This window comes from Oncorhynchus masou, chromosome 18, assembly GCF_036934945.1.
Source record: "Oncorhynchus masou masou isolate Uvic2021 chromosome 18, UVic_Omas_1.1, whole genome shotgun sequence".
Taxonomy (NCBI): Eukaryota; Metazoa; Chordata; class Actinopteri; order Salmoniformes; family Salmonidae; genus Oncorhynchus; species Oncorhynchus masou.
Window position 1 is genome coordinate 33,338,944 of NC_088229.1, and position 144,179 is coordinate 33,483,122.

The 144,179-nt window shown below is 42.7% G+C and overlaps 1 protein-coding gene across 1 annotated transcript; it reads left to right on the forward strand.

The window, feature by feature from the left end:
* Window positions 1–15,791: 15,791 nt before the first annotated feature.
* On the forward strand, window positions 15,792–93,584 carry LOC135504444 (multiple epidermal growth factor-like domains protein 6). Its single transcript, XM_064923053.1, has 34 exons — window positions 15,792–16,143; window positions 39,228–39,350; window positions 42,126–42,251; window positions 45,058–45,180; window positions 45,307–45,429; window positions 45,940–46,077; window positions 46,223–46,345; window positions 46,840–46,962; window positions 47,213–47,386; window positions 50,516–50,647; window positions 51,091–51,219; window positions 51,412–51,540; window positions 53,088–53,222; window positions 53,507–53,641; window positions 62,002–62,127; window positions 63,552–63,683; window positions 63,862–63,990; window positions 64,509–64,640; window positions 64,822–64,950; window positions 65,220–65,348; window positions 67,057–67,185; window positions 68,530–68,658; window positions 74,978–75,106; window positions 83,859–83,987; window positions 84,242–84,370; window positions 86,394–86,525; window positions 86,787–86,915; window positions 87,162–87,290; window positions 87,623–87,751; window positions 88,098–88,226; window positions 88,331–88,459; window positions 88,652–88,780; window positions 89,014–89,142; window positions 92,784–93,584. Exons 1-34 carry the CDS (start codon window positions 15,975–15,977, stop codon window positions 92,858–92,860), a joined length of 4,416 nt encoding a protein of 1,471 aa, XP_064779125.1. The 5' UTR covers window positions 15,792–15,974; the 3' UTR covers window positions 92,861–93,584.
* Window positions 93,585–144,179: the final 50,595 nt, after the last annotated feature.

Here is a 144,179-nt window from a genome sequence, read left to right on the forward strand (position 1 = left end):
CAGGATAATAACATAATATACAAGTCAAAATATACAGTACAGTCAAAGGTTTGGACAACACAACTGATTGGCTCAAGCACATTAAAAAGAAAAGAAATTCCACAAATTAACTTTTACCAGGGCACACATGTTAGTTGAAATGCATTCCAGGTGACTACCTCATGAAGCTGGTTGAGAGAATGCCAAGAGTATGCAAAGCGGTCATCAAGGCAAAGGGTGGCTACTTTGAAGAATCTAAAATCTAATATCTATTTGGATTTGTTTAACACTTTTTTGGTTACTATATTATTTCATGTGTTATTTCAAACGTTTGATATCTTCACTATTATTATACAATGTAGAAAATAGCAAAAATAAAGAAAAAACCTTGAATGAGTAGGTGTCTTCAAACTTTTGACTGGGACTGTAAATCGGCTTAAAAATCTATAGGAAGACTTGACAATGGCTGTCTAGGAATAATCAACAACCACCTTGACAGAGGGTGAAGAATGTTTAAAACATTATGCAAATATTTTACAATCCAGGTGTTTAAAGCTCTTACAGACATACCCAGAAAGACCCATAGCTGTAATCACAGCCAAAGTTGCTTCTACAAAGTAATGACTCAGGTGTATGTATACTTATGTCAATGAGATATTTCTCTATTTCATTTACAATGAATTTGCCCAAATTTCTAAAAACATTATTTTATATTTACTGTATATTTTGACTTGTGTATTATGTTATTATCCTGCTGATGACAAGCATACCCATAACATGATGCAGACACCACCATAGATGGGTGAGAAAAAAAATATTGAATGCATTTTGAATTCAGACTGTAACAACAAAATGAGGAATAAGTCAAGGGGTGTGAATACTTTCTGAAGGCAAGTCATACACTGTAGGTGACACAATATTTTGCAGTACACTGCTGAAAAAAAGCTCTCTTTAGTGATCATGTTGAAACTTTGTAATCTCACCAATTGATCGTAAAGTAGGTTATGAGACAATATGGCTGACAGTTTACAGTAATTTGGAAAACAGACAACCACAGAACTAAATATGATTGTTGCATTTGTCAAGTTCCTCTCATGCCCTTGTTACTGGCTGTAATTTTGGCTGCCCAGCATTTGTGGGTAGTTTGTTTTGGGCAGCATGTGATTTATTATATTTATACTTGAAATGAGTGTTCTGCAAATGTACCCATACCTTCCATTGGTTTTATATTCCAGAGTTACAACAGTTTCCAAATTAACTACATTAGTTGGCAAAAAAGGGGATTTGGTTATTACTATAACTCATTAATAGGAAAAGCACCCTTTGAGGTTTAGTTTAAACTTGACTCATGTTACTCCACTTCACTCACTCTACTGTGACAGAGCCATAGGGACCAGTTCAATTGTTAAAGCCGCTTTTGTCATGGAAATTCGAATTCATTAATGAGGCGAGACAAGGGGCAGTCAGCAATTCAATTATTTCTTCATTCAAAACGTATTAAGGGAGCAGGTCACACCACACACACAAGTGAATAGACTGAGAGCTCAGTGATTCAGAGTCTGGGCTTGCCTTGTATAGCCCAACCCTGTTACATTTCCTTAATCCACCACAACCGTCTCAATGTGTCGAACCAACCGATATCTACTGGATCAGCTGGCCATATTCTGAGTCCTCTGTGTTCTCCTGTGAGTACTAAAAACGGTTTGTTCTTAGAATAGACATAAGTAGACTTCATTCGGAACAGAGATACCTCGCTCCGAACATGCAAGTTTCAGAATACAGAGGGCGGGGTAAAACACGAGATGTGCACAGCCGTGGTGGATTAGGTCCAGAGTTAGGTGAAAACAGCAACTTACACAAACAGAATAACAGGATTGTACATACCAATCATTTAAAGTAGTGCTAATACAAATTTTTCCCCCACAATTTGCAGAAAGATTCAATTGTTCCTGCACCGCATGACAAGGCAGCCTTTCAGTACATTCCAAATGAATGTAGGTTCAAACAGTTAAAGATTTTAAATATACTGAACAGAACAGAGAATATGTTCTTATAGGTCGCATGCTCATCGAGAAAGTATACATTCTAAATTGACTCATGTAATGGCCGTTGAAATTCAAACCAACTGTCCTCTCTCTCTCAGCAATCCAATCCTTTTGACACTATGAATGACTCTGAGCTAGAGCAACTCCTCTAGGCCAGACTCTGACTGACAAATAAAAAAAGGCAGATCCCATTTGGTTCTATTATAGGGCTTCCACTGACTAAGCCCACTGGCAGTGCCCACAGTCCCATTAATGGGACATTTATTCCAACAGGAAGTGTGCATCAGGGTTGATTTTAGGCACAGGGAGAGAGGAAAGACTGGTTGTGGCTTGGCCTGTGACAGGACAATGTGGAGATGGCTCAGTCCAGTTTTCAAATGAACTTCATTAACAAATGCCATACCATATACAAACAACAAAAGGACTAGTCACATACTTCTCAGTCACAAATACAAACTTCTTAAAATACTTGTTGGAAACTATTCCAGTTGCAAGAACAGTATTGTGATACAGTATTAATGAACTGAAAGTCACAATCCGTATGATCAAGCTCACATCAGTGCTGTGCAAATTCCAGACTAATCAGCCTTGGGTAGATTCTGGCACAAACTTATAAAGTTTTGTTCATTAATGTTAAGGTTTTAGTAGAACACTCTAAATGACCCTAATCTTCAGTAGTTTGACCTTATTTCCCCAGTGGACTTATGTTGATTTCTTCCACTTTTTTTAGTGGTGGCTAATGAGTGAAATCATGCCCTCCCCTTGACAAGTTTGATGGTTTTGTAATAAGTCCGTGGCCACATTGGTATTTTGTGTGCGAGAATTACAGATGGAGTAAGTGTGTGTTACGTATGCAACTCGTCCGAAAAGTAGAAGGATGAGTTGTTATTTTGTGTTAATGTATGTCTGGCCATGCCCTAAAGATGTTACGCAACCCCCTTCCTTCAGGAGGCCTGTCCTTTTTCTGTTAATTTCTTTCAAGAACCTTCATGCATCTGAATTATTTAATGATGTTTGGTCTATCAAGAAAATATAACAATTAACTGTAACAATGAAATACCTTACTGTAATAGCTTTCCATTTAAAATGGTCAAAAAGCTAAAATAAATTGCTTTCAGCAAAAGACAATTTTTCAAACAAGAATTCAGCTAGGACTGTCTAGGAGTGGGCTGAGTGAGGGACCTTTTTGGACAGGCCTAATGGGAGGGATATGTAACCTGACAACTAGCTGTTATTGGCAGAGAGGATTGGAACTATTTTTTGTTATTGGTCTGTTCACTTTTACCGCCTGGTGATGTCACCAGGCAAGCAAAACCTCGGCCCATGCAAAACCTGCTGATTAGAAGGTCTGGTGTAAGTTGTATTTTCAACCAGAAACTATCAGGAAATAACTATGATTGCTTTTTCAAATTTTTACAGTGTTAGTTTCATCAGCCGTTGTACAATAAGATACAAAATTCAGGAAAACTGAATTTTGACTCCACTGGGCCTTTAAATGTAAGATGGTACAGAACATTGATCACCACATCCCATGGAACTGAATGAAACACTCTTATAAACTGGCTTCTATACTATAACCCCATAAGACGATTCAGTGTGGAAGTGTTTTACCATGTAAAACGTTTTATGATTTATATGGGCCTCACACTTAATTTGGGCCCTTCACACAAATCCTTTATTGAGCAGAGGATAACATCAAACCTGTGCACTGGAATTGACTTCTACATATCCATACACATCCATAACTCACCCTACACACTCTCCTCCTAGCGTAGCTTATGAAAGCGATATCACATGTACATAGCCCAGGAGGTCTATGTAGCTCATGCATGTTTCCCCCGATAAATCAAAGAAACTAGTGGATTTGTTGAGCTTTTGGGTGCCAGGAAAGCAATGAAGCTATATTATGTTTCCTAGACAAAGCCCTACTGTATTTTTATGACGCCAGGCCCGAACCAGTGCCAGGACATCTTTGCTATGATGAATGCAGACCTGCTCGCACTGTGTTTACTTAAAATGTGAATTGATTGCTTTCTGTTCCCCGCAGTGCTAACTGAATGTTGTAGAAAATGTTATGCCGAGGTGGAAGTTATTTCAAAGAGTAAAGAGTCATGGCACAAAGTAAGAGTTATTGCATAGAGAGACCAAAATAAACGGTTGCATTGATAAAGAGTGCATATTTTCCTCCCTCTGTCTAGGTGTCATTGACTTTAGTGCTGTATATCAGTGGAGGCTGCTGATGGGTGGCCGGCTCAGAATAATAGCTGGAACGAAGCTAATAGAATGGCATCTAACACCTGGAAACCATGTGTTTGATGTATTTGATACCATTCCACGTATTCTGCTCCAGTCATTACCTCGAGCCCGTCCTCCCCAATTAAGGTGCCACCAACCTCCTGTGATGTACATGTATTCTTTTTATGTTATATTCTTTGTTAAACCGGGTAGTATCAACTTTTGTTGTAATATCAGCCACTGTGAGAACCCCTTTAAAATGATTTTATAGCGATACATTAATCTTGATAAATGTGACCGACTGGGTTTGAAGCTGGGTTCACTTGTCTGCGCACGGCAAGACTGTTAACCTGCTGTGTGTGTGTCTCTCTGTGTGTGTGTGTGTGTATGCATTTCAGTGAGAAATAGATCATTTTGGTGTGTGCTTTGGCATGTCTCTGCGTTACCTTGTACTGACCTGATAGTGTGACCTGTTTGGGAGATGAAGAACATACTGCTTTCCCCACTGGACTGGAGGAATATATTTTGGGCCGGCACGTGAGGTACATTCTGTTCCATTTGATTTCTGTGTTTGTGGCCGTGTCCCAAATATGGCATGTCTACTGTTTACATCACTTAAAATGTATACTGTGTACTAATCGTACTACATGCTATTTAGAAGGGACAGTTTAGTACACCAAATATCAACAGGCTACTCATCCACACTGAGAAGGCGTCATCAAGTCAAATTGTATTGGTCACATAGAAGGCGTCATCGAATGAGCAATTGCGCTTGTTCCCCGCCATTCATTCATTTTTGTAGAGTGCTATTCTGATTAGCAGTTGTTGTCGAACACACTTGAGTGTGAAAAGACAATTCTCTGTGCATCGAATTCTACTAGATGAAATGCCTAAATGAGTATGACATCCAGGAACTCCGCTCCCGACATTACCACAAGCCCGTCCTCCCCAATGAATGTGCCACCAACCTCCTATGGCGTGTACTTGTGTGTGCATGCCAGGAACACAGACCTGTCTTATTACATGTGTCCACCAGTATAGGTTTTGGTCCTGGAGAACTGGCTGTAAGATTCCCTTGTTCCCTTCTACTATGGCATTGTGGAATCTTTTATGGCTGGGACGTTCTTGAACAACAGCAATTTAATTTTGACCATTCAAGTTCTTTGGCCTGAGTCGTCAGTGAACAATTTACGCTTTAATCAAGTGAATGTTGATGGATCTGGTTGCTTACAGAATCTATCATTAGTGATACCAGAGGGACCTTAGCTAGGAGCAGTAGCAGAGATACACATGCTTCAACCCTTAAGCTTAGAAAGCTTCCATTCATTAACAACGTACAGTTCCTGTGTACACTTGTCCTCGTTAGCTAACACGCTGAACAGTGATATGTCACAAATGTTAGCTTAGACAAGTGGCAGAATGCACAGATTGAAGCAAACAGTTGTGCTCATTTCTTCTACAGTCATGCACATATTAAACAGTCAGCTATGTTTTTTCCTAATGGTTCGATAAAACGAGCTGGAAAATATTTGCTCCTAATGTTGGAAAATTGAATGTGCACCGTGCAGCCATTTCTCTGTCATCTACTTTGAAAAGGTCAGGAATTGGAGCCAGCTAACTGGAGGTTGTGGTTTTTCAGATCGCTGTCTGTGGTTTCCATCGCCAGTGGTGCAATTCTTGAAATAGAATGAAACGGTTTAAGTCATTTGCCAGGATTCAAAGTTGTTTATGGAAGCTATTTGCCATTGAGTTTTGTCTATTATTATCTGGCATTGGATAGTCCTCGTTACTGTACAAGATGTTTCTGTTTGAACTAATCCATTTTCAAAATGACCTCCAAGGATGTACTATAGAAAATTTCCCTGTGAAATCTACAGTAGGAAAAGCAGTATTGTAATAATCTGTGTGATCAAGGCTGAGGACCGAGGAGTTGTATTTGATGCACCGTGACCACGACTCAGCATAAAATAAATAACGTTTAGTCAGAAGTCTTATGACCTATATTGAAGGCCCAGAGTTTTTCCTGGTGAGGTCACATAGTCAGCAAAGCTCTGGGCCCTACTCACAAACTCCCAAAACCGGGGATTCCAAAACCTTTATGGTCCGCGAGACAGTGTAGTTTGAAGTGACTAAAATGCATCAGAAAAGTATTGGTGGTTATGGTACCGGTACCCCCTGTATACAGTGCATTCGGAAAGTATTCAGATCCCTTGACTTTTTACACATTTTGTTACGTTACAGCCTTATTCGAAAATGTATCAAATAGTTTTTTCCCCTCATCAATCTACATACAATACACTATTGATACAAAGCAAAAACAGGTTTTTAGAAATGTTTGCAAATGTACAATAAATATTTTTTTATATTCACATTTACTCATTTTTACTCAGTATTTTGTTGAAACACCTATGGCAGTGATTACAGCCTCAAGTTTTCTTGAGTATGACCCTACAAGCTTGGCACATCTGTATTTGGGGGATTTCTTCCATTCTTCTCTGCAGATCCTCTCAAGCTCTGTCAGGTTGGATGCGGAGCGTTGCTGGACACCTATTTCCAGGTCTCTCCAGAGATTTTCAATTGGGCTCAAGTCCTGGCTCTGGTTGGGCCACTTAAGGATATTCAGAGACTTGTCCCAAAGCCACTCCTGTGTTGTCTTGGTAGTGTGCTTAGGTTTGTTGTCCTGTTGGAAGGTGAACCTTTGCCCCAGTCTGAGGTCCTGAGTGCTCTGGAGCAGGTTTTCATCAAGGATCTCTCTATACTTTGCCCCGTCAATCTTTCCCTTGATCCTGACTAGTCTCTGGCACTGAAAAACATCCCCACTGTCACACCCTGATCTGTTTCACCTGTTATTGTGATTGTCTTCCCCCCCCCCCCCCCAGGTGTCACCCATCTTCCCCAATATCCCCTGTGTATTTATATACGTATTCTCTGTTTGTCCGTTGCCAGTTCGTCTTGTTTGTCAAGTCAACCAGCGTTTTTGTACTCAGCTCCTGCTTTTCCCAGCCTCTCTTTTTCTCGCCCTCCTGGTTTTGACCCTTGCCTGTCCAGACTCTGAGCCCACCGGCCTGACCACTCTGCCTACCCTGACCATGAGCCTGCCGTCCGGTACCATTTCACCACCTCTGGTTTACTGACTCCTGCCTGCCTTGACCTGTATATTGCCTGCCCCTGTTGGAATATTAAACCATTGTCAATTTGACGTGTCGGCATCTGGGTCTTACCTTGATTCCTGATAGTACGAACTGGCCATGACTGACCCAACAGACTCGGGCCAGCAGCACAACGCCATCTCCACCCAGGGAACCTGTGGCTTCCCTAAGGTGTCTCCAGCCTTTAGATATAGTTTCAGCCCTTTATTTTGAAGAATGAGTGTAAACGACTACATTGCGTCAGTGGCCAGCTGAGGGCTCTCTGAGTGATTCTTGCGTAAAAGACAGAGGTAGTCATTTTTTCTCTCGCTACTACTGAAAAGCCAATTGTCCTGGTTGATATATTATCGAGTAGATATTTGAAAAACACCTTGAGGATTGATTATAAAAACCGTTTGCCATGTTTCTGTCGATATTATGGACATAATTTTGAATTATTTCGGTGTTGTCGTGACCGCTATTTCCGGTGGATTTCTCAACACAACGTGACCAACAAAAGGAGGTATTTTGGGTATAAAAATAATCTTTATGGAACAAAAGGAACATTTGCTGTCTAACTGGGAGTCTCGTCAGTGAAAACATCCGAAGATTGGGAACCATACCAGGCCAACATAGAAATAAATTAACTACATCACCCACCCTAGTCACACCCCGACCTAACCAAAATTGAGAATTAAAAGGCTCTCTATGGTCAGGGCGTGACAATGATTCCGTATGTGTTATTTCATAGTTTTGTCTTCACTATTATTCCACAATGTAGAAAATAGTAAAAAGAAAGAAAAATCCTTGAATGAGTGGGTTTGTCCAAACTTTTGACTGGTAAAGTACATGCCTCCTTTAAGACCCTATGATCTGTGAACCGTACATGATACAGACAACACCTTGGTGTCATTATAATCCCAATAATGTGCTCTAACATATGGAGTATTGTCACGCCCTGACCTTAGTTATCTTTGTTTTCTTTATTATTTGGTTAGGTCAGGGTGTGACAAGGGTGGTTTGTTTAGTTTTGTATTGTCTAGGGGGTTTTGTATGTCTTGGGGGTTTTCTAGTCTAGGTGTTTATATGTCTATGGTTGCCTATATTGGTTCTAAATCAGAGGCAGATGTTTATCATTGTCTCTGATTGGGAACCATATTTAGGTATCCATATTCCTTGGTTATTTTGTGGGTTGTTATGTCTATGTGTAGTTGCCTGTTTCAGCACTCGTTGTTTATAGCGTCACGTTCGTGTTGTTGTTTTTGGTTAGTTTGTTTAAGTGTTCTCCGTTAATAAAAGAATAATGTATTCTAATCACTCTGCACCTTGGTCTCCTCTATACGATGAACACGACAAGTATTTATAGATTCCGTAATACAATTTTATATACAAATTTATTAAACACTAAACTATTAATGTTAATGTCTAAAAAGTACTAATTTTTGATTTTGTTAATTTTGTGACATATTATTTTAAGCAATATACTCTACAAGTACATCCACTTTCCAGAGTGGGCTCTCTGCTGCTTTTAAAGTTATGATACATTTTATAAGCACAACCAATACTGTGAATGTGAAAATGGATTCAAATGGAACTCCCTCTGCTGGTGTTTTGCTGAATATGCAATCCTACAATAGGGATGTGATCGGTTAATTACCTATAATGTAATTTTCCTGATATCAAATGGATAATTTCCTTAAAAGTACTAGAGAGCCCACTCTTGAAATGTTATGTCTTTTAAATTAAGAGTAAATTGTTCCAAACAATGTCTAAAAGTAAGCTAAATCAAGATGTGTTTCATGCTTAATAAATGAATGTAGACATACTCCATATTTTAGAGTGTAAGTGGTATAATGAAAACAAGATGTTCTATGTACCATGTACGGCTCATGGATTATAGGGTCTTACAGGAGTTATGTACATGAAGACAATAAACATATAGACCAGCGGTTCCCAACCAAGGGTACTAGGACCCCATGGGGGTACTTGAAAAGACTCATGAGTCCATGGGGTTACTGGTAAAATGCACATGAGGGGGTACTGCAGGCAAACTCCAGGCAGAGCAAAATTCATTTGGTGGTACAGTAACCAAAAAAGGTTGGGAACCACTGCTATAGTCCATATAGGTTTAAAAAGGGCCTAAAATAGCCACTTTCATCAAGATCTTCTCAAAAATGGTGGGAATTGTCAGAACAATCTGTGACACCAAAAATATTGCTCTATTACAGTAGGAAAAATAGGAATCCCAACACCCATCTAAAAAACGCAAAGGTTTGAAAAGCTGTAAGCCATTAAAATTAAGAATGTCCTGTCTGGTTTACATTAACTCTTGGCTTTTTGGGGTTGAAAGAACTGCAAAGTTTTCTTTCCTTGGCCTCATTAATCAAAAGAAGCCTTCAGGAGCTGTGTCCATGTGCCATACTCTATTACAGGAAGCAGGAGTGTTTGTGTGTGGGTTTGGGTTTGTATGTAGGTGTGTGTGAGAGAGTAATGCACACATGTACTCATGTATACACACACACACATGCGCAAGCAAGCACACACGTGGCAAGGAATTAATCATTTGTGGGGTATCACTGTGGGGAACAATCTATACTGAGCCTATAGCCATAGTAGAGATGTACTGGTGCTACAATGATTGTGTGTGTGTGTGTGTGTGTGTGTGTGTGTGTGTGTTTGCACGTGTGTGTGTTTGTGTGTGTCCTATTTAACCCCTGTGTTGTCTTAAGGGTCAAAAATGACCCACCACTATGTTTAACAGCAGAGAAAAACTACTAAGTGATATTTTTTCAACTTGAAATTGGATGACTTTTCAAAGAGTGACCCCAACATTAGAAAAGGTGAAACATCACATTTGTTAATATTTCCATGAAAACTGTACATCAGCAGGGTACAAAGATTATCTTAGGGTCATTTTTGACCCGGCAGTTATAAAATAATTTAAACCACAAAGACACACACACACACACACACACACACACACACACACACACACACACACACACACACACACACACACACACACACACACACACACACACACACACACACACACACACACACACACACACACACACACAATGAGAAATTGAGATTGTGTGCTACTGATTGAACTCAGACAAAACTGAAACTTTCTTGTGCATGTGCAGCATCTCCCCTCCACAACCACACACATGACTCAAGTTCACAGACAGAATAAATAACATTTCAGACAAGATAAACAACATTTCCTACAAAATAAAAACGTCTTGAAAGCATTGTTACCTAATGGAGAATGCAATCAGAGTCAACAAAGGTGATGCAGATGACAGTCCCCTGAGTTCTCTCTTTGCTGAAGCCATGAGTGCACGTTTCAGTGCCCAACAGGTCGTAGATCAGATTTTTTCAGATGTCCAGGAGGAACAAGAGAACAATGATTCAGGGGAGGAGGAGGTATCTGAAGAAGGAGACAGGGAAGAATACAACCCAGAGCACGATGCATCATCTTCAGTTGAAGAAGAAATCCCCAAAGCTGAACAAGAGACATTTTTGTCAAAGAACAGCAGAATAACATGGTCCTTGTCACTATATGACGACCAGGGCAGGATGGCAGCACAACATGTCATAAGGATGACCCCAGGGCCCACAAGACATGCAGTTGCCCAGGACATCGCCTCAACATTCATACATGTTCATCACACAAGCCAATTAGATTTGATTGATTTATCTTCTTCACGTTTTTGTTTTGGATCTATTATCTTATTTCATTCGTATTTATTGATGTTGTTTATACACCTTGTGGGTGGGGGCAATGGTTCAAAAATGGGACTAGTATTTTGTAGTTGAATTCCTCATTGTACGGTATATAAGTGTATATCTCTATGTTGCCAAAAAAGTTCAAGACTGTTATTGTTTCCCTTCAATACAATGCATTCAAAACTACTTTCTGCACATTTCTGCTACTTTCTTAGGCTATACAAGTGTTCTCTTGCTAAAATAAAAATTATGCTGTTATTATACCTATGCAGTACCTTTAGCAATAATAATAATAAAAATAAACCTCTACTTTACTAAAGAAAACAATTATGACAGGTGTGTTGTAATTAAAACAAGTGGTGTCCACTGATTAAATGCAGCCTTTCTGCATTGTGAAGAGGGAAAACCCAGATATTCACAAAATGTGTGAATGACAGGTTGTATCTTCATGCAAAATAGATTTGGAGTTTAAAATTCAGTGAAGATGCTTTATTTTAAGGGTTTAGTGATGGTGGGTCATTTTTTACCCTTAGGACAAGGGGAGTACACAGAATGTTAAGACTACACACGGGTTAAGTCTGGACCTGTTGGCTTGAGGACAGCACCTATAAAAGATAGGACAATACCATGGAAATGACAGAGGATCCTTGAGTCAAAGCCATTATCAAAATCTCAATGCTCTCTCTTCAAATCAGGCCTTTAGCCTAATCAATGGCGGTGCATTAAGGAAGGTATGAACCAGTATGATGTGAACAGCCCAAATCTCTTAATAATCAGGTCCGACTGGCTGCTGATCTCTGTCTAAAATGTCGCAGAGTACCTGGTTTGTATCATAGACTTATGGTACACCAGCCAAGCATTTGCATTACGGTATCCATATAAGAACAGCCTCAGGATGTGTGACACCATTGTGGGGAATACTGCCTGCCTGCTATATCCGCATCATCATCTGCACAGCAACGCTTGAGGCTTGAGGCTTGAGGCTTGTGTTCGAGTGTATGTCCTATTAAAAGACGTGCGTCAAAGGAAGGGCATGCATTCAGGGAAGTGGCTCATGGACTGTTGATTTTCTTCTTCGGGATCGGTGGGTCAGCTAATGTAGGCTAATGTGATGAGGTTGTAAGTAAGAAGAACATTTCCCAGGACATATACATATCTGATATTGGCAGAAAGCTTAAATTGTTGTTAATCTAACTGCGCTGTCCAATTTTCAGTAGCTATTACAGTGAAAGAATGCCATGTTATTGTTTGAGGAGAGTGCACAGTTATGAACTTGAAAAGTTATTAATATACCAATTAGGCATATTCGGGCAGTCTTGACACAACATTTTGAACAGAAATGCAATAGTTCATTGGATCAGTCTAAAACTTTGCACATCCACTGCTTCCATCTAGTGGTCCAAATCTAAATTGCAACGGGCTGCATAATAGATTATGGCCTTTCTCTTGCATTTCAAAGACGATGGTACAAAAAAATACAAAAAAATGTTTGTTTTTTTCTTTGTATTTTCTTTTACCAGATCGAATGTGTTATATTCTCCTCCATTCATTTCACATTTCCACAAACTTAAAAGTGTTTCCTTTCAAATGGTATCGACAATTTGCACATCTTTGCTTCAATGCCTGAGCTACAGGCAGTTAGATTTGGGTATGTCATTTTAGGTGAAAATTTAAAGTAAAGGGCGGATCCTTATGAGGTTGAAGATGTCAACTTCCTTCATCCAGGACACACTGCTTTTCAAATCAAACACACTCCTGAAAACTGCCATCTTCAACAAATGTATGAACTTTTCAATCCCACTTGGCTGCACTCGGACCACAATTAACTTTCTGTTAATTGCCTTAATTGCCCAGATTTGTCTGCTATCTGGGACATAGTCCACATCCTAAAAGTTAGTGATTTCCAGGTAATGAACAGCTTGTAAAATTGCCTTTTAGTTCCAGTGTTCTTCTATAAGTCTCCTACTGTACATGCAGCCGTGTACTTAAGTATTTGTTATTCTATAGATGAGCTCACATATGGCTTGCCTGGCACATCACTTGAGCACGCTATTACCTATAATTTCCCTCACTCAGCTGAAGTTGGCCCTTCTCTCGCTGCTCCCATCCAAGCACAGCAGTCGATGATTGATTACGTAAAAAAATAGCCCTCGCAATTCCCACAATTCCTTTCATGTCCAAAATGGCATTGACGTCTTGATTTATGTCAGGAAGTGTCCGTGTGGAGTTAGTGTAGTGTAGGTAGTGTAGTGTCTTGTCCTCGACAAACGTAATGTCCTTCAGGGGAAGCTACTATAGTTTTTTGGTCAGATGAGTGTCTTGTAATGTTAGTAATGTAGTGTTCTTTGTGTGGGTTCTTATGAGAATGTTCCAGTGGTTAGTGCTTTGGAAGCTCCCTTCTGTGGCTCTTGGTTCCCCCTGTTGCTACTTTTTCTACATGGGAGACTGAAACTAAGCGACCGACAGTCGCAATATGGGCTCTTCAGATGGCCCATTAATGAACAGAGTCGGTGCTCTCTCACAGAGTGCAATGTAAGGTTTACTCTGAAGACTTTAATACACTGGGAAGGCATTACAGGTCCATTAGCAGTAAGTAATCATGCCTATTCTAGCCTGGAGCCCTTGTATCAGTACCATTGATGCACAGTCCATCAGTACGCTAGTAGCATGGATGGACGCTAGACTATATCCAACAGGTCACCTTTCTCTCCTTGTATTCCTGACAGTCCTGGTGACAGAGTTGATTCCCTTAGCTCTGTCTCTTCGCATATTACTCCCTCCAGATCCTCTGTTCTGCTCTCTTTCTCTCGTTCTCCTTTCAAGGCCTGCAACAACGGTAAATGTAATAACACCGGAAAATGTACATATTTTTCTATTTGTAATAACATTTCAACGTTTTTATGTAATAACACCGGAAAATGTACACATTTTTCTATTTGTAATAACATTTCAATGTTTTTATGTAACAAACCTGGTAAATGTAATAACTTGCCAGTAAATGTTGAACTGTAAGCTTAATAATCAATGTTTTTATGTACTACTTCCCTCAATTTGATGCACATACCACCACCAACTGCCAATTATGACACAAACAAACTCATGCACATCATACAGGAATACTCATACATAGAGACACTCACCAGCACACATTGAAATGTACACATGCACAGTCACACACACACACACACACACACACACACACACACACACACACACACACACACACACACACACACACACACACACACACACACACACACACACACACACACACACACACACACACACACACACACACACATAAAAAAGACCTTAATGAGTCTGTAGGGCATCATTTTAAACATTTAATCTGCAATCGTTACCTGCAAACAATAATGAGTAGTTCGGACATCCTGGGACGTCACGAAATGGTCGCCTGGAGGTTTTGTCAAGTTCCCAGTTTGATTGAATCTCCCCTTTCCACAGTGGGGTGATATTAGCTTTAACCCAAACGGTTCAGACGCTACAGACAGAAGTTGGCACGTCGACGGCACCGACTTCAGATGGTCGTAGAGCTAAACAGAGAACACCATGGTGTCCGTGAGAGTCTCCCCTTTCCATAACACTGGCAGATGTGGCGGATTGAGATAAATCCAATGCAAACCTGATATCTCTAGCTTAAACTGGAGATATTTATGGGGATTTTTTTGTTGTGTCACTTCAAATCACTCGAGGGGGGTTGACCTCTGTCTGGTGAGCTCTGTGTAATACTTTGGATACAGTTGTGACATATAAGGCCAAGGATAGGGAGAGAGACTTTTATTGTGGTTTAATTCAACATCTGGGAACTCTTTTGGACTGTGTCGTTCATCACCCTGGGAAGATTATTACCTTATTGTGTTATTTGTGTGGGGATGGTTGTGAACGGGGATAAACAGAGCCCCATGCCCAATGTTTGAGAATCTAAAAGTAACAGCGTGATAATGGTTTTCTGTCTCATCCCCATTGGGTAGTGAGATGAGGTGGGCATGCTGTTACTGTTGACTTCCTTTCTGCGTTCTCTCCAGTAATCACTTCCATTCACATGTCCTCATTTCTGCTTGCTGGACAAGCTGTAAAACCAAAATAGCAGTCTCTTTCTATCTCCCTCCTACTCCCCCCCCCTCTATCCTTTATTGGCAGGTTAATACCTCCATGGTGATCCCTTTTCATGAAGATAATATGTTGACCTCTGCTGTATTACTTCCATATTTTCCTTTTATTGCATTTTCATCTTACCTGTGACTAGCCAACTAGCTGTCAAAATCCCAGTTACATGTACAGGCCTACTCAAGCTCTCCCATTGCCATGACATCAGTGTGATTTACAATACATTTCTCTATGGCATTAGGAGTTACAGGATAGAGGGAAAGGTGTGACAGTGCTTGGCTTCTCTGGTGTGATATCACCTCAGTGAATGTTCCTGTGCAGTCCAGTTGTTAGAGTTCCTCTGTACAACTGTGTCTCTGTCACTGTACCTGAGGGGGCAGGGAGGTGGGAAGAAGGAGGGGGAACAAAGGAGCAAGGAGAGTGGACCTGTCTTCGGGGAGAGGGAGAGAGGGAGAGGGGGAGAGAGGGAGAGAGGGAGGAGCTCCCAAGCAAAAGAGAATCACATACAACATGTTTGTCAAAGCTGAGAGAGTTAGAGGGAGAGAGAAAGAGAAAAGGGGGAATGCTGCCTGAAATACCAAAGCAAATGACTCAACTGGTGAGGTGATCATACCTCCTTCGGAAACGATGCTATCGACAGCATGGTCCAAGCTCTATCTCTCTACATGTCGTAGTTATCTTACTTTGTAGACACTTATCTCTTACTTTCAGTGCTGTTTAGACCATGGCTTCCACAGGATGGTTTATGGTGGTTCTAGTGGGCTTTTGGAGTCAGTTAAGCCCTAGTTGGGGAGCTAATAACAGGCTTGGCAGATACCGCTACCAGCGCAGGAACTGCTTCACCTGTTTTTATGGATACAGTGGCTACAACACGGGACACACGCATGGTGCAGGTGAGTGAGAAGTATGTGCGGTGTGCACAGTGCTCTACCATAGTAGCGACTTTGACGGGGGTGGGGGCCATAAACAATTTGAAGTCATCATGAGGGGCAGCAGTGGCTTGAGGGTCTGCGTACCCACATACATACCCACAGATGCAGTCAGAGCCGGCCCTAGCCTTTTGGGAACCCTAAGCGAATACATTCTACTCATTTTGCCATGGGGAGGGGGAAAATTGCTATTTGAACTCTCAACTGTAAGACTGGAAGAAATATATAGAATAATTGTGGCTTAAGCCTACAAAGTTGCCCTTCCCTGAAATAGTATATCAGTCCTGGCAGTACTGTATGATGATAGACAATGTCACTTGCATCTTCTGGAATACAAGAGAACCCCTAGTCTGAGAGATTATAATTCTGAATCATGGCGTCTGTGTGTGTTGACATCTGACATGTCACTAACTTATCAGTGTGGGCTTTAGCTTCCGTCCCTCTCCTCGCCCCAACCTGGGCTTGAACCAGGGACCCTCTGCACACATCAACAACAGAAACCCTCGAAGCATCGTTACCTTGCAGAGCAAGGGGAACAGCTACTTCAAGGTCTCAGAGTGAGTGACGTCACCAATTGAAACGCTGTTAGCGCGCACACCTCTAACTAGCTAGCCATTTAACATCGGTTACACTCACCCCCCTTTTGACCTCCTCCTTTTCTGCAGCCAACAGTGATCCGGGTCAACAGCATCAATGTAACAGTATAGCTTCCGTCCCTCTCTTCGCCCCGAACCAGGGACCCTCTGCACACATCGACAACAGCCACCCTTGAAGCATCGTTAACCATCAACCCCACAAAAGCCACAGCCCTTGCAGAGCAAGGGGAACAACTACTTTAAGGTCTCCAAGCGAATGACGTTACCGATTGAAACACTGTTAGAGCGCACCCCGCTAACTAGCTAGCCATTTCACATCGGTTACACTTGTCTGTGTGAGAGATGTAGAAATACAATGCAACTTTATTGTCCCACATGAGGCAATGAACCTACATTAGTGGCTTAACCAACATTACCTTTAATGGTAAAATTGTAATGGTGTGAGTGAACTTGTGTAAAATTCATTGAAAGCAGGTGAGGATCAGGAGACAATGCTGCTCCTGCAGTTAAGGGGTATACCCTGGAAGATGTTTAATAGCCTCTCACTTGTCAGAGATACAGGGAGGATCTAAATGTGGAGAGAGAGAGAGAGCATTTGAACACGTCATAAGCAATGACAATGTGTAGGAAATTGGCTTTAAAACATCACATTTGTCTCTCAGCCACATGACAAACTGTGTAAAATAGCATCATAAAACTGCAAAATAATTCTCTCTGCCCCATGGCAAAATGTACACAATTGCAGGAAATTAGCTTTAAAACTGCTAAATTCTTGCAGCCTCAAACCAAAATGAGTAGAATAACATCATACAACTGAAGGAAACAAATATCTCTGCCCTATGGCAAAAGGTGTTAAAATGCAGGAAGTTAGTTGTTTTCCTAAAATAATCTGCTTCCCTTTTTTGGGGGGGTTGGGGCTCCCCCTGGAGCTAGGTGCCTGTGGCCCCAAATGCAGTAGTCCGACCCTGGAGAGAGAGAGATAGAGATTGATTAATAACTTAAAACATATGTCAGCGGTAGGTGATTTTTGTCGGGGTGGATGGTCGGGAGCTGGGACATACAGTAGATATAATCATTTACACTGTCACACCCTGACCTTAGAGAGCCATTTTATTTCTCTATTTGGTGAGGTCAGGGTGTGATGTGGGGTGGGCATTCTATGTTTTGTATTTCTTTGGTTTTGGCGTGGTTCCCAATCAGAGGTTGCTGTCTATCGTTGTCTCTGATTGGGAATCATTCTTAGGTAGCCTGTTTTCCCACCTATGTTGTGGGATCTTGTTTTTTGTTAGCTCTGTGAAGCCGGCAGAACGTGACGTTCGTTATTCCTTTGGGTGTTTTTGTTTGGTGTTCTGAGCATTAAAGATCATGAACACTTCTACGCTGCACATTGGTCTACTTCTTAAGACGAATGTTAATGTACACTGCAAATTGACCATAACTGAGCCCAAAAAAGAAATTGTATTTGAAAATAACAATAGTTTTCATACCTTGATAACATTGAGACATGATCACATATGTCTCTTTATTTTATTTTGGGGGAATAGTTGGTGAACAGATTTCCTAAATTAAATGCATGTTTTGGTGAATTCCTGGTGATCTGTCTTTTTTTTTTAAACTCTTTTTTTTTTTTACAAACATTTTCCAAATTCCAGTGTGTTGGTGCCCTAACCCAACTGTAGATGGTGTATCCTGTGTCAGCATCAGGAGAGGGTGAGATACAAAACATTAGGAACACCTGCGCTTTCAATGACGTAGACTGACCAAGGGAATCCAGGTGGAAGCTATGATTCCATATTGATCTAATATGTTAAATCCACATTATTCAGTTTAGATGAAGGAGAGGAGACAGGTTAAAGAAGGAAGCCTTGAGACATGGATTGTGTGTGTGTCATTCAGAGGGTGAATGGGCAAGACAAAAGTTTGAAGTGCCTTTGAACGGGGAATGGTAGCAGGCACACCGGTTTGAGTGTGTCAAGAACTGCAATGCTGCTGGGTTTTCCACACTCAACAGTTTTCCTTGTGTATCAAGAATGGTCCCCCACCCAAATGACATCCAGCCAACTTGACACAACTGTGGGAAGCATTGGAGTCAACATGGGCCAGCATCCCTGTGGAACGCTTTTGACACCTTGTAGTCCATGCCACAAATTCAGGCTGTTCTGAGGGCAAAAGGGGGTGCAATGTTTTGTACACTCTGTATGTCTTAGGGTGTTTTCACATATAGTCCTCTTTAAAAGAACCCATCTCAGTCCTCTTTAAAAGAACCCATCTCAGTCCTCTTTAAAAGAACCCATATCAGTCCTCTTTAAAAGAACCCATCTCAGTCCTCTTTAAAAGAACCCATCTCAGTCCTCTTTAAAAGAACCCATCTCAGTCCTCTTTAAAAGAACCCATCTCAGTCCTCTTTAAAAGAACCCATCTCAGTCCTCTTTAAAGTGAACTCTGGGATAAAAAAGGCAAACAAACTCAGTTCTCTTCGTATTCACTCTACCCTTGCATTTTCATTTGAACTCTTTTGCCAGTTCACTTCAACTATTTTGTGGTCTGAATCCTCTTCGTATTCACATTGCTATGCTTATAAAGAGACCAATATATTTTTTCAACATTCACTCAATGCATTCTGGGTTTAAACTCTCCTCTTTTTAAGTGGGAGAACTTGCACAATTGGTGGCTGAATAAATACTTTTTTGCCCCACTGTATATCGACATAACCTGAAAGGCCACTCAGCAAGGAAGACGCCACTGCTCCAAAATCACCATAAAAAAGCCAAAGTACGGTTTGCAACTGCACATGGGGACAAAGATCGTACTTTTTGGAGAAATGTCCTCTGGACTGATGAAACAAAAATAGAACTGTTTGGCCATAATGACCATCGTTATGTTTGGAGGAAAAAGGGGGAGGCTTGCAAGCCGAAGAACACCATCCCAACCGTGAAGCACGGTTGGCAGCATCATGTTGTGGGGTGCTTTGCTGCAGGAGGGACTGGTGCACTTCACAAAATAGATGGCTTCATGAGGAAGGAAAATTATGTGGATATATTGAAGCAAAATCTCAAGACATCAGTTAAAGCTTGGTCGCAAATGGGTCTTCCAAATGGACATGGACCCCAAGCATACTTCCAAAGTTGCGGCAAAATGGCTTTAAAAAATTACTTATTCAAATCAAATCAAGTCAAATTTTATTTGTCACATACACATGGTTAGCAGATGTTAATGCGAGTGTAGCAAAATGCTTGTGCTTGTAGTTCTGACCATGCAGTAATATCTAACAAGTAATCTAATAATTTCACAACAACTACCTTATACACACACAAGTGCAAAGGAATGAATAAGAACATGTACATAAACATATATATGGATGAGCGATGGCCGAACGGCATAGGAAAGATGCAGTAGATGGTATAGAGTACAGTATATACATATGAGATGAATAATGTCAGGTATGTAAACATTATATAAAAGTGCCATTGTTTAAAGTGACTAGTGATACATTTATTACATCTAATTTTTTATTATTAAAGTGGCTAGAGATTGAGTCAGTATTTTGGTAGCAGCCACTCAATGTTAGTGATGGCTGTTTAACAGTCTGATGGCCTTGAGATAGAAGCTGTTTTTCAGTCTCTCGGTCCCAGCTTTGATGCACCTGTACTGACCTCGCCTTCTGGATGATAGCGGGGTGAACAGGCAGTGGCTCGGGTGGTTGTTGTCCTTGATGATCTTTTTTCTCACAGCTTATGAAGCTCTCTTAGCCTATAGATCACATTATCGCAAACAAGTAATCTTGAACTAAAAAAATATGCATCCTTGATGCACATCATCTTCTCTCTTTTGTGGCACCAATGTGAGCGTTTATGGCAGGGTGTTGCAGTAGTCAGGTGTGTTGTGTATAAATAATGTCAAGTGAACCTGGGGAGCTTTGTTTTCACATTGCCCTAAAAAAGGGAACTTGACCTCCTCTCGAAATGATCTCAGTTCAGTTCGGTTCTCTTTGGGGGCTCTTTGAGGGGTCTAAGTTCCTTTGGAGTGTTCACACTGCCCCCAAAATTAAGCAAACCAAATTGGCTGAAAGGGAATAAGTGTGAAAACACCCTTCGACTAGATATTAGAGTTATAGACTACCTGGCATATTCAATCTGCAGATGCAGCAGTTTCTTTGTTGTTTCTTTGACTTGGTAAATTCCTGTGATCCTCCTGATTTATAACAGTTGGAGTCTAGTTGCTTTTTGAATGCGTCTTATCATTGTCCAGTAAGAGTATGGCAAGCACAAGGAGATCCTGGCACCACACACACCCATGCATGGACACACACAAGAAGTCACTCACACATGCACACACATTCATGTGTGCACACACACGCCAGCAATCACGCACACGCCAATGCTACTTTCCAAAACCAAGTTTCGGCTGCACTCCATACCTCTAATCCTGAAAAATGTTGTGATATTGGACCGCAGCGGACCACAGTCTTGTAACCCCCACAGGTTGCCAAACTGTGTACTTGATCTGAGCCATGTGTGTTCCATCTCTGGTCGTGGTTCCAGTTCCAAACATGTTGATGCTGGCTGTGAGTGTGGGAGAGACCCCAGGGCAGCTGTTTAGGACATTACAACTGAGTTGTGTTGTGCTAGTCAGTGTGAATTTCATGGCTGTTGGTGAGAGGTCAGTGACTTGAGGCCAGATATACACTGAATGACTGTGAGGTCAAGGAGGGATGTTGGCCACAGCAGCAGAGGCCAGTGGCTCCAATCCATATCAATAATCCTCTCATGTCGAGAAATTAACACACTTGAATAATGCAACACAGTATGTAGAAATGTTGAAACTGTTAATTGCTGTTCTCAAAACAATGTCCAGTACAGGCTAGAACACTACAAGGCAAGAAGATACCGCTGGCTTCCATCTTTGTAGGCTAACTTTCCTTGCTAGTTTACAGCTGAAGCCAACATCAATTCACTTCCCCAGTACTATGTTTGTGATAATATGTAAACCATAATGCTAAATATCCTGATTTGTCAGCAAAAAATTCATCTCTCCCAGTTGAGATCATCTTTGCTGGGGCCTCGAAATGGCTTTGTGTGTGAATGACCTAATGGGCCTTAAAGAGACAGCGCACACTTTTTTTTAAATAAGAGATTTCTTATTCTATGCAAATGTTGATAAGTCCCAAATGGAAGGTTAACTGATTGTTTTTCATTTGTAGCCACATGAAATCAGCGAAAACAAGCTCAATAACGCATGCACACGCTCTTATTGAATATGTATTCACCTGTATTGTGAATAGGCCTTGGCTTCACCTTGATTTACCCAGTTTATCAATAGAGATTTACCATTGAAATTAATGATTACCATTATGCAGTTATCTTGTATAAAAAAAGTTTATTTAATGCATACAATCAAAAATACAAAATGTCCAATATAATGATATTGAACTCAAAGGATATGTCTGGATCAAGTGCCATTCTGTTACTTTGGCTAAAACGTCTTCTTTTGTTGATGTGGTATCATTTTGGAATCAAGTATCGTGATGGTATTGAGTATTGTGATACTAAACCTGGTATCGGTATCAAAGTCCTGGTATCGTGGCCTCTCTCTCTCTACCTGTCTCTCTACCTACCTCTCTCTCTACCTACCTCTCTCTATACCTCTCTCTCTACCTACCTCTCTCTATACCTCTCTCTCTACTAGAGGTCGAAAGATTATGATTTTTCAACACTGATACAGATACCGATTATTGGAGGACCAAAAAAGCAGATACTGATTAATTGGACGATTTTTAAAAATGTATTTGAAATAATGACAATTACAACAATACTGAATGAACACTTATTTTAACTTAATATAATACATCAATAAAATCAATTTACCCTCAAATAAATAATGAAAAATGTTCAATTTGGTTTAAATATTGCAAAAACAAAGTGTTGGAGAAGAAACTAAAAGTGCAATATGTGCAATGTAAGAAAGCTAACGTTTAAGTTCCTTGCTCAGAACATGAGAACATATGAAAGCTGGTGGTTCCTTTCAACATGAGTCTTCAATATTCCCAGGTAAGAAGTTTTAGGTTATAGGAATTATAGGACTATTTCCCTCTATACCATTTGTATTTCATTAACCTTTGACTATTGTATGTTCTTATAGGTACTTTAGTATTGCCAGTGTAACAGTATAGCTTCCATCCCTCTCCTCGCTCTTCCCTGGGCTTGAACCAGGAACACAACGACAACAGCCATCCTCGAAGCAGCGTTACCCATGCAGAGCAAGGGGAACAACCACTCCAAGTCTCAGAGCGAGTGGCGTTTGAAACGCTATCAGCTTGCACCCCGCTAACTAGCTAGCCATTTCACATCGGTTACACCAGCCTCATCTCGGGAGTTGATAGGCTTGAAGTCATAAACAGCGCAATGCTTGACGCACAACGAAGTGCTGCTGGCAAAATGCACAACAGTGCTGTTTGAATGAATGCTAATGAGCCTGCTGCTGCCTACCACCGCTCAGTCAGATACTTGTATGCTTGTATGCTCAGTCAGATTATATGCAACGCAGGACACGCTAGATAAACTAGTAATATCATCAACCATGTGTAGTTAACTAGTGATTATGATTGATTGATTGTTTTTTATAAGATAAGTTTAATGCTAGCTAGCAACTTACCTTGGCTTACTGCATTCGCGTAACAGGCAGTCTCCTTGTGGAGTGCAACGAGAGGCAGGTGGTTATAGTGTTGAACTAGTTAACTGTAAGGTTGCAAGATTGGATCCCCCGAGCTGACAAGGTGAAAATCTGTCGTTCTGCCCCTGAACAAGGCAGTTAACCCACCGTTCCTAGGCCGTCATTGAAAATAAGAATGTGTTCTTAACTGACTTGCCTGGTTAACTAAAGATTAAATAAAGGCGTAAAAAAACCAACAGATTTCCGATTGTTATGAAAACTTGAAATCAGCCCTAATTAAATGGCCATTCCGATTAATCGGTCGACCTCTACTCTCTACCTCTCTCTCTACCTCTGTATGCACAACTGATCCCCAGGTATGTGCACCAGATACATTTCCTAGCTCGGCTATATCCAGAATGCTGCAGCACCAGAGCAAATGCTTTAACCCCTACTCCATGCTAAGCTGTTGCATACATTTGGCTTTACCAATAACAATTGGTTGCTGACTGGGAATGTGCTGTATTGTCATACCAGATCATGTCCCACTTTTACTCACAGTGGTGTAATCATGCTCTAATGATTCTGTATGAAACAGTGCTGCTGTTTATGTCCTCGCTGACCGTGTGTGTGAGTGACACAAATGCACGCACGCACACACACACACACACACACACACACACACACACACACACACACACACACACACACACACACACACACACACACACACACACACACACACACACACACACACACACACACAAAGGGGCATTAATTTAGCCTCCCGTCAGCGCTCCGGGCCACAGCTATTAAAATTCTTTGCCGATCACTCGGGGAGGTGGTCTTCGTTAGCCTGTAGAGTTTGCATGTGCTCGATTGGTACACTGTTTGGGAGGCATACTTTTGTATACACTGTAAATATTTAGGGGAGATGGAGATTGGTTGTCACACATTTTGCTCTCGTGTGTATTTCACAGCACCAGTTTACCTGACTTTTCAATATTAGAATAAAGAACAAGGTCTTGGGTTGAATTGGGGATGATTTTTATCCTCGTATCTTATTCCAACGTGAAGTTATAAGCCATCAAACACACTCTGTCCACTTGTGTCCACTGTGCCCTCGCGTTGTCACACAGTATGGGGTTGGCTGTCAAAATGTTTGCTAGTAGCTTATAGCATACAGAGTCTTAGAAATAGCCACTCCTTTCTTTGGTCTGTTGATATTCCGAACAAAATTCTAAATTTTATGCTGTGAGAATATCATTTGTAGGGTGTATACATGTGTTTGCATACTTGTGGGTGTGTGTGACAGAAATTAAGGGGGCTCTTTATAGCACACACACAAAATGTATAATACCAAATATATACTACCAGTCAAAAGTTTTAGAACCCCCTACTCATGCAAGGGTTTTTCTTTATTTGGACTATTTTCTACATTCTAAACTTTTGACCGGAAGGGTAGCTCTTTATTCCCTCTTTTCAAGAAACATAATTGATCATAGATACTCCCATAATTCAAACATTTACAAAGAAAATACCAATAATGCATTTATTTTCTTTCTATGATAGACACATAAATTCCCCTCACCTTAGTGTTTAGTCATGCTAACACAAATTGACCAGGTGGATGTTTTTTCAAAGAATTCAAACATTTGAACCTTCAAAATATTACACGATTTAGATTGGGAGGATTTACCGCTGTGACAACCAACCCCAGTCTCCCCTAGACTACAGTGCAATCGGAAAGTATTCAGACCCCTTGACTTTTTCCATATTTTGTTACGTTACAGCCTTATTCTAAAATGGATTTAAAAAAATGTTCCTCATCAATCTACACACAACACCCCATAATGAAAAAGCAAAAACAGGTTTAAAAATGTTTGCAAATTTATTAAAAATAAAAAACAGAAATAACTTATTTACATAAGTATTCAGACCCTTTGCCATGAGACTCGAAATTGAGCTCAGTGTCACGACTTCTACCGAAGTCGTTGCCTCTCCTTGTTCGGGCGGTGCTCAGCGTTCGACGTCACCGGTCTTCTAGCCATTCTAGCCATTTTTCATTTTCCATTGGTTTTGTCTTGTATTCCCACACACCTGTTTTCAATCCCATTCATTACCCGTTGTGTATTTAACCCTCTGTTTCCCCACATGTCTTTGTCAGAGATTGTTTATTGTCAGTGTAGTGTTTGTTGTATAGGTGCGCGACGGGTCTTCGTACCCATATTTGTTTATATTCCTTTTTCTATTTAGTGTTATGGAGCATGTTACTTGGACATTATTAAAAGACTCAATTTTACACTCCGCTTGACTCTCCTGCGCCTGACTTCCCTGCCACCTATACACATATCTCTGACACTCAGGTGCATCCTATTTCCATTGATCATCCTTGAGATGTTTTTACAACTTGAATAGAGTCCACCAGTGGTAAATTCAATTGATTGGACATTATTTGGAAAGGCACACACCTGTCTATAGAAGGTCACACAGTTGACAGTGCATGTCAGTGCAAAAACAAAGCCATGAGGTCAAAGGAATTGTCCGTAGAGCTCAGAGACAGGATTGTGTCGAGGCACAGATCTGGGGAAGGGTACCCAAACATTTATGCAGCATTGAAGGTCACCAAGGACACAGTGGCCTCCTTCATTCTTAAATGCAAGAAGTTTGGAACTACCAAGACGCTTCCGAGAGCTGGCTGCCCGGCTCTCGGAGCAATCGAGTGAGAAGGGCCTTGGTCAGGGAGGTGACCAAGAACCCGATGGTCACTCTGACAGAGCTCCAGAGTTCCTCTTTGGAGATGGGAGAACCTTCCAGAAGAACAACCATCTCTGCAGCACTTCACCAATCTGACCTTTATATTACAGTGGCCAGATGGAAGACACTCCTCAGTAAAATGCACATGACAGTACACTTGGAGTTTGCCAAAAGACACCTAAAGACTCTCAGACAATGAGAAACAAAATTATCTGATCTGATGAAACCATGACTGAACTCTTTGGCCTGAATGCCAAGTGTCACATCTGGAGAAAACCTGGCGCCATCCCTACAGTGAAGCATGGTGGTGGCAGCATCATGCTATGGGGATGTTTTTCAGCAACAGGGACTGGGAGACTAGTCAGGACTGAGGGACAGATTAACGGAGTAAAGTACAGAGATGAAAACCTGCTCCAGAGCGCTCAGGACCTCAGACTTGGGCAAAGGTTCACCTTCCAACAGGACAACAACCCTAAGCAGACAGCCAAGACAATGCAGAAGTGGCTTCGGGGCAAGTCTCTGAATGTCCTTGAGTGGCCCAGCCAGAGCCCGGATTTGAACCCAATCGAACATCTCTGGAGAGACCTGAAAATAGCTGTGCAGCGACTCTCCCCATCCAACCAACAGAGCTTGAGAGGATCTGCAGAGAAGAATGGGAGAAACTCCCCAAATACAGGGGTGCCAAGCTTGTGGCATCATACCCAAGAAGACTTGAGGCTGTAATCGCTGCCATAGGTATTTCAACAAATTACTGAGTAAAGGGTCTGAATACTTTTGTAAATGTGATATTTTTGTTTCTAAAATAAAATGTCTAAAAATACATTTATTTCTCTGTCAATATGGGGTATTGTGTGTAGATTGAGAAGGGGAAAAAACTATTTAATCGACTTTAGAATAAGGCTGTAATGTAACAAAATGTGGAAAAGGTCAAGGGGTCTAAATACATTCAGAATGCACAGTTTGTACTGTATGCAGTGTAGTATGTCCTTTAATTCACTGAAATAGGAGGCTAGTATACACTGAATGTAGACAACTTCAGGAATACCTTCCTAATATTGATTCACACACCCTTTTGCCCTCAGAACAGCCTCAATTCGTCGGAGCATGGACTCCACAAGGTGTCGAATGCTTCCCACAGTGTGTCAAGTTGGCTGGATGTCCTTTGGGTGGTGTACCATTCTTGATACACACGGGATACTGTTGAGCCTGAAAAGCCCAGCAATGTTGCAGTTCTTGACACACTCAAAACTCTGAATGGCACACATACACAATGCATGTCTCAAGTGTCTCAAGGCTTAAAAATCCTTCTTTATTAACATGTCTCCTCACCTTTATCAACACTGACTGAAGTGGATTTAACAGATGACATCAATAAGGGATCATAGCTTTCACCTGGATTCACCTCAACAGTGTTTGTCATGGAAAGAGCAGGTGTTCCTAATGTTTATGTACTCAGTGTATGTTCTGCACAGGCACAGATAAACATCATTTTATGGAAATGGCCTGTTGGCTGTTGTTCCTTGTTTTCCTGCTTTAAATCAAATCAAATCCAATTTGATTTGTCTCATACACATGGTTAGCAGATGTTAATGTGAGTGTAGTGAAATGCTTGTGCTTCTAGTTCCGATAATGCAGTAATAACCAACGAGTAATCTAACCTAACAATTCCACAACTACTACCTTATACACACAAGTGTAAAGGGATAAATAATATGTACATAAAGATATATGAATGAGTGATGGTACAGAACGGCATAGGCAAGATGCAGTAGATGGTATAGAGTACAGTATATACATATGAGATGAGTAATGTAGGGTATATAAACATGAAGTGGCATAGTTTAAAGTGGCTAGTGATACATGAGATGGCAAGATGCAGTAGATGATATAGAGTACAGTATATACATATACATATGAGATGAGTAATGTAGGGTATGTAAAAATTATATTAAGTGGCATTGTTTAAAGTGGCTAGTGATACATTTTTTTACATCAATTTCCATGATTAAAGTGGCTGGAGTTGAGTCAGTATGTTGGCAGCAGCCACTCAATGTTAGTGATGGCTGTTTAACAGTCTGATGGCCTTGAGATAGAAGTTGTTTTTCAGTCTCTCGGTCCCTGCTTTGATGTACCTGTACTGACCTAGCCTTCTGGATGATAGAGGGGTGAGCAGGCAGTGGCTCGGGTGGTTGTTGTCCTTGATGATCTTTATGCCCTTCCTGTGTGTCCTGGAGGGCAGGTAGGTTGCCCCCGGTGATGCGTTGTGCAGACCTCACCACCCTCTGGAGAGCCTTACGGTTGTGGGCGGAGCAGTTGCTGTACCAGGTGGTGATACAGCCCGACAGGATGCTCTCGATTGTGCATCTGTAGTTTGTGTGCTTTTGGTAACAAGCCGAATTTCTTCAGCCTCCTGAGGTTGAAGACGCGCTGCTGCGCCATCTTCACAATGCTGTCTGTGTGGGTGGACCAGTTTGTCCGTGACGTGATGCGCCGAGGAACTTGATACTACCCTCTCCACTACTGTCCCGTCGATGTGGATAGGGGGGTGCTCCCTCTGCTGTTTCCTGAAGTCCACAATCATCTCCTTTGTTTTGTTGACGTTGAGTGTGAGGTTATTTTCCTGACACCACACTCCGAGGGCCCTCACCTCCTCCCTGTAGGCCGTCTCATCGTTGTTGGTAATCAAGCCTACCACTGTAGTGTGCTGTTAAATCCACAAACTTGATGATTGAGTTGGTGGCGTGCATGGACAGTGGGTCTAGGGTGTCAGGTAGGGTGGAAGTGATATGGTCCTTGACGTGCACTTCATGGTGAACAGGGAGTACAGGAGAGGGCGCAGACTGGGATAAGGATTGGTTGAATATGTCCGTAAACACATCAGCCTGCTGGTCTTCGCATGCTCTGAGGACGAAGCGTGAATGCCGTCTGGGCCTGCAGCCTTGTGAGCATTAACACGTTTAAATGTTTTACTCACGTTGGCTGCAGTGAAGTCAAGCCCGCAGGTTTCGGTAGCGGGCCGTGTCAGTGGCACTGTATTGTCCTCAAAGCGAGCAAAAAAGTTACTTAGTCTGTCTGGGAGCAGGACATCCTGGTCCCATAGAGAGCTGGTTTTCTTTTTGTAATCCGTGATTGACTGTAGACCCTGCCACATACCTCTTGTGTCTGAGCCGTTGAATTGCGACTCTACTTTGTCTCTATACTGACACTTAGCTTGTTTGATTGCCTTGCGGAGGGAATAGCTACACTGTTTGTATTCAGTCATGTTTCCGGTCACCATGCCCTGGTTAAAAGCAGTTTCAGTTTCGTGCGAATGCTGCCATCAATCCACGGTTTCTGATTTGGGAATGTTTTAATCGTTGCTGTGGGTATAACATCGCCGATGCACTTTCTAATGAACTCGCTCACCGAATCAGCGTATTCATCAATGTTGTTGTTGGACGCAATGCGGAACATATCCCAATCCACGTGATCAAAGCAGTCTTGAAGCGTGGAATCAGATTGGTCGGACCAGCGTTGAACAGACCTGAGCGCAGGAGCTTCTTGTTTTAGTCTCTGTCTGTAGGCTGGAAGCAACAGAATGGAGTCGTGGTCAGCTTTTCCGAAAGGAGGGCGGGGGAGGGCCTTATATGCGTCGCGGAAGTTAGAATAACAATGATCCAGGGCTTTACCGGCCCAGGTAGCACAATCGATATGCTGATAGAATTTAGGGAGTCTTGTTTTCAGATTAGCCTTGTTAAAATCCCCAGCTACAATGAATGCAGCCTCAGGACATGTGGTTTCCAGTTTACATAGAGTCAATGAAAGTTCGTTCAGGGCTATCGCTGTGTCTGCTTGTTGGGGAATATATATGGCTGTGATTATAATCGAAGAGAATTCCCTTGGTAGACAATGCGGTCGACATTTGACTGTGAGGAATTCTAAGTCAGGTGAACAGAAGGACTTGAGTTCCTGTATGTTGTTATGATCACACCACGTCTCGTTAATCATAAGGCATACCCCCCCCCGCCCCTCTTCTTACCAGAAAAATGCTTGTTTCTGTCAGCGCGATGGGTGAAGAAACCAGCTGGCTGCACCGACTCCGTTAGCGTCTCTCGAGTGAGCCATGTTTCCGTGAAGCAAAGAACATTACAGTCTCTGATGTCTCTCTGGAATGCTACCCTTGCTCGGATTTCATCAACCTTGTTGTCAAGAGACTGGACATTGGCGAGTAGTATGCTAGGGAGTGGTGCGCGATGTGCCCGTCTCCGGAGCCTGATCAGAAGACCGCTTCGTTTGCCCCTTTTTCAGCGTCGTTGTTTTGGGTCGCTGGCTGTGATCCGATCCATTGTCCTGGGTGGAAGGCAAAACACAGGAACCGCTTCGGGACAGTCATATTCCTGGTCGTATTGATGGTGAGTTGACGTTGCTCTTATATTCAGTAGTTCCTCCCGACTGTATGTAATGAAACCTAAGATTAGCTGGGGTACCAATGTAAGAAATAACAATAAAAAAAACAAAATACTGCATAGTTTCCTAGCAACGCGAAGCGAGGCGGCCATCTCTGTCGGCGCCGGAAGTTAAAAGGGATTTATTATTAAAAATTGTGATATCTGAGCGTGTGTGCCTGCGAGTGAACTTGTGTTGAGCCCGCGTGTGTGCGCACGCCAGTGTGTAAAGTCTGCGTGGCATGTTTCATGAATCCCCATTTTCCATCAGTGTTGATGTGGCTTTGGGTTTGATCTTCCTGTTGGCTGCGTCTTATAAAAACCTGTCACGTCTCGCAGCTTAATAAAATGACTCTAAGCCATATGATTGATAACATGTGGAAACAGCTATCATCTCTCAAATTGAAATGTGTACTGACCACTTTGTTGTGGAGGCTTAACATTCATGACCCGTGAACAGCCATTTTGTCTGCCAACGTTTCTTTTGTGATTCATCTTCATGTTTCACCCTGTAATTATCTAGAGGATATAAGGTTATGGAACTGACACTTAGAGCAGATTTAGTTCAGTTGTAATGTGAAGAAAAGTTCATGCTGTTACCCTCCCCTCCCTTATTTTTTAGTCTCTCAATTGTTTTGTTTGGTAAAAAGGAACTCATGCCTTTGTCGATTTGGGGGAGAAAAACATATAGCATGTCAAAGTGCCTACCTCCTTAAGACAATGATTAACAACCCAGATATCTTGCCGGCAGAATGTAAATGGGGTTGCCAGCGCAACGTGAGATAAATTAGTAGTGCCTACTGTATATCAGCTCAGACGCCCCATCAGCACAAGGCTGCTCGCCATCAGAGTACGGTGGACCTCAGGGGTCAGACATAGTTATTTATCTCCTGGAGTAGAATAGGCAGGACTTTAATCATCATCACAATAGTCCTAAATGCAAGTAAGGCTTCTGATGAGCTCTTTTATCATCATGGGCTGCCTCAGAGTGTGCCAGACTGTCTGTTGAGCTGTCTGGACACGCTTGTCTTTGTCCGTCAGAGGGAGACTGACATTTAATCAAAGCTGCAGTCTAGTGCCCCTATTGACTGTACTCTTATACCCTACATTACCCTCACAGGTCACTCGTTCCATCACTGTCAAATGGCAATATTCCACAATTTTTCAACCTTATATCCATTATCTCCAGCACCATACCAGTGTCTACATATACTGTGTGAAAATGGCCATATGGTAGAGCATGGAAGAATCATGACGTTGTGTTTTTTCTTATTATCCATAATTGGATTCTATATGTATAACAGTTGGTGATATGTGTCAGTCAACTTGAAATATGAGTGTTTCACTTTGAGTAACTCCTTGTTTGGCTCCTGAAGGTTAAAGCAATGAAACTAAGGTGCCTGACCATTCATTTCTCACCCTCTTTGTGTTATTTTTCTGCTTTCATCTCTTGCCGTTCCACTAATTAATCCAGACATATCTTTGTTTTTATTTGGATTCTCTCTCTATCCAATTGGTCTCAAGGCCCTTCAGCAGTAAATTGTCCATTATCTGCGAAAAGTAGCAAGATGTTCAAATCCTTATACATTAACATGCTGTAAACGGGTCTCTGAGCTCCACACGCAGAACTATTACACGCTCCTGGCCATGTGAAACAGATAACGTCTGGCACTAAGAGTCTCTTGGCTGCAAGGCTTTCTTGGAAGAAAGTGATTAAATGCCATAGCAATGACCCCCCCCCCAGCTGGTGTTCTGTATGGGGAAACAAATGGCTGTAAATACAATCTGAGGATGAAAGGGACAGCTTCGTGAATAAATACATTTATTTTAGAAAGTTTCCTTTGTCTGTTAATGGACTTTCAAGTAATTTCAACTGACAGCCTTGACTTCACCCAGACACATCACGTGGATTACTTGGCCAAATTCTACATGTAATGCAAATATTCTCTCATATGTACATTTGTTTGCATTGGTTGGCAGCAAGGTTTTTGTTGGATTTGATATTTGTCCAAATGTTCAAATATATACTGAGCAAAAATATAAACGCAACATGTAAAGTGTTGGTACCATGTTTCTGAAATAAATGATCACAGAAATGTTCCACACGCACAAAAAGAGAATTTCTCTCAAATTAGTTTACTTCCATGTTAGCATTTCTCCTTTGCCAAGATAATCCATCCACCTGACAGGTGTGGCATATCAAGAAGCTGATAAAACAGCATGAACCTTACACAAGTGCACCATGTGATGGTGACAATAAAATGCCACCTCTAAAATGTGCAGTTTCGTCACACAACACAATGCATCAGATGTCTCAAGTTTTAAGAAAGCGTGCAATTGGCATGCTGACTGCAAACAATTGAATGTTAATTTCTCTACCATAAGCCACCCCCAACTCCAGATAATTTATCAGTACTTCCAACCGTCCTCACATCCGCAGACCACGTGTAACCACACCAGCCCAGGACCTTCACATCCGGATTCTTCACCTGTGGGATCGTTTTAGGCCAACCACATGGACAGTTGATGAAACTGAGGAATATTTATTTCTGTAATAAAGCCCTTTTCTTTGGAAAAACTTATTCTGATTGGCTGGGCCTGGCTCCCCAGTGGGTGGACCTGGCTCCCAAGTGGGTAGACTTACGCCCTAACAGGCCCACCCATGGCTGCCCAGTTATCTGAAATCCAGAGATTAGTGCTTAATGAATGTATTTCAATTGATTGATTTCCCTATATGAACTGTAACTAAGGAAAAATCATTGAAATTGTTCCATGTTGCATTTATATTTTTGTTCCGTATAGATTGATACATAGATTGAACTTTGCTGTAACTCCAAATCCCTTATGGTACCAAGATAAATCCAGTAAACATAATTTGGCTGATCACTTCAGGCATTTACTGCTTATCACACTGCCCAGTTTTAATGGCAACTGGGCCACTCTCCACTCCTGGGCCTCTTGAGGCCCGAAGCCAGACCTTTCCTTCCGGCTTTAGTAACGTCCTCTGAAGTCTCTTTCAGGCCTTGCCCCCAAGTGGACCCTAATATAGCTCCAGAACAGAAGACAGAGGACATCCAAAGGTCTTTGTTTCAAAAGCCAAATAACTCCTCATAGCCTATCTCTCATTCTGACATTCGTCTTGTTTTGGTGGTCTCTGGTTTTGTTGAAGTTGGAAGTAGGGGATGTCTGCGTCACAGATGGTTTCTCATAGGCTTGAAAGGCGAGCCGTGTGACCACAGTGCCTTGAAATGATAACAGTAAAGCGTGTCGTGGAATGCTACTGGACTTGACATTGTGGAACGATGGCTGTATTTCAAAGAAACTAAGGAAACCATGTTTGTTCTCCATAAATCTTGAATGGAGAATAAGCTCTCGTCTTATTAAGAAAATGTCACTTCATTGCTTTGATGGAGTCAGCAACTCTCTTCATAGTGACATACTGTATTTGTTATGACTGCTTTTTTCTGCAATGTGTATCTTGTGCATTGTATGGATGTGGCTCCTTAGAAGAACAAATGTGTAGCTTATAGAGCTAAATCTACTCTACAGGAAACTATTACGTTTTTGAAAGCTGCAGGTTTGTGCTGAGTATGTATTTTCCCTATAGTAGTGCTCTTTGAAGCGTTGATATCCAGAAGAGAATATCTTCAAACGGGCCCCTGAAGGACACTTAATGTCATAGGGGCCTCTGGATCAAGTTTTAATAGAGGCACAGAGAACCCTTATGAAAAAAGATTGCAGTCAGAGTGCAGTATAACTGCAGTACACTGGAATACAACTGCAGTTAGTGAGTGAATTATAACCACAGTATGCTACAAATACTGCATCCAAAATAACAATTTTCTTACTGCAGTAATTTAGCAGTGTAACTGTAGATATTCTGCAATGACTATGTCCAAAATACCACAATCGACAGCAGTTACTGCACTTTAACTGTAGTTTCAAAACCACAATATATTTTTGTAAGGGAATCATGATGTCAGCCCAACACTTCTCCTCCACACCGCCCCATGCTGTACGTCATTTCTCTCCTTTGAGTGTATTATACCTCTGGCCTGTGAAGGACAGATAAAACTGGTTGTTATGGAGAGGAACTGGATGATGTTTACTGCCTTTGAGGAGGCTTGCATGGGGCCATATGTTAATTTTCCAGTGCCATTCCTAATCCAGGTGTAAGGTTCATTTTTGTTGTACTAAATGGGGTAGATATACTCCATTTTAGCATTGCTTGCACTGATCTGTCTCGTATCTCGCAAAGACTAATGGGATGGATCAAACGTAGTTTGGCTACAATGTGGTGTCTAACATTAGATAATATTACCTAGGTGACATCATCTGCTGAACCCCATTTCTGCCTCAAAGCTGTCTGAATTAATCATGGAGCTAGCATAAATCATGCTGGGACTGTATGTCGACAACTTCAGTGCAATTTAAACAAGCCTTTTATGTCAATAAAGACAGAGCTAGAAAGCTAACTAGCTATGTCAGTAAGCTAGCTAAGAAGTTAGCTAAGCAGCTGATTAAGTCACAGCACTGGAGACCGACTTCCTTGCACAGAATTTGTGAAGGAGATAGCCACCACTTTGATCATTATTTCTCAAATTTGCAAACTATTAAATCACTGTCAACACGTGTTTAATCATTCAGTATAAACGCAACATGCAACAATTTCAAAGATTTTACTCAGTTACAGGTCAGATAAGGAAATCAGCCAATTTAAATCAATTCATTAGGCCCTAATCTATGGATTTCACATGACTGGGGATACAGTTATGCATCTGTTGGTCACAGATACCTTAAAAAAAAGTAGGGGCGTGACCACCAATTTGCCTCATGCAGTGCTACACATCTTCTTTGCATAGAGTTGATTAGGCTGTTGATTGTGGTCTGTGGAATGTTTTTTTTTTTTTACCCCTTTTTCTCCCCAATTTCGTGGTATCCAATTGTTGTAGTAGCTACTATCTTGTCTCATCGCTACAACTCCCATACGGGCCCGGGAGAGACGAAGGTTGAAAGTCATGTGTCCTCCGATACACAACCCAACCAGCCGCACTGCTTCTTAACACAGCGCACATCCAACCTGGAAGCCAGCCGCACCAATGTGCCGGAGGAAACACCGTGTACCTGGCAACCTTGGTTAGCGCGAATGCGCCCATTCCCGCCACAGGAGTTGCTGGTGCGCGATGAGACAAGGACATCCCTACTGACCAAGCCCTCCCTAACCCTCCCTAACTCTGGGTCTGAACACCTCACTCTGCAACTGGATCCTGGACTGACGGGCCGCCCCCCAGGTGGTGAGGGTACGCAACATCACCTCCGCAACTCTGACCCTTAACACCGAGGCCTGTACTCTGGAGAGGGATCAATTTGGAGGTGGAGGGTCTGTCATGGTCTGGGGTGGTGTGTGACAGCATCATCAGACTGAGCTTGTTGTCATTGCAGGCAATCTCAACGCGCGTTTGGTATACATATCCAAACGATCATTCTGGTCAGCGTTACGTCTGACAAAATCTTCAAAAAGTTATATTACAGGTCGAAGAAACATTTCAAACTAAGTACAGAATCAATCATTAGGATGTTTTTAATATTAATCTTCAATAAAGTTCCAACCGGAGTATTCCTTTGTGTTTTCAGGAGCCATGGAATGCAGGTCGCTATCATGTGCAATGCGCGCAGCCAGAAAATGGCTGACTGCCAGACACCTGATTCATTCTGTTGTCATTCAGTCCCACAACACAGTAGAAGCCTCATTCACATTTCTATAGACGGTTGACATCTAGTGGAAGCACTAGGAAGTGCAACATCATTAATATCTCAAGCGGGTTTCAATGGGAACTGTGTTGAGTACATACCAGCCTCAGATTTCTCACTTCCTGTTTTGATTTCTCCTCAGGTTTTTGCCTGCCATGTGAGTTCTGTTATACTCACAGACATCATTCAAACAGTTTTAGAAACTTCAGGGTGTTTTCTATCTAATACTAATACTAATATGCATATATTAGCAACTGAGACTGAGGAGCAGGCCATTTACTCTGGGCACCTTATTCATCCAAGCTACTCAATACTGCTCCCCAGCCATAAGAAGTTAACAAATTCGTGCACAACATTTCAGAGAAATACGCTTTTTGTGCATATGGAACATTTCTATGATCTGTTATTTCAGCTCATGAAACATGGGACCACCACTTTACATGTTGAGTTTATATTTTTGTTCAGTGTAGCTAGCTAATTATTCTGCCTTATTCATGGAGAGTCATATAAAAAAATAGGAAGTATTTTTTCATTGTTAAATTGTTGATGGTCTGGAATATTACAATTTGAAAATGAGTTCTACGTCCTACAAGACAGGTCGCTTGAAGTACAAGCGTTGTCAAGATGCCTTAGGACTTCTGTGGTTAGAGGGCTGGTGTTGTGTGTGTGTGTGTGTGTGTGTGTGTGTGTGTGTGTGTGTGTGTGTGTGTGTGTGTGTTTACCAGCCCTCCAGTACTTTCTTTGCTAACTGTCCTGGCCTTCGTCCATCTGTCTCCAGTTACCTCCTGGCCCTGTGAGATTGGCATGCGCCTGTATTTATTGCTGATTGCTCTGTGTGTGTGTAATGGCTTCTCTGTAAGTGGCCTGCAGGGCTTCTGGTGCTTAGGCAGGACTGGTGCCAGAACAAATCAGTTGGAAGGATATTTGATTTAAATAGGGGGCGCTTTTTTATCATGGGACCTCTGATGTCTGCAAGTGCTGCACACATTTGTTTTTTCAAATAGAACTGCTGGGTCTCAAGGGACCCCCCTTCAAGCTAATGCCATACTCATTTTGTCCAGACAGCATCAGATACAGTACAGTCGTTTTGAGAATGACACAAATACTAATTTTCAAAGTCTGCTGCCTCAGTTTGTATGTTGGCAATTTGCATATACTCCAGAATGTTATGAAGAGTGATCAGATGAATTGCAATTAATTATTTGCCATGCAAATTACCTGAATCCCCCAAAAACATTTCCACTGCATTTCAGCCCTGCCACAAAAGGACCAGCTGACATCATGTCAGTGATTCTCTCGTTAACACAGGTGTGAGTGTTGACAAGGACAAGGCTGGAGATCACTCTGTCATGCTGATTGAGTTCGAATAACAGACTGGAACCTTCAAAAGGAGGGCGGTGCTTGGAATCATTGTTCTTCCTCTGTCAACAATGGTTAACTGCAAGGAAACGCGTGTCGTCATCATTGCTTTGCACAAAAAGGACTTCACAGGCAAGGACATTGCTGCCAGTAAGATTGCACATAAATCAACCATTTATCGGATCATCAAGAACTTCAAGGAGAGCGGTTCAATTGTTGTGAAGAAGGCTTCAGGGCACCCAAGAAAGTCCAGCAAGTGCCAGGACTGTCTCCTAAAGTTGATTCAGCTGCGGGATCGGGGCACCACCAGTACAGAGCTTGCTCAGGAATGGCAGCAGGCAGGTGTGAGTGCATCTGCACACACAGTGAGGCAAAGACTTTTGGAAGATGGCCTGAATTTAAGAAGGGCAGCAAAGAAGCCACTTCTCTCCAGGAAAAACATCAGGGACAGACTGATATTCTGCAAAAGGTACAGGGATTGGACTGCTGAGGACTGGGGTAAAGACATTTTCTCTGATGAATCCCCTTTCCGATTGTTTGGGGCATCCGGAAAAAGCTTGTCCGGAGAAGACAAGGTGAGCGCTACCATCAGTCCTGTGTCATGCCAACAGTAAAGCATCCTGAGAGCATTCATGTGTGGGGTTGCTTCTCAGCCAAGGGAGTGGGCTCACTGACAATTTTGCCTAAGAACACAGCCATGAATAAAGAATGGTACCAACACATCCTTCGAGAGCAAATTCTCCCAACAATCTGGGAACAGTTTGGTGACGAACAATGCATTTTCAGCATGATAGAGTATCTTGCCATAAGGCAAAAGTGAAAACTAAGTGGCTCGGGGAACAAAACATCGATATTTTGGGTCCATGTCCAGGAAACTCCCCAGACATTAATCCCATTGAGAACTTGTGGTCAATCCTCAAGAAGCGCGTGGACAAACAAAACCCCACAAATTCTGACAAACTCCAAGCATTGATTATGTAAGAATGGGCTGCCATCAGTCAGGATGTGGCCCAGAAGTTAATTGACAGCATGCCAGGGCGAGTTGCAGAGGTCTTGAAAAAGAAGGGTCAACACTGCAAAGACTCTTTGCATCAACTTCATGTAATTGTCAATAAAAGCCTTTGACACTTATGAAATGCTTGTAATTATACTTCAGAATTCCATAGTAACATCTGACAAAAATATCTAAAGACACTGAAGCAGCAAACTTCGTGGAAATTAATATTTGTGTCATTCTCAAAACTTTTGGCCACGACTGTACATGGGCTACACATACTGAGACAGAGGGGCGCTATTTTGCTCGCTTGGATGATTTATCTGAGATTGATAGGTCTTTCTGTCGGTGCGCATCTCGGTCAAATAAATTATCAATATTACAAGGTACGATAGGGCAGGCCAGGCCCCCTAAGCCCCGCTCATAATGCCGGCCTTTGGCTTAGGCAGAGCTGTTCCACCATAATTTACTGTTCTTTACTATTAGTGACTACACTGATTTGTCATTTCTCTCCCACAGATATTGATGAGTGTCAGGTCTATAATGGGGGCTGCCAGCATCGATGTGTCAACACCAGGGGCTCGTACTACTGCGAGTGCAACCCGGGCACCCGTCTGCACACAGATGGCCGGACGTGCATTGGTAAGATCCAGGGGAGGGTGTGGAGGGGTCACCTGAGGTCAAAGGGGTGAAGGGGGGTGAGGGAGGTTTGGGATGAATCAGGTGGATGTGGTCCAACGTGGATGTATTCTGTTGTTGCCCTCACCGTCTGGAAGCTAGGCCACGGGAGGGTCTCCACCTTCTGCTTGTGTCAAAAGGGGGAAGAGTCTGTTGTGCTGGCAGAAGACAAGCTTTCCCACTGTTCCCCAGCAGCCCTGTCAGAGCAGGTTTGTGTCTGGGCATATATAGTAGTGCATTGTCTCCCCCTCTTCTTTCTCTCTCTCTCTCTTGCATATGTGTACATGCGCACACACACTCTCTCGCTTAGATCTCATCTGTTTTCCTCTGCAAGTTCCAGTGAGGCATCAGAAAGCCTATTTTAATTCACACAACAACAGCGTGTCAGGATAGCTCTCTCTCTCTGATTGATTAGGGAGCATTACCGCACAGCGGGCCAGACGTCAATTCAACGTCTTTTCCACATTGGTTTAACGTAATTTCATTGAAATGATGTGGAAACAACATTTATTCAACAAGTATGTGCCCAGTTGGTGGGAAGCCCCGAGTCCTGTTGAAACACAGTTGGCTTTGACCAGAGCTGGTCTGGATGAAATGTTAGTGTGCCTGTTATTTATAATTACCACAGAGATACTCCAAATGGGCCCTAAATTACACTACCTCAGTTTGTGAATAGAATTCTGCAGAGTGATGACTTAGAGTGCAGGTGGCCAACCCCTTTTCCTGGAGAGCTACTGGGTGTGCAGGCTTTTGTTCCAGCATGGCACTAAAATACCTGGTTCAGCTAATCAAGGTCTTACAGCTATTTAGTAGAAACAGGTGTGTTACTGTTAAAGCTGAGCTGGAACAAAATGTGCACCACTTAGAGCTCTCCAGGGTTGGCAACCCCAAATGCTGTCCTCTCAGCTCAACTACAAAGATTTTCAATCACATTGCTTTTCCTTTTCACCATTGAAGAGGCAGACCATGTGCTTTGACTAATTTTAGATTCCCTGTAGTCTTATGCACATCATCTGTGTGCAGTCCAGAAGAGTTATTTATTTAGATTTTAATCAGGCTGCTTTGAAGGCACAGAAACCTCTGATGGCATGATGTGTCAAACAAACCGCCTCGTCATTCTCACGATGTTTTTCACCAGGCCTAATTTTCCTCCTTTAAATGAAAGGCAGCTGATGAACTCAAGGATGCTCCAAACAGTAGAAAAACATAAGACATCCTTAACAAACTGTGTGTGATATGGCTTACTGAAAAAAAAAACATGAGTAGTGTGATCCTACTTTGCAAAAGTTTAAATGAAAGACTCACTCTTGATAATGCTTCATTTCCTTTCAATGAAGTCCTCCCTTTCCCTGAACAAAGTGTCGACCCATGTACGTCTGGCCTTTTAGATTATGAGCCCTAAGTAGTCTCAACTGTCCCCTAGCATTCCCAGATGAAGCAAACCGGCCAGGAAAGCATGTCTCTCTCCCTCTTCACACTAGAGTGCTCTGGAGCCTCCCTCCACTAAGAGCTCTGTTCCTGTGATTCCTCCTGAAACCAGGAGCAAGTACTATAGAAGCTAACTGCAGACAGTCAGTCTCATTGGATCTTAGCACAGTCAAAAGAGCCAACTCATCCATCATTAGGAAAATGATCATTGTTCTTTGTGAATCAGTGAAACTTGGACCAACGCTATATCGCTACCTGGCTCACATATTGGCTATGTGGAGTGTTGATTGATTTACAAACAATGGAGAGCAAATGGGCGATCTATCTTCCCAAACAACACTGTTGGCTTCCCCTGGGCACGTTGCCAGTCAGGGGAAGCCCTGATACTTTCCACTGATAATCACATGGCTTTCCTCCATAAACATAGGCCCTGTCCAGAAACAACCCATTTCCCCTATACCACTCTAGTTACTTTAGTAGATCTGACAGGACTAGGTGTAAGCAATATTGGTACAGCCACTACCATATTGCTTATATCTATCCATTCCTGTCAGATATACTGTACATAAGGTTCCAATGGCCTAGAGGTGAGCGGCAGGGGTTGTTTCAGTACAAGGTCCACTGCAATGAGCCACGTAAGTACCCCCTGCTGTCCGTACGCTTATTGGCCCAACACGATGGCTCGCTGATGGAGCGCCAAAAAATGAATTATCTCCGGCATTTCTCTCCATGTTATTATTGGGCTTTTCTTCCGAGATAGCAACTGAAGGGGAAACAGATTGGAGCAGAGGGGACTGTGTCTGCGATCATCACATTCCAAGGGTGGATTGGAGATGGGGTACATTTTTGTTTTTGTTTTGAAACTGGGACTCCCTTTTCTGAGTTCATCCAAATGAAAATGGAGGATCTACTTCTCATAAAGAGATACAGTTCACCTTGGGTTATGATACATCCAATGTTTGAAACGATCTCGTGGTGTCTCGCTCTTTGTGAGAAAACATATAGACGAACACTTGCTCCTGCTGTCAGAGAAAGCAGACCTACTGTACTTGTAATGTTCATAACAATTACTAGTCATTGTTAGGGCCAGGAGTTTATCCTGCTCTCATGAAAAACTCTGGGCCTGTGTCAATGTAGGTATTTCGGAAACAAAAAACAATAGTGGTCAAATTGTGTCTGTCTGCATTAGACTTTGAGAGCATCGAAACAGGTATTCTTTGTTCATATGATAACAAATCAACTTTATTTGTGTACTATACATCACCTTTAATTGTTCATCTGTTGTCGCTCTCCCTGTGTGTTTGTCTCCAGCCGTCCGATCCTGTGCCGTCAGCAATGGAAGCTGTGAGCAGAACTGTGTGCAACTGTCCCCGGCTCACTACCAGTGTCGCTGCAGACCCAACTATCAGCTCGCAGAGGACGGCAAACACTGCATACGTAAGTGCCGCTAGACTGCCATAAAAAAATGTCTGTCCGTGTAATATTCCATATGTTCAATATGAATCATAAAGTCATGTCCAGACACAGATCAGGTTGATGGTCGTTTATCAAGTGTTGCATGGCTCACACGTGTGTTCTGTGGTTGACTGATAGCACTGATCCACCATGAGGTGTCGCATTACGCTAGTTTTGTCAAAAACAATGAAATCAATGTTACTGCACTATTGTGCCTAAACTTTATAGTGGATGTGGGTGTGCACGCAATTTCTCAGTCCATCTTGGCCTTGAATCTCCATGCAGCACTAACTTTTTTGTCTTTGTTTGCCATGTCAGGGATGAGGTGAAATTACAAAATGCTGACTGTGCTGGCTATGCTAGCTGTGTTGACTTCGTTGGCTGTGTTGACTGTGCGGACTGTGTTGACTGTGTTGGCTTTGTGGTCTGTGCTTCAACAGCTCACTTCCTGTCTGTCTGTCTGTCTGTCTGTCTGTCTGTCTGTCTGTCTGTCTGTCTGTCTGGTCTGGTCTGGTCTGGTCCTGTCCTGTCGTGGGGCCGAATAAACCTGATGCAATTCCATGACTTTAACCCCAGCCTGGTGTTTTCCTTACCAACTCCACATTATTTTCTCAAACAAAGCTTGTGAAAACCGTGGACAAACACTGCATCCTCATAAAAGTAGAACTTTAAACAAACTCAAATGCACATGTGGCCATCGTTGTTTCCCATTCCCATTTGGTATGACCGCATAAAGGCATTTGACCGCATAAAGGCGTTTGACCGCATAAAGGCGTTTGACCGCATAAAGGCGTTTGACCGCATAAAGGCGGTTGACCGCATAAAACCATTGACCGCATAAAGGCGGTTGACCGCATAGAGGCATTTCATGGCTTGCAATGAATTTGAAACGTACTTAAAGGCTGGAGACGGCACTGATTATGTTCATCGATACTGTACTTACTAGCTTGTGTTAATGACTTCTAGGCCAAACTATAGCACCCAGATTTCCTCCTGCTAAAGATACAGTAGATAGAGGATACAGCTGTGCTGGAGTGGTTGGCTTCAGATATCGTGCCTGGCAGTCCCCAGTCCTTACCCAAAGCCCATTGGCAGCTCAGATCCTTTAACTTCAGACGGTTCTTATTGTGGTCGACAAGTAGATCTCGGATATCTCTGAGAGAGAGAGACCAGTCCGACTAGGCCGTCATCGCCTTGGCGACCTCTGACCAATGGTCTGTCTTGCCAGCAGAATGACTGGTAAATGCAATCATCAGGAGGCTTACCAGAGTTCCGCCTGTTGTTATTGTTACCGAACCCGATCCAAAAGCGACATATAGAAACGCATTAAATAGTTATCCACCTAGGGTGGATTTCAAACAAACCTGCATTATGAAAAAGTAACAATGTTACTGCTGTATCAATTCTATCTATGGGCAGATGTGGACATCTTCTACCTTTTCTGATTTTCTGTCCCTTTACAATATATGAAGCCATCTCCATTTCTTGCTTAGCTAGATGTGCACTGTCTAACATCATCTTCCATACATCAACAACTAACTACCAAGAAAAAAAATCTAAAAAGTTTTAAAAAGTGCATCATTTCTAGTAAGTGGATCTCCTTGGAAATTCACTCCTTGGGGGTGCAGACATGAAAGTAATTATGGCCTGTTCTGCACAGAGAGAGTAACCACACCCCCATTTAACCACATTACCCATTTACTCTCTTAAATCCACAGGGGAGACGGGCTAGCAAAAGGAAATGAAGTGTGTGTGGGTATCTGTCAGTCTGTGTATGTTGTAACGGTTTTGACTTGAGGTTATTGTTTGTAGGGGTGCCAGGTAGGTTGTGCCCACCAGAGAAAATATTGATTTTTCCTTTTGGTTTGGGAGGGGATGAGTCCCGTCTGGTCTGTCAAGTCAACACCATTACAAAGAACTCATGTAAAAGTCAGGATGGACATACACTTTTCATAAACCCTTAAAACATTGGAAATAACTTCAAAACAACTGTGTTCTTTCGCGTGGGTTGTATTACCAACATAAATGATCACACACATAATAATATAACAAATAATGAGCTCTGGTTCCTCCAGAAAAGTCCCATACTTCGGGCTTGAAAGAGTCCAGCCCGGTAAATGAGTTCAGTGAATTCAAGTGACCTTAGTCACGCAATGTTTGTCCGTTCATAAAGTGTAGCGTAAACCCAGTCTCAATCATACAATCAAAATATAAACTATTTTACCACACAACCATGAAGATTATCACATCTCAATAAGTCTTAAATCATCACGGTGTACATCACTCTAAAACAAATTAAACAGTGTATGCAAAATAGTTCTCGTCAGTCGGTCAGTCAGACAATCCAATCCAATCTGCCAACAGATCTCCAGAGGTGAAAGGCCATGAAGAACCAACAGAGAACAACAGATGTGTAGTCCAAAGGAAGCAATGAGTGGATCCGATCCTGGTTAAACTTGCGACTAGGCTACAAAGCACACTTTTAAATACAACAAAACAAACCGAGTAAAGAAGCTTTGGAACTGAGGGTTGAACACATCCTCATTCGCCTCTCCATCACCACCCCACTTTGAGCAGCTGATGCTGGCTATTTAAATGGGAATTAAAAGGGAAGCGCCCTATTGGAAGGAGAAGCACTGAGACGTTCAGGGCCGTCACAATGTGTGTGTGTATGTTGCTTATGTGTATTATGCATGTGTCTCTATTAGTCAGAGAGAGAGAAGGGCTGACAAGTGAATATTATGAAATGTGTGTGTGTGTGTGCTCATCCCTTGTAACTGTATTTCAGTAAGAAACCCCTGTGCAGACAGAAATGGGGGCTGTATGCACACCTGCAAGCATGACGGAGGAAGAGCTCAGTGCAACTGTCTTCCTGGATACATACTGGCACAGGATGGCAAAAACTGTGAAGGTAAATATCCATCATTTGCTAAATGAGTCTGGTGATGATTTTATTGGTTATGGTGGTGATGAGGATTATGATGATAATGCTAAAAAGCAAGTAGTTCAAAGTTGTGTGTGTGTGTGTTTGTCCCAGACATTGATGAGTGTGAGACCGACAAAGCTGCTTGTGCCCACGGTTGCCATAACACCCAGGGCTCCTTTACCTGTGTCTGTAACCCAGCATACGAGTTGGGTGCCGATGGCAGGAAATGCTATCGTAAGTCAACTCCCATTCACTCTGTCTACTATCATTTTCACTCAGTCAACTCACATTCTTTCTCTGTCTTCTCACATTCACTCTCATTCAACTGTTATTCACTATCAGTCAACTCCCATTCTTTTTCAGTCAACTCACATTCATTTTGTCAACTCTCATTCACTCAGTCAACTCCCATTCACTCTCAGTCCTGTTATTCACTTTGTCAACTCCCATTCTCTCTCAGTCAACTAACATTCACTATGTCAACTCTTATTCACTCTCAGTCAACTAACATTCACTATGTCAACTCTTATTCACTCTCAGTCAACTTCCATTCCCTTAGTCAACTCCTATTCACCCTCAGTCAGCTCCCATTCCCTCTGTCAACTCCCATTCACTCTCAGTCAACTCCCAATCTTTCTCATTCAACTCTAATGTTAGTTTGAATGTCTGCGCAGATCAGCAGAACTTCACAATGCAACGATAATCCTATATTCTGGGCATGTGGCCATATTTCTTTCTCTTAAGGAATCGAGATGGAGATCGTGAATGGTTGTGAGACTGCCAACGGAGGCTGTTCCCAAAAGTGCCAACACGCCACCCTTGGACCTGTCTGCAGCTGTCACCACGGTTACCACCTGGACGACGACCTCAGGACATGTGTGGGTGAGCAAATAGCAGTCTGATCGATATGGAGTGATTTTTATCTGCAAATAATTTTAAATTTGACATGAATTCAAAGTTATTGAAAAAATTGCCACTAAAATCTCTCCGTAGACAGACTTGTCAACAACGACTGTGTATGTTTCAGACTTGGACGAGTGTGAGGTGGGAAGCTCATGCTGCGAGCAGGACTGTACCAACTATCCCGGGGGTTACGAATGCTACTGCGGGGCTGGCTACCGTCTCAATTCGGATGGGTGTGGCTGTGATGGTACGTTCTATTAAGCAACATAACTTCCTTGATCAAAATTGGATCAAATATGTTTATTTTTATTTTTTATATATCTACACAGTATTATGACTTACTGCTTACTTAAAGACATCAACAGTATCTAAATCTGTCAAGATTGTAATAGTTGGCTCTTCCCAGTATACTGTACACAGTATGTATACTACTAGGGGGCAAATTGGACGGTGCCAATAATCGCAGTCTTGGCAGATTTTAGTTCCGTTGTTGATGTTTCTAAGCAGGAAGACACCCCGCTGTGTACGATGATGTCATGTCATGATGATGCTGAACCTATGGTGCTCTTTAATGTCATTTTCTGTGCTGTTTTAATAAGGGTGCTTGCTTAAACTTAAACTGTACATTTGCCTCAAACAATTTAAAACCCTGACACTACCATGAAATATATTTTAGACTGATGAAGCAAGCACATACAATTTCTTCAGGAAATCTGCATTTTCTGGTTGTTGATGTTGCAGATGTGGATGAGTGTCTGGTAGACAACGGAGGCTGTGACCATACCTGCCAGAACACAGCCGGCTCCTTTCAGTGCTACTGTCACCTAGGACACCGGCTAGATGAGAACCGTGTCTCTTGTATTCGTAAGTGGTAGTCAGGTAGAAATAATACATTGGGCCAGGAGTTTTCCTGACCTGGTTGTAACCTGACTAGGAAAAACTCTGGGCCTTAGTGGTAGGCTATAACTGGCAGTACAGGTTAAAGGCTATAGCTAGGGCCCAGAGTTTACAAGCAACAAATTGCTTTATGTTAATAAGTGGCATGCTCAACTGGATATTAGTTTGGAGAGAAAGTGTGCAAGGAGACTGTTGACTGTTGTACTTTCTACTCCAGCCCTGGAGGGGGCAGTAGAGGCGTTGGAGTGGAGCAGTCGCATCGCAGTGGAGCGCCCTCTGCCCCAGATAACCCTGCTGGGGGATTACTTCCAGCCGCTAGAGCGTTATGACGACTACGAGGAGGACAGCCTGGGAGAGCTGCGGGCCCAGAGCACCCTCACCCAGAACTTTGGTATACATACACCTCTAGTAACATCTACATAAGGCTGTCGTAACACCTATACAAGCAGCTTATAAGCAGTTCCTTAACAGCTTGTTTGCACCGATGTAGAATTTGGTTATTTTTAAGATTACTCCAAGTCCTTTCCCCAATATTTATCTACGTATACAGTACCAGTCAAAGGTTTGGACACACCTACTCATTCAAGGGTTTTTCTTTATTTTGACTATTTCCTACATTGTAGAATAATAGTGAAGACATCAAAACTATAAAATGACACATATGGAATCATGTAGTAACCAAAAAAGTGTTAAACAAATCTAAATATATTTTAGATGATAGATTCTTCAAAGTAGCCACGTTTTGCCTGTAAGGGGTGCGTACTGGTGGCAGAGAAGTCAGGCACAGGAGAGCAAAAACTGTGTTACAATGGCGCAGTTTAATAATAAAAATCACCGTAAACAAAACAATCAATAAAATGGGCACAAAACCCATCGCACACCAGAAATAACGTGCACAAGCACTTACAATAAACAATTCCGGGTAAGGACATGTGGGGAACAGAGGGTTAAATACACAACATGTAATGATGGAATTGAAACCAGGTGTGTGGGAAGGCAAGACAAAACAAATGGAAAATGAAAAATGGATCGATGATGGCTAGAAGACCGGCAACGCCGACCACTGGACGCCGCCCAAACAAGGAGAGGTACCAACTTCAGCGGAAGTCGTGACATTGCCTATGACAGCTTTGCACACTCTTTGCATTCTCTCAGCCAGCTTCATGAGTATTTTCTTCTACCAGATCTATTGTGTTATATTCTCCTACATTCAATTCACATTTCCACAAATTTCAAAGTGTTTCCTTTCAAATGGTATCAAGAATATGCATATCCTTGCTTCAGGGCCTGAGCTATAGCCAGTTAGATTTGGGTATGTCATTTAGGTGAAAATTGAAAAAAGGGGGCTATCCCACATTAAAAGTTATTGATATTTTTCTGGAATGACTGACCTTCATGTCGTAAAGCAATGATGGACTGTGGCTTCTCTTTGCTTATTTCAGCTATTCTTGCCATAATACAGTGCCTTGCGAAAGTATTCGGCCCCCTTGAACTTTGCGACCTTTTGCCACATTTCATGCTTCAAACATAAAGATATAAAACTGTATTTTTTGTGAAGAATCAACAACAAGTGGGACACAATCATGAAGTGGAACAACATTTATTGGATATTTCAAACTTTTTTAACAAATCAAAAACTGAAAAATTGGGCATGCAAAATTATTCAGCCCCTTTACTTTCAGTGCAGCAAACTCTCTCCAGAAGTTCAGTGGGGATCTCTGAATTATCCAATGTTGACCTAAATGACTAATGATGATAAATACAATCCACCTGTGTGTAATCAAGTCTCCGTATAAATGCACCTGCACTGTGATAGTCTCAGAGGTCCATTAAAAGCGCAGAGAGCATCATGAAGAACAAGGAACACACCAGGCAGGTCCGAGATACTGTTGTGAAGAAGTTTAAAGCCGGATTTGGAAACAAAAAGATTTCCCAAGCTTTAAACATCCCAAGGAGCACTGTGGAAGCGATAATGTTGAAATGGAAGGAGTATCAGACCACTGCAAATCTACCAAGACCTGGCCGTCCCTCTAAACTTTCAGCTCATACAAGGAGAAGACTGATCAGAGATGCAGCCAAGAGGCCCATGATCACTCTGGATGAACTGCAGAGATCTACAGCTGAGGTGGGAGACTCTGTCCATAGGACAACAATCAATCGTATATTGCACAAATCTGGCCTTTATGGAAGAGTGGCAAGAAGAAAGCCATTTCTTAAAGATATCCATAAAAAGTGTTGTTTAAAGTTTGCCACAAGCCACCTGGGAGACACACCAAACATGTGGAAGAAGGTGCTCTGGTCAGATGAAACCAAAATTTAACTTTTTGGCAACAATGCAAAACGTTATGTTTCGCGTAAAAGCAACACAGCTCATCACCCTGAACACACCATCCCCACTGTCAAACATGGTGGTGGCAGCATCATGGTTTGGGCCTGCTTTTGTTCAGCAGGGACAGGGAAGATGGTTCAAATTGATGGGAAGATGGATGGAGCCAAATACAGGACCATTCTGGAAGAAAACCTGATGGAGTCTGCAAAAGACTTGAGACTGGGACGGAGATTTGTCTTCCAACAAGACAATGATCCAAAACATAAAGCAAAATCTACAATGGAATAGTTCAAAAATAAACATATCCAGGTGTTAGAATGGCCAAGTCAAAGTCCAGACTTGAATCCAATCGTGAATCTGTGGAAAGAACTGAAAACTGCTGTTCACAAATGCTCTCCATCCAACCTCACTGAGCTCGAGCTGTTTTGCAAGGAGGAATGGGAAAAAATGTCAGTCTCTCGATGTGCAAAACTGATAGAGACATACCCCAAGCGTCTTACAGCTGTAATCGCAGCAAAAGGTGGCGCTACAAAGTATTAACTTAAGGGGGCTGAATAATTTTGCACGCCCAATTTTTCAGTTTTTGATTTGTTAAAAAAGTTTGAAATATCCAATAAATGTCGTTCCACTTCATGATTGTGTCCCACTTGTTGTTGATTCTTCACAAAAAATACAGTTTTATATCTTTATGTTTGAAGCCTGAAATGTGGCAAAAGGTCGCAAAGTTCAAGGGGGCCGAATACTTTCGCAAGGCACTGTATGGACTTGGTCTTTTACCAAATAGGGCTATCTTCTGTATACCACCCCTATCACCCCAGGAAAGACATTCCACAAATGCACTTATAATAAGGCACACCTGTTAACTGAAATGCATTCTAGGTGACTACCTCATGAAGTTGATTGAGAGAATGCCAAGAGTGTGCAAAGCTGTCATCAAGGCAAAGGGTGGCTACTTTGAAGAATCTCCAATTTTATATTTTGATCTGTTTTAATCTTTTTTGGTTACTACTTGATTCCATATGTATTATTTCATAGTTTTGATGTCTTCACTATTATTCCACAATGTAGAATATAGTAAATCTAAAGAAAAGTCATGGAATGAGTAGGTGTGTCCAAACTTTTGACTGCTACTGTATATTTTTTTAACTTCTTCTTCCTCTTCCTTCTACTCCTCTTCTTCCACCTCCCCAGTGTGTCTAAACAACACGTTTGGTTACGACTGCAGCCTGACGTGTGACGACTGTTCCAACGGTGGCGTGTGTGACATGGAGGAGGGCCACTGCGACTGTCCTGATGGGTGGACAGGCGTTGTCTGCAACCAGAGTGAGTGAAGCCATGCAGAGAAAACAAAACATCAAAACCCTCAAAGTCACAGGTGATGCTGATCACCTGAGAGAATTTATTTACTAGGAACTAAACGAAAGCAAACCAATGTAAACATGGAGGGGACTGCAAAACATTTCCTTTGCAAAAAGGTTTTGCAACAGTTTGCTATGGTGTTCACTCATGAATACACCCCTGTTGTGTTACTAGTCATCTAAGTTCGAACCAAATGTCTCTCTATCTATTGCTGGATGAAGCTATAAAAGTGGCCTACCTTATGTTTAAATGGAATTCACATTCTGTCAGACATGATCATCCTACAGAAAATTCTGTATTTTGATGATGCATTTTCTGTGTATAGCTTTGTTGAGAGAAATAACGCCCTACCTCTGTCTCTGTTTCTCTCACCCTCTCTCGCTCTCTCTCTCCTCCCCTTTGCCCAGCTTGTCCAGAGGGCACCTTTGGCAGGAACTGCTCCTTCAGCTGTAAGTGTAAGAATGGTGCCACCTGTGACCCTGTGAACGGGCACTGCCGCTGCCCGCCTGGCATCAGCGGGGACAAGTGCCAGGATGGTGAGTTGGCACAGATTCATGTTATCATGCAGCACTGGATCAAAATGGCATTGCTTTCTCTCAAAAATGTACAATTTATTTAGCTTACAATTGAACCAATGGAATTGTCCTAAAAGTGCAACTCTTAATATTGGTGCACATTATAATATGTTGTACTTTCTACTCTTGCCTCTGTGTCTCTGTGTTCTGTAGGCTGTCCTAAGGGCCTGTATGGGAGACTTTGCAATAAGAAGTGTAACTGTGCCAATAACGGGCGCTGCCATCGTACCTATGGAGCCTGCCTGTGTGATCCCGGGCTCTACGGGCGCTTCTGTCATCTAAGTGAGTGGAATGATGTCTCGTTGCCTCTCCACCTCTACCTGTAGTTTCTTTCGCTCTATTTCCTTTATGTCAGTGATTCCCCTCTTGTTGGAGGAGAGAATATTTTGCAGGTTTATATCTTATTTCCTGTAATTCTATATGTTTTACCATGGTGTGGATAGTTTTTGTTTGTTACCATTTTAAAGAAAATGTCCTGCAATTATATGCATTTTGATATGGGGTGGAGAGAACATTTTGTGGTTTTAAAGCTAATTTCCTACATTTCTCTGCATTTTGCCATGTCTTATATGTGTTCATGTGACACTGTTTCTGAGTGGCTCAAACATTAGAACATTTTCTCCCTGAATGTCAAAACCAATGGGCAAAAACACCTAGCTAAAAAACGTTATCTGACCTCGGCTAGTTGATCTGGACATTTCTGACAAGTTATAAATAGCTCTCTAAGGTCTGCAATGTCTGACGTGACAAAAGGACAACTGATGATGCTCTACCCAATTTAGAAATGGCACCTTGTGCAATCTACTATTACAACTTTCAAGAGTAAGTTGAAAGTCCTACTGAGTTCCTTAAAAATCCAGCATGCTCCACAGTTTGGGAACCACTGCTTTATGTAACCCTTTCACTCCCTGTAGCCATTTCTCTGATTGCCGGGACCAGTGATTACCTCAAGGAAGGACTCATTCCTGTGAACTGGGGCTGTTCGGCCAATAGGATTGCTGATCTAGGATCAGGTCCCCTATGTTGTGATCAATATGATCTAAAAGGCTAAACTGATCCTAAATCAGAACACCAACTCTAAGATGCTTTATTTGATTTGAGTTATTAGGATCCCCGTCATCCGACGTCAATGGTGAGAGCTCATCTTACTGGGGTCCAACGCACAACGGAAAATACATTACAGACAAAAGACTTTACAATTTACATACGTTTAAAAACATTAACGTGTGTGTGTGTGTGTGCGCATCTATCAGTTACACATACATGTCAGTACATACACACAACAAGTAGGTCACATGGGGGAGAGGTGTTGTGCCGTGAGGTGTTGCTTTATTTATTTTTTGAAACCAGGTTTGCTGTTCACTTGCACTATATAAGATGGAAGGGAGTTCCGTGCACTCATGAACCTGTATAATACTGTATGTTTCCTTGAATGTGTTCTGGACCTGGGGATGGTAAAAATACATGTGGCATGTCTGGTGGGGTAAGTGTGTGTGTTAATGCTGTGTGTAAGTTGACTATGCAAGCAATTTGGACAAACATGAATGTTTCTTATGAATACAAGAAGTGATTGTCAGTCTTTCCTCAACTCTTAGCCAAGAGAGACTGGCATGCATAGTATTAATATTAGCCTTCTGATTACAATGAAGAGCAAGACGTGCTCATATTGTCCATATGACTGGACAATAATCAAGATAAGATAAAACCCATATTTATGAATAAGGGCCTCGGACTTCTCTTCCCCTGCACTACCATGTAAACAGTTGTGCAGTGTGTAACCTATCAGGCCTGCAGTCCTGTTTAACGCTAGGTGTGCCGTCTCTCCCCAGCGTGTCCTAAGTGGGCGTTCGGCCCTGGCTGCTCGGAGGAGTGCCAGTGTGTCCAACAGAACACCCTAGAGTGCCACCGCAACCATGGCTCCTGTGTCTGCAAGCCAGGCTACCAGGGAAAGAACTGCCAGGAGGGTCAGTGGTCCAGAAGATGTTCTGCACACACGCATGAGCGTACCCAGACACAAGCATACACACACATGCACATGCACACGTATGTGCACATGCACACATAAACACACACACGCATTCACATATACATATACCTATGTACATGCACGCACACACACACAGACACACAAACAAACACAACACGCATAACGTCAATGGAATGGTTCTATCTGGCTTGATCTCGGTCAGGAAACGGGCCCTAAATGTGTAACCAGTACCTTTAACCCACCTTCGCTCCTCTCTTCTAGAGTGTAATAGAGGATACTATGGCCTGGCCTGCAAGAGGACATGTCAGTGTCCATCTGGGGTACCCTGTGATCATGTGAAAGGGGAGTGTCTGAGCCAGTGCCCACCTGGCTTCCATGGGGACAACTGTGACCTAGGTGGGTACAGTGCATGGCATGCCAACGCCAACAGAATAGTACTTTCTTGTCCATGTATTGGGAACAGAAATGTGTATTTATTGTTTCTTCTAACTCCCTCAGGCGAGACAACATAAAAAGCTTGCAGACATGCACACAGACACACACACACTCACTCGCACTTGCACACATGCACAGTATGGCATCTAAGTCTATTGCACTCATTCTCTGTCATGGCTAGGATTCCAAAGCGACTGGTTTCATGTTTGTTTTTGCTAGTTTTCTCATGGTGTTTCTCATGGACTCAGTCTTTCATAAACACAGTAGTTGCAGCTGTTTATGAGTTCGTCTTCTTTTAGATGTGGTACTCAACACTGGTCTTCTGTTTTCCCCTCTCTTGAGGTTTGTGCTGAGCAGTTACACAATAATCAACAAGAGACGGATGGGGTGTCTCCAACTCTAGTCCTGGAGAGCTACTGGCCTGGGTGTGCAGGGTTTGGTTCTAACCCAATTCCAACAGACCTGCTTCGCCTAGGGCCCTATAAAATCTGTGTTCCAGACAGAATCACGGAATACAGAAAATAAAACTAAATTAAACAATATTAAACAATGTATTCAAAACAACTAGTAGAAAATCAACTAAATGTATTGAACTTATTAGAAAATGCATGGATTTGCCCAAGTTATTCATAAGAGAAGAACAAAATGAATCAGTGATTTGTATTTTCCTGCAACTTTCTGAAACGGCACTTGTGTGTGTGTGGTGCGCATATGTGTAGCCGTTAGCGATGACGCTAATGACAACCTTCTTCTGGGAGAGATGGAAAGGCTCTGCCAAAAACCTTCTCCATTAAATGTAAACTACAAAGTAACCTATGCCTACCTGGTATATCATAATCATTTGCATCAATCCAGTGGCCATTTGTTTTGCAAACTCTGCGATCACATGAGCTCAGGTGCTTTACTTGCATATATTCTATTTTTCTAAGACCTCAAGTGGTCTCCTGATGTGGTTTAAAGCTCCAGTGCAGCCGTTTTTATCTCCATATCAAATTTTTGGGTAATAGTTAAGAACCTTGTTGTGAATTGTTTTCAATTAACATTGTCAAAAAGAAACACAAATAGCTTGATAGCGAAGGGTAATTTCTCAAGTAAGACTTTTGCTAAGACTGCCTGGGAGTGATCTGAAAATGTGCTGTTATTGGTAGAGGTTTGGAACACTTTCTTATTGGTCTATTTAACTCATTTCATTTCACCATGGAAGGCCAAAACTCCATCCCACCAAAACAAGCTGAAATTTCAGGCAGTCTTTCAAACAGCTCTATAAAATAAAATATAAAATGCATTTATATCACATTTTTGACTGCACTCGGCCGTTAAACACTTTTGTGGACATCATTTTTTAGTTTTTCTATAAATTAAAGTGTGATTTTGAGAGTGAATACCTGAAAGAATTGGAATAAACACAAAACGGAATCAGGCAAACAATTTAAAAAATGTATAGGGTACTATTCACATAAGACTGAATAATTACCTGTACTAGCTGCATGTCAGAACCTTGATTATTTGAAACATGTGTTAGTGCTGGAGTGGAACAAAAGCCTGTACACCCTGTAGCTCCCCAAGGACAGGAGTTGGAGACCCCTGTATTGGAGTCATTAGGTCTGAGCAGATGTGCTCATTATGGGGTGACATTTTGACAATGGAAAAAAGCAAAGCTCACAGCACCCCCACACCAACTGACGTACAGCACCCTAGTTATGATCCAACCTGTGAGCCTCAACCCCGGTCTCCCCTACTGGGTAGTGAGTAGGTGGCTACACTGACCAGCAGCTGTGTGAGTGTGTGGGGCTATAGTACTTGACCACGGATACCTCCAAGGGGGATGGTCTGGGAACCGGGGCTGTCCGTTGAGTCTGCTTCCTCCATCCATCCTTCCATCTTTTAACTTATCCCTCTGTCTTTCCCACAATGGTGTCTGGCTAACAGGATGGTCATTGTGTAATGAATATACTCAAACTCTGTGGGAGAATAAGATGACGTGTGTGTGTGTGTGTGTGTGTGTGTGTGTGTGTGTGTGTGTGTGTGTGTGTGTGTGTGTGTGTGTGTGTGTGTGTGTGTGTGTGTGTGTGTGTGTGTGTGTGTGTGTGTGTGTGTGTTTACATACATGCATGCTTGCATCCATGAAAGTGTGTGTGTTTGTGGAGATGCACTTACTGCATAAGTGAGTTCCTATATTGGTGTTTTGTGTCTGCGTGTGTATGTAGCTATGCATGCGTGTGTGTGTCTATGTGTGTGGGTCAATAACAGACAGAAACAACCAGAATAGTTTTTGAAACACCAAGCTGGCGGTGAGTTTCTTGTCATCTGGAAGCCATTAAGCGATCAGACCCTTGCATCACCAATCAATTAGAAATATCAGGGAGACATGGGAATCGTGCTGGCCTACCTCCTCTAATTTCCCTCTGTTTTTCTGCATCTCTCTTAATGGTATGTTTTTCAACCTTTCCCCTCCAATTTAATTTGGATACTCTGGGCATTCTGGAGGGGAAGGATACCCTCAATCTGTAAATTAGTACAGGGTCTCAGAGAAAGTTGCCAGAGGGGATGGCTACTGTTTTACGGGCTCCTAACCAATTGTGCTATTCTGTGTATTTTTTGGGGCCATTGTCTCTTATAACCAAAAAGAGCTTCTGGACATCAGAACAGCGATTACTCACCTCAGGCTGGACAAATATTTTTTCTTCAATGACTTAGAGGCGAAAGATTTACGGCTCCTCCCGGACCAGGCCCAATTCCCCGTCAATCCCATGAAGAGGAGACACCGATACAGGATTCGCAGATCCGGGTGCTTGATGAGAATTTGTCGGCGAGTGGATAATCCACCTTTACCATCCGTCCTACTGGCAAACATGCAATCACTGGAGAATAAACTGGATGAGCTCCGTTCGAGACTATCCTACCAAAGGGACATTATAAACTGTAATATCTTCCGGGATTCATCCGATGGCATTAAGGAGTACTGTATACCACTTCAGTCACCGGCTTAATCAATAAGTGCATTGATGACGTCATCCCCACAGTGACCCTACATACATATCCCAACCAGATGCTGTAGATTACAGGCAACATCCACACTGAGCTAAAGTCTACAGCTGCCGCTTTCAAAGAGCGGGACACTGTTATAAGAAATCCCGCTATGCCCTTCGTCAAACCATCAAACAGGCAAAGTGTCAATACGGGACTAAGATTGAATCCTACTACACCGGCTTTGACGCTTGTCGGAAATGGCAGGGCTTTGCAAACTATTACGGATTATAAAGGTAAACCCAGCCTCGAGCTGCCCAGTGACGCAAGCCTACCAGACGAGCTAAATGACTTCTATGCTCGCTTCGAGCAACACTGAACCATGCATGTGATCACCAGCTGTTCTGTACGACTTTGTGATCACGTCTCTCCGTAGCCGATGTAAGACCTTTAAACAGGTCAACATTCACAAGGCCAGACAAATTATCAGGGTGCGTCCTCAGAGCATACATCTGTCTTCACTGACCTTTTCAACCTCTGCCTGACTGAGTCTGTAATACCTACATGTGCAAAGCAGACCACTATAGTCCCTGTGCCCAAGAACACCAAAGTAACCTCCCAAAATGACTACCGACCTGTAGAATTCATGTCTGTAGCCATGAAGTGCTTTAAAAGGCTGGTCATGGCTCACATCAACACCATCATCCCAGAAACCCTAGATCCACATCAAATTACATACTGCCCCAAAAGAGCCACAGATGACACAATCTTTATTGCACTCCACACTGCATTTTCACACCTAGACAAATGGAACACCAACTTGAGAATACTGTTCGTTGACGACAGCTCCATGTATTATTTATATTTATATTTTTTGAAAATGTATTAAAACTAAAAAACAGAAATACGTTATCTACATAACTATTCATACCCTTTGCTATGAGACTCAAAATTGTGTTCAGGTGCATCCTTTTTCCATTGATCAGCATTGAGATGTTTCTACAACATCTCTTGAATGGAGTCCACCTGTGTTAAATTCAATTGATTAAACATGATTTGGAAAGGTACACACCTGTCAATATAAGGTCCCACAGTTGACGGTGCATATCAGAGCAAAAACAAAGAAATTGTCTGTAGAGCTCCAAGACAGGATTGTGTGCCAGGACAGATCTGGGGATAGGGTGAGCAAACATGTTTTGCAGCATCGTGGAATGTCCCAAAGAACACCATGGTCTCCATCATTCTTAAATGGAAGAAGTTTGGAACCACCAAGTTCTTCCTAGCAAGCTATTATGGTCCAAACACACCAAACTGAGGGCACATCAACACCTATTCCCCAAAAGGCCTTGGTCAGGGAGGTGACCAAGAACCCATGGTAACCAGTCATAGACTGTTCTCTCAAAGTTCCTCTGTGGAGATGGGAGAATCTTCCAGAAGGCGACCATCTCTGCAGCACTCCACCAATCAGGGCTTTGTCGTAGAGCGGACAGACTAAACACCAATCTGACCTTTATGTTACAGTGGCCAGATGGAAGACATGGCTCCGACCATTAAAATGCACATGACAGTCCCCTGCCAAAAGACACCTAAAGGCTCTCAGACCATGGAAACAAGATTCTCTGGTCGACCATATGGATGAAACCATATTGAACTCTCTGGCCAGAATGCCAAGCTTCACGTCTGGAGGAAATGGCACCCGACCATCCCTACGGTGAAGCACGTGGCTAGCAGCATCATGCTGTGGAGATGTTTTTCAGTGGCAGAGACTGGGAGACTAGTCAGGATAGAGGCAAAGATGAACAGAGCAAAGTACAGAGAGATCCTTGATGAAGACCTGCTCCAGAGTGCTCAGAACTTTAGACTGTCGTGAAGGTTCACCTTCCAACAGGACAATGACCCTAAGCAGACAGCAAAGGCAATGCATGAGTGGCTTCGGGACAAGTCTCTGAATGTCCTTGAGTGGCTCAGCCAGAGCCTGGACTTGAACCCGATCGAACATCTCTGGAGAGACCTGAAAAAGCTGTTTAACACGCTCCCCATCCAACCTGACAGAGCTTAAGAAATCTGCAGAGAAGAATGGGAGAAACTCCCCTACATGTACATATTACCTAAAGGTTGTAAGTCATACCCAAGAAGACTCGTGGCTGTAACCCCTTTAATAGGTTCTTTAACAAATTACTGTTATAAAGGATTTGTAAATACTTATGTGAATTTGATATTTCAGATATAAAGAAGATTTGGTTTTAAAAGTAAACATTTCATGGTAAGGTTGTGTTCTGAGGCTGTGAAAAATTAAATGAGAAATGGCTTTGTCTTTGTCATTACTTTAAGACTCTCTCGCTCTGCTGTAATGAGTGACAATACTTTTGAACTTTGAAAGTTTTGGAATGTGTCCAGAAAACCGTCAATCACTATGATGAAACATTTTGTTAAGTTACAGCCTTAATCCACATGGAATTAAAAAGATTCTCAGAAGTTACCTCTGCTATGTATTAGGATTTATGTTTTTTGTATTAAAACTAAAAAACAGAAAGTTACCAACTAAAAATTGTGTTCAGGTGCATCCTTTTTCCATTTCAGCATTGAGATGTTTCTACAACGTGTTAAATTCTCAGAAATTGCAGCCCAAATAAATCCATCACAGTGTTCAAGTAACAGGCACATCTCATCATCAACTGTTCAGATTGAGATGTTTCGTGAATCAGTCCTTCAATTGATTAAATTGATTTGCAAAGGTAACACCTGTCAATAAAGGACACCAATAATAAGAAGAGCTTATCAGAGCAAAAACAAAGAAACATGAGCAGGTGAAAGAACTCCATGGCAGTCTGATAGAGCTCTAAATTTGACCATGAATTGGAGAATCTTCCAGATGGAGTACTGCATCAGATCCACCAACAGGGCTTTGTCACAATCACAGACCTAAACCCAATCTGAACTTGATGGTTTGAGATGCCAGATGGAAGACACTCCTCATTAAAAGCAGCCAACAAGTGCTTCAGCATTTGGGAACACCTTAAAGACTCAGTTGGAAAAAGCATTCTCAGGTGATGCTAGTTGAGAGAATGCCAAGAGTGTGCAAAGCTGTCATCATCCCAAAGGGTGGCAACTATAGCAGCATCATTTGGAGATTTTTTCAACACTTTTTTGGATACTACAGAGTCCAAGTACACTGTGTTTTTTCATAGTGTTGATGTCTTCACTATTATTCTACAGGACAATGTAAGCAGACAAAAGTCAAAATAAAGTCTCTGAAAACCCTTGAATGCTCAGCCAGGTGTCCAAATTCTTGACTGGTACTGAAAATATCTCCAGCCACCTTTTCTCTTTCTTTCTCTCACTCTTTCTCTGTACACCCCCATAACTCTCTATCCCTCCCTCTCCCTGGCATTTATCGATTCAATACATTTTACTGGTGCTTACACATCCCTGGTTTCCCATGTAAATCAACATTAGCAGATGGGGAATTGCTGAACATTCTGTGCTAGATATAGTGCCTTGCAAAATTATTCAACCCCCTTAGTGTTTTTCCTATTTTGTTGCATTACAACCTGTAATTTAATTTAATGTAATAGACATACACAAAATTGTCCAAATTGGTGAAGTGAAATAAAAATTGTTTTTATTTTTTTATATTAAAACGGAAAAGTGGTGCTTGAATGTGTATTCACCCCCTTTGCTATGAAGCCACTAAATAAGATCTAGTGCAACCAATTACCTTCAGAAGTCATATAATTAGTTGAATAGAGTCCACATGTGGAATCTAAGTGTCACATGATCTGTCACATGATCTCAGTATATATACACCTGTTCTGAAAGGCCCCAGAATCTGCAAACCCACTAAGCAAGTGGCACCACCAAGCGGCACCACTACGAAGACAAAGGAGCTCTCCAATCAGGTCAGGGACAACGTTTTAGGTTATAGGTTATATTTAAGGTTTTAGGTTATATTTAAGGTTATAAAAAAATATCAGAATGTTTGAACAGCGCACGGAGTACCCTTAAATCCATTATTAAAAATTTGAAAGAATGGCACCACAACAAACCTACCAAGAGAGGGCCGCCCACCAAAACTCACAGACCAGACAAGGAGGACATTAATCAGAGAGGCAACAAAGAGACCAAAGATAACCCTAAAGGAGCTGCAAAGCTCCACAGCGGAGATTGGAGTTTCTGTCCATAGGACCACTTTAAGCTGTGCACTCCACAGAGCTGAGCTTTACGGAAGAGTGGCCAGAAAAAATAAGCAAACATGTTTGGTGTTTGCCAAAAGCATGTGGGAGACTCCCCAAACATATGGAAAAAGGCACTCTGGTCAGATGAGACGCAAATTGAGCTTTTTGGCCATCAAGTAAAACGTTATGTCTGGCTCAAACGTAACACCTCTCATCTCCCCAAGAACAACATCCCCACAGTGAAGCATGGTGGTGGCAGCATCATGCTGAGGGGATGTTTTTAGTCGGCAGGGACTGGGAAACAGGTCAGAATTGAAGAAATGATGGATGGTGCTAAATACAGGGAAATTCTTGAGGGAAACCTGTTTCAGTCTTCCAGAGATTTGAGACTGGGACGGAGATTCGTCTTCCAGCAGGGCAATGACCCCAAGCATACTGCTAAAGCAACGCTCAAATGGTTTAAGGGGAAACTTTTAAATGTCTTGGAATGGCCTAGTCAAAGCCCAGAGCTCAATCCAATTGGGAATCTGTGGTATGACTTAAAGATTGCTGTACACCAGTGGAACTCATCCTTCTTGAAGGAGCTGGAGCAGTTTTGCCTTGAAGAATGGGCAAAAATCCCAGTGGCTAGATGTGCCAAGTTTATAGAGACATATCCCAAGTGACTTGCAGCTGTAATTGCTGCAAAAGGTGGCTCTACAAAGTATTGACTTTGGGAGGTGAATAGTTATGCATGCTCAAGTTCTCTGTTTTTTTGTCATATTTCTTGTTTGTTTCTCAATAAAAAATATTTTGCATCTTCAAAGTTGTAGGCATGTTGTGTAAATCAAATGATACAACCCCCCCCCAAAAAAAAAATCTATTTTAATTTCTGGTTGTAAGGAAACAAAATAGGAAAAATGCCAACTAGGGTGAATACTTTCGCAAGCCACTCGAGATCCACCATTCACATGCAAAGGGGATATCAGACAAACTTGACAAAGGAAACGCATATGCTATCTAACACCCATCCACATATATTTCCTACATATTAATCTAATCAAACATATTCATCCAAATTCAGTTCAATTGAGGGTAGCCAAACAGTTGTGTAAACATAAAATAGTATAGTGTGTTTTCCGTCTGTATATCATCCTACTATCTGTCAGTAAATCATAAATGTTGTGTCTTCTTTCACAGACTGTCCAGAGGGTTACTACGGGGCTGGATGTAACCAATCGTGCCACTGTTCTGGCTCCCCATGTGACAACATGACAGGACAGTGTCACTGTCTTGCCGGGATGAAGGGACAGCACTGTGAAACTGGTAAGGATGGGAGGCGACATGCTAATAGGGCGTGTTGTGTAGGGCCATGGGGGAAGAGGAACTTGGGCAGTGGGCGCAAGGGGTTCCAATCAATAAATCAAAAAAGTATTTTCAATTTTTCCTTTACGTGTACTGCACAAACATCAGGAAGGAAAAGGCGGGACTCTATCATAAAAACACGAGATTGTATTATCTACTTCAAATTCAAATCATGACGTTTTTGTAAGTCGCTCTGGATCCCAATTTGTAAGTCGCTCTGGATAAGAGCGTCTGCTAAATGACTTAAATGTAAATGTAAATGTAATGACGTTTCGGCCGTCAATGCCGTGGCCCTCAACAGACGCTATCCAAAGACATTTGTCTGGCACTAGGTAGGTAGAATATTAGCTGTACAAAAAAATAAAGCTGTCACTGAAGAAAAAAACTCAAACTCCCAAGGTGTTTGAAAAACAAGGAAAACTGTAGGTAGAGGAACCAGTCCTCCTAGAACCAGTCCTCCCATCCTCTTCTGGCTGGCCCGGGCATAATGACAAATCCCATAGGAATATCCTCCTGGCATACTGGCATGGAAAAACCCCTGTGCCGCAGTATCGGCCACAGCCTGTCCTCTTTAAAAACTCTCTTCAATTCAACATGGGCTGGGCACGAAAGAGCAGGACGTGTGTTCTATTCAACATTGTGATGGCACATATCTCTCTCCAACTGCTAACCATAGTAAAACAACCAAGAAAACATGTTGTGATTGCATCTTTAAGGTTTTTCCATTCTGGTCCGTTTGAAATTCTCCTGGACATTGTTGGGAATACGAGCTCCTTGGAAGAGGTGATGGAATTGAGCCTGGCAGTTTTAGAGAAGAGAGAGTACTTAAAGGCCCAGTGTAGTCAGAAATGTGATTTACCTGTGTTTTATATATATTTCCACGCTATGAAGTTGGAATAACACTGTGACATCTTGAAAATGATAATACCCTTTTAGTGTAAGAGCTGTTTGAAAAGACTGCCTTCAATTTCAACTCGTTTTGGTGGGAGGGAGTTTTGGCTTTCCATGGTGACATCACCCTGCAGTAAATGTGTTGATAGGCCAATAAGAAAGAGTTCCAAACCTCTCTGCCAATTACAGCTAATTTCCTAATTTACTCTCCCCACTCAAACCACTCCTAGACAGTGCTAGCAAAATTCTTGATTGAAAAATTGTTTTTTCCTATTTGGGACACAGCACTTTATGAAGTTAGATTTTCAAATAAGCCATATGAGAATCAGTACTCTGTTCATTCTTTATTCATGGAACACTGGTTAGAATAATAATGCTGAGTAGTACTAGTCCCATTTGAAGAATAGAACATTTCATTCACAAGGACAGCTTTGGAGGCTTTTTTCTCTAACTTTCTTTCTCTCTGTCCCTCTCTCTCCCCTCATGTCTGTTAGAGTGTGAGGAGGGTCGTTGGGGTGTGGGCTGCTCAGGCTCATGTCCCCACTGTCAGAACAGGGGAGTGTGTGACAAACACAATGGAGTGTGTTTCTGTCAACCTGGATACATGGGCACCTTGTGTCAGAGCGGTGAGAGAGACACCCGCGCACACACACACACACACACACACACACACACACACACACACACACACACACACACACACACACACACACACACACACACACACACACACACACACACACACACCACACACACACACACCTCAGACTAAGTATAATTGACCACACATTCTCTCTTTCGTAGCCTGCCCGGTGGGTAGATTTGGCCTGGGTTGTCGGCTACGTTGTTTGTGTGATAACGGTGGGCTCTGCCACCCGAAGACGGGCAACTGTGCCTGTCCTGTAGGATGGACTGGACCCAGCTGCAGCAGAGGTAAGTAAGGATGATTGATTGTGTGACCCACAATTCTCACTGGAGTACCTTATGGTCCGCCCTCCCACGTAGACCTGGGTACAAATACAATACTATTTGAAATCTTGGCTCAATTCCTTGGCTCAACGGAACCAATAGAAGAGTCGCAAAATTGCAAAACCTTGCGCTCCAGGCAGGCTGAAGTAGTTGAACCCAGGTCTGCTCCCACCACAGCTTGTAATAATAGTTATAATAAGATTGTAGTTCATTAGTTGGTTCCTTCTTTGATCATGACTGTTTAGGTGAAAAGATATGAGATATATGACTTATTTTACTAGGCAATTCAGGTAAGAACTAATTCTTATTTTCAATGACGGTCTAGGAACAGTGGGTTAACTGCCTGTTCAGGGGCAGAACGACAGATTTGTACCTTGTCAGCTTGGGGTTTGAACTTGCAACCTTTCGGTTACTAGCTCTAACGCTCTAACCACTAAGCTACGATGCCTTGTGTTGACTTCTGACCTTTGTCTCCATGGCAGCATGTGATGCCGGGCGCTGGGGGGTGGACTGTGTTAACATGTGTGAGTGCCCGGGCAGCGATGGAAGCTGTGACCTCATCACGGGGCAATGTCGCTGTGAGGCGGGCTACACGGGACCCCACTGCCAACAGAGTAAACACTTACAGTATATATCCTTGTGTATGCTTGTGCACGTTCATGTGTATGTGTCAATTTGTGTGTAACTGTAATACACTAGCTGGATTGGAGACAATGCCTTAACAAAGTCACTAGCAGGGGAAGTGTTTTAGTTTCTCTCTGAGCTCTCTCTCTCTCTGCCCTGGCACTGCCACAGAGTGCCCAGAAGGCTCGTTTGGCATAGGCTGCAGACACATGTGCCAATGTGCCAATGAGGCGGCCTGTGAGCATGTTAGTGGAGCCTGCACCTGCCTCACTGGTTGGACCGGCACATACTGTGAAAAATGTAAGTGTGTGTTTGCGTGTGTGGGATAACTAATTTGAGTATCTGAGCATGCTCACATGATATGTTGAGCTGTGTAAGGTCGTAAGTAATTGACTTACCTGTATAAATAAAGGTGACATTTAAAAAAAATTGTGTGTGTGTGTGTGTGTGTGTGTGTGTGTGTGTGTGTGTGTGTGTGTGTGTGTGTGTGTGTGTGTGTGTGTGTGTGTGTGTGTGTGTGTGTGTGTGTGTGTGTGTGTGTGTGTGTGTGTGTGTGTGTGTGTGTGAAGCATGTCCTGACGGCTTCCATGGGCTGGAGTGTCAGCAGCAGTGTCAGTGTTCTAACGGGGGCCGATGTGACCACCTGACGGGTGCCTGCCACTGTCCAGACGGCTGGGTCGGACCACAATGCAACATCAGTGAGTCTCATTGGCCTTGGTCCTCTATGTAAATTCCATCCTGCCCACCCACCCATCCATCCATCCATCCATACACACACAGAACATGCGTCAGGTAGCCTAGCAGTTAAGAGCGTTGGGCCTGTAACCAAAAGGTCACTGGTTCAAATCCCTGAGCCGACTTGGTGCCCTTGAGCAAGGCACTTCACCTGAATTGCTCCTGTAAGTTGCTCTGGAGGAGAGCTTCTGCTAAATGACTCAAATGTAAATGTTTAAAACACTAGATAAAAGCACACAAATGAATTATGTTAGGAACCATATGAGATCTGTTCTATTGCATTATAGTTTATTTAAGCTACTTTCAATAGTTCAACTCAGCACCGTAATCAGATTGTTTTAATTTCTCCAATAATGAAATGTTCCACTAACATCACATTGAGAGTTGTTTGTGTGAGAAAATGTTATGGAACACCCCTTTAAAAGAGATTCTCTGGTACTTTTGTATACTTTTAGCCAGTAGTTCTGAAAGTAATGCTCACGAGACAAAAGTGGTCCCCAAAAATGTATTACTACATCACATATGTGCAGATATGTTCACTGTCATTGCTCCTCTTTCGCTCTGCTGTGTGTGGATCTTGCTATCTGTCACTCAAATGGCAAGTGGCTGAAGCTCATTGGCTAGAACTCAAATATCTAGGGGGCTGGCCCACGTGGGGGTGAATGACGCAGCACAGCTTATAGGAAAACAGTCGCTTTCAGACTAGGGATGTTGTGGCTAATTGAGGTAAAACAATAATTTCATAGATTATGCATGTATGAACCACACATGGACACATCCAGCCCCAAGCGGGAGGTTTAAAAAATACTTAGTAGTCGCCAAAGTTCCGGAGCAGGTCTTTAACAACTTGAATAGAACCAAACATGCATCAAACCAATATCCGTGGGATTTCTTTAGCCACTAGATAAAAGAAAAGAGAAACAGAAAAACTGGTGGCAGTAGATTTAAGGAAGTGGTAATGACGTGTCTGATGAATACTCCTCATGTTCCCCGCTTGCATGTGTTTGGACTCCCGAGTGGCGCAGCGGTCTAAGGCACTGCATCTCAGTGATAGAGGTGACACTACAGACCCTGGTTTGATCCCAGGTCTTATCACAACCGGTTGTGATCGGGAGTCCCGTAGAGCGGTGCACAATTGGCCCAACGTCATCTGGGTTAGGGAAGAGTTTTGCCGGGGTAGGCTATTGTTGTAAAATAAGAATTTGTTCTTAACTGACTTGCCTAGTAAAATAAAGGTTGAATAAAAATACATAAATGTGGCATTGCATAATCCCCTGGATCAACATAGTCATTTTTCAGTTCTGACTGGTAATGGGGTGCCACCAGGAGGGCCATACTTAGTGAATTGGAGGCCCCAGGTATAGGCCAGTCTGAGGCCCCTGCCTAGAGCCTCCTCTAGCCTTTTGGAGACCCTTAGTAAGATTTGGTTGTCTAATGGTAAGAGGAGTGCCTGCGCCTGTGTGTGTGTGCCTGTGTGTGCGCCTGTGTGTGCGCCTGTTTGTGTTCCTGTGTGTGCGTGTGCCTGTGTTTGTGCATGTGCCTGTGTTGTGTTGTTTGGAGAGCCGAGCATGGCACACAACTGTCACAACACCCTTTGTATCTGTATACAGTTACAGTATGTTATGGCTGTTTTCGTTCCCCCTAACTTTCTGTGCCCTGTTTCTGTGGTAGCATGCCAGGCAGGGTGGTTTGGCCGTGGGTGTGAACACACCTGTGAATGCCGTAATAATGCCACCTGTGACCCTGTGAGTGGGCAGTGCCAGTGTACGCCAGGGTGGATCGGCCCCAGCTGTGAGAAAGGTACTGTCAGTGTGTGTGTGTGTGTGTGTGTGTGTGTGTGTGTGTGTGTGTGTGTGTGTGTGTGTGTGTGTGTGTGTGTGTGTGTGTGTGTGTGTGTGTGTGTGTGTGTGTGTGTGTGTGTGTGTGTGTGTGTGTGTGGTATAAAAATAAAATAATATTAACTGCCAGTTAAGTCCCAATTCAAGTAGCAGAGTTGATCGTGACAGGATTGACCTTGCATCTTAAATCAGCCATAAATCCCCTTGTGACAGGGGGGATGGAAACATGTTGTGTGCTACAGGAAGGGACATGCAAGCTTAACATTTTTATTATTTTGTATGTTCTATCCTGTGTCTATCTATGGGCAACAGGGTTGATGTGTTATGCTTGACGTGTTATGCTTGATGCGCTGTTTTCCACCATAAAACCCCAGAAAATTAAAAACTAACTCACCTGCTTTTGCACTATGATTTTACTGTTATGTTTTCAATGTTTCTTTTGAAAAAAAAAAAAAGGAATAGTTTCACCATTTTAAAACGAAAGTTCAGTTTTTATAAAGCGTTGGTCTTAAAATGGGATGGAAATTAATCACTTATCACATGAAAATAAAATATATTCTTCAGAAATGACTTTTTCAAAGCAACAAAAAATAACTAGGGCTTTACAATGATGGGGAAAACTTTGATGGAGTTAAGTGAGTTCGTCTTCCTAGAAGTTGTGAAAATGAAGAATTTTGGTACTTTGGCAAGTCTTTGATTCATATTCAAAATCTGATATATTGGATTTTCCATGTGGTGTTTGTTAAAAAGGCACTTCATTTGATATAACAGGCTTTTAAAATTCCATTTTGGTGGACAATTTCTACTTAAAATATCAATGCATGTGTGCCTGCGTAACAGAGAATGTATTATTTTGCCTACAAAATTGGAAAGTACATTTGAAAAGCAGGCTATATTCAAGCCTCCACATCTGTACATTTCCTTGAAGAAGTAATGAACGTTGTTGATGCTAAGTAATGGTAGCAATCCCTCCCTTTCCAAAGACTATACATACAGGACAGTGGCTGCACCCTGATTCTCAACCCTTCTCCCTAATGTGTGCAGTCATTCAATAGAACAGACTATACATGGAATACAGTGGCTGCACCCTGATTCTCTACCCTTCTCCCTAATGTGTGCAGTCATTCAATAGAACAGACTATACATGGAATACAGTGGCTGCACCCTGATTCTCTACCCTTCTCCCTAATGTGGGCATCCAACTTTTTCACTCCACTTCCTGGATCAAAATGGAATGGACTTGTGTACGTTTGAAATATGGTGGGAATCTAGCTTGTGTTTACAGCCATGTGTATCTTTCTTTCAGAATGTGTCGAAGGCTTTTATGGACAAGACTGCCAGCATCACTGCCTGTGTCACAACGGAGGGGTGTGTGATCAGTTCTCTGGGCGCTGCTCGTGCTCCAACGGGTGGACTGGGGCAGCCTGCGAACTGGGTAAGTGGTGGATCAACTTCCAGGACCAAATAGGGAAGTAGGGGGGTTGGGAGAGTTCCAATGCACTTAGGCCCTCTACAACAGTTAAAGGGATATTGCGAGATTCTGGCATTTAAATCCTTTGTTCTACTTACCTAAAGTCAGATGAACTCATGGATACCTTTTGATTGTCTCAGCCTTCTGTATGAAGGAAGTTAGCGGTTTGCGTTTGCGCAATGACTGAAAGTCTACAGGGATGGTAAATGTCAGAATCTCTCAGTATCCCTATAATGCAGTAGCAGATAACGTTATAACTCGTCATAATGCAATAACCTTTTAACAGGGTAATGCAATAAGTTGTCAGGTAATGAAGGCTAATAAACATGTCGAACAGATAATGTGATCTTTTTTCCACTGTAGTAAGTTGGTGTGTTATCCTGTGGTAAATTACGCTATTAACAACTTTTTCAATGAATAATTCACTTCAAACGGATCATGTGATATTCCAAAATCACTGTCGTTAAGATTTATATAATTTATTTTCCTGGTGATTCGCTGATCTGTCCACTATATGTGCTGGCTAGACCGAGTTACAGCTATGTATGCCATACAGACACCATATAATAAGTCCTTAATAGAAGTCTGACTTCAACCTCCTGTAATGTGCCCCTCCCCCTCCCATTGTCCTGTATCTCAGCACATTTTCGAACAATGGCTGCAATAAGTGGTTCTTCCAGTCACAAACGGTTGTGGTGGTGTAGATGTGAGCCATCAAAGGTGAATTCACAGTTCTTACCTGAGCACTTACAGTGCATTCGGAAAGTATTCAGACTCCTTCCCTTTCTCCACAATTTGTTACGTGATATTTCCTTTTTTAACATTTTTAATACATTTGAAAAATGTTATGCATAGGTGTCCGAGCTGTGTGCTAGTAGTATACAACAGACACCGCGGTGCATTCAGCATGTCAACATTTTTTATGATGTATTGAATGGCATCCGAATAGCAAGTCAGTTGGTGTGTTATACAAATTCCTCCTCAAGGCAGCTGAATCAACAACCTTGTCCTCCTGGAGTTCTTTTGTTACATGGGGACTTGTTCACTTCTTCATGAGCCCAGATTGCAGAGGGGTCATCCGCATAGAAGAGCTCAAGGAGCAAAGTGAAACTGTATCATTTGTGGTATACCCAACACAGGTGTGGAGGGTCACCTGCTTGTGAGAATCACCAAATTGAACTGCCTGGATTTCACTGGCGTATTTACACAGGTAGTACTCTCAGGGGCGCAACTCGGTTGGCGTCTGCATGGTCCTAAGTCACACCTGTTTCAATACGCTTTGTGTTGTAGTCACGACAAGCAAAGATATATAGTTAAGCAAGCTTTACTAGGCATGTTGTCAACCAGCACATCCAGTACATGAATGAGGTAAGTAACAATTGGTTTCCATTTCCTGTGTAACATCAATATGAGTAACATCAATATGAGTAACATCAATATTGCTTCACGTTCTCTTTTTCTTCTTCTTTTTTTTAACAACAAAAAAAAGACTCCACCTAACTTTGACTTGTAGTCCATGTCTGCAATAAACTGGAATGTGAACTGAATGTTTGTTTAATGTCTCTGACTGTCCATTACATTATTATTATTTTTACCTTCACACAAAGTCTTTCAGGTGTAGAGGTCATCGGATGGCCCGGATGACCAAGCTTTGTGTGGGGAGTGTTGATTACATCAGGATGTACTTGACCTGAGATGTTTGAATCTTCTTGTTGAGGTGCAGCGTTCACCTCTAGGTTTGGTTGGGCGTCAACTACTGCTCTGTTTACTGGCTCTGTGCCAGGCTCCTCAACAGTGGGGAAATCCTCCTCTATTTCTCTGCTCTTCCTCAGGTGTTACCTGTTCCTCCTGAAGACTTGTCCCTGTTCTGTCTTCACCTCGTAGGACTCTCGCTCAACAGGTCTGACTACTGTGGCCCTCTACAACCACTGATTCTGTCCTGTGAGTGGCTGAACTCTCACCCTGTCACCTCGTTGCAGCTCTGTGAGGTCCTTAGCAGAGGTGTTGTACTACTTTGCCTGTCTCTGCTGTTTTTCTTTGAACTTCTCCAGTTGACAGTTTGCCATCACAGGTCCCAGAAGATTTTTGCTCATTATAAGTAGTGTCTTTTTACGTCTTCCCATGAGCACCATTGCAAGGCTGCTGTCTGTTCCTTGTGAAGGGTATGTCTGTGATCCAGCAGGGCCAGGTACGGGTCAGCACCTGCTCTCTTTGCTTTTGCCATCAGTCTTTTGGCTGGTTTTAACCGCTAATTCCACTTTTCTATTTCTGTGTGGGTACCCTGGAGACGATGTTTTGTGTGTAAATTCCCAAGCCTTGCTGAAACTTCGGAACTTGTCTGAAGAGTACTGGGGACTATTGACTGAGTAAAGGATGTCAGGTATCCTGTAGCGTGCAAAGTGTGTCTTCAGTTTTCGATTTACCGTTTTTGACAATGTGTTCTCCAAATGGTCTACTTCCCAGAAGTTGGAGAGATAATCAACTGTGACCATGTAGTCTGTCGTTAACCTGGAACAGGTCAGTCCCTATTTTTTCCCAGTGACGCTTTGGTGCTTTGTGCGGCCTCAGCGTCTCTTTCTGCTGCTTCACACTCCATGCAGTGCAGGTGCTACATCGTGCCATATATCTTCTCAGCTGTTCAGCATATCTTCATGCCCGGCCAGTAGACACGCTCGCGAGCTCTTCTCAGACATCCCTCGATTCCTATGTGTGAGGAATGGATTCTCTGCATTATCTCTGACCTGAGGGCAGTAGGCACAACGACTCGCTCACCTCTGAAGATAACTCCACTTTGCACACTCAGCTCATCTCTGTTGTGAAAATACATGGCTTCTTCCAAGGGTACATGTTCTTTCACTTCAGGATCACATTTTTCAGTGTCTGGATCTCCTGGTCCAGCTCAGTGGCTCTCTGGATGTGCTTTAGTCTCTCGTTTGACACAGGGAGGTAGTGTATCATATTAATTGATTCCACTTCGACCTCCACATGGCCTCTGTTGTCTTGTTCTGTGAGGTACGCCCTGCTCAGGCAGTCGGCCAGCACCACGTTTTCCCAGAACGTATTGGAGACTGACCTCGTAGTTTTGGAGTCTCATGAGCGTGCGTTGTAGTCTTTTTGGTGCGCTGAGGAGAGGCTTTGTCATGATGCTCTCTAGAGGCTTGTGATCTGACTGCACTTCCACAGTTCATCCATGTGTGAATTGGTGGAACCTCTCCGTGCCAAACACCACTGCAAGCAGCCCCTTCTCTATCTGTGCATACCCTTTATCAATCTCTGTCAGGGTTCTGCTAGCAGCCCCTTCTCTATTTGTGCATACCGTTTATCAATCTCTGTCAGGGTTCTGCTAGCAGCCCCTTCTCTATCTGTGCATACCCTTTATCAATCTCTGTCAGGGTTCTGCTAGCAGCTCCTTCTCTATCTGTGCATACCCTTTTTCAGTCTCTGTCATGGCTCTTCTGGCGTATGCTATTGGTTGTGCTCCCTGCATCAAGGCTGCTCCTAACCCACTCTTTGAAGCATCACATTGTAGTACAAACTGCTCTGTTGGGTTGTAGTATTTCAGCACAGGGGTCTGTGCACTGGTATCCCTGATTTTATTGAAAGCTTGTTCATGTCTCTCTGACCACTCCCACAGTGAGTCATTGTGTGTTAGCTGTCGCAGTGGCGTGGCTGCAGAACTTGGCTAGGTAGTTTACCCTGCCCAGGAAGCACTGTACCCCCTGCATATCTGTAGGCCTAGGCATCTGTCTGATGGCTCTCTTTTCCTGGGTCCACTTTCAACTCCTCTGATGTTAGCAGGTGGCCAACGTAAGGCACGTTCCTCAGCCTGAGCTGCAGCTTCTCTGGATTCAGCTTGATATTGAGCTTCCTAAATCTGTCCAGGTGCATTCTCAGGTTTTTGTCATGGTCCAGAGTCTCCGCTTCATCGTTGTCTCCTTCTCCCACAATCAGGATGTCGTCTGCAATGATTTTGACTACTGGAAGACCTTCCATTGCCTGGTTCAACTTCCTCTGAAAGATCTCTGGGGCTGGACTGATTCCCATTGGCATGCGCAGCCACCTATAGTGTCCCATGGGAGTAGAGAACGTGGTGAGAGAGCTGGATTCCCCCTCCAGTGGATTCCTCCTCCAGTGTCAAAATCCATTTTACATCGCAAACAGAGAACACGTGTGCTCTGTTCAGATCTGGCAGCACGTCTTCAACAGTGGGAAGTGGGTAATTGCTCCTCTTGAGCACCTTGTTGAGAGGTTTTGGATCAATACACTCTTAGTTTTCCAGATGGTTTCTTCACTACGATCAGGCTGCTAATCCAATCTGTGCTTTTTTTCAGCTGCTTTTATCATCCTTCTTTTCTCTAGACCACCGAGCTCCTCTTTGTGGTTTATATAGAGCTACTGGCACTCTTCTCTTTGGCAGCTGGATGGGCCCAGTTGAGAGTTTAGACAAATATCTCACTTCCAGCTTCAGTTTGCCGGGTAAGCATCCATCTCCCTGGAATACATCAGAGTACTCCTGTTTGCTCTTTAGTCCAGGATCCTGTTGTTTTCTCGATGGGTAGGATGTTGTGATGCTGCACAGTAATAAACTCCATTGCCTCCATTGCCTGGATAGCCTTACTGCCTAGAATGGGCCTGTGCACATTCTGGTTGACTATGATGAACTCAACTCGGTAGGATTTCTTATTGCGTGGGTTGATCACTTTAAGTGTAGATTTCCCCAGTGGCGTCAGTGTTCTCTTGTTAAACATCACCGATACCTGACTGCAGGGCTCTAGGTGACTGGCTTTTGTGAGGTTTGCAGGGATGATGTTACAACTAGCACCACAACCTAGCTGAAATCTAACCAAGTTTTTGTTGACCAGCATGGTTGCAAAGAGAGCTGCATTGGGGTCTGTGGTTTTCTTCTGTACCATGTTGATGCTTTCTGACTTTGGCCCTAGTGTGACGCAGAGAACATCCTCACCGCTCTCTCTCTGAGTCAGCTGCACTTTTGCAAACTGTAGAGAAGTGATTGTTTTTTTCACAGGGTTGACATTTTTCTCCATGTGCAGGGCATTTTTTCCTTTTTTCTCTCATGGTTCCATCACAGTATCTGCATTGTATAATGCTCTGTCCCTCTGTAGGGTCTCCTCTCCCTCTGTCCCTCTGTAGGGTCTCCTCTCCCTCTGTCCCGCTGTAGGAATTTCAGAATTGTGGGGGGCATGTCCCCCCCCGCCCCCCATCCCCCCCGTCCCCAGTGAACGTTGCTCCCCCGAGTTCTCTGCAAAGTCAATATGCACGTTGATGCAGAGGCATGTGTCCCTATCCCGGACTGTTGGCTTGACAACCCAAAGAGGACGTCTTTTGTGGCATTCATAGAAGGACATTTTAATCTGAGTATTCCCTCTTAAAATTCTGAAAAAGGTTCTGAATTGTGCCATTCAAGAAGCGCTTCTGCTTTTCTTTCTTGTGTGTTCTTTTTCCCTGTTGTTGCACTACTGTTGACATCACGTTCATAGAATCTAGTGATTTTCTCTTCTGTGGCTGTGCTAATCATGTTACACGGCTCTTTCCTGTAGTTTTGAAGACTTGTTGGCCTGTTTCCATTTGCCCTCATTTCTTTTGCTGAAAATCCAAATTCTTTGTTTGCGTCTTTGACCAGGCCATACTTTCTCAGGATTTTCGTAAAGGATCGGTTTTTATTTTGTTTCTATGTCTGTGACATCTGTGCTGTTTAATGTGGAATCTTCTAAAAACAAAGAAAAATACTTAAGTTTTCCAAGTGTCCACACCTTGGAGCATTTTCTAGATTAAAGGAATTTAAAACATGATTAGATAAGCCTAAAGTTAAAAAAAAAAAGTAAAAAGTAATAACATAATGAATTTTTGTCATTTTTACCACAGTTAAGTTTGTGATGGAAATTATGCTTCTACTGTTTTTGGAGAAAAATGACAGACTGCTTAGCATGCTTTGGCAAGTATTACAGCTTGAATATACAGGTAGTTTACACTAAATACATAAAATATATTTTTAAAAAAAATCTGAATTCTACCACAAATTAAATACATTTATAGCCTGTTTGGAAATTACTGACAATAAAAATATTCTCTATTAATATTCTAGTAATATTTACTTAGATTTTTCTTCAACTTCTGGACTTCACTTCTGGAACAACTGTCTCCTGCAGCCATGTGCTTCAATGTCACAATAAGTTTCCATGGTAACTAAGTTAACATTCTCGTGACAAAACTTTATCAATGAGGAATTCTTCCTGTCTCTCTCTCTCTCTCTCTCTGTCCCCAGAGTGTGCCCATGGCTGGTTTGGGGCGGACTGTGCTCAGCCCTGTGAGTGTTTGAATGGTGGTGTGTGTGACCATCGCATTGGAGAATGCAGCTGTGGCCCAGGCTGGGTAGGACAGCACTGTCAGACAGGTAAGGAATAAGAATCCTAACCATGTTACTGTAAAATGACATTCTCCAAGATGGCGTAGCAGCAAGATGTTTGTTTTTGTCCCGTGTAAATATTCACCTATTTTTTTTAGACCTAACTGGAACCTCCATCAGAAGCTAGCCTTCAGAATCTAGCTAGCTAATTAGCTACTAGCTATTTAGTCATTGTTAGCCACTGCTAGCAGTCTTTACCTTTAGCACAGACACCAGCCGCTTTAGCCCGGATAACCTGGATAATATCTGCCCTGAGCATATCGGACTGCTTTTTTCCTCCCACTACATCACCGGATTCCTGCCGCAAGCTCTGGACCATTACACCGGATCATCGCAGCTAGCCAGCTGCTACCGAGTGGCTATCGTGGCGAACACCCTTGTCCAGAAGCAAGCACCAGTTAGCCTGGAGCTAGGCCCATTCTCCCAGCTAGCAAACAAAGTACTCCAACTACAATACCTCTCTTGCCAATTGGCCTGGACCCTTTTTCGACACGGAGCCCCGCCGATCCATCACAACTGGTCTGCTAACGTATTTCGGCCGATGTGCTCTCAACCGGCCTCTGCGTCGTTGATGTCGTTGAGGACAAAGCTACTAGCCCTGGCCTGCTAACTCTCTGAGCGTCGTGTCTCCCGCTGTTTTGTCCATTGCTGCTTATTGGACACTGTGATCACTCGGCTACACAGTTGATGCCTACTGGACTGTTCATGTTGTTTATCTGTCAGCCCCAGCCTCGAACTCAGGCCCTGTGTGTAGTTAACTGACCTTCTCTGCCCATTCATCGCTATTTACCCGTTGTTGTTGTCTTAGCCCTCCTAATGAACACCTGTAATTGCTTTATGCCTCCCTCAAATGTCAATATGCCTTGTATACTGTTGTTTAGGGTAGCTCTCATTGTTTTGTTTTACTGCAGAGCCCCTAGTCCCGCTCTACATGCCTCGGTCAGCTCCCTTGCCCCACCCCCCACACATGCGGAGACCGCACCTAGCATAACTGATGCCTCCAGAGATGCAGCCTCTCTCATCGTCACTCAATGCCTAGGTTTACCTCCACTGTACTCGCATCCTACCATGCCCTTGTCTGAGCATTATGCCCTATTTATCCTACTATGCCCAGGAGTCTGCTCCTTTTACTCTCTGTTCCGAACGCACTAGCCGTACCCTTATCATACTCCTCCTCTGTTCCTCTGGTGATGTAGAGGTTAACCCAGGCCCTGTGTGGCCCCAGGCGCTCTCTTTTGTTGACTTCTGTAACCGGAAAAGCCTTGGGTTCATGCATGTTAACATCAGAAGCATCCTCCCTAAGTTTGCTTTATTCACTGCTTTAGCACACTCCATCAACCCTGATGGCCTAGCTGTGTCAAAATCCTGGCTCAGGAAGGCCACCAAGAATTCTGAAATTACAACATTTTCCGTCAAGATAGAACTGCTAAAGGGGGCGGAGTTGCAATCTGCTTTAGAGAGAACCTGCAGAGTTATGTCCTACTATCCAGGTCTATGCCCAAATAGTTTGAGCTACTACTTTTAAAAATCCATCTCTCCAGAAATAATCAGCTTGTTACAGACCCCACTCAGCTCCCAGCTGTGCCCTGGACACCATATGTGAATTGATTGACCCCCATCTATTGTCAGAGTTTGTACTGTTAGGTGACCTAAACCGGGAAATGCTTAACACTCCAGCCGTCCTACAATCTAAGCTAGGTGCCCTCAATCTCACACAAATTATCAAGGAATCTATCAGGTACAACCCCAAATCCGTACACATGGGCACCCTCATAGATATCATCCAGACCAACGTGCCCTCTAAATACCTCTGCTGTTTTCAACCAGGATCTCAGTGATCACTGCCTTGTTGCCTGCATCCGTTATGGGTCCACGGTCAAACGACCAATCCTCATCACTGTCAAAAGGTCACTAAAACACTTCTGCGAGCAGGCCTTTCTAAATGACCTGGCCTGGGTATCCTGGGAGGATATTGACCTCATCCCTTCAGTAGAGGATGCCCGGTTGTTCTTCAAAAGTGCCTTCCTCACCATCTTAAATAAGCATGCCCCATTCAAACATTAAGAACAGATATAGCCCTTGGTTAACTCCAGACTTGACTGCCCTTGACCAGCACAAAAACATCCTGTGGCGCACTGCACGAGCTTCGAATAGAATATTAGAATATTAGCTCAACAGTATTGTGTAGCTCCCGCACCTAAAATAAACCATATATTTAGAATAAAGAAAGTCTTGATCCCCACGATATGCAACTTTGCAGGGAAGTTAGGAACCAATATACACAGTCAGTTAGCAAAGCAAATGCTAACTTTTTCAAACAGAAATGTACATCCTGAAGCAAAGTTTTGGGACACTGTCAAGTCAATGGAGAATAATAACACCTCCTCTTAGCTGCCCACTGCACTGAGGCTAGGAAACACTGTCGCCACCAATAAATCCAGGATAATCAAGAATTTCAATAAGCATTTCTCTACGGCTGGCCACGTTTTCCACCTGGCTATCCCAACACCAGCCAACAGCTCTGCACCTCTCGCAGCAGCTGGCCCAAGCCCACTGGTCATCCTCAAAAGCCAACACCTGCTTTGGCTGCCTTTCCTTCCAGTTCTCTGTTGCCAATGACTGGAACGAATTGCAAAAATCACTGAAGTTGGAGACTTATGGAATCATGTAGTAACTAAGAAAGTGTTTACCAAATCAAAATATATATTTAATATTTTACATTCTTCAAAGGAGCCAGCCTTTGCCTTGATTACAGCTTTGCACACTCTTGACATTCTCTCAATCAGCTTCATGAGGAATGCTTTTCCAACAGTCTTGATGTAGTTCCCACAAGCTGAGCACTTGTTGGGTGCTTTTCCTTCACTCTGCATTCCAACTCATCCCAAACCATCTCAATTGGGTTGAGGTCGGGTGATTGTGGAGGCCAGGTCATCTGATGCAGGACTCCATCACTCTCCTTCTTAGTCAAATATCTCTTACTCAGCCTGGAGGTGTGTTGGGTCACTAAAGTTGGAGACTTACAGTATACAGTGGGGCAAAAAAGTATTTTGTCAGCCACCAATTGTGCAAGTTCTCCCACTTAAAAAGATGAGAGAGGCCTGTAATTTTCATCATAGGTACACTTAAACTATGACAGACAAAATGAGGTAAAAAAAATCTATAAAATCACATTGTAGGATTTTTAATGAATTTATTTGCAAATTATGGTGGAAAATAAGTATTTGGTCAATATCAAAAGTTTATCTCAATACTTTGTTATACACCCTTTGTTGGCAATGACAGAGGCAAATGTTTTCTGTAAGTCTTCACAAGGTTTTCACACACTGTTGCTGGTATTTTGGCCCTTGAGATTGCAGGCTCAAAATGGCCAGAAACAAAGTACTTTCTTTTGAAACGTATCAGTCTATTCTTGTTCAGAGAGATGAAACCTATTCCATGCGAGAAATTGCCAAGAAACTGAAGATCTCGTATAGCGCTGTGTACTACTCCCTTCACAGAACAGCGCAAACTGTCTCTAACCAGAATAGACAGAGGAGTGGGAGGCCACGTTGCACACCTGAGCAAGAGGACAAGTACATTAGAATGTCTAGTTTGAGAAACAGAAGACTCACAAGTCTTCAACTGGAAGTTTCATGAAATAGTACCCGCAAATCACCGGTCTCAATGTCAACAGTGAAGAGGCGACTCTGGGATGCTGGCCTTCTAGGCAGAGGTCCTCTGTTCAGTGTCTGTTCTTTTTCCCCATCTTAATTTTTTATTTTTATTGGCCAGTCTGAGATATGGCTTTTTCTTTGAAACTCTGCCTAGAACTTTGTAGCTCTGCCTAGAAGGCCAGCATTCCGGAGTCGCCTCTGGTTAGAGCTAGTTTGCGCTGCGTTTTGTTCAGGTGGGTCATGTTTCGGAGGACACATGAACCGACCTTCGCCTCTCCCGAGCCCTTTGTGGAGTTGCAGCAATGAGACAAGGTCAGAATCACGAAATTTGGAAGAAAAAGAGGGTAAAAAAAATGGTTGTCTGTTTCACAAGTTGTTTTTGGAATTAATACATGTCACATATCAGTTTGCAAACAATGTAAAAACAAACATGGTCTCTCTTTTTGTTTTCTGATTTCTTGAGAAAGGCAGCTCCAAAATGCAGGTGTTTCAGCCTAGCTCAGTGCTTTCTTTGGTGGAGGGGCAGCCAGCGGAAAATACAGAGCGTAGGGGTTGGCAATCTTCTCTAGTTGCCCTGCGATTTGCTCAGTGTTCTGTCACTCATGGAGACACTACATCACCTCAAAATCTACAGGGAGAGCTTGACCCTGCTGGTCATCTATGAACGTTTGAACATCTTGTCCATGTACTATTTGTAATGGCGTTCTTCGTTTGTTGAAAGAGAGTCGGACCGAAATGCAGCGTGGTGGTTACTCATGTCTTTAATGAAAAAGATAGCGATACATGAAATAACTTAAATAAATACAAAACAACAAACGGAACGTGAAAACTAATTACAGCCTATCTGGTGAACACTACACAGAGACAGGAACAATCACCCACGAAATACAAAGTGAAACCCAGGCTACCTAAATACGGTTCCCAATCAGAGACAACGAGAATCACCTGACTCTGATTGAGAACCGCCTCAGGCAGCCAAGCCTATGCAACACCCCTACTCAGCCGCAATCCCAATAACTACAAAAACCCAATACAAAATACAATAACATAAACCCATGTCACACCCTGGCCTGACCAACTAATTAACGAAAACACAAAATACTAAGACCAAGGCGTGACACTATTATAATCTCCACCCGGCACAGCCAGAAGAAGATTGGCCACCCCTCAGAGCCTGGTTCCTCTCTAGGATTCTTCCTTGTTCCTGCCTTTCTAGGCAGTTATTCCTAGCCACCGTGCTTCTACACCTGCATTGCTTGCTGTTTGGGGTTTTAGGCTGGGTTTCTGTACAGCACTTTGTGACATCGGCTGAAGTAAAAAGGGAAAGAAACAAGCTCCGACTGGGAAAATACGTTTTGAACGGTCTTCCAACTTGGAATTCCATGTCGGGAACTCTGGCCTCTTTCTAGGGCTCCAACCTGAAGATCACTGATGTCATAGTTCAATCTTGTTTTTTTCTGAGTTCCCAGTTGTCTTGAAGGCACCATCAATCTAAAGAGTGACAGACTTTGATGACAAAGATGACAAAACATGCCCACATGAAGGACCGCCGAGCCACAACTCTCTTGTATGCTGCTGCATAAGTGATGCAAGATGCCAAGGGGATACGTATACTGTAGCTAAGAAAGTAATACTAGGTGTATGTTGTGTAGTAAGATATTTGTAGCCCATGTGCCTCACCCTAATAATTTGATCTCTTTCCTTCTCAGAACTTAGCCTTATGTTCTGACTTGGTGGTGCAAATCTAGCCTATAGCCTGTTTTAGAGAAATGTCATAATTTAATATTGTAAGAGCTTTTATTGTCTGCTTATATGCCCCCCTTTATTTATTATTCGGTTCTGAGTTGGTGAACAGGGAAAATACTGTAAGAACGGCCCACGTTCTGAATTCTGTCGCAGTACATTTAAAAAGTGCCAAACAAATATTTAAATTGACTACGTCAGTCTTAGCTCGCTCATTAATGTCTTAATCAAAATTACAGATTGGCTCGTATCCGCTCATCGTTCCCTTAAGCCATAGTTTGTACGTCTCAATTGGCAGTAGAAACCACATTTGTTTAAGCAAGTCAGCCATATCAGTTATGTTTCTTATAAAGGCAGTAAATGAGTCTTTGCTGGCATGCATCCCCACAAATAATGTTGAGCTTTCCCCACCAAGATTGACATGCTAAAATCGACACTGGTCATGGAGATGGTGCTTTTTGGTACAGTTGAAAAGCCAGCATTTAAAGAAATGCTGCAGGAACTTGACAAACAGTTACCGTCGAGTAGATACTTTTCACAAACAGCTGTTCCCAATTTGTATGAGAAAGTGATGGAAGAAATTCTCCAAGCACTCAAGGACATACCCAATTTCTCTCTCACAACAGATATGTGGTCTACTGCAACCACGAACCCGTACATGAGCCTGACTGCTCATTACATCGCCAGTGATTGGCCTCTCAAATCCCCCTGGGAAGACTTATGTGACAGCATCGTCAGTTAAGCCCATTCTACAACTGTAAATGGGAAAAATTCTCTCTCCAAACCCCCACGACTCCAAGCTCACAAGAAATATAAAAATGAAGATGGGCAGTGTAATTGCAGGACAAGTACAGAGCACTGGAACTACAGGGACTTTCGTCTAAGGCCTCCCTTCTCGATCCCCGGTGCAAAAGCTGCAGGAGAGATTGCTTGGGGGACACGAAAGAAACCGTAGGCCTACTTCGAACTGGGGGCAGCACTTAGAGTCGGTGCTAGTAGTGCCGCTGCCATGACGGATGGGGATGGCTGTGCACCTCCCCCAGCTAAAATTAGGAATCTAGAGGATCTTCTTAAGAAGGAAATGGGCCCTCTAAGCTTAACTCTGCCACCCATGACAGTGCGCTGTGACACCGAGATTTAAAAAAATAAATATATTTTATCTTTATTTAACTAGGCAAGTCAGTTAAGAACAAATTCTTATTTTCAATGACGGCCTAGGAACAGTGGATTAACTGCCTGTTCAGGGGAAGAACGGCAGATTTGTACCTTGTCAGCTCAGGGATTTGAACTTGCAACCTTCCAGTAACTAGTCCAACGCTCTAACCACTAGGCTACCCTGCCACCCCAATGATGAGATGAGGAGGTACAGGACACATCAGATGACCCTCTCTCATGGTGGCGGGATAACCACTCTAGCTTTCCTTTCTTGGCTCAACTTCAAATCAAATCAAATGTATTTGTCACATACACATGGTTAGCAGATGTTAATGCGAGTGTAGCGAAATGCTTGTGCTTCTAGTTCCGACAATGCAGTAATAACCAACGAGTAATCTAGCTAACAATTCCAAAACTACTACCTTATACACACAAGTGTAAAGGGATAAAGAATATGTACATAAAGATATGTGAATGAGTGATGGTACAGAACGGCATAGGCAAGATGCAGTAGATGGTATCGAGTACAGTATATACATATGAGATGAGTAATGTAGGATATGTAAACAAAGTGGCATAGTTTAAAGTGGCTAGTGATACATGTATTACATAAAGAAGTAGTAGATGATAGAGTACAGTATTTACATATACATATGAGATGAATAATGTAGGGTATGTAAACATTATATTAGGTAGCATTGTTTAAAGTGGCTAGTGATATATTTTACATCAATTCCCATTATTAAAGTGGCTGGAGTTGAGTCAGTGTGTTGGCAGCAGCCACTCAATGTTAGTGGTGGCTGTTTAACAGTCTGATTGCCTTGAGATAGAAGCTGTTTTTCAGTCTCTCGGTCCCAGCTTTGATGCACCTGTACTGACCTCGCCTTCTGGATGATAGCGGGGTGAACAGGCAGTAGCTCAGGTGGTTGTTGTCCTTGATTATCTTTATGGCCTTCCTGTGACATCGGGTGGTGTAGGTGTCCTGGAGGGCAGGTAGTTTGCCCAAGAAGTCCATGTGCATTTGCGCAACCAAATCCGGATGTGATTGGGAGTTCCATAGGGTGGCACACAATTGGCCCAACGTCATACGGGTTTGGCCAGGGTAGGCCATCATTGTAAGTAAGAATTTGTTCTTAACTGACTTCCCTAGTTAAATAAAGGTTAAATAAAACATTATTTTTAAAAATAGCACCATGCCAGAGAAAGTGTTCAGCACAGCAGGGAACATCTCTGTCCAGTCTTCACTGAACCCCGATAAAGTTAACATGCTGGAGTTTCTTGCTCGGAACCTCAAGGAGGAGGAAGACTTAAAACTCAGAGCCTAACTTTAGTGTGTTCCACAGGCCTTCTACAACTGACTGTAGCCTAACAATAGACAATAGCTTTGTGAGTGCATGGCACATCTTTCTTTTTACAATTTGTTTATGAGCGATAATAGGCCCTAGTGCCTTTTTTATAGCTTAAACTTTGAGTGCAGTAGCCTACCATAGCCCTATTTTTGCTCTTTCATTCAACAATTTGTTTCTAAGAACAAAGTAGAAAAAAATATACTACATTTTCTTAAAGGTTTAGGGCTATAATTATTTGCACTCTCTTGCTCTGTTTCTTTAAAATATATTTTCTATTATTATTTTGAAGTGTTAGCCTATACTAACGCCTAAGTACAGGTACTTTTTGTTGCAATGCTAATGTCTTCTTATCACCCCCGTAAACATGCACACTTTTGGCCGACATATCAAAATCTTTAAGTAATATGTCGGTTAGAGAGCGATTACACATTGGGAAGACGTCGCCGAGACATCAGATAGACAGAATAGTCTTGACAATATGCCTAAACTGCATCATCTTCCCGAAGTATCCTGTATACATCGTGCCTATGTTGTGCAGATCGATGTGTGCTATCTGTACATTGCTTTCTGGTGCTTTTTAATTTTTTCAATCAATACAATTCACATTTTTAAACAGTGAATGTGTTTGTGTATGCTTAATCCCAACAGCAACAACAGCGTAATAGATCGTCTTTGATAATGGTGATCGTGGTAGTAGCCTATAGAAAGCTTTTGTCTCCAAGCCAAGGGTAAGAGCTACGTCCAGCAGTTCAATATGAGAAGCAGCAGTGCAGAGGAGCATAAGCACTTTGACAGCAGTTCAACGTGTTTTTGTTTTATGTGCACTTGTGTCCTAAACAGCGTGTGAGGCTGGCCTGTTTGGCCCAGGGTGTGAGGAGCGGTGTCGATGTAGCCATGGGGATATGTGTGACCAAGTCAGCGGTGTGTGTGTGTGTCCTCCTGGCTGGAGGGGACCCAAGTGTGACAGAGGTAAGGCCAGAGTGTTGATCTAGGATCAGTCTTGCCTTTTTAGATCATAATGAATAAGATTACATGGACAAGGGGACACCTAAACATACATCAGCAAACCTACTCAGAGGCGCTTTATGAATACAGGTCCTGACATATAGTCAAATATGAATGTATAGTAACTATTTATTACAAGGACCTGTATGTACTGTAAATCACAACAGACTGTATGCATTGACTTCATTGAACATGTGTAATTTCCCCGTTCACCACAGCCTGTTTACCTGGCTCCTATGGGAATGACTGTCTGAGCGACTGTAACTGTCCCCACGGTACTTCCTGTAACCATGTGTCTGGCAAATGTGGCTGTCCCCCTGGATTCACTGGCAATGGCTGTGAGCAAAGTGAGTGACTTGGGGAAGCTGAAGGAGAGTGAAGATGTATTGTACTGTTTCACTTGTTTTGTGTTGCATTGAGCAAAATAACAGACTCTGCAATGACACATGCAACCTAACAAGTTAGCATTCGTTTGGTGATAGATTGTGGTGTGTCATAGTGTAAGTGCCTGTAGAGGGAGCTCTGGTCGAGCCTAGAAGCTAGAGCCAGAGGGATAGGAGAATAGAGTAATCGAGAACTGAATGCTATGGCCATGTTTGAATAGTTCAGAAATGTATCCTTGGTTCCTTGAGGTAAGCACAGATCTAGTATGCTTTCACCATCAACAATCCAACCATTGCAGATCCATGATAACCTCAAGGAAATTAGGAAGGAAGGATGCATTTCTGAAGTATTCGAACAGGGCCCATGAGGTAGATATGCATTGTATGTAATGGTGGTTCTGCATGAAATGACAGTAAATATACATGTTTTCTTATTACCGCTACAGTAGGCATAAAGAACATTTGGAAAGTACTCAGACCCCTTGACCTTTTCCACATTTTGTCACGTTACAGCATTATTCTAAAATTAACTAAATATAATTTTTTCTTCATCAGTCTACACACAATACCCCAAAATGACAAAGCGAAAACAGGTTTTTAGAAACGTTTGCACATTTATTTAAAATAAAAAACAGAAATACGTTATTTACATAAGTATTCAGACCCTTTGCCATGAAATTGAGCTCAGGTCCAACCTTTTTCCATGGATCATCCTTGAGATGTTTCTACAACTTGATTGGAGTCTACCTGTGGTAAATTCAATTGACTTAACATGATTTGGAAAGGCACACACCTGTCTATATAAGGTCTCACAGTTGACAGTTCATGTGAGAGCAAAAACCAAGCCATGAGGTCGAAGGACTTGTCCGTAGAGATCCGAGACAGGATTGTGTCGAGGCAAATATCTGGGGAAGGGTAATACATTTCTGAAGCATTGAAGGTCCCCAAGAGCACAGTGGCCTCCATTCTTAAATGGAAGAAGTTTGGAACCACGAAGACTCTTCCTAGTACTGGCCGCCCGGACAGACTGAGCAATCGGGGGAGAGGGCCTTGGTCAGGGAGGTGACCAAGAACCCGATGGTCACTCTGACAGAGCTACAGAGTCCATCTGTGGAGATGGGAGAACCTTCCAGAAGGACAACCATCTCTGCAGTACTCCAACAATCAGGTCTTTATGGTAGACTGGGCATACAGAAGCCACTCCTCAGTAAAAGGCACAGCCCACTTGGAATTTGCCAAAATGCACCTAAAGGACTCCCAGACCATGAGAAACAAGATTCTCTGGTCTGATGAAACCAAGATGGAACTCTTTGGCCTGAATGCCAAGAGTCACATCTGGAGGAAACCTGGCACCATCTCTATGGTAAAGCACTGTGTTGGCAGCATCATGCTGTGGGGATGTTTTTCAGCAGCAGGGACTTTGAGACTAGTCAGGATTGAGGCAAAGATGAATGGAGCAAAGTACAGAGAGATCCTTGATAACCTGCTCCAGAGCGCTCAGGACCTCAGACTAGGGCGAAGGTTCACCTTCCAACAGGTCAACGACCCTAAGCACACAGCTAAGACAACGCAGGAGTGGCTTGGGGACAAGTCTCTGAATGTCATCTCTGGAGAGACCTGAAAAAAGCTGTGGAACAACGCTCCCTGTGAAACCTGACAGCGCTTGAGAGGATCTTCAGAGAAGAATTGCAGAAACTCCCAAAATACAGATGTGCCAAACTTGTAGCGTCAAACCCAAGAAGACTCGATGTCGTAATCACTCCTGAAGGTGCTTCATTTTTAATACAATCACTAACATTTCTAAAATCATGATTTTGTATTGTCATTGTGGGGTATATTGATGAGAAGAAAAAACAATTGAATCCATTTAGAATAAGGCTGTAACGTAGCAAAATGTGGAAAACGTCTAGGGATCTGAATACTTTCCGAATGCACTTTACCTTTGTTGTACGGGACTTGATGTGTGTGTTGTGGGTTTCTCTGCCAGCATGCCAACCTGGCACATACGGGCTGAACTGTAACCAGGTTTGCCAGTGCTCTGGCACCAATCAGCTGTGCCACCCTGTCACCGGCTTCTGCTTCTGCGCCCCGGGTTACCATGGCAACAACTGTGATCAAGGCAACCACCCCACACACATGCACAGACCGCCACACACTTCCTTAACCAATGTCACAAAGGAATTCCACTGTTGAAAGTTTGTTAGCTTACAATAGTCATAGTTAGGTTCAGGGGTTTTTCCACAATGTGACCTGATCAGGAAAAACTCTTGGCCCTAGTTATGACATCAGCTGATCAGAAAAAACGTTGCTCTTACCAGTAGGAAATGTGTTAACCAGAATAACTACCACAAATAGGTCCTGTGTGTGTTTGCCTTGACAGAGTGTGACATGGGACGGTATGGCCCAAACTGTGAACGCCCGTGCCAGTGTCTGAATGCCGGTGTGTGCCAGACCACCACGGGCACCTGTCAGTGCCCATCGGGGTATATCGGAGCAGACTGCAACACCAGTGAGTGCCAACGTGTGCCAAGGGAATGGGCATATCCATAGGGTATTGACAGAAGGAGGGGAGGAGTGGACATTCACATATAATACAATGACATTTACACAGTATTTAGTTCAACATTAGAAAGTAAAATGGTAATTGCATAAAATGGCAATTGCATGTATTTTTGATCCTATAACACAAGCAGTACCATATAACATTTGGTATGGTCTCCTCTCTTTCCCCTATCTTTCCCTATGGTTCTACCAGCATGCCCATCAGGGCGCTATGGGCAGGACTGTGCCAGGGTGGCCCTGTGTGGCGAGGGGGCACGAAGTGACCCAGAGACGGGCAGGTGTGTGTGCAAGGCGGGCCAGCGGGGAGAAGACTGCAGACAGGGTAACACGCAAACATATTTCTGTTTATTCTTGCTCCACAATGAGTGTAATCAATGTAATACACTACCCCGTCAAGTTTTATTGACATTCTATTGTGTGTGTGTGTGTGTGTGTGTGTGTGTGTGTGTGTGTGTGTGTGTGTGTGTGTGTGTGTGTGTGTGTGTGTGTGTGTGTGTGTGTGTGTGTGTGTGTGTGTGTGTGTGTGTGTGTGTGTGTGTGTGTGTGTGTGTGTGTGTGTGTGTGTGTGTGTGTGTGTGTGCGTGTCAGACTGTGCCCAGGGCTGGTATGGGGAAGACTGTGGCCCAGGGCTGGTGAATGGGGAAGACGTGTCAGACTGTGCCCAGGGCTGGTATGGGGAAGACTGTGGCCAGCACTGTAACTGCAGTAACGGTGGTGTGTGTGAACTGGTCTCTGGAGGCTGTACCTGCGGACTAGGCTGGACCGGACCCAGTTGTGATACAGGTGACCTCACTATACATACTATTTTAAATCTTTCAATGTCTTTGCTTAATCCAACCTGGAGTGCCAGGTAGGTGATGTTTGCAGAGACACTTATATTGGTTCAATTGCATCAGACAAGCTCAATCAAGCATATACACAGTGTTTCATTTATTTCAAATAGTAATTAAACCCCTGTCGTAACAACCATGTCAACAGCTCACATTTCACATTTTCCTCACTGTGTTGTTTTGTGAATTTGATGTGAAGACTCCATTTGAGTGCCCCTGATATCATGAGCCCGTGACACCATTCCATTGCTTACCCATGACAAGGTGTTGTATGTGTTGTCTGTTGCTTGGCCATTCAGAGTGCCCATCAGGGAGTTACGGAGCCAACTGCAAACTGCAGTGTGATTGTCATAACAACGGGACGTGTGACAGAGTGACGGGAGAGTGCCAGTGTGACCCGGGATACTATGGTCACCTGTGTGAACATGGTGAGGCAGGGCCATTCAGTCTGTCTTGTGTTCTGTTGTTCCTATGTCCTGTTTGATGTTCTGAAGTTCTAATATTCTGTCTGATGTTCTAATGTTCTGTCTAGCCTGCCCTGCTGGTTTCCATGGCCACCGCTGTCAACGCCAGTGTAAGTGCCGAGGCCTCGCCCCCTGTGACCCAAGCACAGGGCACTGTCTCTGCCCTACTGGTTACCATGGACACCACTGTGAGAAAGGTGAAAAGCAGTTTAACAGTCAGAAATAAGGATTAGGCTGAGATTTAGTAGATACAATTGCTGATAAAATGGGACTGTTACATGCCCCAGTCATAGTCTTTTACCTGCAATGCTGAAGGATGGGGATTGCTTTTCATTCTCATATCCATGTGTGCCATGAATGCTCCCCCTCCCTCTCATTCCCGGTTACAGAGTGTGAGCAGCGTCGTTTCGGGGTGGGCTGCATCCAGTCATGTGACTGCGAGGGGGACACCCCATGTGACCCCACGACCGGCCACTGTCTGTGCCCCACAGGAAAGATGGGAACGCGCTGTGACACAAGTAGTTGTTTGTTTCTTTTTATCTAATATTGAAGTAGTGTGATTTATCAACATTTTTCAAATGACTATGGGGTGGCTCCTAACTTCCACTTAAGTCAAATGTTCACTGAGTCTCCCATTTAACATCAAATGCAGTTTGACTTAAAGTCAATGTAAGGATTCAAAAATGCCAAACAACACTACAATCTAAAAGTGTTGTCGCACTTCTTGTTTCCCTGTCTGGGTTGTGTCCAGATTGTCCAGTGAACCACTACGGCCCGGACTGTTCTGAGAGCTGTGAGTGTAGGAACGGGGCACGGTGTGATCCACGGAACGGCCGCTGCACCTGTCTACAGGGCTGGATAGGACCTACCTGTCAGGAAGGTACGTGTATTAACCTCTAGCGTCGAGCAATCCCTTATCCGGGAGGGTAATAATAGCCTCAAGCTCATTACCATAATGCAACGTTTCCTATTCATGAAAATCTCAAATGAAATTAAATAAATATATTGATACACAAGCTTAGCCTTTTGTTAACAACACTGTCATCTCAGATTTTCAAAATATGCTTTCAACCAAAGCTACACAAGCATTTGTGTAAGAGTATTGATAGCCTAGCATAGCATTAAGCCTAGCATTCAGCAGGCAACATTTTCACAAAAACAAGAAAAGCTTTCAAATAAAATCATTTACCTTTGAAGAACTTCAGATGTTTTCAATGACGAGACTCTTAGTTAGATAGCAAATGTTCATTTTTTCCAAAAAGATTATTTGTGTAGAAGAAATAGCTCCGTTTTGTTCATCACGTTTGGCTAAGAAAAATACCGGAAAATGCAGTCACTTACAACGCCAAACTTTTTTCCAAATTAGCTGCATAATATCGACAGAAACATGGCAAAACGTTGTTTAGAATCAATCCTCAAGGTGTTTTTCACATATCTATTCAATAATCTATCAGTGGTGGCAGTTCTCTTGTCATCAGAAGCAAACGGAAAAATACTGCAGCTGGAGATTGCGCAATAATTGCAACGGAGGACACCAAGCGACCACCTGGTAAATGTAGTCTCTTATGGTCAATCTTTCAATGATATGCCTACAAATACGTCACAATGCTGCAGACACCTTGGGGAAAACGTGGAAAAGGTAAGCTGACTCCTAGCTCCTCCACAGCCATATAAGGAGTCATTGCCATGAGGCGGTTTCAAAATATGCGGCACTTCCTGATTGTATTTTTATCTGGGTTTTTTTGTGTAACATCAGTTCTGTGGCACTCACAGACAATATCTTTGCAGTTTTGGAAACGTCAGAGTGTTTTCTTTCCAAAGCTGTCAATTATATGCATAGTCGAGCATCTTTTTGTGACAAAATATCTTGTTTAAAACGGGAATGTTTTTCATCCCAAAATTAAAATAGCGCCCCCTATATCCAAGAAGTTAATAAGGTGACAGGACAGAGCAGGCACGGATGTGGCACAGCATTATGGGTACTGTAGTACATGCTACACTAAGAACTGCATGACTAGGATAAATATCCCACTGATTAAGGCGCTATACAAAAACGCACACTATACAAAAACACACAGAGATATTTCAGATAAAAATCAAGCAGATGGCAATACAATATATGAACAGTGGTGTAAAGTACTTTTAAGTAGATAAAAAAACATGAGCTGGCGAACACCCAGAATAATAGTTTGTGTGGAGGTGCTGACTATCGGCAAATAAACTATAAACTATCAAAATAAAGTCGCACACTCCATGTGTAATCTCCCAGCAATTTAATTGGCAAATACCCATTAAATTGCTGGGAGATTACACATGGAGTGTGCGACTTTCTTTATTTTGATAGTGTCAAGTACTTAAAGTAAAAATATTTGAATGTACTTCTTGGGGGTGTCTGTATTTTTGACAACTTTTACTTCACTACATTCCTAAAGAAAATTATATACTTTTTACTCAACACATTTTCCCTGACACCCAAAAGTACTCATTACATTTTGAATGCTTAGCAGTGCAGGAAAATGGTCTAATTCACACACTTATCAAGAGAACATCCGTGGTCATCCCTATTGCCTCTGATCTGGTAGACTCACTAAACACATGCTTCGTTTGTAGATTATGTCTGAGCCCATGGCCATCCGCAAAAAATAATGTGGTTTGCTCAATATAAGACATTTTAAATTATTTATACTTTTACTTTTGATACTTAAGTATATTTTAGCAAATACATTTACTTTCGATACTTAAGTATATTTAAAACCAAATAGTTTTAGACTTTTACTCAAGTAGTATTTTACTGGGTGACTTTCACTATTACTTGAGTCATTTTCTGTTAATAACCTCGACAGGATAGGTGTCCCTATACCAGGACGGTTAAGCTAACGTATACTAATGTGATTAGCATGACAGTTGTAAGAAACAGCAAACTTTCCAGGACATAGACATGTCTTATATGGGCAGAAAACTTACATTCTTGTTAATCTAACTGCACTGTCCAATTTACAGTAGCTATTACTGTGAAAAAAATATCATGCTATTGTTTGAGGAGACTGCACAACAACAAAAAACATTTATCACGGCAACTGGTTTGATACGTTCACCTCTGAAGGTAAATAATGTACTTACATTCAGTAATCTTGCTCTGATTTGTCATCCTGAGTGTCAGGCCCTGACCTTAGAGAGCCGTTTTATTTCTCCATTTGGTTAGGTCAGGGTGTGATGTGGGGTGGGCATTCTATGTTTTGTTTTCTATGTTTCTTTATTTCTATGTTTTGGCCGGGTATGGTTCTCAATCAGGGACAGCTGTCTATCGTTGTCTCTGATTGGGAATCATACTTACGTAGCCCTTGTTTTCCTCCTTTCAGTGTGGGTAGTTGACTTTTGTTAGTGGCACTATAGCCCTCTAAGCTTCACGGTTGTTTGTTGTTTTGTTGGTGACATTTTAAATAAAAGGAAAATGTACGCTTACCATGCTGCACTTTGGTCTTCCTTCAACGACGGCCGTGACACTGAGGGTCCCAGAGATAAAATGTAGCATAGCTTTGTTTGATAAAATACATTTTTGTATTCAAATGTAGGAACTGGGTTCTACAGTTTGAGTCCCTGCTGTCTCTGGCTCTACACCCACCCCACCCTGCCGGTCATCTAGATGTGTGACAGTTAGTGTATAAGCTAATGATCCATCATGGAGTCTAAGCAAGAGAGGGTCACCTCGCTTCTAGTCCTTAGGAAACTATGCAGTATTTAGTTTTCTGATGTATTATTTATTGTTAGATTTTGCTGCACTATCAGATCTAGAAGCACAAGCATTTCCCTACACTCGCAATAACATCTGCAACCATGTGTATGTAACCAATAAAATTTGATTTGATTTGTATGACATTCCTGAGAGTGTGTAAACATAAATTTTGTATTACCATATCATTTTTGTATGTTCTCTATAGTTATGTACTTGAAAATGTATCAATTGACCAATTCAGCACATTTGGGCAGACTTGATACAAAATATTGTCCAGTATTGCCATGCTTCACTGGATCAATCTGAAACTTTGCACACCCACTGCTGCCATCTATTGGCCAAAATCTAAATTGCACCTAAACTGCAGTAACACATTATGGCCTTTCTCTTGCCTATCAAAGATTATGAAAAAAATGCATGTCTATTTCATTGTATTATCTTTTACCAGATCTAATGTGTTATATTCTCCTACATTAATTTCACATTTCAACTAACTTTAAAGTGTTTCCTTTCAAATGGTATCAATAATTTGAATATCCTTGCTTCAGGTCCTGAGCTACAGGGAGTTAGATTTGGGTATGTCATTTTAGGCGAATATTGGAAAAAAAGGTACGATCCTTAGGTATCTTTACTTTTACTCAAGTATGACAATTGGGTACTTACTTACTGTAAATGAATAAAAGAACATAAAAGATGACATTTTTAAAATGATAGTGAAAGCTGTTTAATAAGAATTCAGTCTAAAGAAAAGAACGCTCCTGCTTCTCTTTCTGTCTTCTCGTCTGCAGGAGGGTCCTCACGTCTCCACAGCAGTCCCAACAGAAACCAAGAAAATAAGCACTCACACACTCCTGTTCCAGTATAGCACCCCCTACTGACTGACCCCCAGCTGGGGCTTACTGGTCACCTCCAGAGGCCACCGAGTTCGAAACTGAACTGACACACTCAAAACAATAGACTGTTTATACAGAGATGGGAGTGCAATGGCATGGACTTGATGAACTAAATACCAGTAGGTGTCAACAGATAATTTGTACCGAGACATTCTATTGGTGTCAGCACCGGGACCTATGAACTGGTAGATGCCATTTATGGAGTTGTCTAATCGCAGACATTGATGAAACAATGGAGTTCACATAACACACTACACTTGACGTCATAGGATTGATTATTCTACACTTCACGCTACGGGGTTGACTCTGCTACATTTTGCTTGACGGGGTTGACTATCCTACTCTTCACGTTACACGGTTGACTCTGCTACACTTCACGCTACGGGGTTGACACTGCTACACTTTATGTGACTGGGTTGACTCTTCTATACTTTTTGTTATGGGGTTGACTCTGCTATACTTCATGTTATGTGGTTGACTCTCAAAAGGTACTCAAGAGTTACCAGACACTGGTACACATTTTCTAGTTTGCCCTCTATAAGAGGACATTTCTGGGTCAAATTCCAAAAAGGACAAAGTTATGCAGAGGTTTGCAGCATTATTTACTGTAAAATTCAGTTAAGTTGTTGAAAATCATGTACCATGCTTAACTGTTGCGTGTATTTGTCTGTACATTGCATGTATGTAAATGCGTTCACGTCTACAATAAAATATTGTTGTACTTATACTCTCACGATGCCTCTTTGGAAGGAGGTTTTCACATTGAGATTTGCTTTTTTGTTTATAAAATATGTTGTACTTCGGAGTAATATCATTGAAGTTGTAGTCCTGCTCATTGGCTTCTCCAAAAACAATAGTTTACACACATGATCCATTTGTTCTCTTTACTGCCACCGCTACACTATACAGTCACCTATGACACAGTTGATTTAACAATAAGAAACAATCCAGGATAAAGTTCATCTGAATGAAATGTTCTCCAGTATTTAGAAAGTCTGCACAAGTCATACACACTGGTCAATAGGCTTTAGTCCATACCCCTTATACTCTATTTTACCAGGCAAGTCAGTTAAGAACAAATTCTTATTTTCAATGACAGCCAAGATATAGTGGGTTAACTGCCTTGTTCAGGGGTAGAATGACAGATTTACTTTGTCAGCTAGGGGATTCAATCTTGCAACCATTTTGGTTACTAGTCCAACACTCTAACCACTAGGCTACCTGCCACCCCAAATAAGCTTCAGTGTGCCTACACATGCAACTAGACATAGACATTAACCCATTACCCAAAGAAGACTGCTGCCTAAATATGGTTCCCAATTCCAGACAACGATAAACAGCTGCCTCCAATTGAGAACAAATCTAGAAACCATTGACATACATAAACACCTAGATAGTAAACGACCCCATAAACCTACAAAACCCCTAGAGAGTACAAAAACACATACATCAGCCACAAAACACCCTGACCTAACCAAAACAATAAAGAAAACAAAGAATACTAAGGTCAGGGTGTGACATCCTCAGCGAAATGGAGGGAAAAGTGCTGCGGTTTTCAATAAAGCAATTTTCGGATTGTAGTATGTATACTTTAAAATATACCTCAAACCAGAAGTAAAGCTTTTGACTGCATTTAAATTGGAATCCCACTGCTTCTCAAGCTCATATTCATCATCTCATGCAGTCTAAGAGCAAATGCCCTTAGGCTGCATCTGCCCTATATAGAGCCAGGGATAGCAGAGGGAAGTCATGTACAACTATTCTACAGATGCTATACATTTACTTAGCCTGATCCCAGATCTGTATGTACATTAGCAAACCCCTCTGACTGTATGTATGGGAGCAATAATCACAAGAGTTTTCTAAAGCACATACAGGTATGGGACAAGGATAAAAATGATAATCTTGGTCATTGCCAGCCAGTGTGATCAAACTGCATCGTCAAGTGCAATATGAAGTCAAGGTGTTCTACATCCCTGCAGAAGCCTCTGTCACCATCTTCTGGTGGCTCTCCACATTACATATTGTGACAACAAGTCAACATGAATTCTTAGAATTGATTGCCAGCCTACACTGGAAAGGGCTAAATATATTTTAGCCTACATTCCTAGCTTTATATATATATATATATGTATATATACACACACACACACACACACACACGTTTTATTGTCCTTTAAAATAACTTCAAAGTATTCAGTAATACAATGTAGACATTGTTAACGTTGTAAATGACTATTGTAACTGGAAATGGCAGATTTTTAATGGAATATCTACATAGGTGTACAGAGGCCCATTATCAGCAACCATCACTCCTGTGTTCCAATGACACGTTGTGTTAGCTAATCCAAGTTTATCATTTTAAAAGGCTAACTGATCATTAGAAAATCATTTTGCAATTATGTTAGCACAGCTGAAAACTGTTGTTCTGATTAAAGAAGCAATAAAACTAGCCTTCTTTAGATAGGTTGAGTATTTGGAGCATCAGCAATTGTGGGTTCGATTGCAGGCTCAAAATGGCCAGAAACAAAGTACTTTCTTCTGAAACTCGGCAGTCTATTTTTGTTCTTAGAAATGAAGGCTTTTCCATATGAGAAATTGCCAAGAAACTGAAGATCTCGTACAACGCTGTGTACTACTCCCTTCACAGAACAGAGCAAACTGGCTCTAACCAGAATAGAAAGATGTTTTGACTCACCAGGGCTGCTTTTACACGTAACTTTTCACATCAGATCTTTTTCAGAGCTACATAAAATACACATTTAAAAAGATCTGATTTGGCTGCCTTTCTAAACGCAGCCCAGGTAGCCATTTAAGCATATTTTACACCTTGCATGAACATGGTTTGTTGCATCTACACATGGTATTAAAATGTGTCTCTTATACTTTTACTGTGTCCGCATTGTGACCAGATTACCTGATCTGTCCCTGAATGCTAATTATTTGAAAGATATTTAAAAAATAATATCTATTTTAAGACAGATTGATGCCATAAAACAATGGTGTCACCTGTCAATGGTTTACATGCGCATAATAATGATTATTGTGAATACTTATATATTAATATAATAGTTTGCTTTAAACATGTCCACTACTTAGAGGTCCAATCCTGCGAGGGGGTGTTAATCCTTAATAGTCTAAGATGGGGGAGGGGGTGGGGTTCTACAAAGCTATATGGAATTGTTTTAAGAAAGTATTACCAAGAATCATTTATCTATTTAATTTAGAATTTTAAGACCCCTTGAAGTATACAAAATAACATATCCAATACCCGCCAAAAGCAAAATGACATCCAATACCCGTCAAAAGCGGGTTTTTCTTTATTTTTACTATTTTCTACATTGTAGAATAATAGTGAAGACATCAAAACTATGAAATAACACAAGTGGAATCATGTAGTAACCAAAATAGTGTTGAACAAATCAAAATGTATTTTAAATGTGAGATTCTTCAAAGTAGCCACCGTTTGCCTTGATGACAGCTTTGCACATTCTCTCAACCAGCTTCATAAGTTAGTCACCTGGAATGCATTTTAATTAACAGGTGTGCCTTCTTAAAAGGTAATTTGTGGAATTTCTTTCCTTCTTAATGCATTTGAACCAATAAGTTGTGAACTCAAATAAACAAAGAGAAATGACAGTCCATCATTACTTGCAATCCGGTCAGGCAATCCGGAAAATTTCAAAAACTTTGAAACTTTAATCAAGTGCAGTTGAAAAACCATCAAGAGCTATAATGAAACCGTCTCTCATGAAGACCGCCACAGGAAAGGAAGACCCAGAGTTACCTCTGCTGCAGAGGATAAGTTCATTAGAGTTACCAGCCTCAAAAATCGGTAACCCAAATAAAAGTAAAAGACACATCTAAACATCAACTGTTTAGAGGCGACTGCGTTAATCAGGCCTTCATGATCTAATTGCGGCAAAGAAACCACTACTAAAGGACACCAATAAGAATAAGAGACTTGCTTGGGCCAAGAACCACAAGCAATGGACATTAGACCAGTAGAAATCTGTCCTTTGGTCTGATGAGTCCAAATTTTAGATTTATAGTTCCAACCGCTCTGTATAGTGCCTTAAAGTATTCAACCCCCTTGGCGTTTTTCCTATTTTGTTGCACGACAACCCATAATTTAAATAGATTTTTATTTGGATGCCATGTAATGGACATACACAAAATTGTCCAAATTGGTGAAGTGAAGTGGAAAGAAATTACTTGTTTCAAAACATGTTTTAAAAAATGGAAAAGTGGTGCTTGCATGCGTATTCACCCCCTTTGCTATGAAGCCCCTAAATAAGATCTGGTGCAACCAATTACCTTCAGAGGTCACATCATTAGTTAAACTAAGTCCACCTGTGTGCAATCTAAGTGTCACATGATCTGTCAAAATATCTTGTTTAAAAAATCCAAAAAAACATGATCTCATTATATAGTCTCAGTCACATAAACCTGTTCTGAAAGGCCCCAGAGTCTGAAACACCATGCACCATGAAGACCAAGGAGCTCTCCAAACAGGTCAGGGACAAAGTTGTGGGGAAGTACAGATCAGCATCTTTTTGGGTTGGGTTATAAAAAAATATCAGAAACTTTGAACATCCTACAGAGCACCATTAAATGAAAAGTATGTGGCACCACAACAAACCTGCCAAGAAAGTGCCGCCCACCTAAACTCAAACACCAAGCAAGGAGGGCTTTAATCCGAGAGGCAACAAAGAGACCAAAGATAACCCTGAAGGAGCTGCAAAGCTCCACAGCGGAGATTGAAGATTCTGTCCATAGGACCACTTTAAGCCATCCACCCAACAGAGCTGGGCTTTACGGAAGAGTGACTGAAAGAAAAAAAAGCAAACATGCTTGTTGTTCGCCAAAAGGCATGTGGGAGTCTCCCCAAACATATGGAAGAAGGTACTCTGGTCAGATTGAGCTTTATTGAGCTTTATGGCCATCAAGGAAAATGCTATGTCTGGCGTAAACCCAACACCTCTCATCACCCTGAGAACACCATCCCTACAGTGAAGCCATGTGGTGGCAGCATCATGCTGTGGGGATGTGTTTCATCGGCAGGGACTGGGAAACTGGTCAGAATTGAAAGAATGATGGATGGTGCTAAATACAGGGAAATTCTTGAGGGAAACCTGTTTCAGTCTTCCAGAGATTTGAGACTAGGATGGATATTCACCTTCCAGCAGGACAATGACCCTAAGCATACTGATAAAGCACCACTCGTGTGGTTTAAGGGGCTGTAGTCAATGAATAGCATTCTCATGTAGGTGTTTCTTTTGTCCAGTAGGGAAAGGGCAGTGTGGAGTGCAATAGAGATTGCATCATTTGTGGATCTGTTAGGGCAGTATGCAAATTGGAGTGGTTCTAGGGTTTCTGGGATAATGGTTTTGATGTGAGCCATAACCAGCCTTTCAAAGCACTTCATTGCTACAGACGTGCCCTTTAACATTTACTTGAAGAGTGCTACGTTTATATAATCCTGCTACATCGGGTCGGTAGTCATTTAAGCAGGTTACCTTGGTGTTCTTGGACACAGGGGCTATGGTGGTCTGCTTGAAACATGTTGGTATTACAGACTCAGGGCAGGGTGAAAATGTCAGTGAAGACACTTGCCAGTTGGTCAGCGCATGCTTGGAGTACACATCCTGGTAATCCATCTGGGCCTGCAGCCTTGTAAATGTTGACCTGTTTGAAGGCCTTACTCACATTGGCTAAGGAGGGAGTGATCACACAGTCGTCCAGAACATCTGATGCATTCATGTATGCTTCTGTGTTGCTTGCTTCGAGGCAAGCATAGAAGTGATTTAGCTTGTCTGGTAGGCTCGTGTCACTGGGCAGCTCGCAGCTGTGCTTCCCTTTGTAGTCTGTAGTAGTTTGCAAGCCCTGTCACTTCTGGCCAGCGTCGGACCTGGTGTAGTAGGATGCAATCTTAGTCCTGTATTGACGCTTTGCCCGTTTGATGGTTTGTCGGAGGGCAGAGCGGGATGTCTGGAAAGCGGTAGCTCTGCCCTTTAACATTTACATGTTATATAATCCTCCTACATCTTTATTGCTGTGAAAACACATGAACGTGTGTGATAGGCTAAAACATGGGATTTTGTCATATGCAAAAATGTGCTTTTTTAAATTTAGTAGCTCGTAGCCTGCCTTGTCAAGGATGCATCATGCAATATTGAGTGGGCTAACGTGTGCCAGGTTATTTGATGGGACCATAGGGCTAACGTGTGCCAGGTTATTTGATGGGACCATAGGGCTAACGTGTGCCATGTTATTTGATGGGACCATAGGGCTAACGTGTGCCATGTTATTTGATGGGACCATAGGGCTAACGTGTGTCAGGTTATCTGATGGGACCATAGGGCTAAACGAATGATGGGACCATGAGGTTATTTGATGGGACCATGTGGTGATCCATGTTTCCGTCAGTGGGCTAACGTGTGCCAGGTTATTTGATGGGACCATAGGGCTAACGTGTGCCATGTTATTTGATGGGACCATAGGGCTAAGGGATGTGCATGTTATTTGATGGGACCACGTGTGCCAGGTTATCTGATGGGACCATAGGGCTAACATGTGCCAGGTTATTTGATGGGACCATAGGGCTAACTTGTGCCAGGTTATTTGATGGGACCATAGGGCTAACGTGTGCCAGGTTATTTGATGGGACCATAGGGCTAACGTGTGCCAGGTTATCTGATGGGACCATAGGGCTAACATGTGCCAGGTTATCTGATGGGACCACATACAGTGTAGGGTTCTATCATGTGCAAGTACCTCAACAATTTTAATTGGCTGATGCCCATTTTGAGGTTCGCAAGTATGGCCCTCTAGTATTAAATTACAATTACATTGTTTACAACCAATGGAGTTAAACAAGATTTGGGGGTTCTGATGAGGTACAAGAGCTGAACTAAGCTCATGAGGCATTTAGTTATATTCTTCAATAATCAATTACTATATATCATTAATTTAAAAATCCAAAAATGGATGTACCAATCACAGACTGCAACTTTAATCTACATAATTTGGGCATGTCTCAAATTAGTTTCAAATTAAATTATAATTTAATTAAACACAAAAAATACAATGTTATAACAACTCTTCAAATGTACTGGTGAGCTGTGGAAATAATTTCATTTTTGATGAAGAACAATTCGTTTAATTATTATGAAGAACAATAATAACTATTCATTCATTCATTCTCCTCATAAAGCAGTTATACTGCTGACACCAGCTGGCTAGAGATCTGAATTGTGGACCTGTGAACTTTTCTGTGTTTGGCATCTCTTGTGCCTATGTCAGATGACATTATGTAGTATTTATTCACGAGTGCTTAATAATGAAGTTAAACTGATTCTGTTCTGTACAGCGTAATCCTGTACTACTCCAGTGGCACATTGTGTAGATTGTAATTTACCAGCTCTTACAAAGGAAAGCAATAATGTTTTGGGTATGATACTGGGATGATACTCTCCTGGATAAACCATGCTATATATGAGTTATTTAGCAGTATTTGGACTGAAATAATGAAAAAAGTGATGGTTTGGCGTCCAGTCCCAGCACACATGACGATGCAATCAGAGGACTCTTGTGGGGGAGGCGGGCTGATTGTAATTGAAACTCATCACCGTTTGATTTATTCTATTCCAATCATTACAGTAAGTCCATTCCCGCCGAGATCTCCGCCCACCAGCCAGCACTGGATGTAATAACTCTAAACAGCTGTGACGCAAAAGAAGAATGCCTTGGTACAAATGCATGACCCTCCTCCGCCACCTAGTGGATAAAGCAAAAGATATGGTGCTAAAAAAAGGCTGAAATTGCATTTGTGTTGTGTCGGTAAGTAGTCTTCACTCTACAATACAGTTGAGAAAGAGGCGAGAGGAGATAGGGTGCAAGGTATCAATGAATTGAGATAAATCCCTTTATGTCACTCTACGTGTAGTTCAGAACAACAACAGTAGAGGGCAGCAGAGGAACATGGTCAGAGCAGACTTGAAAGTCAATAAAAACCTCTGAGATAATAACTCTCCATTCAACAGCTGGGTTTATGAAAAACTGTAAATTCTTGTTTAAAATTGTGCCAATAATTCCATAGTACCATACCATCACTGTCATAGTCAAATATAAATTATGGATACAAATGTCTATTTTATAGTGTTGTTATTTCAGCCAACATGTACTCAATATAGTTAGAAAACATCCGTCTGGAAAATCACCAGGAATTCAGCTACTAAATCAGCACTTTTTACATCACCAATTCCACCCCTGGCCATTCAGTCATTTTACACAGTTTGATCTTCGTTTAATTTCCATAATGTGCAAGTTTGGCTCACACAATTAATAATAACATGTCTACAAACAATGAGGTTTGAGGTCAATCAAGTTGATTATCTGGAGCAAAACACCAGTCTCAACGTCAACAGTGAAGAGGTGACTCCGGGATGCTGGCCTTCTAGGCAGAGTTACAAATAAAAAGCCATATCTCAGACTAGCCAATGAAAAGAAAAGATTAAGATGGGCAAAAGAACACAGACACTGGACAGAGGAACTCTGCCTAGAAGGCCAGCATCCTGGAGTTGCCGCCTCACTGTTGACGTTGAGCCTGGTGTTTTGCGGGTATAATTTTTATTTTATTAAATTTTTTATTTTACCCCCTTTTCTCCCCAATTTCATGGTATCCAATTGTTAGTAATTACTATCTTGTCTCATTGCTACAACTCCTGTACGGGCTCGAGAGAGACGAAGGTCAAAAGCCATGTGTCCTCCGAAACACAACCCAACCAAGCCGCACTGCTTCTTAACACTGCGCCCATCCAACCCGGAATTCAGCCACACCAATGTGCCGGAGGAAACACCATGCACCTGGCGACCTTGGTGCATGCACTGCACCCATCCCGCCACAGGAGTCGCTGGTGTGCGATGAGGCATATCCCTACCGGCCAAACCCTCCCTAGCCCCGACGACGCTAGGTCAATTGTGCGTCGCCCCCACGGGCCTCCCGGTCACGGCCGGCTGTGACAGAGCCTGACAGCGAACCCAGAGTCTCTGGTGGCACAGCTAGCGCTGTGATGCAGTGCCCTAGACCACTGCGCCACCCGGGAGGCCCGCGAGTACTATTTAATGAAGCTGCCAGTTGAAGACTTGTGAGGCGTCTGTTTCTCAAAATAGACAATCTAATGTACTGCCCTCTTGCTCAGTTGTGCACCGGTGCCTCCCACTCCTTTTTCTATTCTGGTTAGAGCCTGTTTGTGCTGTTCTGTGAATGGAGAAGTACACAGTGTTGTACGAGTTTCCAGCTACAATAGTCATATACAAAATTAACATTGTCAACAATGTATTTCTGATCAATTTGATGTTATTTTAATGGACAAAAAATATCCCTTTCTAAAACAAGGACATTTCTAAGTGACCCCAAACTTTTGAACGGTAGTGTAGGTTATTGTTAAAACTGTATTTACATTATGTTGATGATGATATTAGCAGCTACAGTTTAGGTACAGCACAGCTACAACTCGTTGTATAATACTGACAACTTTTATAGTCAAATTTTTTGCAGTTTAATCATCTATAGTATAATAGAAAATAATAGTATAACATTAACACGCAATTTATAGTAATATACAAAATCACCATAACCTTGCTGGAGTCAATGCTATATGATATTGTATACCTAAAAATGTGTAACACTAGGTTGCCTACCATTAGAATACACAAATACTGTAAATGTAGTACATCTTTTTGATCTATATATCAATCTTCTATTTGTTTATCAACTATTCACTCTGTTATATGTACAGTGTACAGTCCCGCAGCATCATCATGAACCACACACCCCAGCTACAAGCTGTTCACTCCCTTACCGTCGGGAAGACGGAGCATGAGGTCTCATACCAACAGGCTCAGAGACAGTTTCTATCTACAAGCCATCAGACTGCTGAACACTTGAACTGGACTGACCACCTGCTCTGATTCTCTGCAACTTAGCACACATGCACTCACACACACACACACTCACACTCACACTCACACACACACACATCACAATTGCTGCTACCAGATTCTTATTTACTATTGCCAATACTGCACAATTTAAGCACTTGCCTCCCAATCCCCCTGTCTCTGTGTAAATATTGTACAATACATTGTGCCTTCCTGAATTATATGTCAGGATTTGGCCAGGGTTGTTCCGGTTTTTGGTCACTAGATGCCCCCATTGTGCTTTTTGACCTTTTGCTTTCCCTTGATCCCCATTATTATTTGCACCTGTGCCTCGTTTTCCCTGATTGTATTTAAACCCTTAGTTTCCCTCAGTTCTTTGCTCTGTGTTTGTATGTTAGCACCCAGCCCTAGTATTCTGTGTACTCTTGTTGATTCCGGTGGACGCTCTTGTGGAATTCTGTTTTTTGTTCTTGTTTATTTATTTTTGAGTATCTTTTGAGGCTTTTTATGCTTTACCTACCACCTTGTGGATTTACCTTTTTGTCTTGGAGGATTACCTTGTGGATTACCTTGTTCTTGTGGAATTCCTTTTGAGGTTGTGGAGTTACATGTTTTCCTGAAGGACTTCACTTTTTACTTTATTAAATACACCGTCTCAAGTACTGCTGTGTCTGCCTCATCTTCTGGGTTCTGCTGACTATTCGTGGCTCAGTTGGTTAAGTGACTGTTTCTCACTCCGGAGACCCGGGTTCGTAACCGGGTCCTGACATTATACTCTTGTTAAAATGTTTATTCTATTCTACTGAGCCATTTACTTTATGTTTGTATTCTAATCTTTTCTTATTTCTTATTGTTGTTGCATTGTCGAGAATGGACCTGCAAGAAAGCATTTTGTTGGATGGTGTATACCATGTGTACAACAAACTTGAAATAAGACATGTGAGTTGCTGGGCAGTCTTACATAGAACAAACTCCCTGTGATAGCTCTGTTAATCCACACAGTATATTTGTACCCTCTACTATTTCATTAAAGGAATGACTCTCCACAGGCTATTTATGGTCTGTTCTGTACTGGACTGGGTCCATTGCCAATTGGAGCTTTAAAACCCAGGCCAATCCACACCAGTTATGGAACTGAGTAGCAGACATGACTAATATATTAAGGTGATCATCAAGATAAAAGGCCTCCTCTTTAACCAAACTGTTCTGTTTTTGACAGAAACAAATTCAGGAATCTCCATTGAATTATGTATAGAATTATATCAGATCTCTATGGGAATCAGTACCACCACAAAAACACACCAACACTTGAAGAATGCATGTTATGTCACATGGTGATTCCATAGCTTCATAGTCCAAGATTGGTTGGATGGCGGTTGGTAAACACACATTAGACTTGATGACCTCATGATTCCTCAGTCGCTGAGAAACACTCCGTCCCAAATAACTTTGATGTCAAAGACAAAAGGGAAAATGTCTCCCTCGGGCTTTGGAATTCATGTGCGGAGACCACAAAAACAACTCTTAATCAGGACCATTCAGACTGGTGATCAGCAATACATGTGGGAATTCAAAATGAGAGGCATTGTGTATAGAAAGACCAAAGAGATTTGTCTGGTCCCTTCCTTACATCCTCTCGCTAGCGACTTGAATGTGTACAAAATGATTGAAAAACAGCGCAGTGTGGCTCGATTGAATTTAGCCGGGAATAGGTTAGTGGGAAAGAGGAATGGTCGGTTCGGTTTCAGAAAAGTCAATTCACAGAGAACACTGGAACAAAAATCACAATTTAGCGAGTGTATCAATCTGCCAGCCCAGAGAAGAAAGAGGGGAGGTAGTGTGGGTGAATAAGAAAGAGAGAGGGAGAAATGTGGAGGGAGAGAGAAAGCAGGGTGTGTGAGAGAGAGAGAGAGAGAGAGAGAGATGTGGAGGGAGAGAGAAAGCAGGGTGTGAGAAAGAGAGCTTCATTTGGCTCACTCTTTAGAAAAGGCCTCTCCTCTCCTGCTGGGCTCCGATCGGCTCCCGTCCCCTCCGCACAATACTGGTAGGGAGGCAGCCCCCCGCTTACCCCCGACTGCCCTCTATGTGCTGGGGCTAACACTGACAGCCTGGGTCCAGAGCACTAGCATATGGAGGCCAGACCATGGGACTCCTCTCCCCTGTGGACCCAGCTGGAGGTCTGGTGGATTGGACAGTGTAGTGCAGAGACACACCCCTTTCTCTCTCACTCACACACAGATCCAATGTGATGGGCAAGAGATGTGGTGTAAAAGGGCAATGTGATGACCCTGTTATAACATTTTAAACTATTAAATAGCAGACTATTAAAATATACATGTATGTACAAAGAACACCGTACTACTCTTGGTTGCCAATTCTCCCCATAATATAGTCTGCTGTTTAATCATCTTCATCAGATGTAATTGTGTCCTTACAGTATTGACACAACATGTGATAGCCATTTGTATGTGAAGACAATGCAAATCTTACACAGGGGAGAGTGACATTTGCTGTGTACTTTTGCTGGAAAAGAGACCTGTTTGTGAGCCACCAAAGAGATACAGAACAAGAGCAGTTCATTCACTCCACAATGAGGATGGACCACACACGCAAGCACGGTGCAGCCACTGTTAGGACCCAGAACACTTTTCCAGAGGAGAGAGCTAAAGTTTTTTGGCCTGCCTTTCAACCCCTCGATTCTGAAATGAACTAATGTTGACTCACGGCAGGAATATGTTGCCATTCTGATGCTAATGGCAGCTTGAACCAACTCCTTCACCAAGCCGCCTGAGCTCTCCATGCAACAGCACTCAGGCCTGATCCCTGTGTGTGTGTGTGTGTGTGTGTGTGTGTGTGTGTGTGTGTGTGTGTGTGTGTGTGTGTGTGTGTGTGTGTGTGTGTGTGTGTGTGTGTGTGTGTGTGTGTGTGTGTGTGTGTGTGTGTGTGTGTGTGTGTGTGTGTGTGTGTGTGTGTGAAAGGAATGGGTAGAGGGTGAGGAAAGATGGACAAGGGGAGAAAAGCAATGATATAAAAGAGAATGTCAAAAACCACTTGTTTACTTCTGATGGCTGAGATTCTCTTGAAAGTCTTTTGGGAGGTGAAATCCACAAATAACTGCAAATGTCATCTAATTATAGATACAGAACACATGTATGAAACGTGGTAGGTTTTATGCTTAAAATTCATCAGCACAAAACTGTTTGTGATAAGAACAGCCCATGAAGGATATAAATGAATAGTAAGGGCCCATCGTAACTTCCATTAACTGTTACATAACCATATTATATTATATATTATATTTCTATTAACATAACACATTGGGCAACATTTTGGTAGTGAAAAAAGCAATGTGCAAAAAGTACTGTAAACCTCATTATAATCTTAATTCATTCTTCAACAATATCTGGTATGAGTAGGCAATTATTTAACTTGACGTTGTTGAAGAAGAATTTAGAATGAAATCATGCCGAGGTTTATTGTCATTTTCTGGCACTTTGCAGAATACTTTAGCACTACAAATGCCAGCCATTATCTTATAGGCAATATGAGTCATGCTAAGCCCAGTATTACTCACTCCACTTTAAAACACTAAAACATTGACAAACTGTGGATTTCATTTGAACATTATTTTTGTCGAACAAGAGAAGCTGTAGCCTATGAAAAGACCATGTTAGCTAAATGGATGGACGACTGTCCATAATAACATTAACTATGACCACACCACCTATCTGCCCGTCAGGTTTGTGATGGTGGAGACAAGGCTCACTAGTTGGTCTCTGACCCTTTCAAAACAGAGAAATCCTAGCTGCTCGGCCCAACACTACACAATACAGTGCAGGAGAAAGGGCAGGTGGTCATTAAAACTGCTGTAATCCCTTCCATGAATAGCTCAGGACTTCTCTCACTCTGTAAGCCATGGTCATGGGCATAGAGAGAGAGAGAGAGAGAGAACGCGAGAGAGATGAAGAACGCGACTGAAGAGAGAAGAAAAAGGGAGGGAAGAGGGGGCCCGTCGTTTAATGCCCCGGACCACGGGGCCGTGCTTCAGAGCGGATGTGTTAACAGTTTCGGGTTCAATGGAGGGAGAAATCCCCACAAAGGGAGGTGTACAAATATTGTGGGAAATCTGTCCTCTCTTTAATATTTCATGAGGGCCTGCCATCTATTCATGGGACTTCATTCCTCTGGAGGGGCCCGCATTCAAGCTCACTCTGCAGGCTCAATGGGCAGCCCTTAATTGAGTGCCCGCTCATTCTTCGGGTAAAGAAAGAGCAGATCCATGCCCTCTAGCATGAGACTAACTGCGCGGTAGGTTCAGTGATGATTCTAGGGCTGGTGTCACGCTGCCTCCCTGTCAGTGAGGCTTTCAGCGGTTCTATTGCCAACACTCCACAACCCCTGCTGTCCTAAGCCTCTATCTGTTATGAAACTGCTAAACAAATAGAACAGCACTTACGGTACGAGTGAATCTGCCAATCAACATCACCAAGAACATTTCCCCAGCCTACCAGTCATTTTCTTTGTTTTCTGGACAAGACAATGATGACAGATTTTTACAAGTAAGTACGTCTCCTATTGTGGGCGCCAATTGCGGCGTGCTGACCGCTTTCCCCATCTATCCTCAGAGTCGCAGGTCACCGTCTGACCCAGCAGAATGAGATGCATAATAAAGTTGGAAATAGTTCATTTCTGTAACATCAGTAGTTAAGTGGTCAGAATGTTAACCTTAATGTTGCCCTAATGTTGCCTTTTCCACCCCAATCTCAACTCCAGAGACAGAAATGTGAGCTGCTCCATATGGTGACCTGCGACTCTGGCTTATCCGAGGATAGACTGGGAAAGCAGTCTCATGCCGCCAAGCTGAACTTAGTATACTAAACGGTAACAATTTACGGACCACTATGTGCTTTAAGAATTCCACTTCTGCCACCATTTGTATTTCATGACCAATCCATTGGAGGACGACCCTGGCTCTCTGATAAACACAGAGGAAAAATGCACATTAGCTGAATCTCAATCCATGCACAAACTTCACTTGGGAATATCTATTAGTCAGGGACAACTACAGTGTTCGGGAGGCATAATGACATTTTTTGTGTTTGTGGTGACCAGCAGACCAAACCTGCAGACAGTGAAGATCTGGAGAGTAGGGTGTATACTGTACATGCACCCCTGCCTTATGGGTTTTCTGGAGGGAGTTGCCCAGTGTATGGGCATGAGGATAACGCTAACCTATTGAGATTAAGCCGTGTTGTCATATACCTCGTGCCTGTGCTGACCACTTCATCTCAACCCGGCTGATGCTATGTGGCGGCAGTGGGCTGTGAGGCCAGAGGTATAATCAGGGCTCCTGGGGGCCTTCAGCTGCAGGCCTTGCTCCTGATCCTTGATTAAAGGTCACCCCGCTCCCTCTAAGGGCCTGTAAGCCCCTGGGAGCCCTAGACTCTCCCCTTCACCAGGCCTGATGCGTGTCCAACAGGCTTAGTCCAAGTCTTGAGGGATGGAGAGAGGGCCTGCCGAGAGGAATCCCAGGGAGAGGAAAATCCTCAACAAACAAAATGGATTCCACAGCGGAAGCGACTTAAAGCTTTCATCGCACATACTTTGTTCCAGGCCGCTTCATTTAAGAGCAGCAAGGCTTTGATGGATTGTTCTGTAGTTATTTTGAAGACTTTCATTTCAAATATACCGAACAAAATATAAACGCAACATGTTGGTCTCATCTTTCATGAGCTGAAATAAAAGATCCCAGAAATATTCAATACTCACAAAAACATATTTCTCTAAAATGTTGTGCACAAATGTGTTTACATCCCTGTTAGTGAGAATTTCTCATTTGCCAAGATAATTCATCCACCTGACAGGTGTGGCATATCAAGAAGCTGATTTAACAGCATGATCATTACACAGGTGCACCTTGTGCTTGGGACAATAAAAGGCCACTCTAAAATGTGCAGTTTTGTCACACAGTCTCAAGCTTTGCAGGGGTGTGCAATTGGCATGCTGACTCCAGGAATGTCCACCAGAGCTGTTGCCTGAGAACTGAATTTCTCTATCGTAAACCACCTCACAACTGCAGACCAGGTGTAACGACTCCAGCCCAGGACCTCCACATCCGGCTTCTTCACCTGCGGGATTGTCTGAGACCAGCCACAACGACAGCTGATGAAACTGGGGTTTTGTACATGCGAAGAATTTCTGCACAAACTGTCAGAACCAATATCAGGGAAACTCATCTGCGTGCTCCTCTTCCTCACCAGGATCTTTACCTGACTGCAGTTCGGCATCATAGGCGACTTCAGTGGGCAAATGCTTACCTTCGATGGCCACTGGCACGCTGGGGAAGTGTGCTCTTCACAAATTATTCATGGTTTCAACTGTATCAGACAGATGGCAGACAGTGTATATGGCCTCGTGTGGGCAAGAGGTTTGCAGATGTCAACATTGTAAACAAAGTGCCCCATAGTGGCAGTGGGGTAATGGTGTGGGCAGGCATAAGCTACGGACAATAAACAAAATGGCATTTTATCAATGGCAATTTGAATGCACAGAGATACTGTGACGAGATCCTGAGGCTCATTGTTGTGCCATTCATCCACCACCTCATGTTCCATGACCTTTGACTCCCAAGTGCAAACCTTGTTAACCTGGATACTCTACAAGCTTCTGCAAATCCTTTTTGTGAAGATGGCTGCTAATGCTGACTAACGAGCTGCGTTATCGACTTGTGGAATCAAAGATTCACTGGAAGGTTCAAACGCCTATCTGAAATCTGAATCAAATCACTTTTCAAAGCTTTATTTATGGTTTAATAGAGATTACCTTTGAGTCATTTTCAGTCCCTCACATATCTGTACATATCTGCATATCTGCAAAGCCATAGCTTTGAGCCTTGAATTTGTCATTGGCCTGCTCAGTCACCAACACCTGTGCCATCCCCAACCCCACCGGCGTAATCACCATGGCCAACACCACACGACATCATGGTCCAGGGATTCCTGGATAGATTTAGAATTGACTGTGGTGCGTTAACAGGTAGGAAATAGAGGGAGACGTCAGATCAGAACCAGTAATATGATTGCACCTTGCTTGTTAACCTAACAACTACTAGATGATTAATTCAGTCAGTTAATCCCTGGTGGCCATTGGGCTCAGGGGGGAGTAGTTCCGGCAGTCTAATCCAAGCCTCACCATGCCACTCCAATGGGCTTTGTGTGAGCAGGTATTAGCACCACAAGTGCAGCCCGAGACAGCGGTGGGCAGAAAGGCGGGAGCGAAGGGAGGGGGCAGGGAGAGATGGAGGGGAGGGGAGGGGGCATGGAGAGATGGAGGTCGCACTCAAGGTGAGACTTGGCAAGACTTGCATTTGCTGGGGACAGAATCTGATGTAGAGAGTCTCTAGTGTATTTATGTGTCTCTGTTCTAAGTGGGTCCTATGTGATGCTAATGGTTTAGGACTGGTATAGAAACCATGATGAGAACAACCCCATGGATAGTTTTGTTCACTTCTCTTTTGGACAAGAAAACATGAGAGAAATGCTTTAGAAATCCCCTCTATGGATCGTCCTCATGTGCATCCACGCGCTGAACAGGTTTGTTAAAGAATTTGACCCGCCAAGGTCGAGGTCTATAAATTAATTCTGTTAAGTGGCAGCATTCAGGCCCCAAAATTATTTATACCCTTACTATTGGCCGGGGAGTCACTTAGATAAACACTGCGGAGGTTCATCTCATGTGGGCCACAAAGGGCCTGAGTGTGCCGCTGCCAAAGCCTGCACTGAACTCTGACCTCGACAGGTCACGAGGAGCATTTTTCCCTCAGTAATTGGACAGAAGGGCCCTTTCGCTCTTCATTTAACCTTTTGGGACTGATTCTTTCTACCTCAGCTACCACAAAGCCCCTGGTCCCAACCCAGTGTTTTCAGGCCTATCTTTCCACCCTCAGCACAGGCCTTTGAAAGCTGGAGAAAAGCTGGAGTGTGCTTGCCCTGTCAGGGACAATGGCAGAGTTAGTGACCCCTGACCTCACCAGCCTCTGAGTTTTCTTTCTGGATCAGGGGCAGCCATTTGTTACGGTAGGTTATTGCACCACAGCTCTGCAACAGAATGAGGGTAAACACTTGTTAAGATGTGATTCTTCTTCTCTGGGCTGCACCCCGACTCCTCCTTTTCTCTCTTCTCCTTTTGTTTTTGAGGGTCTGTGTGTTAAAGATGGACAGGTCTCTTGTTTGAAATGCAGGCAGCAGTTCCACAGTCAATCATTGTGACAGTTCTTTGTCACTTGTCCAGAAGGGATAAGATAGAACCCTGTGTTACTCAGGAACAAACACAGAATAGTATAAATTATTCAGATATTCACATCTGCACAAAAAAAGGGGAGAAACGTCTGGGAGAAACATATCAACATAGCAAAAAGTAAAGGGAAAGTTTGTAACAACATCCTTTCAGGACAGATGTTGCCCACATGCAGACTCAAATGCTTTATCTTACAAAAAAACAGACACTAGCATCTCTGAAAAGCCTGTATGTATGTATGTGGTGCATGTTACATACAAAAGCTAGAGGTAGTTTCCAAGTAGAATTTATTTCAGCACTCTAGGCAGAGTTATGGATCAAAACTGCAAGGATTTCATGAAAGCGACATGTCATGCTATAATCACTTGACTTTAATGCATGTAAAATACTGTCTCCAAAACAGAATAGACTCATTATCTTCTCTAACACTGACAAAGGGGGCAAACATTATAACCTTGTACAGCCACTTTACTCATTCTTCAGGGAAACCACAATTACAAAAAAAACTAAACTAGATTAGCCTTTAGTGTTCCGAAAGTGACCCCCCCTGCCTGCCTCCCTCCCCCTACTCGCTCCCTGGTCACGAGGTGACCGAGGACCACGTGTGTCCAGATGCCGAGCATGCGGCCGTGGCGGCAGGAGCGTCCTGTGAGGCGGCCGGAAAGCATATGGGCTGAAAGGGACAAATCTTCTGGAGCTGCTGTCCCCTTCTCTCTGGGGACATAAGCCTCATTGTCCCTGCCCTCCGTGCCACTTAATGGTGCAGAACAGCATTGTACAGTATTGTCAACTGTTCCTTGTCTTTTTCGCCTTCAATAGCAGGGCCTCTCACTCACTCTCGCTCAGTAGGTGTTTTAGTGCCCCCTCCTCTTTCATCCCTTTCTTCTCCTGCCACCTCCCTTTGCTACTGTTTTGCTAGATTGCTTAATGTTCCTCTTGAGTGATGGGCTAATTGTGAGAGAACAATTAAGCCATGTTATTTTCTCCCCCTCTTCGCTGTCGTGTCTGCTTTTGTTTTAGGGTGGTGTCTCTTGAGTGGAAAAGGACTTGAGGTCAGTCCAATATCTGTCTGGGTGTCAATGCAAACCCCCCCCCCCCCCCAACACGGGCCTTAAATCATGCAGAGCTCATGGGGTGAACAGCTTGTGGTCAGCTTAAAGAGGCAGGCTGGAATCCTCTGTCTTAGTGACTTGCTTACATTTTGTATGTATAGGTGAGTATAAGTATGTCAATGTGTGTGCACAATGTGCATGCAGGAACCTTTAGGGAAGGTGCTCTGAATTGATTGATATTACTTGTTGACTTAGAGGCCTGCTGCCCTGACACAGTCGGTGTTTGGGATGATGAAACACCAGTCCCTTACTAACACTTTTTGAATGGAACCTGTCTGTCCTATATAGTGTGCAGACGTCATACTGTATATGTAACACCTGACCTGTTGAACAAAATCCTCCACTCAATATTGCAGATATCCATCCACATATGCGTGTCTAACAAGCTTGTCCAGTCCAGTCAACCCAAATCGAGAGGAAATGGGATTTACTACCCCCAGTGTTATAATCCAACCACTTAAAGGCCCCTCTCCCTTGTCAGCGGTCTCTCCTTTTGTGTGTGCTGAGAAATATGTTCCCATTTAATAGACAGGCGATCAAACCAGCTGAGAGACAGCTTTGGCCAAGATGGGATGTCTACACACTTTTATCCAGTCTCCCCTATTGTCTCTGTAATGTCACAGCTGTGACCCTGTCTGCAACCTTCCCTCATTTGGGCTTTCATCCTCTTTTCTTCGCCCATACCTTCCGCCCCATTTCATACTGTCTGGATCCCGCCCTACACGTGGACCCTAGTAACAGCATCCTGCTCCTAGCTCCGACCATCCCCCCGCTCCCCCACCCCCTGAGCTTCTCACATCTAATCCCATTTTAATTTGGCTTCTTTTCCACAATCTGCCACTTCTAACATGAGAGATGTCAAAGAGAGAGAGAGAGAGAGAGAGAGAGAGAGAGAGAGAGAGAGAGAGAAGGAGGGTTTAGGCATCTTGATGAGTCCCACACTGTTCTGAAGACGCTGCCATCTTTTTTAAATCATACAGTATGTTCATAGTCTTCCGCTTTTCACAAGGATACATCAGCTCTGAGGAAACATCATTCCCTAACGTACAGCAATGAGTAGTACACTAGTTACATGGTTGTGTTCGTTGTTTGCTTACTTGCCATCTATAGAGCATTGTTCACTAGTGCCAAAAAAACAATGTATGCAGTTGAAGTCGGAAGGTTACATACACTTAGGTTGGAGTCATTAAAACTCATTTTTCAACCACTCCACAAGAACAGTTATGTGGATATATTGAAGCATCTCAAGACATCAGTCGGGAAGTTAAAGCTTGGTCGCAAATGGGTCTTCCAAATGGACAATGACGCCAAGCATACTTCCAAAGTTGTGGCAAAATGGAGGACAACAAAGTCAAGGTATTGGAGTGGCCATCACAAAGCCCTGACCTCAATCCTATAGAAAATTTGTGGGCAGAACTGAAAAAGCATGTGCGAGCAAGGCCTGCAAACCTGACTCAGTTACACCAGCTCTGTCAGGAGGTATGGGCCAAAATTCACCCAACTTATTGTGGGAAGCTTGTGGAAGGCTACCCGAAACGTTTGACCCAAGTTAAACATTGTAAAGGCAATGCTGCCAAATACTAATTAAGTGTATGTAAACCTCAGAGGAAATTTTACTCTGATTAAATGTCAGGAATTGTGAAAAACTGAGTTGAAATGAATTTGGCTAAGGTGTATGTAAACTTCAGACTTCAACTGCAAGTATATCAGACTATCAGTGCATACTGTCAATTTTTTTAAAGGTTGGAGGTGGATCACTATTATCCAAAGCCCACAAGAGAACAAGTTATAAATACTATATGATCTGGCTGTAGATGGCGGTGATGTGCTATGAATGACCGTCTGTTCATCACACTGTTGTGCATATCCCAACCGTAATCTGCTGGCTCAGATCATTTCTTTTCACCGACCACAACTTTAATCTGCTGGCTCAGATCATTTCTTTTCACCAAACCCAACCGTAATCTGCTGGCTCAAATCATTTCTTTTCACCAAACCCAACCGTAATCTGCCGGCTCAGATCATTTCTTTTCACCGAACCCAAACGTAATCTGCCGGCTCAGATCATTTCTTTTCACATTGTCCTTTCCAGCATGGTTCCAGTTATTATGATGAATGCACAACCACTCCAGCCCAGTACAGATCAGCTCGGCTCAGTTTAGTTTGGCTCAGTAGTGTGAAAAAGGTGCTCTCTAAAGTCCTGATTGGGTCTGAGCTCACTGGTACCCTGTTGCCCATTAGCAACCATTAGTGGCCTGCCTCAGATTTTGGCACACCACTGGTAGTGGTGGTTAACCGTCAGTCAGTGGGGTCTGTGTGACGATAGTCAGCGAAGAGAGGGCACTATGGTGCTAATGAGAGCAGAGGACGGCCTTTCCCTCTCTTTTGTCTCCCTCTCTCCCTGTGTCATTATCTTAATGTGTCTCCCTCGCTCCCCACTAAAAGGCTTCAGCCAGTTTGGCCTGAGGTACACAGATGCTAATCTGAAGCCCAGTGAAAATGGCGGTAAATGAAAATTAATTGATTCTCATTTAGGCTCCTTGTCAGTTTGCTGTTCTCTGCCCTGTGTTTTTTTAATTTGCGGACCTTGCCTGTTGAACAATACGTGCATACCCCTACACCTACCCAACTCAAACACATGGTAATGTACTTGCCATTGCTAGGCAGGCCGAATGAGGCGAGCGAGAGAATGTAACGTCTTGAAACCTAGGTATGTATGAATTGTATGTACTGTACATTCGCTATTTGACCTGTAACCAGTGTAGACCTCAGACGATGCACATCTCAAGAACATCATTATATGTATAGATTATTTTGGACCATATTTCACAATCATATTGACTAATGAAGTTATTGCAAAGAGTAATAAGAATCTAGCCCTCATGTTGTCCATTCACTAAACTGTAATGCATGCAATCACCCCTTTACAAGCCATACATGGTGTTGCAAAAACATCCTCAGCAGGGAATGAAAAATAATAGAGTACAGTACACTTGTAACCTGTTGCCATTACAACCTGCTCACTGTTTCATCATTGGTCGTATTTGCATTATACCAATATTGTGGTTTGAATATGGTGCTAGAGTGAAATCTATTAAAAGGAGGGTTAACTGTTCTGTGCGATGAGCGTAATGAGCTCTGATCAATTGTGGTGTAACAGGCACCAGAGCAAGAGTACACCCTTCTTCAACCTCAGGAGGCTGAAGAAATGTGGCTTGTCACCTAAAACACTCACAAACTTTTACAGATGCACAATCAAGAGCATCCTGTCGGGCTGTATCACCGCCTGGTACGGCAACTGCGCCGCCCTCAACCTCAAGGCTCTCCAGAGGGTAGTGCGGTCTGCACAACACATCACCGGGGGCAAACTACCTGCCCTCCAGGTCACCTACAGTACCTGATGTCACAGGAAGGCCAAAAAGATCATCAAGGATAACAACCACCCGAGCCACTGTCTGTTCACCCCGTTATCATCCAGAAGGCGAGGTCAGTACAGGTGCATCAAAGCTGGGACCGAGAGATTGAAAAACAGCTTCTATCTCAAGGCCATCAGACTGTTAAACAGCCATCACTAACATAGAGAGGCTGCTGCCAACATACAGACTCAAATCTCTGGCCACTTAAATAAATGGACTTAATAAAGGTATCACTAGTCACTTTAAATAACGACACTTTAATAATGTTTACATATCCTACATTACTCATCTCATATGTATATACTGTATTCTATACCATCTACTGCATCTTGCCTATGCCGCACAGCCATCACTCATCCATATATGTATGTACATATTATTTTTCATCCCTTTACATTTAAGTGTATAAGGTAGTTGTTGTGATTTTGTTAGATTACTTGTTAGATATTACTGCATTGCCGGAACTAGAAGCATAAGCATTTCACTACACTCGCATTAACATATGCTAACCATGTGTATGTGACCAATAAAATTAGATGTTAATTGATTTGACACCCCAACTCTTCCCTCCAGTCCCTTCTGCTCTGCCACACTGTCCATCCTGTTTGTTTACCAATCAATCGATCACCTTCCATTTTCTTTTTTTTCCGTCCTTAACCAAGCCTCTCCTCCTCCACCGGGTCATTGAGGGGGTCAGAGTGGGCGTTCAGCTGAGCTCTAATCCCGGGGGTGGGGGGGGGGGATCTCATTACTCACATGTATAGGACCATGTAAGGGCCTGTATCCACAAAGTGTCTCAAAGTATAGGAGAGCTGATCTAGGATGAGTTTTGTCCTTTCAGTCATAATGAATAAAATTATATGGACAGGGATGACCTGATCCTAGATCAGCACTCCTACTCTGAGACACTGTGAATACAGGCCCAGACCTGGGTTAAAATAATATTGGTTTTCTTCCATATACATTGAGCATTTGATTGAACCTTCCTGCAGTGCCAGATGGGTGGGGTTTGGGACTGTTCCATTGGTTCGATTCCGCCAGGTAAGTGCAGTTTAAATATTTGAAAGAAAAAAAAACGCTATGAAACCAGGTCTGATATTTTTTCATGACCATAGCAGCCACATCAAACCAAACACATTTGATAGTGGAGTTTATGGTTCTCTGTGACAATGTGCTCGGGAAATTCCCTCATGATCTTATCCATAGATATTTCTACAGAATGGCAAGGAATAAAATGAATCAACATAAATAGAACTGTGATTTATTCTCTGTGAGGCTGTTATTGCAGTTATCTAGTTGAATTTATGGAATGTCACACATGGTGTTTATCTAACTGGGATGAAAAACATCAAGACCTCCCAGAAAGGCCCTTTCAGATGGAACCCAATCCCATTCAGTCCCTTTAGCTGATGACAGATAGCTTTACATCATCCCTCAGACAGTACCGTGAGACTGAGCTCGCCCACTTAACACATAGACATTTACCATACATAAAATACCCCAAAAATCTGACAAAAAGTTACATTTCAGAATCTCAAACCAATCAACCCACCCCCCCAACAAAAAAAAATTATAAAAAGCTTCGCTACGTTTTGAGAATGTGAAAGAAAACGAGTGATGGCCCGCAATGAAAGGAGGGACATTTGCTAAGCTATCATTCATGAGTGAGGGTCCCATGCCTCCACAAGCTTGCTCCCAGCTCCACACACTTGTTGCCATTGTGACACACTGGCAGGGAGAAGCCTCTGTGGTCCAAAGGGATCAATTCAAATACTGACAACAACACACTAAACCAGGCTGCCATTTGTCCCAAGCAAACCCCCAAGAAACCCCTCTCTCCCCATCTGTCAGGGGGCCCCCAAGGCACATTGTGTGTATGTGAATGTGTGTGGGAGGGAAAGGGGGTGTGTGAGAGGAGGTTAATCAAGATTTGGATGAGGAAGAGAGAAGGGGGAGGTGAAGGAGTGTGTGTGTGTGTGTGTGTGTGTGTGTGTGTGTGTGTGTGTGTGTGTGTGTGTGTGTGTGTGTGTGTGTGTGTGTGTGTGTGTGTGTGTGTGCGTGCGTGCGTGCGTGCGTGCGTGCGTGCGTGCGTGCGTGCGTGTGTGTGTGTGTGTGTGTGTGTAAGAGAGAGAGGGAGTGAGTGGATGTGTGGGAGGAGAGGAGCTGGTCATTATGCTGATTTTCCTGTTTTCTTTTCAATGCCATTAGAAGAATACATTCTTGTACGTTCCTTTCTTTTTGGTCAGGCAGTCTCTGTCACCTACGCTGCCCATTTTTATGCTACAGCAAGGGTGGTCACAGAGGGACCTAGAATCTGGGAATCAGGTCAATTATAGACGATGTCTTGCTGATAAGAGAAAGAAATTGAGAGAGAGAAAGACAGTGAGGGAAAGAGAGGGGGTCTGCTGTTTTATAATAAACCTTTAGAATAGCACCAGGTCACCTTACAGACAGAGTGGAGCTTGACTTGGCTGCCTGGTTTTGCCCTGCCTGTTGTGACGCTCCTAACAAGAGCCGTTCTCACACAGCACCCCCCCCCCCCAGCTTGGTGAGCACTTTCTCACCAAGCTGCTTCACACGCATCTATGCAACTGCAAATTCTCAGTCCCTATCTTAATTAGAAAATCTGAACAGTCCCTTTTAACCTCTTCCATGCAGCAGACCATGTCAAAGCAACAATCCCTGTTCAGTTCTGTTCATCCCAGTGGACCTGAAACTACCTGAGCGCTCTACCCTGCTGACAGTAGTCATGGATTGGAGTTGGCTCTAGGCCACAATAGGACAAGTACTGACCCCTGACCTTTGCAGCGACCCATTCTCTTCCAGGGGTTAGGGGCTGTGGCAGATGTGGGTAAACTTCCAGCGAACTAGAGAATGGAGCACACTTGTTAAAAGGGAGTCTGTTTTCTCCCTGTCTTTTGAGTAGGTAAACTCCTAGTGGAAGATGGTTCTAATTGGGAAAAGGTTAGAATGTGAGATTCAAATAGCAGCAGACCAGCTGAAGCACACAGTGGCTATCAGTGGAGGAGCAAGAGACTCAGTAGATGAAAAGGTGCTGGTTCAGGCATGGTCCTAATTGGGGCTGTGTGTGATAGGTATCAAAATAAGCTCCCGATAGCATCACTGCACACCAATTTAATTGGGATAGATCTAAATATGAAGAAAATACTAAATTGACAGAAAAGGGTTAGGGTTATTTAGCTAGCTAGCAATTAATGTACACCTTGTAAAATTAATGTACACAAATATGTAAAATCTCTATGAACATTTAATGTACACCTTGTAGTCAGAGATTTTAAATGAATGTATAGAGTAGGCTAGGCCTATCCTATCATAGAGACATGAATGATTGCTGTAGTTTGCAGACATTCCAACTTACTGAGTATGACAATTCATTATCACTTACATAAACATCCTTAGAGAATAAGATAAACATACATTAAGCCACGGGTATTTTAAACCTGTTACCAAACAACTGCCGATCCCATAGAATCCCAGTGGGTTAGCCGCCTTCTCCTCTGCCTGCTACACCAGTTTCGCTCAATCACTGACTGACCATTTTCTGTTTTTTGAATGCTTTTGATTCTTGGTGTATAGTCTATTTGAACAACCTGGGCCTACCTGTATATGACGGTATTGTTTGATTTATCAACAAAGTATTGTGAACACCTATTTCTAACACAATTTGATAAGCCAAAGCATTTTTAAGAGATGCTTTTTTTTTACTGCTTTGATTATCTTTTTGGCAGTTTGGAAAGGGGGGAAATAGGGCATTCTAACAGACATGTCACTTCAAGGAAATTATGATGAGAACAAAAGAAGTCCTTCCACCGTTTCCATTGAAGAGGTGTGATGTCCCTTTAACACCGGTAGGTGGCAATCATAAACAACTTCAGACTCGTAATGCCGACCTTCTCATCGACCGAGGATTATTCTGCAGCCAGAGCACGCCAATGGGTAATTCAAACCTTGCTGCGTTGTATCAAATGTTTAGATATTATCTTTTAACGCTTTCCTGTGTAACTGCATGTAGGCTACTCAGTCAATGTTGCTCATCAATACGACATCAGTATAAAAAAACTCTTTGCAATTGCGACAACCCAGAAACGAATGTCATGATATGTTGTTTTGAGAACTAAACAAAGTAAACACAATTACCTGCTACTTTTCCACAGTTATCATCTATCTGGAGGCCATTGCCATCATATTCATTTCTTCCTTTTTTTCTCGCAGTCAACAAGCAACATTTTATTTATCTTGAGACTCACAATGTGCATTATCCATAGGCTGTACTGAAGTGTAGGCCTATGAAGCCTATATTGCCTACGTGGTCTGTATGTCACTCACCACAATGATGGGGACAGAGTCTCCATCATTTATGACATAATCAGTTTCATTTTTAGGGCAACACTTCCAATATAGATTTTTGTCTCTTACCTACAATATATTTTAACGATTGTCGTGTTCATGATCAATGGAAGCCCACATTCCCTGCATTGAGATTGGCTTAACAGTTTCATTTGGGTTGCCTAGTTTTCCACTTGTCATTTTCACATGAAAATGAAAACATCCAAACTCAGTCCTGGGGACCCAAAGGGGTGAACATTTTGGTTTATGCCTTAGCTGATTCTCATTCGAATAAGCTGCTGATTCGAATAATAATAGCTTGATGATTAGTTCATTATTTGAGTCAGCTGTGTAGTGTTCGGACAAAAAACTAAATGTGCACCGTTGGGGTCCCGAGGACCGAGTTTGGGAAACGCCTCAGTAGAATAATGCCTTTCAGGAATTCTGCTGACTTCGGATAATGAGTTTTGAGACTAATGGTTAAAGGCATTGGCCTGTAAGACTTGCAGAGACAATGGTTGGGAAAGGTAATAACCAGGCATTTAAATCACCCCAAATGGGACAGGCTCATTGGGCCCTGTGGGGAGACCCTCTCTCCAGCCCTGTAAACTCCACTCATCTATTTGCTAAAAAATGTCAGGAAGTCAAGCCGAGCATTCCCATTCCTGGGGTGTCAGCGGGGTAACAGCACCGGTGTGTCCCGAGTGTGAACCTCTTCTCATTTTTCCATGGCCAAAGAGTCATAAATGTCTTGTTCCTATTGTGTGGGAACTCATCATGGACATTGTCTCTGAGGCTCTGCTCACCAGTAGCCAATAAGGTGAACATGGTCTCCTATCGAGCTGCAGTCTAGCATTCCTGGCATTTCCAGTCGGCTTTCTGGCATAAGGTCAGCAGAGACACGGTCAAGCCGTGGAACGAGTTTTTGGTCCTTCTCCCTAGTATGGAGACGGTTGTTGTCTCCTGGTTGGAATGTCTTTGTCTCCCAAACATGCTGCCCCCCAGAGTGATGGTCAGGACAGGACCCAAATAAACTCATTTGAATCTGTGTCTAGACAAAGTCAGAGTTGCTAAATAATTCTGACATTAGTGTATTCGTATTATTCACTTCTCTGAGGAAATTGATAATCAGTTTCTTGATTTCTCCACTTTGCTGTCTTAATCATGATACAGTAATAATCTCCCGGCTGCTGTTTTGTAACGTAAGTGTGTGCTAAACACTAACAATATATGGGCCTATTGCCATCTTCCTCAATCACATAAAACTGTCCTGACCGGCATAACAAATCAACTTTCCAACACGTCTCTGAATGTGTCAGCACTCTCCTTTTCTTTATATGCTGCTAGCTGTATGGTAGAGCACTGTGGTCAAGAAATCCTGTCTAGCTTTAAGATCTGCTATCAAAGCTCCCCTCCCCTTCTTCGTCACCATATAATATCTTTAATCTCTGGGGTTCCTTCCTACCTCTGCTGCTTGAGCGCCGCACTAAATGCATGGAGTGAGGGTGCGAGATCTCAGCCACTCAGCTGCTCTGGGGTCAGTGTTGTGTTACAGTGAATGACTTCAGTCCTGCAGGGCAGGAGACTGTGCTGACACACGGTCTAGCAGCCTCATAACTAAGGCATCTCCTCCTAATCACTGCTGCAGCAGGAGTCCCTGCTTCATTATGAGCCCTGCACTTCTTTCCCAGGAAGGTAACCAGGGGCATCCTGGCCTTTACCACAATACACTCTGGGGGGGCGGGTGCAACCATCTACAATGGTGTCATTTTTCCTGGTCTTAATCAAAACGCTGAGAGATTCGATTTTTTTCTTCTTTCAATACTTAAGCCTAAATGTGTTATGTAGCTCTCTTGCTGTTTGGTTTTACTACATAGGCAAAAGGATTCAGTAGATTACTGTACTTTTTTCACCACTACTAATAGGAATTTATTTGTTTTCTTATTTTTGTCGCTCTCGCGATCTTCTTTCTGATGACAAGTAAGTTGGCTGGGCGGGACTTTGACATGGGACATGCTCAGTGAATGAGTGGAGAGATATGAGTGGAGAGATATCGTGTGTGTTAGTTTCCGCTTTGTGGCTAGTCACTGAGTTCCTGCGCAATGTGTGTGTAAGCTATAGAGAGATAAAATAGCAGAGAGCAGGGCCCTCTGGTTGTGATTTAGGCTTCCTCAGGGCTTTCATTTTGTGTGGAATCTAATTAGAAGTGGAGCCGCTAGGAACTGGGGGTCCTGCTGTGCTCTGTAGTGCTGTCCACCAGAGTGCCATGTGACAAACTATCATTTGAGTATTGCAGACAAACACCCCTCCTAAATATATCTTCTCCACTCATACCTGGTAGACTCTCTGAGGTATTCCCCTCATGTTCATCATTCAATGACTGTAAATCTGTAGAATCTGAAAATGTACTGGGAATCAATCTCCTTAATTTGAGCATATTATTATATCTAGCTATCAGCCTGATTTACAAGTATAGGTGAGTCATAAAAGTACCCATTTGCTTTTGCTGACAAAAGCGAGTAACATCAACTCTTACTTGCTGTGGGAAATGTGCATATGCCAAAACACAGTGGAACCAACCAGAATGCAGTTTAACAGTCCTGATTTAGTCTCGTTATTGACAGATTATTAGCTTTAATCTAGTAAAGAGGGAGCGTGACGTCCCAATCACCATCCAGGTCTTTTCAAACAGAAGGGGGGATGCAATTATTTTATTTTCATTATTATATTTCTATGAACAAAACAAGTACAAAAATAGAAACATACAAACAAGAGTACATAAACCTAACAGACAGGGGGTATTAAATATCGAGATATATTTTCAATTTGTCAAAATGTTTTATGGTACGTATTGCTTTCTTGTTTTTACACTTAATTGATAGTTTTGAAATATTATTTTGAAATGATCTTAAACAATGTGAAGAGGGGTTTGTTTTTCGCCCACTTCCTTTCATGGATAAAGACTTTGCCATGAAAAACAAACAAATTAACAATGAAAGTTTAATCAGAGTCCATATAATTTGGATCAAAATCAAATATAATATCAGTCTTTCAAATCAACATTAGTAGTCGTTTCTCTATAAATAAAATCTTCTATCTCACTCCAAAATCTTCTGACACAAGAACAGTCCCAAAATAAATGGCCAAGAGTCACTGGGTCACAGCCACAAAATACATATTTGTTATCAATAGCTATTTTGAATAGTGTATAATACATTTCTTTACAGGGTAGATCCAATGAATGAGTGTGTATGATTCTTCTTTCACCTTATTAGATATATAGACCACCAATCTGTTACATTCCAAATGGAATCCTTATTTATTAAATCATTTTGTATACATTTGATCTAAAAGATTATATTAGAGGTTTCAAAATCCAGAGCGTTCAACCCTCCCTCACTTTGGGCCTACATACAGTATTACCACTTTTCTTAATAATTTAGTATCAACCATTTTAGTTACTGACAGAGGGATATCCAAGGCAAGGGAGGTATCAACTAATCTGGACAGACCTTCAGATGTCCAAATAAAGAAACACTTCTAAGTAACCAAGAGTTAAATCTCTTTCCAATTTTCTCTACAATAGGAGAGAAATTCAAGTTGGCCCTTTCTTTCAGATCTTTGCTATTCTTTAATGATCACATCTTTTACAGGGATATTACATATTGAGTTTAAGTCACGTCTTTTCCACGCAAATAATTCACATTTCGTAATATTCAGAGATAAATCAAATACATGTGAGAAGGAATTAATACACTCAATAGCTTTCCTGACTTCATTATGATCTTTTAAAAACTGGTGGTGTCGTCAGCCAATTGTGAAGATTTGATCTCTTTATCTTGTGTCTGAATACCCCTAAAACTATCCTTATTGATATGAAGTGCCATAGCTTGTCTGACCAATAACAAAATGAGAAATTGGGCATTATTTAATTCTGCGTCTATTGTCGAATCTCTGTGAAGCTCCATGGGATAATTTAACAGAGATGTTACTATTATTGTAAAGTGACTTAATTACACTTTGAAAATATTGGTCAAAACCAAAACAATCGAAGAGTCCCAAAATTAAAATAATGTTCAACTATATCAAAAGCCTTGTAAAAGTCTAGAAATAAAATAAAGCTATCTTTCATAACGTGCTCATTGTAATCTGTCCAGTCCAATACTCGTCGAATGTTATTACATATACAGTACCAGTCAAAAGTTTGGACACACCGACTCAGTCAAGGTTTTTTCTTTCTTTCTTTTTCTTTCTTTGTACTATTTTCAAAACTATGAAATAACCAAAAAATGTTAAACATGTCAAAATATATGTTATATTTGAGATTCTTCAAATAGCCACCCTTTGCCTTGATGACAGCTTTGCACCCTCTTGGCATTCTCTCAACCAGCTTACTTACAAAGCATGTAGAGGTCTGTAATTTTATCATAGGTACACTTCAACTGTGAGAGACGGAATCTAAAACAAAAATCCAGAAAATCACATTGTATGATTTTTAAGTAATTAATTTGAGTTTTATTGCATGACATAAGTATTTGATCACCTATCAACCAGTAAGAATTCTGGCTCTCCCAGACCTTAGTTTTTCTTTAAGAATCCCTCCTGTTCTCCACTCATTACCTGTATTAACTGTACCTGTTTGAACTCATTACCTGTATAAAAGACACCTGTCCACACACTCAATCAAACAGACTCCAACCTCTCCACAATGGCCAAGACCGGAGAGGGTGTTAAGACATCGGGGATAAAATTGTAGACCTGCACAAGACTGGGATGGGCTACAGGACAAAAGGCAAGCAGCTTGGTGAGAAGGCAACAACTGTTGGTGCAATTATTAGAAAATGGAAGAAGTTCAAGATGATGGTCATTCTCTCAACAAGCTTCATGAGGTAGTCATACTGGAATGCATTTCAATTAACAGGTGTGCCTTCTTAAAAGTTTATCTGTAGAATTTATTTCCATCTTAATGTGTTTGAGCCAATCAGTTGTGTTGTGACAAGGTAGGGGTGGTATACAGAAGATAGCCTTATTTGGTAAAAGACCAAGTACATTTTACGGCAAGAAGAGGTCATATAAGCAAAGAGAAAGAAAGTCCATCATTACTTTAAGACATGAAGGTCAGTCAATCTAGCATTCTCTCAACCAGCTTCACCTGGACTGCTTTTGAAGATAGAACCTTACCCTCTTTCTGGGCAAGTCTATTGTCCAGCTACCTTCTAATAGCCATAATGGTGCAGTACGACGTTACCGTGTGAGTTTGAAAAAGTATTTTCCAGTAAGCGACAATTTGTTTACCTGCATTAGGCAACTTCCAATATATAACCATGTGCGCTGAGAGTCGGGAAGCAAGTTCAGGGAGTGAGTGCTTTAATAAAATAAATGGAACATAATACAAAACAAGAAACACTAACAGCACACAGACAAGAAACAGAAACAATGACACCTGGTGAAGGAACCAAAGGGAGTGACATATATAGAGAAGAAGAGAAGATTATCAGGGAAGTGATGCAGTCCAGGTGAGTCTGATGACACGCAGCTGCGCGTAACGATGATAACAGGTGTGCGCCATAACGGGCAGCCTGGTGACCTAGAGGCCGGAGAGGGAGCACACATGAAACAATATTTCTGTAATACAGTGATATTTATTCCCATAGTAATTCGTTATGGATCCATAACTTCTTAGGGCTCGGACCCTTTTTTCTCAATTTCTGCCTGAATGACGTGCCCAAAGTAAACTGCCTATAGCTCAGGCACTGAAACCAGGATATGCATATCATTAGTACCATTGGAAAGGAAACACTTCGCAGTTTGTAGAAATGTTTAAATAATGTAGGAGAATATAACACAATAGATATGGTAGGAGAAAATCCAAAGAAAAACCAACCTAATTGTTTTTGAGAGAGACCATCCTCTTAGAAATTCAAGAAAAAGCTCATATTGTAAAATAGCTCCCTGGATGCAATTCATACGGCTTCCACAGGGTGTCAGCAGTCTATGTTCAAGGCTTCAGGCTTGTAACTTCAAAAACAAATAATAAATAACAGTTTTAGTAGAAGTACAAAGTCTTGGAAATCCGTGTTTGTGTGCGCCACAAAGAAATTACGCATCTGCTAAAATCGGTTTCCTATTGAACATACTTCTTTCAGAAAAAAATATTATAGTTTGATTACGTTTTAGGGTATCTGAGGAGTAAATAGAAATGTATTTTGACTTGTTGAAACAAAGTTTAGGGGTAGATTTTCAGATTCCTTTCTCTGCATGTTGAACGACTGGATTACTCAAATAGATGGCACCAACTAAACTGACTTTTCGGGATATAAAGAAGGATTTTATCTAACAAAACAACACTACATGTTATAGCTGGGACCCTTTGGATGACAAATCAGAGGAAGATTTTCAAAAAGTAAATTAATATTTCATCTTTATATGTGAATGTATGAAACCTGTGCCGGTGGAAAACATATTTTGAAACAATCGCATGGCATGTTTTCGCTGTAATAGCTAATGTAAATCGGAGAGTGCAGTTAAATTAACAAGAATTTAAGCTTTCAGCTGATATAAGACACTTATGTACCTAAATGTTTAAAATCCATAATATTAATTATAATTTATTTGAATGACACGCCCTCCAATTTCACCGGAAGTTGTCTTGCTAGCGTGACACCGATCCTTAATTAATCTAAATAAACATCGGCATTTTGAAATAGTATTTTTATTATTGTTTTAGTAATGAAAGCTTAAAGATGAACAAATACAGTACTGTACAGTCGTGGACCAAAATTTTGAGAATGACACAAATATTAATTTCCACAAAGTTTGCTGCTTCAGTGTCTTTAGATATTTTTGTCAGATGTTACTATGGAATCCTGAAGTATAATTACAAGCATTTCATAAGTGTCAAAGGCTTTTATTGACAATTACATGAAGTTGATGCAAAGAGTCAATATTTGCAGTGTTGACCCTTCTTTTTGAATACCTCTGCAATCCACCCTGGCATGCTGTCAATTAACTTCTGGGCCACATCCTGACTGATGGCAGGCCACTCTTGCATAATCAATGCTTGGATTTGTCAGAATTTGTGGGTTTTTGTTCTCAATGGGATTAAGCTCTGGGGAGTTTCCCTAAAATATTAATGTTTTGTTCCTCGAGTTTCACCTAGATTTCACTTTTGCCTTATGGCAAGGTGCTCCATCATGCTGGAAAAGGCATTGTTCATCACCAAACTGTTCCTGGATGGTTGGGAGAAGTTGCTCTCGGAGGATGTGTTGGTACCATTCTTTATTCATGGCTGTGTTCTTAGGCAAAATTGTGAGTGAGCCCACTCCCTTGGCCGAGAAGCAACCCCACACATGAATGGTCTCGTTATGATTTACTGTTGGCATGACACAGGACTGATGGTAGCGCTCACCTTGTCTTCTCCGGGCAAGCTTTTTTCCAGATGCCCCAAACAATCGTAAAGGGGATTAATCAGAGAAAATGACTTTACCCCAGTCCTCAGCAGTCCAATCCCTGTACCTTTTGCAGAATATCAGTCTGTCCCTGATGTTTTTCCTGGAGAGAATTGGCTTCTTTGGTGCCCTTCTTGACACCAGGACTTCCTCCAAAAGTTTTAGCCTCACTCCTGAGCAAGCTCTGTACTGGTGTGGCCCCAATCCTGCAGCTGAATCAACTTTAGGAGATGGTCCTGGCGCTTGCTGGACTTTCTTGAGTGCCCTGAAGCCTTCTTCACAACAATTGAACCGCTCTCCTTGAAGTTCTCGATGATCCAATAAATGGTTGATTTAGGTGCAATCTTACTGGCAGCAATATACTTGCCTGTGAAGCCCTTTTTGTGCAAAGCAATGATGACGGCATGTGTTTCCTTGCAGGTAACCATGCTTGACAGAGGAAGAATAATGATTCCAAGCACCACCCTCCTTTCGAAGCTTCCAGTCTGCTATTTGATCTCAATCAGCATGACAGAGTGATCTCCAGCCTTGTCCTCGTCAACACTCACACCTGTGTTAATGAGAGAATCACTGACATGATGTCAGCTGGTCCTTTTGTGGCAGGGCTGAAATGCAGTGGAAATGTTTTTTGTGGATTCAGTTCATTTGCATGGCAAAGAGGGACTTTGCAATTAATTTCAATTAATCTGATCACTCTTCATACCATTCTGGAGTATATGCAAATTGCCATCATACAAACTGAGGCAGCAGACTGTGAAAATTAATATTTACGTCATTCTCAAAACTTGTGGCCACGACTGTACAGTATATGCCTTTACATTTGGATAATTTGGCCACCTGCATTTGTTTATTTGTCTATAGCAGAACAGCAGAACGGTCCGGATGGCCCTTGCTGTGCCTGGTGAGCAGTTGGTCAAAGTTATGTTGTCAGAAGAAGATTGGAAAGGGTTAATCGATGACCTGATGAACCCGCCAGGTATGTTCACTCTGCCGGTCAGAGGTGGAGTTCCAGAGCTCACATGTGTGCCTGGCATGGATTGATTGACTCCATCTCGTTCCTCGCCCTCTTCAACGCGTCATTCTCCGCCTGACTCTTCGCCAATGCCGCCTGGCTCTGAACCAATGCATCAGCTGTCGCCCATATCTCTGCCCTCAGATAATGTTTCTCCTTCTGCTGATCTGCCTTTAATGACTCGATCTCGGTCTTCAAAGTTTGAATCTGATCCATGTGCACCTTCATCAGATGAGCAGAATGGTACCGTCCTGAGCCCCCATCAATTACAGTGGCCTATGAACAGGTGCAGTAGTCGATACTACAGTAAAGTAGGCCTAATAATGCTAAAATGAATCGACTGCTGGTCTTTACTGTATGCTGCACATTTTTACATTTTATTCCATTTCCAGCAAGACTATTTAAGCCATTGACTCACTGATGAATGAAGATGATGAGCGATCGGCAAGGCAATCTGTAATCTGCTGGCATCACGGCATAACAACAACATCGCTCTTCTCACATTCAGAAGACAGTTGAAGAAACTTGCGTGTACTTATGGAAATGCTCGGTAAGACATGTTTTATATATATTTTTTTACATTCTGTACATTAACCATGTGTGTTCGCTTGTTTTGTGCTGTTCTGTAGTTTCGATCCGATGATCCGTCGGACAAATAAAGACCTTCGCGTCCTGCAGGCCCAGGCATGGATCAAAGCCAGTGAGACATTCAATGATGCCATCTTCACAAATGAATCAACCGTGGCCCTTGAGCAATTTGCTCAACATTGCTACAGAAAAAAGGAAGAAGGTCAACTAAGCCGAGTCCCAAGCATCCTCTCAAACTTCATGTGTGGGGGTGAATTTCTCGCCAGGGACCGGGGCCATATTTGATTTTTGATGGTAAGTTTGGCAATTTACAAATCAAAAGGTACATAAAATATTTTAACCTACACTGCACGGACTGCTATGTGTTCCACAATAATTCATTGTTGCCTCCTTTTTCAGGTATCATGGCTTGAGATTTCTTTGAGGAAGAAATCATCAAGTGATATGTTGGAGCCTATGTAGGAAAGGTGTTTCTGGGACCACATCGTTTCTTTCAAGGTAGGATTATAGCAATATTGTGTTATGTTTAGGCCTATTTACATGTATATTTCTAGTATTGTATCTAATGTTGGCTGTTAGGCTAAATAAAAAAAAATCTTCTCCAAATACAGACAATGACCCAAAACACACTGCCGCACATGAGGGCATAAACTGGGTCAAGACGCCAGCAGAGTAAGTCTACCTTCATGTAGTAAAATAAAGGTTGAATAAAAATAAATTAATAAAAGAACTACAACACATACGGTAGGCCTACAATATATTGGAGGGCATGTTGTCCGGACCTCTGGCAGTCTCTATGGGGGTACCACAGGGTTCAGTTCTCGGGCCGACTCTTTTCTCTGTATATATCAATGATGTCGCTCTTGCTGCTGGCGATTCCCTGATCCACCTCTACGCAGACAACACCATTCTGTATACTTCTGGCCCTTCCTTGGACACTGTGCTAACTAACCTTCAAATGAGCTTCAATGCCATACAACACTCCTTCCGTGGCCTCCCAACTGCTCTTAAACGCTAGTAAAACCAAATGCATGCTTTTCAACCGTTCGCTGCCCAGACCCGCCCGCCCGACTAGCATCACCACCCTGGATGGTTCCAACCTAGAATATATGGACAACTATAAATACCTAGGTGTCTGGTGAGACTGTAAACTCTCCTTCCAGACTCATATCAAACATCTCCAATCTAAAATCAAATCGAGAATCGGCTTTCTATTTCGCAACAAAGCCTCCTTCACTCACACCGCCAAACCCTAGTAAAACTGACTATCCTACCGATCCTCGACTTCGGCAATGTCATCTACAAAATAACTTCCAATACTTTACTCAACAAACTGGATGCAGTCTATCACAGTGCCATCCATTTTGTTACCAAATCACCTTATACCATTCACCACTGCGACCTGTATGCTCTAGTCGGCTGGCCCTCGCTACATATTCGTCGCCAGACCCACTGGCTTCAGGTCATCTATAAGTCTATGCTAGGTAAAGCTCCGCCTTATCTCAGTTCACTCGTCACGATAACAACACATGTTCCAGCAGGTATATCTCACTGATCATTCCCAAGGTCAACACCTCATTTGGCTGCCTTCCCTTCCAGTTCTCTGCTGCCAGTGACTGGAACGAATTGCAAAAAATTGCTGAAGTTGAAGACTTTTATTTCCCTCACCAACTTTAAACATTAGCTATCTGAGCAGCTAACCGATCGCTGCAGCTGTACATAGTCCATCTGTAAATAGCCCACCCAATCTATCTACCTCATCCCCATACTGTTTTTATTTGATTTACTTTTCTGCTCTTTTGCACACCAGTACCTCTACTTGCACATCATCATCTGCTCATTTATCACTCCAGTGTTAATCTGCTAAATTTAAATTATTCACTCCTATGGCCTATATATTGCCTACCTCCTCATGCCTTTTTCACACACTGTATATAGACTTTCTTTTTTTCCTACTGTGTCATTGACTTGTTTATTGTGTTATTGGCTTGTTTATTGTTTACTCCATGTGTAACTCTGTGTTGCTTTGCTTTATCTTGGCCAGGTCGCAGTTGTAATTGAGAAATTGTTCTCAACTAGCCTACCTGGTTAAATAAAGGTTAAATAAAAAATGAAAAGAAAAAGAAAATCTATAAAATAAAAATTAATCTCTACATGTAGGTCTCCTGATTTAAACCCAACTGAACTTGTTTGGCATCAACTGACAACATTAATCTGTATCTCTGCCAAGCCTACAAGCAAAGATGAACTGGTCAAGGCCATCAAAATGTTTTGGCTAGAGAAATTGACGATACTACAATGCAACAAATACATTGATCATCTCAGTAAGGTTTTACCCGTGGACGTGGAGCTGGGTGGAAGTGCAACTAAAATCTAGTTTAAATAACCATCTGCATTTTGAATGTCTTTTTTCTAGTTGTTTTATTAGCGAAAGCATAAATATGTTGATTAAGAAATACTGTACTGCTGTTTTGAGTTAGAAATGTAACACTTCAGAGTACTTAAGCATCGAATACATTGCAGGTAGGGAGATGTTCACACCTTCAAAAGATTGGGCTCACTTAGAAATGTCCTTGTTTTTTAAAGAAAAGTACATTTTTTGTCAATAAAATAACATCAAAATTAACAGAAACACAGTGTAGACATTGTGACTATTGTCGCTGGAAACAGCAGATTTTTAAAGGAATATCTACATAGGCGTACAGAGGCCCATTATCAGCAACCATCACTCCTGTGTTCCAATGGCACGTTGTGTTAGCTAATCCAAGTTTATCATTTTAAAAGGTCAATTGATCATTATAAAACCCTTTTGCAATTATGTTAGCGCAACTGAAAAGTGTTGGCCTGATTAAAGATGCAATAAAACTGCTGTGTACTACTCTCTTCAGGAACAGCGCAAACTGGCTCTAAGCAGAATAGAAAGAGGAGAAGAAGGCCCCGGTGCACAACTGAGCAAGAGGACAAGTACATTAGAGTGTCTAGTTTGAGAAACAAACGCCTCACAAGTCCTCAACTGGCAGCTTCATTAATATAGCCTCCATTTTTACAATTTTTGCCAAAATGACATACCCAAATAGAACTGCCTGTAGCTCAGGCCCTGAGGCAAGGATCGCCATATTATTGGTACCAATTTGAAAGGAAACACTTTGAAGCTTGTGGAAATGTGAATTGAATGTAGGAGAATATAACACAATATATCTGGTAGAAGAAAAAATAAAGAAATAAAATAAAATGTATTTATATAGCCCTTCGTACATCAGCTGATATCTCAAAGTGCTGTACAGAAACCCAGCCTAAAACCCCAAACAGCAAGCAATGCAGGTGTAGAAGCACGGTGGCTAGGAAAAACTCTCTAGAAAGGCAAAAAACCTAGAGAGGAACCAGGCTATGAGGGGTGGCCAGTCCTCTTCTGGCTGTGCCGGGTGGAGATTATAACAGAACATGGCCAAAATGTTCAAATGTTCATAAATGACCAGCATGGTCAAATAATTATAATCACAGTAGTTGTCGAGGGTGCAGCAAGTCAGCACCTCAGGAGTAAATGTCAGTTGGCTTTTCATAGCCGATCATTAAGAGTATCTCTACCACTCCTGCTGTCTCTAGAGAGTTGAAAGCAGCAGGTCTGGAACAGGTAGCACGTCCGGTGAACAGGTCAGGATTCCATAGCCGCAAGCAGAACAGCTGAAACTGGAGCAGGAGCAGGGCCAGGTGAACTGGGGACAGCAAGGAGTCATCATGCCAGGTAGTCCTGAGGCATGGTCCTAGGGCTCAGGTCCTCCGAGAGAGAGAAAGAAAGAGAGAAAGAGAGAATTAGAGAGAGCATACTTAAATTCACACAGGACACCGGATAAGACAGGAGAAGTACTCCAGATATAACAAACTGACCCTAGCCCCTGACACATAAACTACTGCAGCATAAATACTGGAGGCTGAGACAGAAGGGGTAACTTGAAGTATGTGGCCCCATCCGATGATACCCCCGGACAGGGCCAAACAGGAAGGATATAACCCCACCCACTTTGCCAAAGCACAGCCCCCACACCACTAGAGGGATATAAACCAACCAGTGTTTTTTTACCACTATCTTTGAAATGCAAGAGAAAGGTCACAGTTACAGCCATCACTCTGTTTGTAATTCCAATAGTTGTAACGGTTTTCTGTAGGCGAAGGAGAGTCGGACCAAAATGCAGCGTGTAGATTGTGATCCATGTTTAATCAAAAAACGTAAACACGAATCAATACAAAATACTACAAAAACAAGAGCGTAATGAACGTAACGAAAACCGAAACAGCCTATACTTATGTAAACTAACACAGCGACAGGAACAAGGACACTAAGGACAATCACCCACAAAACACACAAAGAATATGGCCACCTAAATATGGTTCCCAATCAGAGACAACGATAATCACTTGACTCTGATTGAGAACCGCCTCAGGCAGCCATAGACTATGCTATACACCCCACACAACCCCGAGAGGAAACACACCACAAATAAACCCATGTCACACCCTGGCCTGACCCAATAAATGAAGATAAACATAATAAATATAGACCAGGGCATGACAGAACCCCCCCCCCCCCCCCAAGGTGCGGAATCCCGGACGCACATCAAAACAATAGGGAGGGTCCGGATGGGCGTCTGTCCATGGTGGCGGCTCCGGCTCCGGCGCGGGACGTGGAACCCACTCTATAAATGTCTTTGTCCCCCCTCCTCACGTCCTAGGATAGTCCACCTTCGCCGCCGACCATGGCCTAGTAGTCCTCACCCAGAATCCCACTGGACTGAGGGGCAGCTCGGAACTGAGTGGCAGCTTGGGACTGAGGGGCAGCTCGGGACAGAGGGGCAGCTCGGGACAGAGGGGCAGCTCGGGACAGAGGGGCAGCTCGGGACAGAGGGGCAGCTCGGGGCAGAGACAGCTCGGGACTGAGGGGAAGCTCAGTACTGAGAGGAAGCTCGGGACTGAGAGGAAGCCCGGCACTGAGAGGAAGCCCAGCACTGAGAGGAAGCCCAGCACTGAGAGGAAGCCCAGCACTGAGAGGAAGCCCAGCACTGAGAGGAAGCCCAGCACTGAGAGGAAGCTCAGCCAGGTATTTGGATCCGGCAGATCCTGGCTGGTTGACAGTTCTGGCAGATCCTGGCTGACTGGCAGATCTGGAAGAGTCTGGTTGACTGGCAGATCTGGAAGAATCTGGCTGACTGGCAGATCTGGAGGAGTCTGGCTGACTGGCAGATCTGGAAGAGTTTGGCTGACTGGCAGATCTGGAAGAGTCTGGCTGACTGGCAGATCTGGAAGAGTCTGGTTGACTGGCAGATCTGGAAGAATCTGGTTGACTGGCAGATCTGGAAGAGTCTGGCTGACTGGCGGATCTGGAAGAGTCTGGCTGACTGACGGATCTGGCTGCTCCATGCTGACTGGCAGCTCTGGCTGCTCCATGTAGACTGACAGCTCTGGCGGCTTCTTGCAGACTGACAGCTCTGGCTGTTCCATGCAGACTGGCAGCTCCATGCAGACTGACAGCTCCTTGCAGACTGACAGCTCCTTGCAGACTGACAGCTCCTTGTAGACTGACAGCTCCTTGCAGACTGACAGCTCCATGCAGACTGGCATCTCCGGCTGCTCCGTGCAGACTGACAGCTCCATGCAGACTGGCAGCTCCGGCTGTTCCATGAAGACTGACAGCTCTGTCTGCTCCATGTAGACTGACAGCTCTGGCTGCTCCATGTAGACTGACAGCTCTGGCTGCTCCATGTAGACTGACAGCTCTGGCTGCGCTAAACAGGCGGGAGACTCCAGCAGCGCTGTAGAGGAGGAAGGCTTTGGCTGCGCTAAACAGGCGGGAGACTCCAGCAGCGCAGGAGAGGAGAAAGGCTCCGACAGCGCTGAACAGGCGGGAGGCTCCGGCAGCGCAGGAGAGGAGGAAGGCTCTGGCTGCGCTAAACAGACGGGAGACTCCGGCAGCGCAGGAGAGGAGGAAGGCTCTGGCTGCGCTGAACAGGGGAGGCGCACAGTAGGTCTGATGCGTGGTGCTGGCACTGGTGGTACTGGGCCGAGGACACGCACAGGAAGCCTGGTGCGGGGAGCTGCCACCGGAGGGCTGGTGTGTGGAGGTGGCACAGGATAGACCGGACTGTGCAGGCGCACTGGAGCTCTTGAGCACCGAGCCTGCCCATCTTTACCTGGCTCGATGCCCACTCTAGCCCGGCCAATACGAGGAGCTGGTATATACCGCACCGGGCTATGCACCCGCACTGGAGACACCGTGCGCTCCACAGCATAACACGGTGCCTGCCCGGTCTCTTTAGCCCCCCGGTAAGCACAGGAAGTTTGCGCAGGTCTCCTACCTGCCGTAGCCATACTCCCTGTGAGCCCCCCAAGAAATTTTTGGGGCTGACTCTCGGGCTTCTTTCTGCGCCGCCGTGCTTGCTTCGCCATCTCCATTCTCCTATACCCTTCTTTGCACTGCTCCAGTGAATCCCAGGCGGGCTCCGGCACTCTCCCTGGGTCGACCGTCCACCTGTCTATTTCCTCCCAAGTAGTGTAGTCCCGATATTGTTGCTCCTGCTGCTGTTGCTTCTCCTCATACCGAAGCCTCTCAGCTCTCGCCGCCTCCAGTTCTTCTTTGGGGCGGCGATATTCTCCAGGCTGATCCCAGGGTCTTTCTCCAAACAATTCGTCCTCCCATGTCGATTCCTCCTTTCGCTGCACCTGCCTGTTAACACGCTGCTTGGTCCATTTGTGGTGGGTGATTCTGTAATGGTTTTCTGTAGGCGAAGGAGAGTCGGACCAAAATGCAGCGTGTAGATTGCAATCCATGTTTAATCAAAAAACGTAAACACGAATCAATACAAAATACTACAAAAACAAGAACGTAATGAACGTAACGAAAACCGAAAAAGCCTATACTTATGTAAACTAACACAGCGACAGGAACAAGGACACTAAGGACAATCACCCACGAAACACACAAAGAATATGGCTACCTAAATATGGTTCCCAATCAGAGACAACGATAATCACCTGACTCTGATTGAGAACCGCCTCAGGCAGCCATAGACTATGCTATACACCCCACACAACCCCAAGACGAAACACACCACAAATAAACCCATGTCACACCCTGGCCTGACCCAATAAATGAAGATAAACATAATAAATATAGACCAGGGCGTGACAATAGTGTCCATATGATGGCATCAGTGTATGTGCAAAGGTTCAGATGGATAACTTGAAGTATGACTGAACCTCAAGACTTTTAGTGTGATGTCCCAAGGTACATTTTGACAAACTGTGAAGGAAACATTTGCATTCATATTCCATTTTTTCTGCAAGAATATCGTCAAATCTGTATACTTGCACTTTGATTTAGCTTTCCAAGTATTAGTAGCCATATTATAAGTTCAACATTTGCAAAACAACCTTTTCAACAAATGTTGAACTTCATAACTCTGAATATCCTTATAATTTCTGTCCAAAATGAAAAGGCATGCTGTCGTAAGCCCAGCTCATTGGCTATCTAGCTAGCTTTGTTTGACCCCAATTGGTGCTTATTTGACAAAGATACAGTCGTTCAAGTGATGGCTGCCAACGTCATCTGCGTGCCATGAACGCATAGCTCTCTGACCAAATAGGGTGTCCTGTAGGATATACTACACCACGGAAATAGTGAAGTCTTGTTATATTCTAGGATCTCTGAGGAATAGATACAAACGTGATTTGACTCGTTGAAACAACGTTTAGTGTGAGATTTTCACAGATTCCTATCTTTGCAAATTGAACGAGTGGAAATACAAAATTGATTGTGCATGCTATATGGACCTTTTTAGGATATGAAAAAATATTTTATCTAACAAAACGACAATTCATGTTATCTCTGGGACCCTTTGGATGATAAATCAGAGCAAGATTTCAGAATGTAAATACACATTTCACCTTCAGAGTTGAATTTATCAAAGCTATCGCGGTGAAAAAAAGTGTTTTGTTGTTAGGAGCTCTCCTCAAACAATAGCATGGCATTTTTTCGCAGTAATAGCTACTGTAAATTGGACAGTGCAGTTATATTATCAACAATGTAAGCTTTCAGCTGATATAAGACACTTCTATGTACCAACATTTATTGTTTCTCTAAAATCTGTGATCTTCTCATAACGCGCTGCATGATTTACAACTGTCCCGTTGACGGAACGTCGATCCTTATAGTGCCTGCAAAACACCAGTCTCAACTGTAACCACAATGTCACAAATAATTTGGATCTACCTTTCCAATTACTTTTAGAGTTTGGGATTAATTTGATTAATATTATGGTGTTTCTATTATTATTATTTTTTATTAAAAAAACACTCTGGGTTTCCGTTAGGATGGAAAAGAAAATATATATGCAATTATTAGTTACATTGTTTTAGTTTGAACGTGCAGACTGGCACTAAGAACAGTGGGAACGCTTCCCTAGTCAGCGACATTATTAGTGCAATGCCCCTTGAAGTGTTGCTCTGTGCTACCTAGGGTGACGGGGTGAGGGTTATTAACAGGGTTAATAATATATCTGTGAGATTGTCCAAGGGGCTTTTATATAATTCTAAATTAATAATAATAATAATAATTGCTTTGTTTAAAAAATCATATTTTGGAGATTATTTAGTTCAAATAATGTAAAATGAGCGAGAAAAAGACAATTCTTGAACATTGGGTGAAATATTGTTACTAATTTGTAAATAAAGCCGGTTTGTTATTTAGAATGATTTATTTCTGTTTTTAGAGGGAGAGAAACCAAAATCCTACAGTCATCTCATGGGTCTCCCAACAAAGACCAGCACAGGTATTGAACCAGCATCTGTAGCAACACAGCTTGCACTGCTATGCAGTGTCTTAGACCATTGCACCGTCTTAGCCTGTTATACTATTTTGAGACACAGCAGGACCCAAAAGCATATTCAGTGCTATAACTGCCCCTTGCGCTGGTCTGGAGCAATAAAATGGTGACACAGGGTACCGTACTAAACCACAAATTACCTCTAAGTCCCGCAGCATAATCGCAAAACTTTTAGTGGAGCAAAAGCATCACCATATTGTTTTGCATTTCAAGAAGTGACATACCCTTTTGACCTCTCATCTTTTCCCCCTGGGGATTGACTGGAGTGTCGCTGTCGTAAGATAACGGCCTGAGCTGGGGACTGGATGGACGCAAGTTGTCAGCATTATTGTCAGTGCTCACCACCCACAGCACTATTTTCCCCCACGGTTACATTCTGAAGAGGAGTACCCAAAACCATACCATATTTTGCTATTAATTTTCCATCTGATGATTTCTCAATTTCTTTTGGTTCTGGTCGTGGAGGTTTTCATGTAGACAAACAAATTTTTGCGCTAGCTAGCTGATCTGGCTATCTAGTGTTGTAGCTAACTTAATAGTTTTAGAGGTGAATAACTTGCAAAAAGTAATCAATTACATTGGCAAACAAACTAAACCATATTCTTCCTTGGTTTGATGACCTTAAAAATGACCAAATGGTAATATTTGAGTGAGGAAATCCAATAATTCTTCAGCTACCAAAAAACGCATCTGCACTGACCGCCATCTTGCTACGTCCCGCAGTAGGGGGATTGATGCAGAGCTGACTAAATGCTACTGTTACCATTGTGCTCTCTGTCATAGGCCAAAAGTGTGGCCAATGCTGAATATTATAACATTTGAATAACATTTTACTATTAATAATATAACATTTGAACATTATCTGAGGCAGTGAGCCAGTCCCAAACCCTACCCGCATCACTATGTACCTGTGGAGAGGATAGGTTAACAATATTTACAATAGCTCCATCTTGCCCTCTGATAGACATAGTGGAATTTTCACCTATATTGCTTAGCCCGCTATCAAATCCTCTCAAATCTACAGAAGGGCCTAGGAATGTAAGGGTTAAGGTTTGGTTTGTGATTCAGCACAAGTGTGGGGGATGTGAGTGGAGGTGTGGTGTTTTATGGAGCAGCTGGTCACCTGCGGTGTGTTAGCTGTAGCCAGATTAGCCTCATGGCTGGTGGTGGTGGCCGTCCGCGGTGCACTGCTGAGGCGCAGCAGAGGGAGATCACAGGAGCCCTTTGAACAGCAGGCTGCCCTTTGAACAGCAGGCTGCAGGTGGAAAGAGGAATTATGCTGATTTTTGATTTTAAAAATTTATACCAAACAAAAAAACATTTCAGAGTTTAACAAACCATAGAACTCTATGCACAAAAGTACTACTTTCAACAAATTCCATTACTGTGGAATTGCCCATCTTTAGTGGTGTCCTTTTATAATATTGTGCTATTTAATTAAGTTAACCTCTCTACTGCAGTTAGCCATCTCTTTTACAAAGTTGACCTTTTCTTAAGTCAGCCATTGTAGATTTACCATTCAACTATGGTAGATTTGGCCTGCCCCTGGGTGTTGTTAGCATGTGTATTGACATGGTCTTGTCTTGTGAAGCCCCACAGAGACTCTCACCTGAAGCTGTGCCATGCTATGACATTGAGCCTGGGGGCAACGGCTGTCCGGGGGGGCATGGCTACTGTGTTAACTAACTGAATAAACCATTATGTTCTCCCTGCTGTTACTTTCAACACATCTGTCATTAGGTTGCAAACACTGTGCCAGGGGCACCTGTGAGGTTTAAAGGGACAGTTCAGATGTTTAAAGGGGTGTTTAGCTGAAAGTGAACTATCCCCTTATCAAGAACCTACATACATAAACTATTTTTGAAAATATGAGTGATAGATGAGATTCACCCAGGGAGTCAGAGCACCGCTCGTACACAGCAAACACAAAATGTATAGTAAACAACCACCAACAGGGATAATGTTTGTCAAAATGATGGGAGAGGGAGAATGTATAGCCGAACAACCGAATAACCATTCCTAAGCTGCCAAAACAGGCAAAGTGTCAATAAAGGACTATGATTGAATCCTACTATATTGGCTCTGACGCTCATCGGATGTGGCGGGGCTTGCAAACTATTATGGACCCCAAAGGGAAGCCCCAGGTGACACGAGCCTACCAGATGAGAGAAATTACTTCTATGTGCGTTTCGAGGAAAGCAACACTGAAGCATGCATGAGAGCGCCAGCTGTTCTGGATGACTATGTGATCACACTCTCTGTAGCCAATGTGAGTAAGACCTTTAAACAGGTCAAGATTCACAAGGCTGCAGGGCCAGATGCATTATCAGGACGTGTACTCAGAGCATGCACGGACCAACAAGCAAGTGTCTTCACTGACATTTTCAACCTGTCCCTGAACGAGTCTGTAATACCTGCATGTTTCAAGCAGACCACCATAGTCCCTGTGCCGAAGAACACCAAGGTAAATTGCCTAAATGACTACCGACCTGTAGCACTCATGTCTGTAGCCATGAAGTGCTTTGAAAGGCTGGTCATGGCTCACATCAACACCATCACTCCAGAAACCCTAGACCACTACAATCCACATCCCGCCCCAAAAGATCCACAGATGATGCAATCTCTATTTTACTCCACACTGCCCTTTCCCACCTGGACAAAAGGAATACCTATATGGGAATGCTGTTCATTGACTACTGCTCAGCGTTCAACACCATTTTCCCTCAAAGCTCATCACTAAGCTAAGGACCCTGGGACTAAACACCTCCCTCTACAACTGGATCCAGGACTTCCTGACGAGCGGCCCTCAGATGGTAGGGTAGGCAAGACATCTGCCATACTGATCTTCAGGACTGTATGGCCAAGCACGACTCCAACACCAACATTAAGTTTGCCGATGACACATCGGTGGTAGGCCTGATCACCGACAGCGATGAGACAGCCTATAGGGAGATGGTCAGAGACCTGGCCGTGTGGTGCCAGGACAACAACCTTTCCCTCAACATGATCAATACAAAGGAGATGACTGTGGACTACAGGAAAAGGTGGGCCGAGCACGCCCACATTCTTATCGACGGGGCTATAGTGGAGCAGGTCGAGAGCTTCAAGTTCCTTAGTGTCCACATCACCAACAAACTATCATGGTCCAAACACACCAAGATAGCCATGTAGAGGGAACGACAAAAAATGATTTCCCCTCAGGAGACTGAACAGATTCGGCATGGGTCCTCAGATCCTCTAAATTCTACAGCGGAACCATCAAGAGCATCCTGACTGGTTGCATCACCGCCTGGAATGGCAACTGCTCAGCATCCGACCACAAAGCGCTACAGAGGGTAATGTGTACCGCCCAGTACATCACTGGGGCTGAGCTTCCTGCTATCGAGGACCTATATACCAGGCAGTGTCAGAGGAAGGCCCTGAAAATTGCCAAAGACGCCAGACACCCAAGTCATAGACTGTTCTCTCTGCTATCTCATGGCAAGCGGTACCAGAGTGCCAAGTCTAGTTCCAAAAGGCTCTTTAATAACAGCTTCTACCACCAAGCCATAAAACTGCTGAACAGCTAAATTGCTACCCGGACAGGTGGAAAACAGAATGCCTAAGTATGATTCCCAATCAGAGTCAACGATAGACAGCTGCCTCTGATTGGGAACCACACTCGGCCAAAAACAAAGAAATATAATTTCCCACCCGAGTCACACCCTGACCTAACCAAACATAGAGAATAGGTGCGGACTCTGGCCGCAAACCTGAACCTCTAGGGGAGGGTCCGCGTGGGCATCTACTCCCGGTGGGGGCTCCGGTGGAAGCTCCGGTGCGGGACGCAGACCCCGCTCCGCTTGAGGCTCCCCCACTTCGGTGGCTCCTCTGGTGCAGGGATCATCGCCGTTGCTCCTCCCATTTTTTACTCTGCTGCAACTCGCTGTTTACCCCTATCTACATGTAAATATTACCTCAATTACCTTGACTAACCTGACTCAGTACCGATAACCCCTGTATATACAGTGCATTCGGAGTGTTTTCAGACCCCTTGACTTTTTACACATTTGTTGCATTACATCCTTATTCTAATATGGATTCAAATGTTTTTCCCATTTATCAATCTACACAATACCCCATAATGACAAAACAAAAACAGATTAAGACATTTTTGCAAATGTACCAGTCCAAAGTTTTTCTACATTGTAGAATAATAGTGAAGACATCAACACTATGACATAACACATGTATATCCAAATATATTTTAGATTTCAGATTCTTCAAAGTAGCCACTCTTTGCCTTGATGACAGCTTTGCAAACTCCTGGCATTCACTCAACCTACTTCATGAGGTAGTCACCTGGAATGCATTTCAATTAACAAGTGTGCCTTAAAAGTTCATTTGTGGAATTTATTTTATTCTTAATGCGTTTGAGCCAATCAGTTGTGTTGTGACAAGGTAGAGGTGGTATACAGAAGATAGTCCTATTTGGTAAAAGACCAAGTCCATTTTATGGCAAGAACAGCTCAAATAAGCAGAGAAACGACAGTCCGTCATTACTTTAGGACATGAAGGTCAGTCAATCCGGAAAATTTCAAGAACTTTGAAAGTTTGTTCAAGTGCAGTCGCAAAAACCATCAAGAGATTTAAAGAAAGGGGCTCTCATGAGGATCGCCACAGGAAAGGAAGACCCAGAGTCACCTGTGCTGCAAAGGATAAGGTCATTAGAGTTAACTGCACCTCAGATTGCAGCCCAAATAAATGCTTCAGAGAGTTCAAGTAACAGACACACCTCAACATCAACTGTTCAGAGGAGACTGCGTGAATCAGGCCTTTGTGGTCAAATTACAGCAAAGAAACCACTACTAAAAAACACGAATAAGAAGAAGATACTTGTTTTGGCCAAGAAACAAGAGCAATGGACATTATGTCCTTTGGTCTGATGAGTCCAAATTTGAGATTTTTGGTTCCAACCACTGTGTCTTTGTGAGAGCAGAGTGGATGGATGATCTCTGCATGTGTGTTTCGCACCGTGGTGCATGGAGGAGGATGTGTGATGGTGTGGGTGTGCTTTGCTGGTCACACTGTCAGTGACTTATTTAGAATTCAAGGCACACTTAACCAGCATGGCTACCACAGCATTCTGCAGCGATACGCCATCCCATCTGGTTTGCACTTAGTGGGACTATAATTTGATTTTCAACAGGGCAATGACCCAAAACACACCTCCAAGCTGTGTAAGGCTATTTGACCAAGACGGAGAGTGATGGAGTGCTGCATTAGATGATCTGGCCTACACAATCACCTGACCTCAACCCAATTGAGATGGTTTGGGATGATTTGGACTGCAGAGTGAAGGAAAAGCAGCCAACAAGTGCTCAGCATCTGTGAGAATTTCTTCAAGACTGTTGGAAAAGCATTCCACATAAAGCTGGTTGAGAGAATGCCAAGAGTGTGCAAAGCTGTCATCAAAACAAAGGGTGGCTACAATGAAGAATCTAAAATCTAAAATATATTTTGATTTGATTAACACTTTTTTGGTAACTACATGATTCCATGTGCGTTATTTCAACTTTTTGATGTCTACAATGTAGAAAATAGTAAAATACTGAAAAACTCCTCGAATTAGGTGTTTCCAAACTTTTAACTTGTACTGTATGTAAAAAGAAAACTGAAATATCACATTTACATAAGTATTCAGACACCTTTACTCAGTTATTTTTTTAAGGCACATTTGGCACCTTTGACAGCCTTCTCTGCAGATCCTCACAAGCTGTCAGGTTGGATGGGGAGCGTCTCTGCACACCTATTTTTAGATTTCTCCAGATATGTTCGATTGGGTTGAAGTCCCAGCTCTGACTGGGCCACTCAAGGACAATCAGAGACTTGTCCCGAAATCACTCCTGCGTTGTCGTGGCTGTGTGCTTAGGGTCATTGTCCTGATGGAAGGTAAACCTTCGCCCAAGTCTGAGGTCCTGAGTGCTCTGGAGCAAGTTTTCATCAAGGATCTCTCTGTACTTTGCTCTGTTCATCTTTCCCTCGATCCTGACTAGTCTCCCAGTCCCTGCCGCTGAAAAACATCCCCACAGCATGATATTTCCACCAGCAAGCTTCACCGTAGGGATGGTGCCAAGTTTCCTCCAGACTTGACGCTTGGTATTCAAGCCAAAGAGGTCAATTTTGATTTCATCAGACCAAAACATCTTGTTTCTCATGGTCTGAGAGTCCTTTGGGTGCCTTTTGGCAAACTCTAAGCAGGCTGTCATGTGCATT

Excerpts from the sequence above, each read along its gene's own strand:
- LOC135504444 (XM_064923053.1), top strand. The coding sequence starts at position 15,975 with ATGGCTTCCACAGGATGGTTTATGGTGGTTCTAGTGGGCTTTTGGAGT. Across the intron at positions 45,181-45,306 it reads GGATGGCAAAAACTGTGAAG|ACATTGATGAGTGTGAGACC; the intron begins GTAAATATCCAT and ends TGTTTGTCCCAG. Across the intron at positions 84,371-86,393 it reads TGGCAATGGCTGTGAGCAAA|CATGCCAACCTGGCACATAC; the intron begins GTGAGTGACTTG and ends TTTCTCTGCCAG.